The 110,906-nt window shown below is 33.8% G+C and overlaps 5 protein-coding genes across 5 annotated transcripts in view; 2 read left to right on the forward strand and 3 right to left on the reverse strand.

The window, feature by feature from the left end:
* The first annotated feature begins 13,230 nt into the window (after positions 1-13,230).
* Positions 13,231-67,422, forward strand: LOC109092806 (focal adhesion kinase 1-like). The gene is given in 34 exon segments (XM_042744819.1): positions 13,231-13,380; positions 22,027-22,247; positions 28,133-28,316; positions 33,471-33,574; positions 34,526-34,581; positions 34,653-34,715; positions 36,448-36,516; positions 40,942-41,068; positions 41,733-41,810; positions 42,010-42,117; positions 43,790-43,907; positions 44,156-44,186; positions 44,998-45,062; positions 47,445-47,462; positions 47,979-48,035; positions 49,785-49,808; positions 51,036-51,133; positions 52,473-52,557; positions 52,830-52,930; positions 53,009-53,124; positions 53,209-53,309; positions 53,582-53,671; positions 54,560-54,761; positions 55,767-55,878; positions 56,026-56,100; positions 57,016-57,126; positions 57,217-57,339; positions 60,855-60,917; positions 62,244-62,285; positions 63,261-63,262; positions 63,359-63,449; positions 65,753-65,772; positions 67,000-67,147; positions 67,236-67,422. Coding segments are annotated over 34 exon segments (3,135 nt in total). The 5' UTR covers positions 13,231-13,262; the 3' UTR covers positions 67,350-67,422.
* Positions 67,423-72,499: 5,077 nt separating this feature from the next.
* Positions 72,500-73,226, reverse strand: LOC109093385 (60S acidic ribosomal protein P1-like). Its single transcript, XM_042745482.1, has 3 exons — positions 73,023-73,226; positions 72,712-72,823; positions 72,500-72,617 (listed from the first exon to the last, which is right to left on the reverse strand). The coding sequence occupies exons 1-3, from the start codon at positions 73,209-73,211 to the stop codon at positions 72,535-72,537; spliced, it is 384 nt and encodes a 127-aa protein (XP_042601416.1). The 5' UTR covers positions 73,212-73,226; the 3' UTR covers positions 72,500-72,534.
* Positions 73,227-74,464: 1,238 nt separating this feature from the next.
* On the reverse strand, positions 74,465-83,919 carry LOC109093386 (cleft lip and palate transmembrane protein 1-like protein). Its single transcript, XM_042745136.1, has 17 exons — positions 83,461-83,919; positions 81,932-82,026; positions 81,610-81,799; positions 81,391-81,539; positions 81,118-81,196; positions 80,909-81,026; positions 80,036-80,130; positions 79,860-79,944; positions 77,311-77,414; positions 77,123-77,188; positions 76,979-77,029; positions 76,822-76,904; positions 76,685-76,719; positions 76,537-76,592; positions 76,410-76,454; positions 75,078-75,193; positions 74,465-74,994 (listed from the first exon to the last, which is right to left on the reverse strand). The coding sequence occupies exons 1-17, from the start codon at positions 83,623-83,625 to the stop codon at positions 74,910-74,912; spliced, it is 1,617 nt and encodes a 538-aa protein (XP_042601070.1). The 5' UTR covers positions 83,626-83,919; the 3' UTR covers positions 74,465-74,909.
* A 513-nt stretch (positions 83,920-84,432) lies between these two features.
* LOC122140748 (small nuclear ribonucleoprotein Sm D1-like) lies at positions 84,433-86,810 on the forward strand. Its single transcript, XM_042745576.1, has 4 exons — positions 84,433-84,591; positions 85,144-85,220; positions 86,375-86,566; positions 86,650-86,810. Exons 1-4 carry the CDS (start codon positions 84,578-84,580, stop codon positions 86,727-86,729), a joined length of 363 nt encoding a protein of 120 aa, XP_042601510.1. The 5' UTR covers positions 84,433-84,577; the 3' UTR covers positions 86,730-86,810.
* A 20,057-nt stretch (positions 86,811-106,867) lies between these two features.
* LOC109102622 (NACHT, LRR and PYD domains-containing protein 3-like) overlaps positions 106,868-110,906 on the reverse strand; it is a 17,859-nt gene continuing 13,820 nt past the window's right edge. The window contains 2 exon segments of the mRNA XM_042745321.1: positions 106,868-107,587; positions 108,324-108,497. Coding sequence (XP_042601255.1) covers positions 107,581-107,587; positions 108,324-108,497 — 181 coding nt within the window. The 3' untranslated portion in view covers positions 106,868-107,580.

The following is a 110,906-nucleotide window of genomic DNA, read 5'->3' on the forward strand; positions in this document are numbered from 1 at the left end:
GAGCCTGTAGGGTGTGTGTATGTGTGTGTCAGTGTGCTTGTTTTGCCCCGGGCCCTTGTGTTCCTCTCACCCCTCTTATAGTGGCACACAATGACATGGAGGAAGGAGCAGTGTGTGTGTGTGTGTGTGTGTGTGTGTGTGTGTGTTAAACAGCCCTCCATCGTCTGTCAGATCCTGTTGAGTTCAGTTCACTCACGTGCCACTATAATATCAGTGCTTTTGTGTTTATGTGCAGTTATTGAAGTCATAAATCTAAACGTCTGAATTTACTATAATTTTACATGCTCTGTTCCAAATTCTTTTTAAAGCTCTGTTCTAAATCCTAGTGAGCTGCCTAACTAGACAACATTATTAGCCCTCATAGATTAGGACCCGATAAAAAGCATTTTATTTTTTTCTGGAGTTTATTGGGGAAATATTAACCCTCAAGTTTTATTTTTTTCCCCAAATTCTGTTTTATTTTTCCAAATTTAGGTAATTTTTACTAAGTGAGAATGCATTGTGACAAATGCAGAGAAATGCTTTCAAGATTTCAAAATATGTTTCATTTAAAACATTTCTGTGTATTTAGATAATCTGGTTTAGGAAAATGGGTGGTGAATTTTTTTTTTCCTCAACTGACGTTCAGAGGAAGTGCAGATGTTTGGTACAATTTAAGATGAATGAGATGATGCAATCAGCAACACAGACTTGATTCAGAGAAACTGTTTGCCAGAAAAAATGTGAGTGAGATATATATATAACACTAGAAAACTAGGGTTTTAATTATTTTATTCCAATGATTTTATTTTTATTGGATTGCATTATTTATTTGATTTGCTTTATTTTTTGATCAAATGAATGAGATGAGGACTAAAAACTTGATTCAGATCAATTAGTTGCCAGCAGAATATAAATGTGAGGGAATGTGAATAATGTAGTGGCCTTTTTCACATTAGGATTCTGCTCCTTTTAAAAAAAACACTACGCAAGCTAGATTTTTATTATTTAATCTTATTATATTTTTTATTTGTTTGTAATTGAAATATTTTATTTTTTATTATATTTGGTGCATTTCATTTTTAATTTGTATATTTTATTTTGACATTTTGAGTTTTTTTCTGTGCTCATTTCGATTCCATTAAATTGTTAAGAGAATCATTAACAGTAGGATTCTCAATCATATTAATAATATTATTAATTCTCTCCCAGTACATATAATAATATTTTCCCATCTCAAACCATAAACTCTCTCCAAAAATCAGGCAAATCCGCTCTCTTTCTTTCTCTCTGACCTTGTAACAGTCCTGCTGCATCAGCACCTGGCTGCTCTCTGTCACACTGAGGACTATGGGAAGCAACCCCCACTGGTGCCGCACTGCATTATGGGTAGTACGAGTTGCTCGTTTGATGTCTGATCCTCACAGATATCATCTTAGATATGGTGCTTTCTAGAGAGATACAGAAACCATCTGAAGAAGAATCTTCAAAGCTGAACATATATCCATCTAATGCAATACAGGAAAGAGTAAATCAGGTGACTGTGAATGAAATTAACCTAAAGCTCTCAGACAGACGGGCGTCTTCCGATTATCATGGATTCAGACCATCCAGCTTGTTGCAACAACATTAAATGAGCAGATTTTTGATAGTTATCAGTTATTGTTGTGCATGGAAACTGAGAAGTCAGAGAAGTTTTGATGCAGTACAGGTTTATTTTCACGCCACGTCGAGGACATTCTCTCCGTCCGTCTTCACTCGGTCATCCTGTCGTTTGGTAATTACAGCTGAGAGACAAAGCCGTTGTCTGTCCTCTGCAGCAGAACCTCTCACCGCGGCCGGGTTTGAAGGTAAATAAATCACAGCTGGGGTGGTTTCACTGCGTTAGGACACAGATGTTTGAGTATTATTTATAGATCCGCAAGAGTATGTCTAGTTTAATAAGGCACCACTGAGATCTGAGTTGTACTTTTGACAAATCTCTTTAAAAAGTTGTAGATCCATTAAAATTGGCCTGGACTACTGTTCAAAAGTTTGGGGTTAGTTACATTTTTAATGTTTTTGAAAAAAAAGCTCTTCTGCACATCAAGAATAAAGTAAAAAATACAGTAAAATCAGTAATATTGTGAAATAGTAATACAATTTAAAATAACTGATTTCTATGTTAATATATTTTTAAAATATAATTTATTCCTGTGATGAAAAAGCTGTATTTTCAGCATCATTACTCCAGTCTTCAGTGTCACATGATCTTCAGAAATCATTCTGATATGCTGATTTCCTGCTCAAACATTTATTATTATCAATGTTCTAAATGTATTTTTGTGCAAACCATGATATGTTTTCTTAGAATTTTCAATAGAATTGTGTTTATTTGAAATAGAAATCTTTTGTAACGTCTTTACTGTCACTTTTTAATGCAACCTTGCTGAATAAAAGCATTTTTTTTTTTTAAATCACTAAACTTTTAAACAGTGGTGTAAACAGAAACATTTTCTGTTTCTCTTTAATTTTAGGTTTTATAAGCTCTTTTTGGTACCATTTTGTTACAGATTAAGGACTATGCCAGTCACTTTTGAGCAGATTTGGTTTAAAACAGCAACTCTTTTTGGTGACATTTTTGGCCAGGACTTTTTGTGACCACTTGTGCATTTAAAGGGATAGTTCACCCCAAAAATGAAAATTTGTAATAAGTTACTCGCCCTCATGTTGCTCCAAACATGTATGATTTTATACAAAAGAAGATTTTTTGAAGAATGTTGGAAACCAAACATTTGCTGGTAGCCATTGACTTCCATAATATGGAAAAAAAGCAATGGAAGTCGATGGGAACCAGAAACACTTTGGACACCAACGTTCTTAAAAATACCTTCTTTTGTGTTCAACAAAAGAAAGAAACTCATACAGGTTTGCAAAAACTTGAGGGTGATGAACTATCCCTTTAATCAGCTTGTAGTATAAATAAGCAACCATCATGTCATGAAGATCTGATCCATATCTGCTTTGAGTGACTGCGATAATGCTGCATTCGGAGCGGTTTTACGTTATCATCCTGACGTAGCTGAAACACAGAGCCATTTGTGTACAGTTTCACTCCATCCTCGCATAACCAGTCGAGCTCAAAGACTAACAGCTTGATAAGCAAGTGTTTGGGTCGGCGTCTTGCTCGTCTCCTCTATTGGTGACCTTTGCATCGCATCCCGATCCTCAGTGTGTGACATATGGAGCTGACAGCATCAAGACTGGTGCGTAAGAAAGGCTTCGACATGGAGAAGTGTGAATGAACCATTTAAAATATCCGCCAATGTATATGAAGTGTGACAGAAGTGTGTTAAAATCACACTGATCCTTTAATCTCCGGACACACCGTCAATAGAGCGGCCTCGCCATGCCATTCACATGTAGATTTGATTAGCTGCTAACAATATTGATTATTTGGAGTGTGTGTATAATTGGTGTCCGGAGAGAAAACCCACAAGGAAATCCACATGTGTGGGTCACGAGGTCTGCCGTATCCGTAGATGAGTCTGTCATCCATTAGGATCCGATTTCAGAGCTCATAAAGGAGCGCTGCGTTCTGTTCTGGGTTGTTATGGTTTGTCCACATCAAAGAGAGCCCATAACAGCAGAGTTATTGCTGCCAAGGTTTATGGGAGATGCTAGAGGAGCCCATCTGTGAATCTGGTGCCGTGACCCGGATCTCATTCTGGGCTAACGTACAGCTGATGCCCATCTCGCGGTCTCTCGTTTCCCTCCATCTGTTCACCTCATTCACACTCTTTATCAACAGCATCGTGCAGACAACTTTACACTAAGACCGTGTGACCTCTCAGAGTATGTTACAGTTATTCATTTAACAGGTGCATTTATCCGAAGCGACAAATGAGGGTGAATGAGGGTAGATGCAGGTTTGCAGGATTCTCTTGCTCATATAACGGTAAAATGCATCTGAATGTGCCTTATTTCATTACGAAAAAGTTGACGATTTCTCCGGAAAGCTTCTTTACAACTAAAGGTTAATGGGTTAAACTTACATACACGTGCACTATGGATGCGTAACTATCAAAAAAAAAATTATAATATTGTTTTTATATTCTAAAATTATATCTGTAAATATTTAATTAAAGATAAATATACATACAAATAAAAAATAGAATGCATGTTACAGATAACTAATAATATATGTATAACTATTATTCTAGAATTATATATACATTATAGAATAATAAAATATCATCTTAATTATTTTGTAAATATATATGTAAATATAAATATATATAATATTTTATAGATATATATTTAATAAATATAAATATGCAAAATAAATATAAATAAAATAATCAAAAATATATTATAGAATAATAATATTATAGACTAAAAATATGTAAAATAAATATTTTTACATCATTCTATAATATTACTCTATAACATATATATTATTTAAAATTATTATACACACAATTGTGTAAAATACATATAAATAAATAATTAAAAATATTACGTTATAGAATAATAATAATAATAATAATAAAAAATAAATTTTGAACATCATTCTATAATTTTGTTATTATATAACATAGATTATTTAAATTATTTTAGACACACACACACACACACACACACACATAATTATGTAAAATGCATATAAATAAAATAATTAGTATATACACGTACAAGAATTAAAATGTATACCTAGTAACAAATATTCAGGACATGTTTTTCATACCACTTTTCACAAGATGTACACTAGGAAGAATAATATTTGATCCCTTTTCATTTTTAATCATCAATATAGCAATACAGTAAACAATAGTATACACTGACACATCTTAAACTGTTTTACATTTTATAGTGACAACAAAATGCAATTAAATATATCTTAAATATATAATATTGTCCATCCCTAATCAAACAAAAGATGTTACAGGATGTGTGTTTGGAAATGAACGTGTTATCAGTGATAAGTTGAGTTTAAACTGGTGTAAATGTGCACTGTAAGTGTGTGGAGTTGTGTGTTTATTCACTCTGCGTTTGATGTTGTGGTTTATTTTCTTACATTTCCCCGCTGTGATCTCTGTCTCTGGTCTGTCTAGTCACACTAGTCAGAGCACATGTGTTGTTTTAATGTGTGTGTGCTTGTGTTTTCGTGTGTCCAACAGATGTAAACAGTTATCAACCAATATAGACAAACAAACAGCCTTGTCTTGTGTAGCACTCTGGAAAAAAATGACCCAGTTTTGATGAACGCGCTATTCTGCTGTGATTCTGGTTCATTTGTGTTATTTAAGTTTGTGCTCTTCATGTACTGTACACTCAGTCTTTTGTTATTTGGTTTGGAATTCTTTTGGGGGAAATAATTAAAGAAATAATAATAAAAAAAATAAATAAAAAAAATAGCACTGAGCACCAAAAGCTAAAAATTTAGCATTTCTGCCTTTCTATGGTATTGAATACAATACAATACTATTTAAACAAAAATGTTGTTTCATGGATAAATATAAATGATGTCTTCTGCATTTATTGTGCTTTGTATTTTTTGTACAAATTTACATATACATTTCAATCCAATCAGATCCTGAAATATCACTGTTGTTTTTCTTACAATATTGTATTAATGCTTTTATGAGTTTAAAATTAACTTATATGTGAAGAATAATGTTGTTCCTTTTCAGTCCAAATTTTAGCTTTGTATAAAAAAAATCCAATAAATGCAGAAGGCATAATTTATATTTATTCATAAATCTACATTTTTTTGACTGGTACACTGAAAATAAGTTTTATTTTATTTTGAATTAAATGCGAAATTTTGAATTAAAAAGTCTGAAATAGCATTTGTAAAGCATATACCAGTCATCTTTGAATAATATTTTTTTTACAGTAATGTACTGCATTCAGTGAAATAGAAATGTTGAAATGCGTTTGGTAACTGAATGAATCAGCGCAGCACTAAAGCAGAACCTTCAGTGCAAGATCAGAATTAGGAAAACCATGTTGAGTTGGTTACTCAGTGTTTACGAGAAACTTATCATCTGGATGCCATAACTTTACACAGCCCACCACACACACACACACACACACACACACACACGATCAGGAGGCATTGAATCATCTCTGTGTATTGATCTGTGCATGTGGCTGACATTTATTAAAGCTTTTCCTTGTAACTGAGCTCCAGCAAATGGGTCGTTTCCTTCCTGCTCGTATCTGGCTTCAGTCCGGTTTCAGATGTCCCGTCTGTCCTTGTGTCCTCGCCATTCCTCAAACTGTCAGAACGCAACCTCTTTTAGACACGCTTGTCTTGTATGTCATTAGTTTTTATTGGTTGCATAAAACAAAGTAAAAACAAAAGTCAGGAAAGGAAGAGATCTCTTTAATGTCTCAACTGTTTCTTCTAGAAAGCAATGGGATTAAATTAAGAGCAAATGGAGATTTCTGCTGACTGTATGTCAGCTTTTGGCTCATTTGTGTCTATTCACAATTTTCTTAAGAAATTTTAGTGGAAATATCAATAAAGCTGATACCTAGTTGAAACATAGTTTAGAGCTTTCCAAGCTGCTCCACATTCATTTTATAACTCTATACTCTTACTGTATGTCAACTATTGACTCATTTGTGACCCTGGAGCACAAAAGCAGTCTTAAGTCTCTGGGGTGTATTTGTAGCAATAGCCAAAAATACATTGTATGGGTCAAAATTATTGATTTTTCTTTTATGCCAAAAATCATTAGGATATTAAGTAAAGATCATGTTCCATGAAGATATTTCATAAATTTCATACCATAAATATATTAAAACTTAATTTTTGATTATTAGTATGTATTGCTAAGAGCTTTATTTGTACAACTTTAAAGGTGATTTTCTCAGTATTTGGATTTTTTGCTCGCTCAGATTCCAGATTTTCAAATAGTTGTATCTCAGCCAAATATTGTCCTATCCTAATAAACCATACATCACTGGAAAGCTTTATTCTGCTTTCAGATGAGGTATAAATCTCTTTTGTGGTCCAGGGTCACATTTGTGTATGTTTTTATTTCTGCTGAGGATTTTAGTAGAAACATAGAGACAACGTTGATATTAAATGAAACAGAATTTGTGCATCTTCTGGTTCTGACCTGGTTATTCTCAGTGTGTTATGAGTAAGTCTGATTTTGCCGGTGGTCTTGGCTGTAGTTTTGTCCCAGATACGCAGCGCTCTGCACCGCAGACAGGGGGCGCCGTGGATCCCGTGTCCGTCCCCTGAGATCACAGATGACCTATAAAACCACATGCTCTTCTCAATGTGCTGAGACGACAAAACCAATGACCTGACCTCCCTTCTCTCTTTCTCTCTCTCCACAGACATTTCCAGAATTTCATTTTACACAGGTGAGTGACTTCATCATAAACTCTCTCTCTGTGTTTATTTCAAGCTGAGTCACACAGACTAAATCATCACGGAGGGGTTTGATTTGGACCGTGACTGTTGTAGGTTTTCTCTGTTCTGTTGAGCTCCAAAGGGTTAAAAATAATGACAGTTAGTGGCTAATGAAACTTTATAGCAATGAATCTGTATATTTTTTTATTTTATCTTTATTTAAGAACATAATTATGTCTCTTAAAAACTAAATTTCTGGTAACACTTTACTATAGGGGTTCATTTATTAACATTAGTTAACTTGATGAGTTAACATGAACTAACAATGAACAATTCGTCTGAAGCATTTATTATTCTTAATGAATGTTGATTTCAGCATTTAATACAATTTTAAATCTTTTAACGTTATCTAGTGCCAAGTGAACAAGTATGGACTTTATTTTTAGTAATTAACATTAAAAAAGACTTATAAATGTTGTAAATATATTGCTAGTTAACATAAACAAATACATCAACTAATGAGACTGTAAAGTATTACAGATTTCTTAACTGGTATTTTTGTTATTTTCCTTTATAAATATCTATTATATATCTAAATATCTATTTATTTTAATTGAGTAATTTATTAGAAGATGATGCCAATCCTGTGGCAGTGCCATTGTTCATTAATGCATGATATTTTTGAATGATTACCCTATTTATATAGCTCACATAGATTCATATATTGATTTATTTATTGACTTTTTCAGCATCATTACTGGTACCTAAGGATGTTTGTCATTAAGGAACACGGAATTATTTTTCTGTTACAATGAAATGTCAATACCAATATACTACATATTAAAATCCAAAAAATTAATAAAATACATAATAAGAATTCATTCAAAAGTCTACACATATATGCAGCTTTTGCTTCTCAAAAATAGTGAAAGAATATTGTAGCGTCCAAAAAAACAAAAAAAAAACACTCATAATAGCTTAGTGCTTGTTTGTTATTATAAAGACTCTGTGCTTTTGATTTTGATTTTGTTTTTATTTGCTGAGTGTTTGTGGGTGAGAGTGAGTATGTGCTTCATCTTTGGTGGTTTTGATTCATTAGTTTGAGTCTCGCTGAGGTTGGTTTGACGCAGTAACGAGAGGAAATGAATCGATGAGTCATTAACGCTTGCTCTGTCAGTGTCTCCGTTGCTGGCCAGCATTAACATTCATCACAAACCAAAAGTCTGTGTGTTTCTGCGGGAATCTGCTGCATTCAGAATATCATTCATGCATGAGACAGATGTTTCATATGAAGTGCTGGAATTGACTTACTGTAAGACTTGAGATATTATATCTGACTCATATGGAAATGCTCATTTAATTGTGTTTTTACTGCTTTTCAGTCAGTATTTATTTGCATGAGATCTGCTTTCTCTCTTTTAGCATTTATTCATATGGCAGACCATGATGAATGCTACAATGCAAGCCATTACTCATAATGGATCAATAGAGCTTGAAGTGCTACAGTACAGAGCTTGGAGAGTTCAATCCAGTACAGAACTGCAAGATTAAATTGTGTAGAATTAACCATTGATTTTGTGAGATTGACTGTTAGCAGGTGAAGTTTAATCAGCTTGTAAGTGACACATTCAGAACAGAGAAGGAGTTTTGTGCCGCTGCAGCATTGATGAGAAGCACCTGATTCACCAGCATGTGTTCACCTCGTTCATCAACACACTGTTTAATTACTCCACAGATGTGCTTTCCAGCATCTGCAGTCTGTGTTTTGAATGCGATACTAGTGTACTACTTACTGCACAATGCACACTACAATTGTATTTATTTATAATATATTCAAATTGTAGTAATTATTTTTTACATTTCCATATTTTATAGAAATTATATAATATAAAATATATATTTTATATCAATCATATATTGATATAAATATGCTGTAGTTTTATACTTTATTTCTTTTTAGGTTTTATATATTATATTTTAGATGAATTATATATTCATAAAATATATTATAATTTTATTAAAATGTATTTATTTTGCGTTTGTTATAGTATATTTTAGATACATTATTAGTATAAAATATATATATATTTTAGGTATCTTTTATATGAATTACATGTTAATAGAAAATATATTCTAAATGTATTTTAAAATTTGTATTAATTATATATTAAACACTTAAAAATTATAATAAATAATTAATATTATATATTATAATTATACATTAATATAAAATATATTGCAATTGTATGTAATGTATTTATTTATTGATTGATTTACGTATTTTTCAGTTTTTTATATTATATAAAAATTATATATTCAATTCACTATACTCAAATTATATATTCATACAAATATATTAGAATTATATTATTTTTGTATTTATTTATTTTTTTTGGCTTTGTCTTATATTTTATATAAAATATTTCATTTAAAATATTTATTTCGTCATTTATTTACATTTTTATATTTTATGTATTTTAAAAAATATATTATAATTTTATGTATTTATATTATACATTTATATTAATATATACAGTATATTATATATGCGGCCTTATGTCTCATGTGGGACGAAGAGGATTAATACAAAATTATATGTATATATATAAATAAAATAATTATATATTTATTAATAGTTTTTAGTTAACCTTTCTTTCTTTCTTTCTTTCTTTCTTTCTTTCTTTCTTTCTTTCTTTCTTTCTTTCTTTCTTTCTTTCTTTCTTTCTTTCTTTCTTTCTTTCTTTCTTTCTTTCTTTCTTTCTTTCTTTCTTTCTTTCTTTCTTTTCTCACAGCAGCCATGTGAATACCATGGTACTTTTTTGTAAGTGGAGTATCTATAATCTGTTTTGTACAGTTTCTTGATGATATATTGTCTTCTGAAGCTTGATCTCTTGGGATTTTCAGTGCCTCCTCTAGTCCTGACCCCTCCTCAGACTGTCCCGTGTGTGTGCGTGTGTGTGTGTGAGAGAGAAATAGTGTGTCTGTGTGTGTACGTGCGCGTGTGTGAGTGTATTGAGTGTGTGTGTGTGTGTGTGTGTGTGTGTGTGCGTGTGTGTGTTGTGTGTGTGAAGCGTGCGGTGGAGCGTGGAGTGTGTCTCAGTGCCGCTCCGTGTCCTGCTGAGGGAGTCAGAGCCTGTTTGTAAAGGCTTTTGTCAGGATCATTGGGCCGGATGTGAAGGGTTTGTATAGGAAAGCACTGCACCCCTCCCTCCCCAGCAGCCCCTTTGTCTGGCGCTCTCTCTGTGTTTGGGGTTTGTGAGTCGGGGGTGTAGATCCACAGCTCATGTTAGTGTCTGCATGAACGGCCAGCACTGCGTCTGACTGAGTGTGCTGTAATTTTACACAAGGACACAGAGGGAGGTGACGTCCAGTTATCAAAACAAAAATAATAAAAAAAACTAAAAATTCAAAAAAATATATATGCCAAGACAACAATATTTTATTTCAGCTAGATGCCAAGACAAAATGTCTCATTTTCATTTAGCTTAACTAGAAAGAACTAAAATAACAGGACCATCCTATATGCACCATTTTTATTTTATTTATTTTATTTATTTATTTATTTATTTATTTATTTTATTTTATTTTATTTATGGGGTAAGGTTTTACAGCTATTTTTAGAATTTTTAAGATGTATTTATTGTTGTTAATTTAATGGACATTGTTGAAAAATTACAAAAATTAGTTGAGCAGCTTTCCTCACACAATGAAAATATTGTGACAGTCAAATAAAAGAAAAAACTAAAAAAGCGATATAAAAAAAATTCAAAACAATAAAACCCACAAAGTTACTAAAAACTTGTTGTCTAAAAGAAACTTACAGAAAACAAATAAAAATGAAATAAAATAATTCCCAGTGGGCATTTTTCTCAGATTTAGCTCATTTTTGAGGAAAATTTTGACTCCAAACTTTCTCCAAGTTCCTTGTGACGTGGATCTGAGATGCACACACAATTTTGGTCTTGTGGGATAAAAACACATTTATTTGTGCTGTAGCAGTTAGAAAATGCTGGTTTAACGATCTGTACAGAATCCATGCATTTCCATGCTTTGACTGACTTAGATTGTGTCAGGTGAGCATTTCATTTCTTCATTCATTTTGAGGTCTGTGCTCTAGATTGTGTCAGATGTTTTTCAAAGTGTTTTACAGCACTGGTGAATGTCTCAGGCTGAGGATTGATTGATTTCTCTCGAATGTCTCAGGCTGAGGAAAAAGAAGTGTTTAACGGAGGACAATAACTAATCATCACCAATAAGACCACCAAGAAAACATTTATACAGACCCATCACACATCAGCACTGAGCGCATGTTACATAAACCACATCTCTAGATATTTATGACTGTGCATGAGTGCTGTTCCAGAGGTCATGCAGTATAATGATGCTGCCTTTTAAGTATTCAGGAGCAGCTGGGCCAAATACTAAAACAACATCCATATATAAAAGCATCTCACATCTCAGAATGTGGTTTTACATTACTCCACAAATGAGCTTTGTCACTTATTGTTATAAAGTGTCTGTGTTTGAAATGCAGTACTTGTCACTTATTGTTATAAATAATAAATAATATATTATAATTTAAATACGTTATAATAATATTGTAAATTCTAATAATAAATAATATATTGCACTTTTATTTATTTAGTTAGTAATTAATTAATTAATTTATTTATTTATTCATGTTTGTTTTATGCATTATATTTTATTTAAATTAGATATTATAAAATTGCATTGCAAGTAGGTTACATGGTGAATGATGAAATAGAAATATTCATTATAATCATGTTTTATTCAATAGGAAATAGTATTATTCATCAATAGGTAAATCCAATATGATTGGCTTTTAAAAAAATTCAATGTTTATTATTTTTATTACCTAATTAATATCAGTATTGCTATATTAAGCTATACCAATTTATATATTAATGTAAATTAATATAATTATTACTTTAATAACATCCTAATGTTGTCATTTATATATATATATAATCTGATTGATTGTAAATGTTCCTGGAGTTTTAGAAATATGCTATATAAATAATAAAAGTATTTTCGTAAATAAATTTGTATTATATTTATAATAATAATAATAATAATAGTTATTATTATTATTAGTCCTTGAGAGTTAACAAATTTAAATAGTGATAATAATAATTGTATTGTTTTATTATTAAATTAATCGTAATAAATAAAACAAAATCAAAACATTTAAAATAATAATAATAATGTTTAAAAATTAGTAGACTAAAAAAAAAAATGATAATAATAATTGTATTGTTTTTTTTTTGTTTTTTTTTATTTTTATTTATTTTAATAATAAAATAATTTTAAAAAACTCTCTGCATAAGTAGACTAATGATAAAAATATAGTGCGTTAGGAAACAAGAACTGTGTGACCGGCACCTGAAAAGGCAGCTGCCTGTGTAGGCAGTAAACAGCAAGGCAGCTCACTAGGTTTAGTTACAGAGCTGTGGTATAAAGAAAGCATGCAGTGAGCATGCTGGGAAACACAAATGGGTGTTATGGGGACAGAGGCAATAAAAAGGCATGCAGGTCAGCGCTGATTAACAAAATAATTCTTAAACATCCACATTAAAAAGAAATCATGAGTTGGTAAGCAGCCACTGTTGAAGGAAATGAGTGTGGGATTTGCATATTAATGAGGCTGCAGTGGCTCCCTCCCATCTGTCTCGTCCGAGATCACTTCAGCCTCTTCCTGTGAGATCTGTCCATCCAATCGGCTCAGTGGCCTCACCGAAGCAGAGAGACACGTCTCCATCTGTCTCGTCCGAGATCACTTCAGCCTCTTCCTGTGAGATCTGTGTGTTTCTGTTGATCTGCGCGTCAGGAAGCTGTGGATTATTGTCGTACCCTCAACACTGCCAAAAACACCGGGGTCTGTGTGTGTGGCGGGACGTCGCTGGGTCCCATGAAGGTGTTTGAGAGCGGTGGGTGCTGGCTGACCCTCAACACGGCCTCAAACAGACAGTCAGCCGCATACATGGAGAAAAGACGCTGCAGTCCTTTCCCCGTATGCTGGGCCGCAGGTACACTTCACACTGCTTGGTGTTTGTGTGTCGAGGTTTGCAGAGTTTCTGCTGATTGTATCTGGCCTGATAGCGTAGTCTGGATTGCAGTCAGTCTATGAGTCTATTTTGGTTAATTTTGTTAGATTTATTAATATTTTTTTATGAACATGAGCTTTATTTTATTTTATTTTATTTTATTTTATTTTGTTTGTATATTTTGTTAATTTATTATTTATTTTTTTTATTTCGTATATTGTTAACAAATTTTTATTTTGTTTTATCTAGTTTTTTAAAATGTTTTTTCTTTATTTGTTTTGAATTTTAATGTTTTATCTTGTTTATATAAATTGTAAATTTATAATGACTTTATTGTATGAGTTTTAAAATCTATTTATGTGAGTTGTTTTGGTAAATCGTTGATATTGTTTCTTTAATATGTTTTGTTACCTATTGTTTAAATCTTTGCTTCTAGATATATATGGATTTTAGGTCGGCACGACAGTGAACTAGAGAACGTGCTAGTTAAATCGTGTTTGTATTTTATTTTATTCTATTTTATTCTATGATTGCTAGTCTTTTTTTATTTATTGTTAATTTTATTTTATCTGTTTGTATTTTATTTTATTCTATTTTATTCTATTCTATTCTATTCTATTTAGTCTGTTCTATCTATTTTGTTCTAATTCTGTTTGTTTTTTGTTTTTAACTTTATTAGTCTTACTTTATTTTATTTTACTTTACTTTACTTTACCGGGGCCATAAACATTAATTAACACCACTCTGTGAAATACATAAAAAAAACTAATAATACAAATAATAAACATACAAATTTTAGACAATGTTTCTCTCATCTTACAAAGAGGAATCATACAACATAATTAATCATAAAGCACATTATTGTGAATTTTTTTTGGGTTAATTTTTTCAAGGAGATTTGATTTTCTCTCTGTGTGTGTGCGTGTGTGTGTGTGTATGTGTATCTCTGTTCATAAAACTCTCTGCTTGATTCTGTCCTCACTCTTTTAATGTGTGTATCCATCCAAGTAAAAATCAATATATAAAATCTTATTCAAAAATGTACTGAATGATCGGTTCGTGTGTGTGTTTGTGTGGTGTGATTTGTGTTTTGTGTGTGTGTGTGTGTGTGTGTGTTAACTGCTTAACCGTGTTCATAAAGGGAATCAGAAGAGACGAAAATTGATTTGAAAAAAGAATATGCTAGTAATTAAACTGTTGATACAATTAGCTGCTTCAGTCCTGGTTAAATTAATTGGCAAGTCACATTTCATCACTCAGTGGTGATTCTCATACAGTGAACAATCAAATTAATCCTGTAGCAAAACACGCGCATTGATGTTCTAGAAGTTCATTAATTCAGAATTAGGACTTCATGCTTTAGTTCACAGTTTCAGAGACTTGTAGTTTCTCGGATGATTGAAGATGGTTGTAGGGCGAACTAGTGATTATTTGATAATGGTTAGTTGGCCGATTATTTGCTTTATTTATTTTTAATCAACTTTTGTTTATTAATCGGATAAAAAGGCAGATTTTAAAAAAAAAAAACTATTTCCACATTCTGCCACAACGTCCATGCTCATCTTCCTCTTTAATCTCATCTCAACTGCTTTTTGGCTCCCATTCCTTCTTGTTTCCATGTTGCGATCATTTACTCTCTTCGCATCTTGTCTCTTTTGAGCTCATCTTCTTCTTTCATCCTCCTTTGCTGTCATCTTGTTCTTCCCCTTTCTTATATATCCTCTTTTTTTGCTTTATATCATTCTCATCTTTCTTCTTTTTTCTTGTTTTTCTTCCATCATCTTGTGCATCTTATTTTCTTTTTGTTGTCATCTTTTCTGCTGTTTTCTCATCTATCTCATCTCTTTTAAACTATTTCTTCACTTCTTGCTTACAGTATTTCTAATTGCTCTCATCTCATCTCTCTTGCTTCCTTCTCTCCTCTTTGGTCTCCACTGGTCCCGCTTTTTTCTAATTTTTTGGGTCACTGGTCCCTGAACATGAAGTCAGCTGTAGAATCCCATTGGCTCAATGTTGGTGCATGCTGGGATATCTGTGGTGTTTTATGAGCCACATCATATCTGTTCCACGAAGTTCATCAGCGGGACGGGTCCTCGATGTTCTCCATTGTTCACAAGCGGTTGACGCGCTCAGACTCGTCTCATGTGTCAGAAGACTCATGACTACTAGAGGATGGAAATTCATGTGAAAACACTCCACGCAATCGCCTCTGAAATGACTCAATTTTGGCAGGGCAGACGGTTGCGATGTGGTCTGTGGCTGTGGAGGCAGTTAAATAGGACTGAACTTCTGATATTAAGATTGTGAAATAGTTATTAAGATTCAGCTGCGGTCACTCGCATTCGCGATTGCTCACAGGTGAAGACATTTCTTCTGGCCATTGCCCATTTTATTCACCAGTGACATGATGCTTATGCGCGCTTGCTTTGTTGGGAACTTATTATCATCTGTATTATGGGAAATTAAAATTGCCCAGAAAAGAGTTTACTCATCAATATGTCGCTCTCAAATGGATGATTTTTTTAGAAGAAGCCCGTAATTTGTTGTAGAAGTCAATAATATTATAGCACACAATGCCAGTTTAAAGTATAAACACGATTAGCCACACAAGCTTGCAACTGCAGCGGCAGGAGAAAGAAATGCATTGAAATTTAAGATTTATGTATTATTGATATATTACTTTTATTTCATATAAAAAATAATAATAAATAAAAAATGAAAAAAAATGTATCTTTTTAAAAGAATGTCAAAAAAACAATGAGCCAAAATAACGATAAATAAATAAATGTAATAAAATACATTAAAATCTTATTAAATATTTGTAGGATTCATTTAATTGTAATTAATTCTTGTATTTGCTCATTTTATTTATTGTTTTATATATTATTTTAAATATATAAATACGACTTATAGTAATTGCCTTCTGTGGTTATGGATTAGTTAAGTAAGTTTATTAAATGCATTTTGTTCACTGTATTTGAAATAGATAAATCTAATTAAAAATGTATCCAGTATTTTTGCGTGCCATTTGTTTTTATGCATATTAGGAATTTAAAATGCAGTGTTCATTTTGTGTCGTCTCAATGTATGTCATCTATTGTCATGTTATTTGCCTGCAGTATGTAGAGCACATTCCAATTCACTCAGAAGGTTTCATTTCAGTCAGGATGCTGTCTATGTAGACAGCAAACACGCTCACTAGGTTTTGAAGCAGAGCCTGTAAGTCTCTTTGTCCTACATGAACTTCCAGTATTTGTTGTGTAAATGGTCATGGGGTGTGTCCGTCTTAAGCCACGCCCACACACCTGGACCCAGGTGGGTGTGGGTGAATATGATGAGACATCAGTGATGTGCAGGTAAACATGACTCACACACGGCTGTGACTGGAGAGATGAGCGCTTACTGTATGTCAGAGGAAGAGGCTTGGCCGTGTGTGTGTGTGTGTGTGTGTGTGGTGTCAGATGTTCCAGAGCTGTAACAGGCACAGACGTGTGTCTGGGATTTCTGTACACCACACGTCTCTCCTCATGTTTCTCGACAGAGATGGACGTCTGTCGCTTGACTCTGATGTGCCGTGTGTTTGCTGGCCGTTTCTACTCACAGGTAGGACTGTCACGAGCCGCTCTGATGCTCAAAGCTTACGTATGACTTCAGATAGACAGCTGTTTACGCTACTGATCAAATGCTTGAGGCTTTTTTTTAAAGAAATTAATACTTTTATTCAGAATGGCTGCATTAAATTGATCAAAAGTGACAGTAAAGACATTTATAATGTTACAAAAGATTTATATTTCGAAAAATGCTGCTCTTTGGAATTTTCTGTTCATCAAAGAATCCTGAAAATAAAATGTATCAAGTTTTACACAAACATATGAAGCGGCACAACTGTTTTAAACATTGATAATAATCAGAGATGTTTCTTGAGCAGCAAATCATCATATTATAATGATTTCTGAAGATCACGTGACACTGAAGACTGGAGTAATGATGCTGAAAATTCACAAAAATATATTACAGTTTAACAGATATTCACACAGAAAACATTTCTTTTAAATAGCAATAATATTTCACATTTTTACTGTATTTTTGGTCAAATAAAAGCAGTCTTAGTGAGCAGAAGAGACATTAAAAAGTCTTACCAACCTTAAACTCTCTGTGTGTGTGTGTGTGTGTGTGTGTGTGTGTGTGTGTGTGTGTGTTCACTGTTTTAACCTGTGTTCATCCAGGGAATCATGAAGAGAGAAGATTTGATTTGAAAAAGAATATGTCTATTAATTAAAATTGGTTGATACAATTTAGCTGCTTCAGTTCCTGGTTAAATTAATTGCAAGTCAACATTTCATCACTCAGTGTTGATTCTCATTACAGTGAACACATCAAATAATCCTGTAGCAAACACGCGCATTATGTTCTAGAAGTTCATTCATTCAGAATTAGTTCATGCTTAAATCACAGTTTCAGAGACTTGTGTTTCTCTGGATGATTGCAGATGGTTGTAGGGCTGCAACTAGTGATTATTTTGATAATTGGTTAGTTGGCCGATTATTTTATTTATTTATTTTTATCACTTTTTTTTATTAATCGGATAAAAAGGCAGATTTAAAAAAAAAAACTATTCCACATTCTGCACAACGTCCATGCTCATCTTCTCTCTTTTCATCTCATCTCAACTCTTTTTGGCTCCCATTCCTTCTTTTCTTCCCTGTTGCGCTCATTACTCTCTTCTCATCTTGTCTCTTTTGCGCTCATCTTCTCTCATTTCTCCTCCTTTGCTGTCATCCTGTTTCTTCCCTTCTTATATCTCCTCTTTTTTTGCTCTTATATCATCTCATCTCTTCTTCTTTTCTTGTTTTCTTCTCTCATCTTGTGCATCTTATTTTCTTTGTTGCTCATCTTTTCTGCTGTTTTCTCATCTTATCTCATCTCTTTTAACTCTTTTCTTCACTTCTTGCTTACAGTATCTTCTATATTGCTCTCATCTCATCTCTTCTTTGCTCTCTTCTCTCCTCTTTTGGTCTCATCTGGTCCCTCTTTTTCTAATTTTTTGGGTCACTGTGTCCCTGAACATGAAGTCAGCTGTAGCTCCATTGGCTCAACTGCTGGTGCATGCTGGGATATCTGTGTGTGTTTATGAGCCCATCATCTCTGTTCCACTGAACAGACTCATCACATACTGTCCCACGAATTACCCATCACTCCAATAAGATTTAAACGCGCTCAGACTCATCTCATGCTGTCTGAGGAATGACTCATGACTCCTAGATGACGGAAATTCAGCGAAACCTTCATGCAGTCGCCTGGAATGACTCATTTTGGCAGGGCAGACGGTGTCGATGTGGTCTTTGGCCTGTGGAGCAGTTAAATTAGACTGAACTCTGATATTAAATACATTGAAATAATTATCCTGATTTATCTTAAATTCATAAATGATTACATGCTCACAATGGGAAGAGATTTCCTTCAGCTTTGCTCATTTCATTCATGATTACATGGCCATTTCCGTGCTGCTTTCTCTTATATTGGGAAATGATTTTAACCAAAACAATATTATTTTAAACATAAATTCACCTGAAAAACAATATTTACATCATAATCAGTCACCAAAAACAATATGATTACACCAATCTAAATCACCAAATACATTCATTGCACCGGGTTAAATGTTTAAATGCATTTTACAAAACAACCAAAAAACCAAAAAAAATTGCATCCAACAATATTTAAATAAAAACAAACATATATATCCATAAATAAAAATTTATAATTATTTTAATTAATAATATTATTAATATTCACTTTAAATAAAAAATTCAAACTCTACTGAACCCAGTTGTAAGTCGCATCTCATGTGGTTCTAATTAGTAATGCTATTATTTGTATTAATTCTACATTAAATTCATTATTCAGTCCGCTCAGAATGTTCTGTTTCAGGAGGCTTCATATGTAGAAGCGCACTGAGTTATAAAGCAGAGCTTGTAAGTCTCTTTGTCCTACATGAACTTCAGTATTTGTTGTGTAAATGGTCATGGGGGTGTGTCCTGTCTTAAGCCACGCCTCCACACACCTGGACGGCAGGTGGGTGTGAGGAATATGATGAGACATCAGTGATGTGCAGGTAAACATGACTCACACACGGCTGTCGCTGGAGCAATGAGACCTTACTGTATGTCAGAGGAAGAGGCTCGGTCGTTTTTTTTTTTTTTTTTTTTTCTCCTGACGTAAATGGATAGACATGTGTCAGATATTTCAGAGCTGTAACAGGCACAGACGTGTGTCGGGGATTTCTGTACGCCGCACGTCTCTCCTCATGTTCCTGGACAGAGATGGATGTGTATCGCATGACTCTGCTGTGCTGTGTGTTTGCTGGCCGTCTCTGTTCACAGGTAGGACTGTCTGTGTCTGATGCTCACAGTTCAGAATTTGGCTTCAGATTGACGTCTGTCTACACTACTGATCAAATGTTTGTTGAAAAAAACTTGTTTTATTCAGCAAGAATGCTTTAAACTGATTAAAAGTGGCAGTATAGACATTCATAACATTACAAAAGATTTCTATTTCAAATAAACACTGTTCTTTTGAACTTTCTGTTCACTAAAGAATCCTGAAAAATAAAATGTATCACAGTTTCCTCAAAAATATTGTGCAACTGTTTCAACACTGATCATAATCAGAAATGTTTCTTGAGCAGCAAATCAGCATATTAGAATGATTTCTGAAGATCATGTGACACTGAAGACTGCAGTAATGATGCTGAAAATACAGCTGCGCATCACAGAAATAAATTACATTTGAACAGATATTCACATAGAAAACAGCTATTTTAAATTGCAATAATATTTCACATTTTTATTGTTACTATTAAACAAATAAATCAAATAAATGTGACTCAAAAATCAAAAATAAAAAATTAAATTAAAACATTTATAAAACACGAATCTGTTTTTATTAATATATGTACATATAATAATCAATACAGAAATTCTAATAATAATTTAAATAACGAGGACTAATCTGAATGATTTGCTGTGGTAACTGGCAGCATGTCTCAGATCTGTAAATGTGTGTTTAACCTGAAATGGTATTTGAAGCTCTGTTTCTCAGAGTGTTTATCTTTTATTCGATTAGTTTTATATTACGCTGGAAACGGGAAGCACACACTTGCGTAACTGCGTAACTGTGCTGCTGTGTGTATTTGTTCCTGCACGTTTGTTTATCTGTGTGTCGGGTGTGTTTCATATCTGTGATGGTGATAAGCAGACGTCTGGGATTGTTGGAATGCTGCTGGTGGGAATGTGCCGTGATTCGCCTCAAAACCGCTCGAATATCAATCCTTCCCAGCATCCTTCTGTCCTGTTTAATGTATGATTAGATGATCAGCAGAAATGTTGAGTGTTGAGTTAACCAGCTTAACAGTCCAGTTAACCGACCAGATTAGTCAAGATGGATTAGTCAGCCAACCCTCTAGCTGGAAACCACCAAAACCAGCTTTAAATCACTAGAAAGATGTTTAATCTTCCGCCTGATCTGATTTGTGAAACCATAAATGATCCTGGTCTGTTAACCCTGATGTAACTGCGAGTAGTAGGTGTCTACTGTTTCATCTGCTCTTGTATTTCATGAGTAAATGTATCACATAGTTTACAGTGCTTCGCTATATTTGACCGTCTGGCTCTCGAGTCGCTTCACACAGCAAGACCGAGCGAGAAATGTGCTCAGATTGAATCAGAGGTGTGAGAAATGTGAGATAACATTAGAAAGTTCTTCTCACTTAGGAAAACGTGTCCATTTTTTATTGCCTGTGAAATTAATTTTATGGACAAAATAGGGATGCATGATTTAGGGGAAAAATCTAATTGCAGTTTTTCTGATAAATTCAAATTTGCTGTGATTATTTGTAGCATTGCTATTTAAGAATCTATTAAAAATAATTAATTATAGTATTTATTTTGAAATAGTTTTATTTTAACATTTTCCATTATTTTCATTTAAAATAAGGTTTTAAGGTAATTCGGTTGTGTTTTTGTCTATTTTTATATGTAGAGTATATAGTTTTTATAAGTTTTAAATCTAGTTCTTTTAGTACATCAAGTTAAATTTAATGCTAATTAGACATTTTTTGGCAACTAGATGAAATATAATAAGCTTATTTTTAATATTTTATTTTATTTCATAATTATCAACAATTTATTTAATATTTTATTCTTTTGTTATTTTAATTATAATAATTATTACTATTTACTGTTATTTTTATATAAACACATTGAACAAAATATTACAAACATTGTAAAATAAGAGATAATAAAAAATATATATTTTTCTTAATTTTTTATTTTTTTATATAATATTTTAAGAAAAATAATTTAATAAAAATAATACTATATATTACAATACTAATATTTATGGCTCTCTTCATTTTTTTTAAACCCTAAACCATCAAGCTTTTATTTTGGTGTGAATCCGCAGTGACACCTTAATGCTTTTCAGTGCCGCACTTCACACTCAAACATTACGTGCATATATTTATTTAATTAAATTACAATTAAATGATAAATCGCAGTAATTAATCCGACTACAGCCCTATGGAGAATGACCCTGACCTGTTTTCCCTTCTCTCTTGTTTCTGCACAGAATATGACAGACACCTAGCGCACAGTAAAGGCATGGCGACAGCATACCTGGAGCCCAACCACACCCTGGGCGCCGGGGCCAAGGCCCGTCTCAGCGCGGGAACAGAGCGGGTCCCCGGGGCCCCGGACAGAGTCCTGAAGGTCTTCCATCACTTTGAGAACAACAGCGAGCACAGCACCTGTTCCAGCAACATCCGGCATGGAGACGCCACCGACGTCAGGGTAAGAGAAACATCACAGTTCTGCTTAGTGTCTGTGTTCTTTATGCTAACAGAACCAGTTTCTGAGGGTTTTATATGGTTTCTAGATGGTCCAAGCTGTCCTTTTATAGTCATTAGCTGGTCTGAGTTGTCTGGCTCTTTCTCATTAATTTTTTTTTATTATTACTTTAATGAGAATCTACCTGTCCGGACCAATTAATATATTTTATTTTTTTATGAATATTTTTTAAATGCATTTATTTATTTATTTATTTTCAAATGCTATGTTTAAATGTATTGTATTTTAAGTATGTAATTCATATGATTTCATCAATTATAAACAATTTATATATTTAATTTGCATTTATAAATATGTAAATTATTTATAATTGCTAAAATCATATGTATTATACATATGTAATTTTAATTTTTATATAATTATTTGTTTATAAATAATAAAACATTAAAAAAATTAATAATAAATAAATCAATATATTGTGTAATATATTTTATTATTATTATTATAATTTTTTGGTAATGTTTTTCTAACAAATCCATATAAAGCTGGTCTAAATAGTAGTTATAACATTTTTTATTAATAATGCAAATAAACAAATATAGTAATGTATCATTAATTTATAGTGTTATTAACACATTATTTAAATTTCTGTAGCTGTTAAAAAAACTACAGCTGTTAGAATTTGTATTTTTCATACTAACAAATCCAGATAAAACCGGTTCCTGAGGATTTTCACATGGTCATCTATAGCCATTAGCTGGTTTGATCAGGTCTAGACAGTTGCTTGTTTTTAATCGGGTAAACCAGTTTGTTCAAGGGTGTTTAGAGTTAGAAGACCACTTCAGACCAGCAACACACCGGCTACAGAGTGTGGTTTTCCTCTTTACAGACAGTCTCTTGATTTTTGCAGGATGGGTTTGGTGACAAACAACTGAAGCTTCAAAGTTTCTGAATGAATGTCAGGTTTCCATCACTGGATGTGTAAATCTGTCCTGTGGAAGCTCGGCTTTCACTGAAGAGCTTAATTTTTCCTCCTGAGAGGACTGAGAGGGGAGCGGGTTAGAGACGCAGCAGTTGTATTGATCAGTGTCTGTGTTAAGTGGAGTCTTTGGCAGGAAGGATAAACATGATGTTCCTCTTGATCAGATGGTCTCTGGTGATTTCTCACGTTTCCACTCTGACCACTGAGGCCTTTATAACTGACTGGATGCAAACTCTCTTAATGCATGATCATTTACAGTCAATAAGAGCAGCTTATTGCATCATCATACATTACAATACAGTCAAAAACAATACAACAACAGGAAAAAATTCCACAATACACAATCTTACTATTCAGACTAATAGACGGAAAACAACAATACATTTTGGACAGAAAATCCAGAATACATTTTATTGCACTTTATTTATTTGCATTTGTAGATTTTAATCACTATACATTCCTTTAATGTTTAAATCTCCACTTCTATAAATAATCATTAATATATTATAAAAAAAATAAAGAAATATATAAAAAAAAAAAAAATCAATAAAGCATAAATCATTAATGATATATTCATACAATATTCTGAAGGTTTTTACAGAGGGATTTGTTGTATTTTTTTCCGTCTGTTGTGTTGACAGTATTTTCTGATTTATTGCATGATGAAAAGAGATATCCATAATCTCCTCTGTAAAAAAACATTTGCCTCTAATATCTCAACAAAATCAGACAAGCACTTTTAAAACAGACTTTGTCCAGTGTTAGATTTCTGTTCTGGAAATGTATGCAAAAGGAGTGCATATTTAATTAGGTAATGCATAATTTGCATCTTTAAAAATAATAAAAACACTGGTCAATTTTGAGATGCTGGCCTGTTTTGCTTCTATATCATTTTATTTCAGAGTAATGAAAAAACATCCAAGATACACTGTTTATTTATTTATTTATTTTTTTGCATCTGTAGATTTGAATTATACATATCTTTAATGTTTAGTAGCACTTACATACGCCAACATTTACTGTTTTATATTAATATCTATGTTCTGAAAGTTTGTTCATATATCTGATTTTATACATTTTATTCCTAAAAACAGTAAAATAGTTTATATATATATAGTTCTCAAAAAAAATATATATATATATATATAGTATATCTATATATATATATATATATAGTATATTTATATATATATAGTTCTAAAAAAAAAAAAAAAAAACGTTAATGTCAACAAAATAAAACAGGAATTTTGAATATGGCTCTGTCCAAATGTATACAAATTTGTGCATATTTAACTAGATAATACCACATTTGCATATTTATCAGAAAATTTGTCTTAATGTACTGTGATGAATCAGCAGGGGAAGACTGGTAATATCTGTTAGTTATAATTTTTACCATATTCATCTGTGGTGTGTATTCTGATCTTTGAGAACATGCAGAGGTCTGGCTGATCTTTAGTGGTTGAAGAGAAGTGGAAGAACGAATGGAAAAAAAAATAACTCTGGTTTTGATTTAAAGTGTAATACAGTTAAACTTCAACTGTATTCAAGTGTGAAACCATGTCATTTCTGCTGAAAATGACTTATTTTATTTTATTTTATTTATTTTTATTTTATTTGGCAGTCCCTTTGGATAAGGGCATCTGCTTAATGAATAAATGAATATGTAAATATAAATCAAATGCATTAGCATTCAGACCTAAATATAAAATAACAAGGCAGGAATGGCAACTTCTAATTGACAATTTGCATGCAAATCATTTGTGATGCTAATGATGCTGAGCCGAACCATTGCTGATCACACAGAAATGAAATGCATGCTTTTGTGTTTTATAAATGGATTGAAAGTCATTTCAGAGAAAATACAGGGAAGGTTGTTAATGTCTAGTTTTTTTTTTGTTTTGTTTTTTCATGTAGTCGCTATGTCTCAGTCGCAGATGTTTTTGCGATTTTTTCTGATTTAAAATATATGTGAATTCATTCATGTTGTTTTTATTGTGCTAATGAATACGGTGCAGTGCTTTAAAATCATCAATTCTGATTGAAATGCCTTTGCATCAAGTCTCTATTGAATTCCACCAGATCTCTGTTTTATAATTCAGGTTGAAGTATCAGTTTTTAGCTGTGCACCATGTTAACATATCATATAGTTAAGTTCATTTGAAATGCAGATCTACACCGTAGTGATTATCTCATTAAACTCAAAGCACTTTAATTATTCTAATGGGAGATTTGCTGTTGTTTCAGTCTCAGATTAACCAGCCGATAGCAAACAGCTTGTCATCCATTATAACTTGTCTTTGCTCATGTCCTCCGGATATTTGAAGGACTGAAAAGTCAGTTACAAAATGCATGTTCATTTCAGTTTCATGCACTGAAAAAAAAGATCTAGAAACAAATTTCACTCAGAAATTGTTAGCAAATTATAAAATTAATTACAAAGAAATGGCAAGTAACATTAAAAATGAAGTAGAAAGATTGAAATAGTATATTCTTGTAAAACATGCTCTCATAATCTTTATTTACAACTTATTTTACAGTGGGTGCCTTGTTTTGAGATGTCTGATAATAATAACTTTAATAAATGTGACCCTGGACCACAAAACCAGTCATGAGGGTCAATTTTTCGAAATTGAGATTTATACATCATCAGAAAGCTGAATAAATAAGCTTTCCATTGATGTATGATGGTTATGATAGGACAATATTTGGCAGAGATATGATTATTTGAAAATCTGTAATCTGAGGGTGCAAAAAATCAAAATATTAAGAAAATCACTTTTAAAGTTGTCCAAATGAAGTTCTGAGCAATGCATATTACTAATATAAAAAATAAAGTTTTATTATATTTACAGTAGGGAATTTACAAAAAATCTCAAAAAAACAAGACAATAATAATTTTGACCAATAAAATATATTACATAAAATAAAAACAAAAAAACCCCGACCCATACAATGTATTTTTGGCTATTGCTACAAATATACCCCAGAGACTTAAGACTGCTTTTGTGCTCCAGGGTCACAAATATTTGGATGCAACATTTTTTTTTTTTTTTGGTCAATTTCAGAATCTCATACTACAGTACTTGAGTTGATTTTTTACAGACTGATGATCCAGATCTTACAGAAAGCACACATAATGCTGGAAAAGTGCTCCCAGTGCCAGGGTGCATTGGGGAATCCAGCTCTGTTGTTCCCGCACACCACGGGTTTGCCAAACCGTCAGTGGTAATCTGAAAGCCATGTGTAGAAGGCGGTTCCAGCCGGCCTGTGCTCTGTTTATAAGTCGTCTCCTGCTGGTAAAGCCTAACGCTGAACTGTCCTGACGGTCCTTTTAGCCTGAAAATGGGCCACAGACGGAGCTTTGGGGGACTCCGGCCGTGAACGTGCCGTCATAAATATGCAGTGTTTTGGCTGGAGTGTCAGTGTGAGTTTGTAGACCTGATGAAATGCGTTATCTAGTCTGTGAAGAGCACTGTAGTGTGTTTGCTGACCACTGTCTGAGAGACACTGTCTGGGTGCGTTACTGTAGTGTCTCTCTCTCTCTTTTTTAAAGTTATTCAGTCTGCACAAAGACACCAGAAGGGAATTTAAATATATATATATATATGACACTAGGCTGGTTGTTTATGTAAAATTCATCTGATGTCACAGGTCTGCGTATATTGGTTTAGAACTATTCATTTCATAATTTTAATTTTATTTTTATTTTGTTTTTAATGTTGGTGTAACATATTGTGAGGTTGTTTTCACATTGATCCCACATTTCATTGGTTATTAATAATCTTAAATTTTGGTTTCTGTCCTTCCAGGTTAAAAATTATTTAAATTAATAAATACATAATAATATTCAACTGAGATGATGTACCTTTCATTTGTAAAGTATTTCAGTCAGTGAAATGGTATTATTTATATACAAGTGTATTTTTTTATGTTTTGAAACAAAAAATGTAATTTTAGGTTTAGTTATGTAATTTTAGTTGTTACGTTTTAGCCATTTTGTTATATATTTTTATTAGTTTTTGTTTTATGTGTGTGTGTGTGTGTGTGTGTGTGTGTGTGTGTGTGTGTGTGTGTATACACATATAGAAAATTACCCAAAATAATTTTTAATAGTTTTTGTTTTAGTTTCAGTTAAGAACACTGATTTCAGTCATTTGGTTATTTAAAATATGACATTATCATTGAAATGTAATTTATAAGCGTAATTTTCTATTTTTATTTATAGTGACATTTATATATTAATTTTCAGTCAAATTTATACTTAAAATAACTAGATTCTGATCTATACCATGACCATATAAAATTAAAATATATTGTCATAAAATTTACAGTAAAATTAAATTTATAGTTGGAGTACTTTGTAAGTTATTGTGGAGTACATTAGGCTGCTATTGGATCTTATTTATCTAACTACATTGCAGCTGATTAGATCATTAATTTAGCAATGGCAATAATCCACCTCATAGCATCAGTATTTATTCTGGCTCTTATGTGATTTCGTAATCCATTTAGTGTGTAACCAGAATGACATTCAGACACATTGCCAGAATCCCTCTGAAGTGAATGCATATGTGTGTGTGTGTGTGTGTGTGTGTCCTCAGAGCCCTTGGCAGCTCTGCCCGTGTCCTCTATGATGATGTGCAATTCCTCTATGATGAGAACTGAAAAATGTATTGTATTTTGGTGTATTTGTGGGGTTTAAAGTAAAAAAATAAAATAATATTTAGTCTCATGAAGCTGAGGTGGATTTACACGGCGGGATCCAGGTCGGATCCATTACGCTCTCTAATCATTGAATAACAGCCGCAGGATTTTTACGGTTCTATAAATCAGTTTATATATCGCAGTATGCCGTGCGTTACGGGATTTTTATGAGCGTGAACTGTGTGTTTTGTGTCTGCAGGGAATCATTCAGAAGATCGTGGACATTCATAAGGTCAAACACGTGGCTTGTTTCGGGCTGCGTCTCACTCATGTGCCGTCGGGCGACATCCACTGGCTCCACCCAGATATGGGCGTGTCCCATGTGAGGGAGAAATACGAGCAGAACCGCCCACAGGACGAATGGAGGTAAATCATTCACACACGTATCACACGCAATAATCATTCACACACAAGATGAACTATAATGCTGTCTAATAAACCCAGCTTTGACGGCAAATGGACTCTGGTTCATCCTGCTCTGAAATATTACTTATAACCATCAATTTTTGCACTTGAAAAAACTGTGTTATTTAAGTATTTTATGTATTTTGATATTTTTTGAACAATTATAATATTTTATGTTTTTTTTTGTACAATTATAATATTTTGATATTATCATTTATTTATATATTTCCAATTTAGTTTAATTCTTAGTCATTTTTTTATGTGCTTTTGTAATTTTTATTAGTTTTATTAGTTATTAGTTTAGTAATTTTAGTACTTCAAGTTGCCAAGGCATTTTTTTTTTTTTTTACGTTTAAGTTTTATATTAAAAGTTAGTCATTAGTTAATATTTGTTCATTCATGTAATGACTAATTAACAATGAGCAATATATTTGTTAATCTAACTTGATAAAAATATAACATTGTTCATTGTTCATGTTAGCTCAGGTCCAGGTTAAATAATATTAACATGCAAATTTTGATTTTAATATTGCTTTAGTAAATGTTAAAATATATAATTTACATATATATTAGTTTAATTTTAGTAATTTTATTATGTGCTTTTGTTTTATTTATTAATTTGGCAATTTACAATTTACAATTATTAACTAAAATAAATGAATATATATATATATATATATATATTCAATATATAAAATATATATATATTATATATAAAATATATATATATATATATATATATATATATATATTTTATATATATATATATATATATATAATATATATATATACATATATATATATATATATTACATATAAAATATATATTTTACATATACATATATATATATATATATATATCTATATATATATATATATATTGCATACATATATTATCATATATATATATATATTAACTGAAATAAAATGCTTTATTTATTTCAGTTAATAATTTTAGTACTTAAACTTAAGTAACTTATTTGTTTATTAGTAGTTATTTATTATTTTATCTAATATTGATATTTTATTTTATTTCAACTTAATATGCTGAAATAAAATGCTTAATCATATTATTAGAGTTTAATTTTAGTTTTTTTTTAAGTATTATAGTATTTAAAAAAAAGTTTTAATAGATGTAGTTTTAGTTAACAATAACAACACTGTGACGAAGATGACAAAATTGCCCTTAATTGATGACCCTTCAAAGTTCTCGCAACATAATTTTGCCCTGTATTATTATGTTTTTTTTTTACATCCCAATTTTCTATACATTTTCAAAACGTAATTCTTAGAAAAGGAAATTCATTCATGTTTGTGATATTTCTTTGCATCACATAGATTTAGATTTTGACCCCTCCTGAAAAACATTATAGACCAGCCTAAGCTGGTTTACTGATCTCAGCTGGACCAGTCTAGTCAGGCTGCTCTGTGAGCTGGTTCTAAAGGGGTTTCATGCAGTTTTCAGCAGGTCAGGTTGGGAGACCGGCTCAAACCAGCATGTGGTTAGGGTTACATCACATGTATCTGTACGGGACAGGAGGGCCGGTGGTTGCTGTGGCAATGCTCTTGTGATTGTGTGCTTGTGGCAGGAGGAGTATTTAAATTCATCGTCCTATAAATTTAGTGTGCCTGCTGCCGGGTGTGTGTTTTATTTTATCACAGGGTTCAACGGGAAAAACCCATGATGCATCATTGCACAATAGTTTCTGCAAATGTTTGTGCAATAACTGAGAAAATGTGTGTACAATATGTGCGTGACTTTCTGAGCTTTCAGTTTTTTTTGTTTTTTTTTTTTTTCAAAGTATTGCTTTTTTATTGAACGTAGCTCATTCATTTGCTGCCAAGTTTCTCGATAATAAGTGCAAACGCCAAAAACTATGCATCAGATCCAGTGATTTTAGCAGCGCCTGGGAACTTGTAAACATGACTTTTTTCACTGATAGATTTACGCACCGTTACTGCATCACTACCATTCAAGCCTTTTTGTGTCCAAGTAACGAGATTTATTCTCTTTTTAAAATCAAGCGCTACTTTTATTCCTCAGCAAGGATGTTTTAAAATGATCAAAAAGTGACGAGTAAAGAGACATGAATAATCGTACAAAATAATTTTATATTTTTTAAATAAATTCCTATTCTTTTTAGACTTTCTATTCATCAAAGTATCCTGAAAAATAAAATATATCACGAGTTTCCCACAAAAAACAGTGAAGCAGCACAAACTGTTTTTAAACGCAAATAATAATCAGAAATGTTCCATGAGCAGCAAATCAGTTATGGCTAGAATGATTTCTGAAGATCATGTGACACTGGAGGAGCTAGAGTAATGATGCTGAAATTACAGCTTTGATCCACAAGAAAATAATTTTTTTTTTTTTTACTGTATATCTCGCACAGAAAGCAAAAATGTAATATTTCACTATTTTTACAATGTATTTTTTGATCAAAATAAAATGCAGCCTTAGTGAGCCGTAAGAGACTTCCTTCAGAAACATTAAAATCATTATTCCTGAATAGTCGAAGATTTCTCTTTACTCTCCGTCAGTGTTTATGTGAAAGACTGGTGGGAAACCCCATCGAATTCGCTTCCCAACAATCTGGGTTACAGTCATTCTGGCGATGGAGTGCTCTTGCTGCTCTGAAGTGAGGTAGGTTTTGTGAATCTCGGGGGCTGCGAATAGGATAAGGTGCGTTTGTCTGTGGATGGAAGCGTCAGCTCTCAAGCTGATGGCATTCTTTAGGGAGCTGTGTGGATCTCTCACGCACTCCAGTTTTGTTGCTAGCCAAGGCAGATGAGCTCATGTTCAGGTGGGAGGCATGGTGATAGGTGAAATGCCTTCCTGGCTGAAGATCATCTAGCTTTTTCAAAAATGACGCCATTGGCTGGGCCAACAGAAGGCCTCACACACGACTGGGATATGCCCCATCATATCCAGTGCTACCGTCATATATATATAGTATATACATACATATATATATATATATATATATATATATATATATATATATATATATATATTTTTAAATATTATTATTCAAAATGAAAAAGCCAAATATGTATATATAGTAGTTCATATACATGAAAAAATATTTTTAAATTTAATTTAATAATATACATTTATACAATTTATTTTATTATATTTATCAAATATTTTTATATAGTTTATTTTATTTTTATAATAAAATATTTTACTTTTTTTTCAATTGTATTTAAATATATATTTATATTTACTATATAATAGATTTTTCAGTTTGTTTTAACTTGGCTATATTTCATCACGTTTTTGTAACTTTGTATATATTAATACTACGTATATAATTTTAAGTAAAATTAATTTACACAGTTTGATTTTCTAAGTTAAGATTTTTGTGAAGTAACTGTGTATTGTGAATAAAAGCACTATAAAAAATGCATTTACCGTTGATTTAAATATATTTATATTGTCAAAAATCTCTTTTAAAAAGTCATTTTTACAATAACACAAAATGTATTATAATATTGGAAATGTATTTTTTTAATAAAAATTGGCATTTGGGTGTTTCAACAAAAATATATTTGGGTTTAGGGTTTTTGAAAACTTTTTTCAAACTGTTATGTTGTGACTGTTTACAACATGTATTCAGCATAGATTCTACGGTGTATGTTGGCTAGAAAGAAATAGTTTTTTTGCTGTGTTGATCGTAGCTTCCCAACCTCAGTGGTTTTATTTGTTAGAGTATTTTAGCCTAATTTGATTCTGCTTTCAGTCTACTTCTGTTTTTAGATCAGTTTTAATTTTTAATTTTATAGGCCTGAAAGTAAAGAGTCCACACTTTCACAGTTTAAACAGCAGAGAAAGCACTTTTCCCAGAAGAGCTGCTATTTTTCGACTTCCAGGAAGTCATGAAAAACAAAGATCCTCACCACTCAACAACTCAGAAACTAACATTCCATCATCTACTTCAACGAAATCCATGAAAAGCACTGAAACACGAGCATCATTTTCCTTTCCTCTGGTAGCTTCAGCAGAAGACCCTTCAAATGAAGAAGCTCTGCCTGTTTACGAACGGTAGGAAGCATCCTTATGGACTTTGAAAAGAACATGTAAACTGACCTGATATTGGATTTATTATTATTTAATTCTGCTGTGTATTATTAAAGTGTGTGTTTGGATATCAGAATGAACTCGATATGGATTGTTTACTGTTTTTCGTTATGTAGGATGCTATGTTGTATGCTTTGGGAGTGACTCAACTACACACACACACACACACACAGCTCGCTTTTTTTTTTAACATGTTCCACATTTAAACTTTCTTTTTCCTCCTTCAGTTTTTTTTGGTCATATTTACGTAGCATGACAATAACTGAACATCAATAGGCTAATGAGTTTGCCTGCAATACATAAAAAATAAAAGCGAAGTAAAATAAAAATAAAAAATAGGGTGCTTTTATTACTTTTTTATCTCTTGTAAATATATTTGATAAGTGGTTTTTAAACCTAGCAATAGTTCAATTCAAATTAACAAGTAAAAGTCCAAATTATTGTAAAAAAAAAAACAATAAAATAAGTAAATATATAAAAAAAAGCGATACAAATATTAAAATAAAAATAATTAAATATGTGTAAAATAAAGTGTTGTTATTTTCATGCTTTTTGTTATACTGCTGTTGTTATTTTTATCTCAAATATAAGCATCTTCGAATACTGTAAAAAGGAATTAGAAGTTAGAGTTGTACTTTATTGTCTTGTGCTCAAAGCTGCAGGAAGACAAAACAAACCACTTCTTCGATTCTATTCTATTCTATTCGATGCTATTCTATTCTATTCTATTCGTTCTATTCTTCTGAACATGTCTCAGTTGTCATTAATGAATGCAAAAAAATCTTGCGTGTCCTAAAACAGAGCTTCATGTTCTTTTCAGCTCCAGTGAAGTTTCCTTACGTTTTTTCTATTTGATTTGGTGGAGAAAGGATGATGTTTTCATCAGTGTGTGTGTGTGTGTGTGTTCAACAGGTGTGTGTGTGTGTGTGTGTGTGTGTGTGTGTGTGTGTGTTTGTGTGTGTGAGGTTTTAGGCACATGGTGATTTCTCCTGTCATGACTCTTTTATTTACGTCTTTTCTCTTCTCCTCCTCACAGGTGTAGGCTGAGGGGATCAGATTTCCTGCCCAAGACTTGCGCTCAATCAGTTCGCTGAAGACAAACCCACTCTCAACTATTTTTATCAGCAGGTTAGTGAAGGTGCCCCCGTCAGTGTGTGAGAGAGTGTGAGTGTGTGTGAGAGAGTGTGTGTGTCTCTGTGTGTGTGTATATGAGTGTGTTGTTAGTGAGTGGTGGGTGTTGTGTGTGTGAAGATGTGGTTTACATGGTAACGTATCTTTTTGTGAACATTTTACATTTATCAGAACGACTTTGTCATTTCAAAGCGACTACGTGCATTCAGGCTACATTTTTTTTACCTAACATGTTTGTTTTCCCTGGGAATCAAACCCACAACCTTTTTGCCACTGCTATAGCTCCATGGGCGCTACCACTGAGGCCACAGGAAACAGTACCGGATCAGGTGGAGCAGAGAGTGTGTGTGTGTGTTTTAGAGAGAGGTGAGAGAGAGTGTGGTGGCTGTTGTGTGTGTGTGTGTGGTGTGTGTGTGTTGTGTGTGTGTTGTGCGTGCTTTTGTGACATGTCAGGACACAACTTTGTATAATGAGCATGGGCGATGGCACGCGTATTACAAGGAGATGGGGACTTAGGAGGACATAACCCATGTCCCATTTTTTCAAAAGCTTTATAAACAACCTAAAGAATGAGTTTTTTTTTTTTTGATAACGTAACAATGCCCAAGGGTTAGTTGTAGGGTTGGTGTAGGGCAACATAGCGTTGTTAAAGTATACAAACCATTATGCCTACGGAATGTCCCCCCCAATAACAAAACAACAAACAAACAAAAAACAAACCCCACCACAGTGTGTGTGTGGTGGGTGTGTGTGTGTGTTCGAGTGTGTGTGAGAGGTGTGTCAGAAGTGAGTGTGTGCTGAGAGTGGGTTTGAGGGTGTTTGTGTGTGTGTGTGAGTCGTATATGTGTGTGTGTGTGTGTGGTGTGTGTTTGTGTGTGTAAAAGTTATTAGTATCGACTCCTGTTGGTCCACAGGAGCTGAAAGGTGTGAAGGTTTGGTGTTGGCAGGTGCAGAATGACTCCATGCTGGGAGACGGCGGATCTGTGGAGCAAGGATTTCGCGCTGAAGCTGGGGTGTCTTGAGATCAGGTGCGTTCATCGTTCATCGTCCCGTCAGACTGTGAGACGATCGTGTTAATTTCTGCTGTTCTCTTTTCCAGGAGATTCTACAGAGAGATGAGAGGAAACGCTCTGGATAAAAAATCCAACTATGAGCTGCTCGAGTAAGTGTTCATTGCTGACCGAAATGCGTTTCATATTGACAGATAAATGCTGAACAGTTATATCTAATAGTGTTTAAAATTGCCCAAATGGCACAGTTTAGATCTGCAGAATGCCAGGATATTGACTGACAGATCCCTGCTAATAAAGCTGAGCTTCTCCTGACCACATCATGTCCTCATCGCACCCACACTGTGTGTGTGAAAGAGTCACTCTTCATCTCAGCGGGGACTGACCCACACGCAGCACACACACACACCAGAGAAAGTCAGCGCGTGTGCATTAGTTCCAGGTCATTTCCATCAGTCCGCCCCGCAGTCACACAGCAGCGCTCTGGCCCCTCAGGGGGCGGGACAGGGCAGAGAGAGCGCACCAATCACAGAGCCACTCTGATTTGAGTGACAGCTGCAGGGAAGGACATCATCACGCTGGTCTCACCTCTTGATTTTACTAGCAGTACATTATACTTTTATAGATTTTATTCATATTTTGTGATTTATTGTGGGGTTTTTTTTTTTTCTTAATTTTTTATTGATTTTAATTTTGGTTACATATTTTTTGTTCAGTTTATATGTATATATACTTTTTTAACTTTTTTTTTTTACTGATTTTAACCCTGCTCTAATCAACATATTATAGGAAATTAGGATACAGAACTGTTGGATGTATGTAACATAATTCCCATATATTTAAATATTTAATATTGATTTATAAAATATCTAAATATAAATATCCTTAAAATAATAGATCTTTAATATTAATTATTAAGTGAGCTATAATAAATTTTGTGTATTATAAACAGTGCTGCATCATTCTTATGCTTAACTGACCAAAAGTTAATAATATAATGTTATGAGGGAAAAACGTACATAGTATATTTATTGGTACTGTATTCAGTTTTTTTTTAATGTCTATATAGTTTGATTTTATTATTTATTTCAGTTTTATTAATTTTAGTAATTTATTTTTTAAATAAAATAAAGCTTAATTTGTATATTTTTATTTCACTTAAACTATATTTTATTTTATTTTGTTATTTAAGTAACATTTAAAAAAATAGTTTTTTTAATTTTAGTTACTGACAATAACCCTGCTCTGAACAAACAGAATAGTGTAGAAACTGTGTACTTGAATTTGTGTAACATGCAATCCCATTTGTTTTTTTTTTTCTTTATTGTAATCTATGTGGTGAAAATATGACGGTAACAGGGTTTTTTCACAAACCTGGGCAACCCAGCCTCAAGATTTTTTGTTATAAATGATGTAAAAAAAATAAAAATAAAAATTAAAGACAAATTCCCGGTTTTTACTATCACATTCACTAACGTTATTTTATTTTTTTATTTTCTCATCAAAACATGCTAATTGTAAAGCATAAGGATGAAAGTTAAGAAATGCTTATCCTGACAGAGCGAATTATTTACTGCATGGTGCATTTTGTTTGATGTGTCCTGAAGTTATATGAATGATGTTTGGAAAAGTTGATTCATTGAGTCCACATGTCCCCAGCTCGTCCAAGAGCTTCGTCATGTGTTTATCCCAGCTCGTACAAGATCCACTTAATCCACATGTCATCCAGCATGCGTTTATAGATCAGATGAGATCAGTTCTCCAGATGGGCTGCTTCTCTGTGGAAATGTCTCAATACAAATACAGTTTGTTGGCCGTCTGTGAGTTTGCGATGACATCATTGCATCTGTGCTCAGATTTCTGCTCTGTTTCTCTGTTTTGCAGAAAGGACGTTGGACTTAGACGGTTCTTCCCCAAAAGTCTGTTGGAATCGGTTAAGGTGAGAGGATTGCCGTCTATTGCAGACACATTGGTTATAAAATGTGTGCATTTCAAGTATTAGCCAGTATGTCTCTGGCTTAAGTTGAAATACTTGGGATTAAAGTTGAATAAAATCAAATTAATGCAAAGATGCATATTAGTATTTACTGTAATATACTTGTAAGTAATTTGTCCATGTAATATATATATATATATAATGCATGGATTAATCACTTACTGATTACTTATTTTGTAATCTTTAATCGAAATGTCATAACTTGCTCTTTGTGTGATAAGCTTGCTTAATATCTGTGATGCGTTTTTGAGACCAATCACATTCCAGTATTTTACATCCATTTAACAATCGACAGATGAAATCATGTCTCAGCTCAGTGTTTCTGTGTTTGTTAATGTTATGTTAAGATCACATCACTCAAAAACACATCGTAATATGTGGTTGTAAACTTGGTCGTAATGGCAGCTTTAAGTGTTATTTTAGTATTTTTGAGATACCATTATAGATTATATTTTTATTTTGAATTTTTGTTTTGGATATTTTTATTAATTTTTACTTACATTTTTTATTGTTTTATTAGTACATATATAGTTTATTGTAATTTTTAAATGTTCTGTTTCCTTTTTACTTTTAATGTTTTTGTCTGCTTTTTGTGATTTTTTATTAGTTATTTTAATCATTTATAAGTATTTACCTCATTTATAAGCATTTATTCATTTTTTGTTTTTATTTTTTCTTTTCTCTTTTCTATTTTCATTTTAATTTTAGTTCATTTTTGTTGTAATTGTGTTATGGTGTTTTTGTCAATATAATTAGTTTTTTCTTGTTTATCAAGTATTTATTTTCTGTTTTCATTTCTCTTTTTTTTGTAATTTAGTTGATGTGCTTTTGTCATTATTGTTAGTTTCTTTAAGTATTTAATATGTAGCTTTTTAAATTTGTTTCCTTTTTAATTTTACTTTTTTAATGATATATAAATATTTTTTCATATTTATTAATTATTTAAACATTTTTCTATTTCCATTTTAATTTTAATTAAATTGTTTGTAATTTTCTTTTGTGCTTTTGTTAATTTTTGTTTGTTTGTTTATTTTTAATGTTTATATTCTGTTTATTACTTAAATTCATTTGTATTTTTCTGTATAGTTTTTATTTTATTTTATTATATATATATATATATATATATAGCTATAATATATATATATATATATATATAGATAAGTTAATTGTAGTTATTTTAGTAAGTCAACTTAAACAAAAAAATTACAAATGTTATCCTGACAAACTAGCTGAAAAACATGTTTTAATATATATATATATATATATATTTTTTTTTTTTTTTTTAATAATTTTTTTTTTATTAAATTTTTTTATGGTTTTAGTTTTCGTTAACTATAGTAACCCTGATGGTGACTCTGTTACTGGTGTTTGAGAGATGATGGGAAAGGGCATTGTAAGCTGGATGGTGTGAGTGTGTGTGCAGCTGCTGTAAGAAGTGTTCCCCGACTGAGACAATCCCACACACCCTGCAGACAGATGCTCAGTAAAATAGTGGGGTTGTCCTTTGACCCTGAGGGTCATCCTCAAAGATGTGCGCACGTGGGCGGGACAGAGGTGTTAAATCACCCCAACCTCCACCGCCTCACTCTGTTCCCATCGGCCGGGAGCTTGTGTGTTATGTTGCTTGAGAGCTATTCATTTAGACCTATTATAACATTTAATCTATGTGCTTCCTAGAAAATGTCATTTTGGAGAGTTTTCCTTCCTTCCTTCCTGCATCAGTGTGTGAGCAGAGCTCATTTGATCGAGTTAGAAACGGGGTTCAATTAACAGCGCAGTCATCTGTCACTGACCGCATGAATCAAATCCAGCCCTGAGTCATCATTTTAATAACAACACTGTTTGTTTTCAAAGCACAGGGGGCTTATTAAAGGGATTGTTCTCCCAAAACATATAAATCCTGCCATCAGTTATTCAACTATATGTCATTCAAAACTTGCATGATTCTTTTTGCGGGCGCATAAAAGGAAACATTGTGATGAGCTGCTGTTTTCCATGCACTGAAAGTGTAATAATTACCATCTGAATAAACAATAAAACATTAATTCATAAAAAAAATACAGTAAAAAAAAAAAAAATTACAAATAAAAATAAAATTTAAAAAAACTAATAAATATTAAAATATAATTTAAAATATAATTCAATTCATTTACGTAAAGCTGAATTTTCAGCATCATTGCTCCAGTCTTCAGAAATCATTCTAATATGCTGATTTATAAATGGCATTATGGCACATAAATGATGGCAGAACTATTCCATTAAAATCAATAAAGAGAAACCAGAATAGATTAATATTCAGACTTATTTGGACAATATTTTAAGTGTTATGCCGTAAAGAGACAGAAGTAGTTGGGTATGCCATAGTTTATATATTTAATAATTTATTTTGTTGTTGTTTGTTTTAATTGTTTATATTTTTATTATATATTATTTGTATATTATATATTTTTTATTTATATTTAGATGATGTTATTATATTTATATTTATATTTTTATTTATGTTTTTGTTCATATTTATTTCAAATTATTTTTCTTTTTTTAACAATTACAATATTTTTATATATTTAAACATATTTCAATTGTTAAAATAAAATAAAATAAACTATACAGAAAAATACAAATTAATTTAAGTAATAAAATAAACAGGCTAACAAAAATAACAAAAGCACATAAGAAAACTACAAACAATTTAATCAACATTACAATGAAAATATTTTTTTTTTAAATATAATTAATAAATATGAATAAATACTTGTAAATCATTTGCAAAATGAATAAAAATTACAAAAGCAAATAGCAAAGCTACAAAAAAATGTGAAATTAAAAAGGAAACTGTATATAAAAAAGTAAATGCATTTTTGTCTTATTAACATATTTAGTGTTAATAGTATTACTAGGTTTATGAACTAGATTTTTCATCAGTGTTCTGGAGGATTGTGGAGTGCTGACTCATTTCTGTTACATATAAAAAGAGAACATTTTACCCATTGCTATCAGCAGCTCCCTGTTCTGAAAAGTAAAGATTTGAAGTGGTATGTCATAAAAAAAGAGAAGAAGAGTCTACAGACTAATCAAGCATGTGTTTTGCCCCTTGAAACGACCGCCAAGCTCCTCCCAAGGAACGGACACCCACTTAAGCTAACACACGGGCTGCACTTCCTGTCAGGAAGGATGGGCGGCCGTCTGAAGTGACCGCTCACATGTTTGATATGATCTGTGTGTATCTGTGTCTGGAATGCTGTTAGCTTTCCCAGAATGCCTCGAGCTCGTCACATCCATCAGCAGTGTGCAGGTTTGTGTATTTTGAGGAGAGAGAGAGAAAGCTGAAAGAGATTGATCAATCTAGCGCGTCTTATTTGATTGGCAGCTGAATTTGGCAGCTGTAATGAACCTGTCAGCACTGATTACCGGCAGATTCTGGATTATTAAGTTATGCTATATAGATGTGATCATACTTCATCATAATGTTTTGTATTTGCTAAGAAAAGCATCACTATTATTTTTGCTTGTACTAATTTTCACAAACTGCTAAAGCTTGAACTCTGTTGCATAACTGATTTATCAAAACATGTTATAATCTAGTTTATTCATAATTAATGATTCTCTAATAACTAATAAAAATTTATAATAAATTATAAATGTTAACATCATTGATTTTCTGTTATCTGTAATTTTATCTTTGAGTTTTAATTATAGTTTTTTTTTCTATATTTTTAAATACGTCTATATAGTTTTTATTAATTTTTTTGTTATTTTAGTACATTATTTAATAAAAGTGAGAAATATTTCTCTGGCAACTGGCTGACATAAAATAAGTTTAAGTTTCTGTATATTTTATTTTGCTTCAGTTAATGTATTTTATTTCAAGTAATGAAAATATTTTTAATGGTTTTAGTTTTATTTAACTACAATAACCCCCATATGTCATAAATATATATATATATTCCGGTTATAGTTTTTGTTATTTTAGGACATTGCTAAACTTAATAAATTCAGAAATCCTTCCTTAGCAACTGGCTGACAAAATAGTTTTAAGTTTTTGTATATTTTATTTTATTTTTTAGTTAATATTTATTTTAATTTCAAGTAATGATTTTTTTAAAGCTTTTAATTTTAATTAGCTATAACAACCCAGATGTGTATTGTAAAAAGTGCAGTACAAAAAAAAAAAAAAAAAAAAAAAGATTTAAAATACTGGTTTAAGAGGTTTTTAAATACATTTTTATGCAGATCTTTATAGCACCCAGTTGCACAAGATCTGTAATTCAACATGATGTTAGTGTTTTTAATCTAGTATTGCTGATATGGGATTTAACTGTTTGTAATCAGTGTGTGAAGTGTAACGCTGCACTCCTATCAAACATACACAACAGAACAAACAGAAAAAAGATCCAGCAAACCTTTAAGCAGTTCGCAAACCTGAACGACGAGCAGAGCATACAGAAGTTCTTTGAGATCCTGGCGCCCGTCTCCAGATTCGACCAAGAGTGCTTTCGCTGTGCTCTGGGGGTACGTCAGGGCCCTGGACTTTACTGCCCCCTGCTGCTCAACGAGGAATTACATTAGCTGACACTCAGACCAAAACAAAATATCTCTTACCAATCTTTAAACTGTATTTTTCATTATACTACATACTATATGCTGCTGTTCACAAGTTTGGGGTCAGTGAGATTTCTTTTTGAAAGAAATTAATACTTTTATTCATCAATCAGAAATGTTTCTTGAGCAGCAAATTAGCATATTATACTGATTTCTGAAGATCATGTGACACTGAAGACTGGAGTAATGATGCTGAAAATACAGCTGCGCATCACAGAAATAAATTATGTTTTACAATATATTCACATAGAAAACAGCTATTTAAAATTATAATAATATTTCACAATTTTACTGTATTTTTGATCAAATAAATACAGCCTCGATGAGCAGAAGAGACTTCTTATTACATTACAGACCCCAGGCTTTAATGCATACTATAATATATAATACATTATATATTACATCATGGTTTATTTGGCATATTTTCATTTTGGTGCTATAATGAGAAGAATATTCCTAGATTAAAATTAGGAGCCTTTATAAAATTAGTTTATTTTTTAGCCCCTGCTAACTTTTAATGATTTATTTTCTTCTGATTAAATCTGAATTCCGCTCATCTCTCTGTCTGTCTCAGTCGAGTTGGGTCATATCAGTGGATCTCGCTATCGGTCCAGAGGAGGGAATCAGTTACCTGACAGACAAGGGCTCCACGGTAACGCATCTGACATCACCATAGCAACAAGCATCTATTTTACTTTAACCCTAGTTGTTTTGTTCAGTTGCTTCGTTCTATTTATGAGTAGCTCCGCCCACAGTGAACTCTCATTGGTCCAAAATCTTCAGAATTTCTCAATTTAAAAGCTCATCTCTGTCATGTGATGGACGAGTAATGCGTGTCTGGTTTCTTTCAGCCGACACATCTGGCCAACTTCACGCAGGTGCAGAGCATCCATTACTCCTGCGTGGAGGAGAAGGAGAGGAAGGGCGTCTTACAGCTGGACGTGGCAGGAGCCGCTGAGGTAAACAACACTACAGTTTAAAGTCACTTCTCCAACCAAATCTGCTTTTGACTGGGAGTTTCAGCTCAGAAGTAAATGAAATGCAGCTGATGTTCTGATTGTAGGATGTAGTGTTTAGTTTGAGATGTGTGACTCAGGAGGGTGTAAATCCAGCTCAGCCCTGTGCTTCGCTGTTATTTTGGGTCTTGGCGTCTTTGTCTGCGCTTTGTCAGTCTTTCTTTTCCTTCTTTCTTATTGTCTGTCTTTAAGGCACCCAGCTTTAGACAGATTTAAATCAGTGGTGTTATTGTTACCTAAAACTATTAAAACTGAAAAACTAAACGTTTTTGGTAATTGAAATATAGCTAGAATAAAAAAATATAGAAATATTAGATTAGACAGTTTTTATAACTATAATTGTTGTCTTGGTAACAAACTGAAAAAATAAAATAAAAATAAAGCAAAACAGAAACATAAAAAATATTTAAAATGATAAATCAAATAAAACAAATGCTAGCATTAAACTAAAATTAAAATGAAAACAGAAAAAAAACTAAAAAATAAGAAAATAAAAACATTAAATAAATGTAAATGATTTCTTGCTAACTTGGAATAAAAGTTAAGTACCTAAATTACTAAAACTAAAACAGAAATGAAAATATATTAAAGCTAAATAGAAGTATTAAAAAAAAAAAGCTAAAATGACAAAGTACATAAAATTACTTAAATCTAAACTAAAATTACAATGAAAACTGAAAAGAGAAAAAAAGTGTGTGTGTATATATATATAAATATATAAACTTAATATTAATAAATAAATTATTAAAATAAATTAATAAATTAATAAAATAAATAATAAAAAAATTATTTGCAATCTTGCCATGGCAACTACCTGCAATACAACTGAAGTATTAAAATGACTAAAACTAAGACTGAAATAAAAAATAAAGCTAAATAGAAATAGTGTTCATTTTTATATTAAATATTGTATTATTATTTAACTAAAATTACAAAGAAAACAAAAAATAATAGAACTAGAAAGCTAGTTCTAAATACTGATGAATATTAAAATAGTACATCAATAATAGTAAAACTGATTTAAACTTGTAAAGGGGTCATATGATGCGATTTCAATTGTTCCTTTCTCTTTGGAGTGTTACAAGCTTCACAATATGTTAAGAGGCGTGACATTTCCGTCACACGCTTGAGGCATTCGGCCAATCACAATGCGCTGGATAGCTGGCCAATCACAGCACACCTCACTTTTTTAGAGAGATGATCCTTGTGAGAAGGCTGGGCATAGAGGAGAAACAATAATGTACAGTATGTGGAAAATAATGTGATTTTTAACCTTAAACCGCATAAACACATTTCATTACACCAAATACACAAAATAATGTTCTTTTTAGCAGCATCATATGACCCCTTTAACTTGTGAGATCGTAAGTCTTTTTGACCGATTCATTAAAGATCCAGCTGTTTGGGAATCAGACTAGACTATAATGACTTTAATTGTGTGTTTTGATCTCATCACATTCAATCTAGACAGCATAATCACAGCTGGAGTAAAGGGAAGCACTGTTGTGGGCGTGTCTTCAGATGTGTGTGTGTGTGTGTGTATTGTATCCTGACGTCATGCTGAGGCTGCTGTTGCTGATAATGGCTCATTGTGAGTCTGGTTTCTTTCTTGTAGCCTCTCACGATCAGCACGCCGTCCTTCGCCATTGCTGAGAACATGGCTGACCTCATCGACGGATACTGTCGCCTGCTCAACGCCGTCAGCCAGTCCTTCATCGTCAGAGCACAGAAAGGTACGTCTTCCTCACGCTGCTGCACTGTGGGATGTTTGTACTCTAGAGGCATGAAGGAGACGCACTGAGTGGAAAATCCCAGTGTGAAGCAGCACAGCTGTTTGTCTCAGCAAGACACAAATAGAAAGACATATACTGAAAACAAGTCCACTCGTAGTAAAGTATGAGATGCAGTTCTTGGTTTCTGGGTGAGTCATGTTCTTCTGTTTGATTCATCAGCTGATGCTGTGTGTTTTTCTGTCCTACAGAGGGGGAAAGAGCTCTTCCATCCATTCCAAAGTAAGCCATAAATTCACTTCCCTGCCGTTCATGAGCTGTTTAATAAACTGATGTCAGGCACCAGATTAATTAATACTTAAACACCACCAAAACTGGTCAAGACTAGAGGCTAGAGCTGGAGGATATATCAAACATTCACTGTATATTTGTATCATTTTGTTGATGATGGCTGTATTTTATATAGTTATTTATATATATATATATATATATATATATATATATATATATATATATATATATATATATATAATTTTTTATTTTTTTTAAATAACATTTCAATATTTTGAAACCATTTTTATTTTTATTTTTATTTGGTGCCCATGAAGTTTCCTAAAGAGCACCATTAGAGTAAGTCAAAGTGTGGAGAGAAAAAAAAGTATATTATTATATAACATATTAATAAATAATATTAGAGATAAAAACAATGTTTTATTTTTTTAATTAGTAATCAGAAACATTTCAACATTTTAGAATATAATATGTGACATAATATATAATATTGCATAATATTTATATAATTATATTTGTTATTATTTCAACATTTTATTAATTTTGTATTATTTTATATTATAAAATATTGAGGGCTAACTGAAGAGTTTTGATTCCACATGTTGCATATAGTACATACAAATCATTTTAATATCATTTTGATTATTATGTTAGCATGCATATTTGCACCAGGTGCCAAATAAACACACATCCAGAAGTTCTCATGTTCACGTGAGCGATTGGATAAATAGATGTTTTCATGTGTGCATGAAAACAACTGTAAATCACCATTTAGTTTGTTAATGAAGTCATTTCTCCACAGACTGGCCAACAATGAGAAGCGGCTGGAGGGGATCCGGCCAGGAGTTCGTGCCATCTCTGTTTCAGGTAAGCCTTTGACATCAGCTCTGATTTATCAGCTTTATTGATTATCTATCAGATCTGTAAAGCAGTTCATATCAAAATATGACGATGCTTAATTCCCAAAGGCATTTGTGTTCAGTGTAGGTCTGGCGGATTTCACCAGTTTAATTTACAGCATAAACAGGCTGCATAAATACTATTACATTTAAAGTTTAATACTTCGTGTTAGAGCTTTGTTCAGTTCACTAACTCTGAGTATGACCAACAGTAACAGTGATGCTTTACAGATGCCAAACACTGCTAGTAATATCGGAGCTTGACATATCATATTCCTTATGGATTAAAAAAAGAATCTGAATGTTTGTTTTACTCTGAAATATTGCAATCAAATGCAGTTTCACATCATCTTCTTCAGCAGTTCTCTGATAGTTGATGTCTTCAAGATGTTGGGCTGGTTTCTGCAACATCTGCACACATTTAAAGCTCCTCATCAGTTGTGTTTCAGATGTTTCATGCTCATGAACGTGTCTGCTGTTTATAAGCTGTTTACGCTGGAGATTTTCAGCATAATCTAAATCTAAAACCACTTTTTGAAGACATTAAATTAAGTTATTCTCATGCTTTTTGGTGAGAAGGAAGCTGATAGTGAAAGTCTGAGCGTCACAGATCGTATGCGGTTTGTCAGGCTGAAATGTTTTGTCACGGATCTGGATGATAAATTTGTTTATTGCGTCTCCATTCCTCCTGCCATGTTCTCTTGCTTTGCTTCACTCTCTTTCTCTCTGCATCTGTCGTTCTTCACTGAAGACTCGGTGGTTCAGACGCCCACCAAAGCTGCTAAAGCTCGGCGCTTTCTCCTTCCGTTTGTCCTCTGTTCCCATGATTCTCCTCCTAAGGGTACATGCTGTTCCTGTGTGTGTGTGTGTGTGTTTAACACTAACCCTCACCTGCTCTCCACATGTTCTGTAGTATTATCTGTTTCCCATAGATTCACAGGTGTATCATAAGTGCTGTGATTCACTCTCAGATCTGTTTATAGCTAGAAGTGTGGATGTGATTTTGGATGCTGGTAGTTTCTGCCTCCCTGATCAGTCAAATCAGATTCCTTTTTATAATTTTAAATAATATGTTTTGCTTAATTTGCTTTTTGAAATCATCTATGGCAATATAAACACATTCCCTGCATTGCTGCAATGTGTGTGTGTGTGTGTGTATATATATATATATATGACAGACAGACAGACTGACTGACTGATTGATTTATATATATATATATATATATATATATATATATATACATACACACACGCACATATATATACTATATATATATATATACATACACACACGCACATATATATATATATATATATATATAATATATATATATATATATGCATCAACAAAAATTATTTTAAGATTTTCTTTGCTTATTTTGCTTTTTGAATCTTTGATTCATGACAATTAAATGCATTGATTCCATTAGTGTAATAAATTGACTGTGTATATATTAATCGCATCCAAAATAAAAGTTTTAGTTTACATAGTATATGTGTGCGTACTGTGTATATTTATTATGTATATATAAATACACACACATACATGCATGTATATATATAAAAAATGCTATATTTGAATATTAAATATATTTACATATAAATTATATTAATATAAATATATACATGTAAATGCATGTAAATATTTTCCAAATATATACAGTATGTGTGTGTATTTATATATACATAATAAATATACACAGTACACACATATATATTACATAAACAAAAACTTTTATTTTGGATGCGATTAATTCGCGATAAATCCTTTGACAACACTAGTATATATATATATATGATGTTATAGAATTTTGTTTTAAAATTAATATAATAAATTTTTTAGTTTTTTATTATAATGAGGAGAAATAATCAAAGTGCAGTAAATTTGATACATTTGATAAAAGTAGCCTTTATTTTCTTTGTGCAAAACATGTTTTGTATTTGTGTTTCTCTTTTAATTTAGTGACGAAATGCTGTTGACAGTTTTCGTGAGATTTACCCAGTTTTTATTTTTTCTAATTGCATTAAACATAAAAACCTGCCCCCAAATAAGATCAGAGATTTTTCCATGCGAACCGCACTGAATAAGACCCGTGGCAGAACAATCCAGGCAGATGTGTGTCCACGTCCCAATTGAATCTCATCCCACACATTCCTGCAGCACGTCTAACCCAATATAACCCACACTAATGACTGCCAGGACTGCAGGAGCTGCTCACACAGCCAGAGAGGACCAATAAACCAGTTAACCGCTTCAGATTCATGACCGACGTGTGTTTTCATGTCTGCTGGTGAATTAACCTTTCTCCTCTCTGCTCCTCTCCTCTCTGTTCTTGGCATGGACCTGCAGAAGATCTAAGCGGAGATGGTAATGTTTGACTTGCAATCTTCATTTCTCTCCTCTAACTAACTCTGTGTGTGTTTGGAAAGTTGCTGGAATCTAGTCAGTCATGCATAGGTTCTAGTTTAGTTGTAGTGTGTAAATGTGAGTCTGCTTCACTTTAAGTGCACTTGAAGTCTCTTTTGCTCCCTGCATTCATCATAAGTGCAATTATTTAGAGAAGCAAGTGACAAAAACTCTGGATGAAATCTGTTTTGCATGAAGACGAAAGAGTTACTTTCCCTTGTCTTTCTCGAGCTCAACCACAGAGCTGCTCTCTGATTGGCCGGTCGACAGACAGACGCTCAGATAGAGTTCAGAGAGTTTAAAAGAGAGAAGTGCACTTGAGTTTGAGTGTGCGAGAGGCTTCATGGAGGAGTTTCTTGGCTGGTTGAGCGGCTCTAGTTTGTGTAGTGGAAGGTTACGTGTGTTTGGGGTTGGTGTAGTGACCGAGTGGGCGTTAATGTTGAGATACTGACCGCTGCTGCTTCTGTCTCCCTGCAGAAACAGATGACTATGCAGAGATCATAGATGAGGAGGACACCTACACCATGCCCTCTAGTAAGTACCCTCGCCCGTGCCACCTTTTAAGTGTGTGTAACTGCTGTCTTCCGGGATCCAGATGTTTCTGAGCCAAATCCTGACCTTTTTTTTCCCTGTCTGGCTCGTTTGGTTTGTTGATGTGGCGGCAAATGAAATTTAAAGTATCCAGCTCTGACATTCCAGAATATTCTCTCTGGAAACTCAGTTTGTGTCGCACTTTAAAACGTTTGATTTGTTTCATAGTTGGGCGTAATTCTGTAAATGAAGCGTGTGTGTGTTTGGATTGAGCTCAGTCTGACATATTTGCTTCGGGGACGTCCTTAACAGTTAAAAGGATTCATAAAGTATTAATCATCTGTAAAATTGCTAGGTTCCTTTTAGGGTTTGGAGTTGAATCTGAATTGGCTTTATATAAACACACTGGAGGTCTGTGATGTGTCCTGATTTAGTGAGTGTGTGTGAGTCAGCGACTGCACACTAACATTCACGAGTGTGTGACTTTATAAACAATCACAGGATTCTGAACACACACAGACTCAGTCTGTGTGTTATACGACTGTCTTCAAGACAGTTGATTGAAAAGTTTCATCATTTACTCACCATCATATTTTTTTACAGTGCAACACAAAAGCAGATGTTTAGCAGAATGTTCATGCTGCTCTTTTCCAGTCAATTCCAGAGAACGTTCTCAGATCTTTGGCTAACATTCTGGCAAGTGTCTCTCAAAGTTATGAACAGTCTTGTATTAATTTAGACAGAATGTTTTGTTTACAGTTAATGACATGCCCAAAAAGTTAGCAGAAAAACATTGTTTACATCATGGAACTTTTTACTGAAACAATTTAGTATGTATTTTTTTAAATGTTACTACTTTCAGAATGTTCAGAGAACTTTCAAAAGTAACATTCTAAAAATGTTTCCAAAATTATAAAATTGAATGTTCACTTAACCAGGAAAAAAAGATTTTGAAAACGTTTTTAAAACTGACATTTTGAACCTTCTGAGAAGATTCAGAAATAACATTTTCATAAACTAATGGAAACATATTCTTAGAACATTTTGTTGTCCGCTGAGTATCGAGCTCCTAAAGAACAAAAAAAAAAAGAAGTTTGTATGACTCACGCACTGTATTAAAAGTCTTTTAAAGGCAAAAATGTTAACATTTTTTATGATCATAATGCAGACGTTTGGCTTCAGAGGACTATAAACATAGAACATGAGTCATGAGAACTATTTTTATTGCTCTTTTGCTCCCTCACTGCTATTCTTAAATAAATATACATTTAATTGAGATGCAAAACAACATGTAATAAGTTATGTTTGTGCTTAAATGTATGCCAGTGGGGTAAGAAAAAATAAGCTTGTTTTCCCTTAAATTACATTTATTTTTCTTACACCATTCATCAGTCGCTTGTTTGTAAATGAGCAGCATGAACATTTTTTGTGTTTTATGCTTTGAAATGACAGGTGAGTAAAGGCTCACAGGATTTCATTTTTGTCATTTTATTAATGGCAGATTCACTGAAATAGTTTTTATAACGTATTGCTCATTTTCCAGGGAATTTTTATGTTGTCCTCTGCTCAATATTTATAATATGCTAAATACACCCAGTCATGTTTTATACCAGCTCTGTGGTGTTTGACATGTCTGTGATTGATAAGTGTGTGCAGCTCTCCACATCTCATCCCTCTGTTTCTCTCTCTCTCATCCTGAGCTTTCATTCTGATCTAAAAGCCCATTCTCTGACTTTTCTCTTTAACAACCAGCCGAATGCTTTGGATTATACGCAGGTAACGCATCCCTCTGTTTGTGTGCTTCTTTCAGTTTTTCTCTCTTTCTTTTCTGTTTCTCTCTCTCTCTCTGTCTCAGTTTTGCTGTGTGCTTGTGTTAGAAGCCCGTTCCTCCTCATATCACAGACTAACGCAGGTTTTCATAAAAATAATTTTGTGCATTTCATGGGAATCAACCCCATGATTTACCATTGTTAGTGCTACGATCTAAAATATAGAAGCTGGGATATAAAAAAGGTATTTTAACATCCAAAACACACCACACAGCATCTTTAAGGCTTTATATTATTATTAAGCATCTTTATCTTATATAATTTATACTCATGTCATTATTAATAATATCCCATTTATAAGTTTTTGACATTAAATACTTTGTATAACTAAAAAAACCTGCAGAAGTCCTTGATATGTAGCCAAACAATAGATTATATAGTTTTTTTGTTTGTTTGTTTGTTTTTTTGCTAATTTATATTTTTAAATAGTGTTTTGTTTGTTTGTTTGCATTTATAAATGAATTGTTATTTGTTCTTTCTTTTAATAAATGGTGCATTTTTTATTTTATTTTATTTATTTATGTTGTTGGTTTAAAATTTTGGAATCACTATGATTTTTTTTTTTTTTTACTGTAATATTCAGCATTTTTTTTTACTATGATTTTTTTTTTACTTTGATATTCAAAACTCACAGTAAAGAAATGTTAAAAAATATTTATTTTTCAAATCAATTGTGCATTTATGTATTTTTTGCTTTTTTATTTTGCTATATCAGGATTTCTACAGAACATTGAGAACTTTATTGAAGACTTATTTTAGAGATTAAAATTACATTAGTTAGAGTGGACTTCATATTTATTAAGACAAATGAAAATGAGCCTGGCATATATGTGCAGTTTGAATGTGTTGTCTCAATGTTTTAAGTTTCTTTTATATTCATACATAGTCAATTTTTTCTCATCTGACAGTGCTTCTGTCCCTCACTGCCTCGTCTTCATTCGTTCACAGTTATGGCGTCCACCCTGACTAAGGTCTTTTGTTCATGACCTCAGTGTTTCTTATCTTGCAATTGGCGTCTTTCAAACAATTTGGTAAATGGCTGAGCTCTGCATTCAGTAAATATTGTTGATCTCGCTCGTCTTCTGAACTCACATGACGATCAGAGTTTGTGGTCTGCAGGTTCCTCTGATGTCGAGCTTCAGGTTTGTGACATTTCTTGTGTTTTCATCTGTAGCTCAGGACTATGAGATCCAGCGGGACAGAATCGAGTTGGGACGGTGTATCGGCGAGGGCCAGTTTGGTGACGTCCACCAAGGGGTTTACATCAGTCCGGTAAACAACACAGTCCACAGAAATATTAATCAAACATACACTGCATTGGCCCTGAACAGACTGGTGGCCCTTTCAATTCTCTTCCTACATCAGTTCATGTCTTTAGAGTGAGAACTATTAAAAATGATACAAAACTATTATTTAGCATAAACTGAACATAACATGAGCAGTAGAATAGACCTGACTGCATTCATTAAGCTCAACCTTAAAACCCTGTTATTAACAAGGATCACGTTTTTTTTTTTTTTTTTTTTTTACAAACAGATTTTTATATAATTTTATAAAACAGAAAAGTTGATATAATATGTGATTAATGGTTCGTACAATCTATCATTTGGTTCCAAACTTGCTCTCTATTGATCATCAAATATTTTTGTTAAATTTAAGGAATACATTTTATATGGAATAAACATTTTTATATACTAAATATTATATAAAAATGTATACATTTGGATCAAATAATTTATATTATATCTAGTAAATACAGTCCAACATTTGACCCAAACCATCTTTCTACTGAGTGAGGTCTTAATCGGCAAGAAATCTTTTTTTTTTATCCGAATAAGTACATTTTACATTTTAAATAATGTTAACAATTAAATGTTTTTTTAATCATATTTATATGTGTACAGTATATTATTCTAATATGTTTATAAATGTTGCAGGTTTTAAACTGTATTTATGATATACAAAATATTATAATAAATTTATAATATGTGACCCTGGAGCACAAAAGCAGTCATCAGTAGCACAGGTATATGTGTAGCAATAGCCAACAATACATTATATGGGTCGAAATTATAAATTTTTCTTTTATGCCAAAAATCGTTAGGATATGAAGTAAAGATCATGTTCCATTAAGATATTTAGTAAATTTCCTACCGTAAATATATCAGAAATGTATTATAATTAGTTATATGCATGGTTAAGAACTTCATCTGAACAACTTTAAGGTTGTTTTTCTCAATATTTAGATTTTTTTGCACACTCAGATTCCAGATTTTCAAATAATTATATCTCGGCCAAATATTGTGCCATCATAAACCATACATCAATGGAAAGCTTGTTTATTCAGCTTTCAGATGATGTATAAATCTCAATTTAAAAAAATTGACGCTTATGACATGTGAGGTCACATATAGTAACATTTATAATAAATTTTATATTAATAATTAAATTTTTTCCCTATTCCCTAGTGCTCTTTACTGTGTTCTGAAGCTGTTAAAACGAACTAAAATCTCAGACTTTGTGGGCGTACGGTTTAATACAGTGTGCTTTAAATTTGTAATCTTCCAGAATTCATGCTGGTAGTTTTTGATGCATGTGTTTTCCCTGACAGGAGAATCCTTCGTTATCAGTGGCCATCAAGACGTGTAAGAACTGCACCTCAGACAGCGTGCGCGAGAAGTTCCTGCAGGAAGCTCGTGAGTATCAACAGTTACTCAACACTAGTGACCTTCAGCTTCACTTCAGCTGATGACAGCTTTCTTTTTTTAACATAACTGTTACATCCGAACACAAGATGCATCGTAGTCTAATTGAAATCATTTGGAATCGAGATTTATTTTTGGTTTATTTGAAGTTGAATATGAGGAAGTCACAACTACCGCATTTGCACGCTTTGAGAGAAGTCAGAATCCCGTTAAACCAAAGTGTTTTGCATGTGATGCAATGTGTGTGATGTTATGATTGACAGTGACAATGCGGCAGTTCGACCATCCGCACATTGTGAAGTTGATTGGAATCATCACTGAAAACCCCGTCTGGATCATCATGGAGCTGTGCACGCTTGGAGAGGTCAGACTGTGTTTTCATTCTTTAAACTGGCACAGATTTTAGACTCTATGAAATCATCTGGAATCATCTTCGTTTTAGCTGAGATCGTTCTTGCAAATAAGGAAGTACAACCTGGACCTGTCCACGCTGATTCTGTTCGCGCATCAGCTGAGCGCAGCGCTGGCGTACCTGGAGAGCAAACGCTTCGTGCACAGGTGACTGAAGATCTTCACACGCTCAGAGCAGACTTTCCTCAGTGTCCTGCTCGTAGTGCACTGAGGTCAATGTGTTTTGTGCAGGGACATTGCTGCCAGGAACGTGTTGGTGTCTTCCACAGACTGTGTGAAACTTGGTGACTTCGGTCTCTCCAGATACATGGAGGACAGCTCCTATTATAAAGGTGTGTCAAACTGCACTTTTACTTGCTGTTTACAAGCATTTAAACAGGATGCAACGTGATTTACTTCTGTATGTGCACAAAGAGTCATGTAAGTTTTCATTAAAGCACTTCCAGTAGTTGCTGTGCATTTTAGAGGCTCTGGAAAAAGTTCTGATAAATGCAAACACTCACTCTCAGAAATGTTAGCAGAGCAAGGACACAGCGACCTCTGGTGGATAGTGAAGACATGTTTGAGTGTTTATAGTGTGTGAACAGTAGTGTGTGTTTTTCAGCTTCTAAAGGGAAACTGCCGATCAAATGGATGGCTCCTGAATCCATAAACTTCCGTCGGTTTACCTCGGCCAGCGACGTCTGGATGTTCGGTGAGTGCTTGGAAGATGAATATTTCATGGTGCTGCATTCTAACAGTTTGATTTTCCCTGAACACCATCTTTCTGTTATTAATGCATTTTTAGTTTTTTACATTATTATTAAAAGTATTAATTTGATCAATTTTACTATGCAATTTAACTTTACTATACTATCTTTTAGATTTAGATTTATATATATATATATATATTAATCCTGCACAGAACTTAACTTGCATCATCACTAAAATAAATAAATGAGTTAATGAATGAATGAATGAAATTAAAAAAAAAATCTTAATTTGGTCAATCAACCTTCCTCAGACTTAAGCAGCGTTGACCAGAATATTGCAAATTTGTGTTTTTTTTTTTTGTTGTTTTTTAATAGTGTGCTATAAATATATATATTAAAGCAATAAGCGTTGTGACTAACAACCCCGTTAGCTGTTATTAATTCACTGTAAACTACGGCTTCACGGGGCTTATTGCTTTTATAAAACAGTTATTCCATATAGTAAGGTTTCACAAAATAAAACAGAGCAAATAAAGTGTAATGATATTAATAAAAACAGTATTCTTCCACCAAACAATGTAGTTCCTCAGAAGCAGTTGTGGTTGCAACAAAGTGACAGACAAACGTAAACAAAGGTGTATGTTTGCAATTTACAACAGCTTCGAATGTGGCTCAACCAATCAGAATCGTATGTATATATATATATATATATATATATATATATATATATATATATATATGCACCTAAATATACAGTATTTTAAATAGAATATGACCTACCATTTTTTTAAAAATATGGTGTTCTGTAATAATTGTTGTGTTGTATTTTTTATTTTTGTTTATTTGTGATGACTGAGGCAGATTTCTGATCCGTGTCTGTCTCCTCTCAGGTGTGTGTATGTGGGAAATCCTCATGTTCGGCATCAAGCCCTTCCAGGGCGTGAAGAATAACGACGTGATCGGCCGGATAGAGAACGGCGAGAGGTTAGCGATGCCCCAGAACTGCCCTCCGACCCTCTACAAAATGATGACCAAACGACCCCAGCAAGACCCCCGCCGCCCGCGCTTCACCGAGCTCAAGACGCAGCTCAGGTCAGTGGTTTCTGACTCAGTTCAGATGACAGCATCTGCGGGTGAGGTTCGAACAGATAATCTGATGCTTTTGTTGTAGTTCTCTGGTTCTGACTCTAGAGGGCTCAAGTACACCAGCAAAACTTCAACAACAAAAACATTTAGCATTCACTGTCCTGCGTCAGACTTGCTGAGCCAAATTCTACTAGTTTTGTGCTGCAAAAATAGTGTCTTTTTTGCTATAGCATGTCACACTTTCTCTCAAAATATGATGCAATTTGTAACATTTATGATAAGTGCAGATGTCTTGTATTATCACTTAATCACATAAACTTAATTATCACTTAAAACTGATTTTGTGGAAAAAAAAATTATTCATAAATTAATGTCAAGTTTATAAAGCATTTGCACATTTTTACCACTTCTTTTGCAGTTTGTAAATTAAATGATATATTTTGATTACTTCTTTTTGTCTTTAAGACAAAACTTTTTTTTTTTACCTTTTTTTGATAAGTGCATTAAAGCTGATATATTTATATAATTTGAAAAAACTATATTTGTTGAAAACTATATATATATATATATATATATATATATATATATATATATATATATATATATTATATATATATATATATAATTTATTTATTTATTTATTTATTTATTTTTTTCAATATGCAGGGCTGCATTTATTAACAAATTATTGTAAATATAGGCATTACGATGTAATTTTTACTAATTCTGTGTGCAGTTGAATATAAATGAAGGCTGTCAGAGAATGCTGCTCATGTAGTTATTTTGTGGGGAACAGACTTGCTTTTCAAATACACAGGTGAAGCATTCATTAATGTGTGTTGTTTGCTTTCATTTTCCGTACTAGCCCCCAAAAATCTTCCTGTCTGTGTCAGGAAGTGATCTGAAACGGGTCAAACATTCACTTGTCAAATGCACATCACTCTGACTCCAAACCCTTTAAAAGCATCCTCCCTGGAGGTCTCTGCTGATTGTTGCTGTGTGTCTCTGCAGCACTATCCTGGACGAGGAGAAGGCCCAGCAGGAGGAGCGTTTCCGTATGGAGATGAGGAGACAGGTCACTGTGTCCTGGGACACTGGGAATTCAGACGAGGCTCCACCGAAGGTCAGAGCTCCATCTGCTTCTGCACATTCAGTTACTCATTCATGTGACGAGTTCTCTGTGTTAGACAGAAAGAGCTGGCCCTGATCAGATCTGACACGAGTGCATGTCTCCACTGGTTTAAGTACTGAGTCTGATTTGATCTCACAGCCCAGCAGACCTGGTTACCCGAGTCCTCGATCCAGTGAAGGTTATTTCCCTAGTCCTCAACACAATCACTACCAGGTAACATGACTGACACACACATCAGCAGAAAAGAATACATCAAAATATAAATGCATGCCGAAATGCAAGTTTATGTATTAAAAAAGAAAGTACAACTGCACAACTCATATTTGTAGGCATAATAATTTAATTATTGAAACAACATTTCAGCCATCAGCTTTATATGCATATGCATATATAATGTATATTAATGCAGTATAATGTGAACGTTCCACATTTGTACAGATTTATTTATTATTAGTATTTAGTATTTAATATTAATATTTAATAATAAAACTAAATCTATTAAATATACATATAAATTGTAAATGGAAAAAAAGCTAAAATAAAATACAAGTATTAGATGAAAAACTAACTGAAATAAGTTTGTTGTATGCAATATTAAAATTATTTAAAAAAAAAAACTAAAATTAAAAGAAATTAAAACAAAATAAAAATGTATTAAAAAATAATGGCAAAAGCACATAACAAAAATTACCCAAGTGCATAATAAAATGACTAAAAATTTAACTGAAAACAGAAAATATAAAAATAAAAGATAATCAACTAAAAATATTATATTAAAAATTTATATAATATGTTTAGGTTTAAAAGTACTAAAATTACTAGCGGAAAATATAAAGAAATACAACTAAAATAAACAAATAGAAATATAAAAAATAAAAGCTAATAAAAATAACAAAGTGCATAACAAAATTACTAAAAATTTAATTTAAAATGCAAACTGAAAATATAAAAACATTTAGAAAGAACAGTATATAAATAATTCTGATCGCTACAGTATGATTTTTTTTATTTTTTTAAAAAATGCAACTTATTTAATGATTTACTTGCTTACAGATTTTACTGGTGCACTTTGGATAAAAGCATGTTCTAAATGAATAAATGTAAATGAAATGTCTTGTCATTTGTGAAGGTTCTGGATATCCTGCAGCAGGATTCCCGCCGCAGGCGTCTGTCCTCGACCCGCATGAAGCATGGAACCATCACAGACAGGAGGTGCCTGTGTGGTCTCCAAACATGGAGGTGAGGGAGGAGACGGGACGCTCTGTGTGAAGGAGCGCTTAGGGTTAGGGTTCTGACTCATGCTGGTGTGTGTGTGTGTGTGTGTGTCAGGATGGGGGCGCTCTGGGGCGGAGTCAGGGGATGCCCGCACACCTGATGGAGGAGACGCTCATCAAACAGCAGCAGCAGATGGAGGAGGACCAGAGATGGCTGGAGCAGGAAGAGAGCTTCCTGGTACTCACGCAACTTCTCTCTGTCTCTCTCTTACACCACACTGAGTAGAGCTTGCACAACCAAATCTGAGTCCAAATAATTGTTGAATTTAAACTCAAACTGGAAGCAAGCAAACAATTTAATCTAAAAAGTCTGAAAAAAAGAAAAAAAAAAAAAAAAAAAAAAAAACATTAAATATTTATATAATATTCAAATATTTAAAAATAACTATAACAGATATACAAAAAAATGATGATGATGATGATGATTATTATTATTATATGTGAACTGTGATTTTCAAGCCTTAAACAGCCATTCAGATTAATTTACTTAAAAAGCCATGCAAGTCTCTAGAGTAAAAATAAGAAATAAAGTATTAAATAAAAAAAATACAAATTGTGTTTAATTATAATATTTAAAAAAAGATTTTTAAATATTAAGAAAATATAACAGATATACAGATATTAAAACATTAATAATATAGATTATAATAATAATTAATAATAATAATAATAATATTTATAATAATATAACTTATAATATAATAATAATATAACTTATAATTTTATAAAATATATAATAATAAATATAATAAATAATACAATAATCTTATAGCATATACTAGTTATTAATAATAATAAAAATAAATACATTTTAAAATGTAAAAATGACTATTTTAAAAAAAATATTTTTTCATGAAATGGCTCTCGCTTCCTACACTTTCTTTGGCTTTGGCTTGTTGGTGGTTTTCATCTGTTGTTGTTGTTACTCGGAGGAAGAGATGGAACAGAGTGAAGATGTCCCAAATTCAGTCCTGAAAACAAAGCTGTAAATCTGTGAGCACCTGTAACCAGAAACCTGCTTCCCTTCACCAGAGACGGCCATGAAACTGTTTCATCCGTCACATCTCCGTCTCACGAGCCCCTAAGGCCCCTGTGTTTCTCAAGCTGTTTATTTCCAGATGATATTTTAGGCGTCACATTTTCAGTTCAGTGGGAATGAGAAGAGTTTCCTGTGTGCAGAGAGAGAAAGAGAGAGAGGCATTTAATTGACACTTACAGATCTGACACGCTAGTGATTTGAGGACAGTTGTGAGGAGAGGTTTGGGTGTAATATCGCTCTCCGTCCGGTGGAAAGTTGGGCGGCCGCTGAGGACGCGTGTCATTAGCGATCGTTTGGTTTGGCAGTGAAGGTTTGTGGGAATCGGTGGAAACCTGTGTGTTTGGTGCCGTTCTGAGAGCCGTAAAGCTCTCGTCTGAACACTGGCATCTGCTCCGTCCCTGTCATTCTGTGATTAAGAAAAAATAAATACTTGTCTCAAAAGGAAAGAATCTGAGTATCTGGAATGAAGACTAGTGCATTTACTGGATACTAACTGACCTTATTTAAAATAGGAGTTGGGGGAGCAATTTGACTGGAATCTCATGATTAATTCCATATCACATTAACGGTACACATCAAAATATAATTATTTTTACTAGAAGTTTAATGAATAAATGGTTTATGTATCGTGCCATTTCCTATTTTTGGTAGTGCAGTAATAAAGGCACTTTTTACCAGTGTTATTTTAGTATCAATTAAATATTATACTTTTTAATCAACATTTTAAGTAGTTTTTATGTTTACCATTTTAATTGTAATATTAGTTCAAGTTTTTGTAATTTATTTATTTTTTTCATTATTTTCATTTGTTTTTTTTTTTACATATATTGTTTTATTATTGTATATTTTTGTATATTTTGCTGTATATTTTTAAATAATTTTTTTAATTGTAGTTTAGTAAATCGAGTTAAAATGAATGAAAATTTAAAATGTTGTCTTGGCAACTAGATTTTTAGTGTCAATATTAATATATATATATATATTTTTAATATATTATTTTAGTTAACATTCATTATATTTCAAGTAATGAAAATACTTTTTAAAATGGTTTTAGTTTGATTTTTACAGTACAAATTGCTTCAAAGCAGCTTTAGAGTAATAAACACTCTAAAAAAAATCTAGTGCTTTTGCATTTTTTTTAAGATCAAGTTTTGCATAAAAATGTCTTATTTTTAGCGGTCTTATTTAATAAAAGAAAGTAAGACTTTTAAATGTGACTTATATCACTTGCGCTTCATTCACTGCACTGGGAATGGAAAGTCAAATCGAGCGCAGTGCATTGTGGGATGCAGTATTCCATGCAGTTTTATCCTTGGCAAATTCAGACATTTGTCTGGGTTTTCCATGCATATGCATTTGCATACTGCGTATTATTATTATTATTATTTTCAAGCAGTTATGTGCTGTGTGAGTGAGATGAGAGCTCAGCAGCTTCTTCTGTTTGTGTAAAACCAGCGGGAGGAAAGGAAAGCGTGGGATGTGAGAGAGAGGACAGACCGAGAGGAAAGAGGGAGAGGGAGACTGAGAGAGGAAAACCATTCACAGAGAGAGAGAGAGAGAGAGAGAGCGAGGGAGGGAGAGCAGGAATCTGCTGCTGTGAGTTTGTGCAGTCAGGCTCTTCTGAGTGTCCTCAAGGCTCTCATCTCTCATGGACACGCACACAACTTGCTCTTTCCTCGCCCTCGGACGCTCCGCACACAGAATGCATCTCTTCAAGTTCTGTTTCGGAAAGACGGTAACTAGACTCACACAGTGAGGGATGATGTTATTGGGCTTCTGTAGATGCGTTGTTGAGCAAGAACTCGCTGCATTCTTTGTTTGGCTTGTTTGTGAAGTTTGTTGCTCCTTGTGTGTGGTTTGTGAAGCCTTGAGATCTGTCAGATCAGAAAGTGGATATATTAGGGAATGTTAAAATGGTGATCTACAGGCCTGGAAATCATGCAAATTAATGTAATCTTAAAAAGTAAAAATAAATAGTAAGAAGTAAAAATACACTTGAAAACATAAAATATTTAAATATAACATTTAGAAAAAAATATTTAAATATTTATAAAATATATTACAGACATATATAAATATGAATTGTTTATTATTAGTAGTAGTAGTATGCATATGTGTATGTATTTTAGTTTACCGTGAGATTTCAGGACATTTTAAATCTGTGATTTCCAAGCCTGAAAGATATTACAGATTACAGATATTAATTACAGATATTTTTAAAAATACAGTGTTTATTATTGTTGTTAGTACTAGTTATTGTTAGTATGTATGTATGTATTTGTATGCTTGTATTATTTAAATTTTGTGTGCAATTTTTTTTTTTCATTTTCAAAATTGCAGAAATCTCTTCAGTAAAAATCTAAAATCAAATATTAGTAAAATATTTTAGACTAGAAATCACTCTATAAATGCTTTTTCATTTTACTTTTCTAAATTGAAATACATTCACATTTTTCAGTTTTTTATTGTTGTTTTTGATATTGTTTGATATTGGAAAAGTCAATGGAATTCATCAGTCATGTGATGTGGGGATGATGATGACATAATCAGATGAATGTTTATCTCATAAAGATTTAACAAATGCTTTTCTTTGTAATGATGCATGAGTTGAATCATGAACGTGTTGATCTGAATGATGGTTTGTGTTTGTTCAGAAGCCGGAGTCGAGGAACTCGAGGGGCAGCATCGACCGCGAGGACAGCGCTCTTCAGGCCCCGGTAAAGATTTTTCTGGTCGACTCATTTAAAGCATTAATCGACTAATCGCATGTTTATTAATAAACCATTTAATTTATAATAATGAGCCTTTAGTTGCCTACATAACCTATAAGCGCACAAGCACACGCATAAAGCTTGAAGCAGAAAAAGCTATGATTATAAATGTGTCAGGGAAAACATTAAGGAGACTACATTAACATTTTAAGAATGTATTGATAAACTAGTGCTTTTTTTTGTTCTCGGTTTAAGAGATGAAGTCGGCGACACATTTCTCGTCATCTTTGCAGCAGTGGATGCATCTGTCTGCACTTTCAATACGGATTACATAATCTGAGAATACTTGTTTTTCATTTGAATTGGCTTATTTGAAAGTTGACATTTCGCTCTCTATAGACATATTTTTTTCACGTCTGTAAGACAAACATACACAGAGTTTTGGAGTTTCACGCTCAAGTTCACAGAGACCGAGACGGCAGAAAGCGCATCCTGCTTTCTTTCATTATTTTACAAAAGCACAATGTTTCGTAGTTTTTGTGAGTGCACACAAATAAACGTAGAGTCTTATTCGTATTACTCTTATCTGTATTAGCAAAAATAACAGAGTCCACCAATGTGGATTTTTATTTATTAATTCATTTATTTTCTGCGATTAAGCAACTAATAAAATAAAAAGCCTCTTCTGGTCAGTTAATGATTAGTTGACTATTAGGGGGCAGCCCTAGTGACTTCCCATAATTCCCTGCTTGTTTTTGTTTCTTCCCTGAGGGAGATTTACAATGCAAATTCAAAGACACAACACTCCGTTACTAAACAACCTGTTCACACTCGCATCCAATAATACCAGCCAGTAATACCGATCACTCTCGGCCAGAATCCTCTAAACAGATGAAAACTAGGCCTCAAATACCGGCGGACAGGAATTAATTTAGAGCTGAACTACAGGAATCTGAGAGCCTGAGAGGAGACATCACACAGGGAGGGGCAGTTAAAGGGCATCATGGGGTTTTTCTGTGGCAGATCATCATCTCTGATGTGTAAAGATTGAAAAACAGGCGTCATGAGAGCACCACAAAGCAGCCTCATTTACAGGCCATAATTGACAACAAATAACCCAGTGTGCTGTAAAACCAGAGAGGAGGTTCGGTCCCCTGAGTGGAACCACAGGGCCCCGGTGGGCAGCATGAACCCAGTGTGCTGTAAAACCAGAAAGAACACAATGAGCTGTAAAAAAAGATAGCTTCACCAAGAACCCAGTAAAACCAAAAACCAGAGAACGAGCTGTTTTAAACGCTTGTTTGTGTTTGGTGATTGTGTTTTCCTCTTCAGATGGGGAAGCAGCACCTTTATCAGCCCAGTGGGGTAAAGCAGGTAGCGAGCATCAGATCACGGGGTAAAAAAGGTACGAGCACAGACAAAAAAAAAAAAAAAACCTGAAAAACGCGCGCAAAACCTGGGATTATACAATGACCGGGCAATGATCGTTTTTTTGCTGTTTACAGGTCATGAAAAACCTGGGAATATCATTTTAAGAGTTGTGATTTCCAGATCTAAAAAACACAATAGTTACTAAAATGTTTTGGAAATTTCTGGTTTAAAAAGTCTCAAATATATAATTGTAATATTTAATGCTAGAAATTTTATTGTTAAACTTAGAATTTTAATATAGAAATGTTGCAGTTTTAAGCAACTTTAATACTAAGTTTTAGTTTTTTTTTATTATTATTTTTGCATATAGTTTGTTATTTGTTATTTTGTAATATATATATATATGATAATTTAAGGAGGTTAAAGAAATTTCTACAAATAATCTACAAAAATAGAAACATGATGATTCATAAATATACCAAGCTTTAATTACAATGATTATAATGACATGGATATTTGTTTACATTAAGTAAATGTATTAAAAAAAATAAGACTACCTGTAAGACAAGACTATTTAAGACTTTTACATTAATATTTTGTTTATATAATAATAATATATATATATATATATATATATGTAATAGTATATATAATATGTATATATATATATATCTATAAATATACAGGTGCATCTCAAAACAATAGTTTGAAAGAAGGATTTCATTTCTTAAATTGATTATGTGAAAGAAAACTTTCATAGATTTTTTAATTTCTAATATTGATGATTAGAGCTTACAGTTAAAAAATTTCAAAACGGTTTTTTAAGTTTAAATTTTGGAGATTAGAGCTACAGCTATATACGAGGGCTAAGCCATATATATATATATAATTTTTTTTTTTTTTACAAGTTGATGGTATTATAATGCCAAATATATTATAAAATAAATTAAATCCTCCCGTGTCACTACTAAAAAAAAGCCGCCGCATTTATCACCAGCTTGGGATGCATTTCATCCAATCAGAATTGCTTTATGAAAACAACCATTTAACCAACACAACATCCAACACAACAAAAGAATCGCTCCTCCAAAGAAGCCGCCGCGTCCCGGCGCTCCGAGTCACCTGACCAACCTGAACCCCGTGGACAGTTACAACGAGGGGGTCAAGGTGCGTAATACTCCGTTAACTAACTGACTTCATCAGGCATGGTGTTGTATGAACGTCTCTGAGAGGTGAATGCTGAGATGTGTGCAGCATGCTGATTGGCTGTTGTGTTCTGCATGCTGCTCTCACCAACAATAAACTCCACGAACCCTCGAGTTTCCTGCAAACACACACTCACACACATACTGAAGAGTTCGGATAGAGTTGATAGAGTGATACTTCGTCGGAGCAAAAAGGCCAATACACAGTCCAGCCAAACCTCCAAAGGGAAACCACACACCACACACACCCACACACACACACACACACACACACACTGATCAGGGCACAAATGCTTGCTCAGTAGTGCACCCTAGAAGTTCAGGAATGAGTTTTTCTGACCCTCTTGTTTTCAGGATTATGTGTTTTCTAACCTCTTGTTTCAGGCTTACTTTAATATTTATTATAGTTTGTATTACATCCTTTTATTTTTTGTTATATTTACATTTAACGTTAAAGTAGGTATGCATTCTAGTTAAAGTTTAGCCTTTTTATAGCTTTTTACTGTTTAATATAATAAGATAATATGACAAAATGGTGGTTGGCTACTTTGTATTTCAAGTTAAGTTTCTTGTCATTAAAGTGACAAAAGTCGTTTCTTTATAGATATATAATTACGAGGTTCAAGAAATTAAGAATGTTATGTAATTATATTTAAAAATGTGACAGTTGTTTATTGTCAGGCCAGTAAAAAAAACGGTTATTTCTGCATATATACAGACAACAAATAGTCTGCATATTAAATTTAGTGTATTAATTTTTGTTCATTTTTATTTTTATTTTGTCATATGGTGTATATGTTTACTTTAGTTAACTATAATAACATCACCGGGGCAAGTATTAAAAAAAAAAAAATTAGATTCTCTATAAAATTCGAAATAACAAAAATACAAATATTTAAATTAAAATAAATATAATAACATCAACGGGGTTGGTTAACAAAAAGTTTATTTTTAGTTGTAAGTAACGATAATAAACGTCCACAGGGGTCACGACCCATCTTCTCTCTCTCTCACACCACACACCAACGCAACACAAACACACAACTCACCGTGCCACGAATTTTTGGGAGAGGAGCTGTGTGTTTTTTTTTGTTTACATGGCTCTTATATAAGAGGTGGCAGAAAAAAACCCAGTCATAACCCTTTAAATAAACAGAAGAATTTATGATCAATTCTCGTGAGAAGCCTTTGAATATTCAGCTGGATTAAAGATGGCAGAAAAACACTCAGTCTTTTCTCGGGAGAGAAACTGAAGAATTTGTTTTTAAATTCAAACACATGCTACACACACCTGTCTGCAAACGACATCAAAAAAATATGAAAATAATGCCTATTTGAATCATATAAGAAATTACAACACAAAAAGATCCACCATACTTACAACAAAGATAAATAACCAAAATGGGAAATAAAACTCAAACTAGTTTAAGTTAATTTAATATTTCATCTCTACTGTGTAATTCCTATAAATGTCTGCACTATGTCTGTATTTTCTTCATGTCACCAAGACAAATTCCTTGTGTGTGTAAACACATACTTGGCAATAAAGCTCTTTCTGACTTTCTTAAACTACAATTAACACCATAAAAAAATAATAATAATAATAATAATAAATAAATAAAAATGATTACTCAAATAAAATAAAATAAATTTAAATAAAACTTAAATTATTTGAAATAGGCACCCATTTTCTCATTTTGATTTAGTTGATGTATTAAAACAACTAAAATAATTTATCTTTTATTTTAGTATACTGATATAAATAAAAAATATACTGATATATATATATATACTAATAAAAAATACTAATAAAAAACTAAAAAAATGAATTATATTAAAATTAAAATAAAAAAATATTGAAAAAACTCATTTAAAATATTAATAGAAACAATATTTAATACACTTTTCCAGTCATAATCATGTGCATATTTTTTCGAAACACTTTTATAATATAAGATAAATAATATACTAAATGTTATTCATCATTTAATTAATAATTAAGTCATAATTATTGCAGAATCCTAATCGAATCCTAATGCTCTGAAAATGTATTAAAAAATGAACTAACTGATCGTGTTTCTTTTGGATGTCATCTGTAGCCGAGCGATGTCTTATAATCACACCTCCTCTGGACCTGAAGCTGCATGACTTTATTAGTTTTGGTTTGTTTGCTTGTTTGCATTAATAATTATTTGTTCTGTTTTCCTGCATCCCGCTTTCCCTCCAAACACAATCACCTGCTTTATGCTGCACTGTTGCACGTAGCCCTGGAGGGTAAGACCTGTGTGTGTGTGTGTGTGTGTGTGTTATTAACTGTATGGCCACTAGTGGCCGCTCTTCTCACACTCATCTGTTTAAAGTCAACGAGGGATGTTTTTTCTGTACACATGAATCATGGGAATTATTTCTGTTGAAGAATCTATTTTAACCGTACACATAGTACATGAAAATAAATTTTTCAAGTATAATAATGACAGTCTTCAAAAAATGTTTATTTTATTCTGATTTTAATAATTTTATATTATTTTTATTTTATTCTGCTTTATTTAAAAATTACATATTTACAAAATAAAATGTTTATTTGACAAATAAAAATAAAATAGTTGAATAAAAAGTATGAAAATATTGTATTTGTTGACCTGCATGTCATGTGACCATTATTCAACATCAGAGAACCATGAATGATTATCGATTTATAAATTGAAATATTAACCACCTGCATAAAATTCAAATTTTATCCTGATTGTTTCATTTATGAATCATTTATAATAATATAATATGAACCTTAAATGATCACATATATACCAAACATATCAACTTAATAAAAACAAATAAATTACTTCAAATCAAACAAAAAAAAATCAAAATTAAAAAACTTTAATTGAAACATAAAAAACATTAATTGAAAAAAATTAATAATTTAACAAATAAAGAAAATTTAAAAAAAAAAGTACTTAAAATGATGAAATCTTGTATTTGTTTACTTGTGTGTCATCTGACCATTAATAAACATCAGAGAACTCTGAATGATTATAGATTTACAAAAATTCCAGTTTTATTCTGACTGTTTCATCTTCAGAATTTTTATCTTCATATCTTCTCTTTGTTATACATAATATTAAACACAATATAAGGATATTCAAATGATTATCAATTAACCGGGTAAATTCTATATTTGTGATTTATAAGTCTGGAAAAATCATGAAAATGAGTAAGCAAAAAAAATAAAAAATACATAAAAATTATGAAATGGAAATGAGCTTTGTAAGGGCTAATGTAGATCTTCTTTGTAACTTACAACTACAATCAACTTAAACCAAAAAAATCAAAACCTAATAATTCAAAACCTTTCAGAATTCATAAAAAAAATCATAAAACATTGGGAAGCATTTTTCTTCTGGAAATGTGAGCTGCTGGTGTACTGCAGGACTGATCCAGACCGGTTTCATTCTCAGATCCAGCCTCAGGAGATCAGTCCTGACCGTGTTCATTGCTCAGATCCAGGCTCGCAGGGCGATCAGTCCTCCTCCCACAGCAACACCTGGACACCGCTCCAGTGATAACGGTGTATGGAGAAGTGACGGGGCTGGGAAGGCCGTGATCGAGATGTCCAGCCGCATCCAGCCTGCGCCGCCCGAGGAGTACGTCCCCATGGTGAAGGTCAGGAGCAGGGCATGCTGGGATACTCTAGTGACGGCTGTCTCTGTGTGACGTGTGTTTGATGGCTGTCTCTGGTGTCTCCTCTCAGGATGTTGGACAGGCGCTCAGGACTTTACTAGCGACGGTGGACGAGACCATCCCAGTGTTACCGGCCAGCACTCACAGAGAGGTCAGACCTGCTCACACTGCTATCAGGGACTAGTCTCTTTTTGTAAATTAAGCTTCCTCCAAAATAGCATTTTTCCATTTTGTTAGGGCCCAAAATTATTTTCAACATTAAAATCTATTTATTAACTAAATGTAGAATTTAGTTATATAAAGTTGAACTAATTTTTGTTGCATTAACCGTTGCATTATTTGCTTTGAATTAAACATTTTATTTGTGATTAAATTTTTCTGTAATATATACATATTATATATTTCCTCCTCTATTATACATTTTCAAATACTACTTTTGTGGCAGGGTTATTATCATTAACTATAACTAAACAAAAAAATTAAAATAAAAATAAAAATAAAAAGTAAACAAAAAAAATTAATAACTGGAAATAAATAAATACTGAAACTGAACTAAAGCTAAAAATTAAATAACTGGAAATAAATAAATACTGAAACTGAACTAAAGCTAAAAATTAAATAAAAAAAACATAAATAGCAATATGCTAAAAAAAACTTTATTTAGCATAGCATACTACAGTTTGAAATTTTAAGCATTTCATCTGCACACTAATTCACATTAATAATAATAATTATAATAAATTTAAATAATAACAATAATAACACCTTCCAAAATAAATAAAATAATTATAAATATATCACATTTAAAAAAAACTAATTATATATTGAAATCTATGTACGCATGTCATTAAAAAGAATTAATTTTTCCTATAAAAAATTCTAATATTTATAAAAATATGACTATATAATAGTTAAAAATTCTGATATGTGTAAAAAGATGACTATATAATAATAATTATTGGGACAGACCGTATTTATTCTTTGATATTTCATCCATCAAGTTGCAAACTGTATTCGAATATAATTTCGATTATATCCGATTATTATTATTTGTAAATAAACAAATAGTAACACATGATGAATAATATTAAAAATTTAAATTGAAATACCATAATGTAAAATAAACCGGACAAGCATTTTAGAAAAATATTCTATAATTAGTAAAATGCATGCAAACATTAATCCTAACTTTTTTAAACACAAAAAAAAATAAAAAAAATCAATATATCCAATAACACAAAAAAAATACAAAAAAAATGCATGGAGCCTTTAATGCTTTCTTTTTTTGACATTAGTTTTGTTTGCATTAATCATGAAAATAGTTGTGTGTCCCACAGTGTTGGTGTTTGGCGTCAGAATCGAGAGGGCTCAGGAAGCCTGCCTGAACCCGTGACCTGGCGGAATCGCAATGACTCATCATTAAGATGCGTTTCTGGCGCAGCAGTACGTCTTGACTGTCCTGCAGCAGGACTACAGAATATGCAGATGCGGACCGCGGCTCCGGACTGTGTCGACGTCGACGCCAAGAACCTGCTGGACGGTGCACGACCACGGCGCGGCTGAAGATGCGAGTGAAAACATGATCAATGGTGAATACTAGATCATGTCACGGGGGGACAGCTTGCCCAAAAAAGAGTCAATTTGTTTATACAGCAGACGTAGGATACCATGCATCCAAACCTTAATAACACAGATTTCTTGGGGATTTGGTGGTAGCGGGACTGCAAGACCGATATAGCTGACCACAGCGCGGCAGATTGGAGGCAAATGACTGTATAAAGGTTACAATGGCCATATAATTATACATCATGTTTCTCAGCGCTGGAGAATCTGCAACTGGAACCCAGTGATCTCTAATAATGGTCCAAAAGCTAACCAAAGTCACACCTGATCTTAACAAATAATTTTATACCATCGATACAAAGACCTAACACATCATCAAACAAGATTCTATACAGAACGTCACACGTGTCAGTTTAGTTAAAATTGTTCGATATGTTGATTCTCAGACTTCCTTAGTGATCATAGGTGCTTTAACAACATTAGCCTCTGAGCATTTATTGCGTTGCATACTCTTTATGTACAGACTCAAAAGCCAATCCACAGTGATATTTAACCAGATTTTATTGGAGTCAGGGGGAGATTTATGAAATGAGAGGGAAGATCCGAGCCTGCATCTGAAAAGTGAGCATAGTCCATTTATTACGCCGGGCTCCGAAATATGCAGATATATAGTCACATATCAGTCACTTGAAGCACATAATGATAAATTGTTATTATCAAAGCTGCCTTCTCTTAATTTAACACAAATAAACGTTGAAGTAACCCGTTTGAGTTTGGACTAGAATTACTTTTGTGTACAGAACAATCGTGAAATCCATTTTTGTCATTAATATAGTACTTTTTTTGTGTACTAGAAGACAATCGTGTTAAATCCATTTGTGTTAATTAATATAAATTATGGTTCAGGAAGAAGCCACAGGTATCCAGATCTTTTAACTAATAAAATCTTATCACTATCTTAATCCTTATCTTTTGAATTTTTTGGGGATAGTAATAAAAGGTAATGACTGAGTTTTAGTTAATAAAATGTAACTACTAATTTCTTATTTATTTAATATTTTACTTAATTCAATAGTTAAAAAAAAAAAGTTCTAGTCATTCAATTAAATGACAAAAAAAGTTCTAGTCATGCTCTGAAATGACAATGATTGTCTGAAACCAGTCTTTAAAATCATGATTGAATTGAACATGCTTTGGATAAATCATTGGCTAAATCATGGGTTTACAAAAAAAAAAAAAGTTTTGTGGACCCGCGGCTTGCTGCGATGCGCCGTCCAAGAAAATATGAAATTATGGGGGGGGGAATATTTTCGCTGACTTTTTTTGGCGGTTTAAAAAATATATATATTTTATTTTTTATTTCTATATTTTATAAATATTATTCCTTTGCATTGTGTAAGAAAAATGGTAAGCATTATATATGGACATGTTGAACAAAATCATAAGTAATCTCTTGATTTTCGACCCTGAACCACAAAACCAGTCATAATGGTCAATTTTTAGAAACTGAGATTTATGCATCATCTGACAACTGAATAATCTTTCCAGTGATGTTTGGTTTCATTCATCATGACCGAATAACTGTTGATGTTTGTAAATCTTCAGTGGATGTTTTGGTTTGTTAGGATAGGATATTTGGCTGGATACAACTATTATAAAATCTGGAATCGGAGGGTGCAAAAAAAAAATATCCAAATATTGAGAAAATCATCTTTAAATTTGTCCAAATGCATTCTAAGCAATGCATATTACTAATCAAAAATTAAGTTTTGATTTATTTACAGTAAGAAATTTACAAAACATCTTCATGAAGCCATGATCTTTAATTAATAATCCTAATGATGTTTGGCATAAAAGAAAAATTTCATAATTAATTTGAAAATCCATACAATTACTATTTTTGCTTTTGCCTACAAAATGTACTCCAGAACTTAAAGGTTTGCCATGTGTACTTCTGGCAAAAAATCAAAGTCATACTCCACCTTCATAACCAGATGGGGGCAGTATGCTCAATAAAGTGAATTGGTCTACTCTAGAGTAACAAACACGAGAACGGCATAGTCTCTATGCTCCGCCCCTACCTTCACAACAACCATAGAGCCATAAGCGAAGCCTAAAGGACGTTTTGCCTCCAGAGGAAAGTTGTCGTATCGGGTCATGTGTTTCCAAACCGCATTGATTTTGAAACATGACTCATCTTCACGCTATACCCTTCACCTTTAAAACCCAGTGAATATGGTCATATGCGTTTTGTTCATATTACAGTTTGATTGTATATACCCATTATTTGAATTAAATAATTTTGAACAGACAGCATTCTGTCAACATCATTGGTCAACATCAGACTTCTGATGTTGACCAAGCTAGCACCCAACCAACGTAAACAGATCTGGCCAACTCTCAAGCATTTCACCGTGAGGACACACGCAATTGAATCTTTGTCACACGCTTTCAAAACTTTGACCGCTCTGAATATGTAGTGAGTGGGCGCGCGCGCGGGGCTCGGGGCTCGCTCTCTATCTCTCTCATCTCTATCTCTCTCTCTCTCTCTTCTCTCTCTCTCTCTCTCTCTCTCGTTCATTATCATCGAAGACAATTCAAGCTTCTTAGGTAATGTGACATTAGTAGCATCAGCTTGGTAGAGACGTGCGCTTGGTAGATAAAAGGTGAAAACCGGAATCGGATCTGTGGGTAAGGTTCTAGCTAGCTTACTATCAAACGCAGCTACGGTTAGCCATCACTAACATTAGACGTTTATCGAAAACGCCTTCGCTACATTTCTATGTTATAACTTCCCCCGAAAAAATACGCAAACATATAAAACCAAACTTCTAGCGAATACTACTAGCAGCTACTTACCACTTACAATCAAAAGAAATGTGTTGCAAGTTCGGAGTCGAAGCTCATTTCTTTCAAGTCCATCAGTTGTCTCCAGCGATGGAAAGCAGTGCCGATGTTTACCTCTGTTGGGCTCCTTTTCTTATCGGATTTGATTTGTGATTCCGAGCGCGGTTGCTTGACCATCAGCTTCAAGTACGCCCACAAGCCGTAGCGAGTTATTCGTGTATTGCAGGTTGGCTGGTGGTTATGTTGCCCGGCATACCGCCTCCCATGGCCGAAACTGGTTATACGAATACCTGTCGGGCCGTGGCTAGTACTGCTAATGATATTAAGGTTGATATCTCTGCAGCACTATAACTTGACCATTTTTTAAACAACATCAGCCCTTATTTCTTCTCATTCTTTTTGAGTGCGGTAGGTCATTTTTTGGATATTTTTACCTCAATTTTTACACATGGCACCTTTAAGACTGCTTTTGTGCTCCAGGGACACAAATGAGTAAATGCTTTAAACATTGACACTTTTTTTTTTTTGGGCTGTAAAGACTTCTGGCTAATATTTATATTTATAATATTAAAGTTAATTTATAAATGCATTAACAATGCACTATACATTAGTCTTTGAACAGCTGTATTTTTATTAATTAATGTCAACATTTAGTTCTTCTCGACTTAGGTCCAGATCCATTAGTGTATTAGTAAATGCCAAAGTTAACATTAATAAATGCTTGAGCATTTTTATTAGTTCATATCTAAATGTTAACAAATGAAACCTTATTGTAAAGTGTTACCGCCACAAAAAGCCTTAATTTTATATTAAAACAGAAGTTAATCATATTAGCGTCATATTAAGTTTCAGGAAAAAATGTGAAATTAGAAATTTTAATAAAATATATTAAAAAATCTAACATACCCAAAGACACAAACAGCGTTGACAGTTTCGATGTTTTTATTAAAAGAGCTGCTTTAATCGAACAGACCGAAGCCCATGTCGTCATCAGACTCCTCAGACTCTTCTTTCTTCTCCTCTTTCTTCTCTTCCTGCTTGGCTGTAATGAAAACAGAAAAGGTGTTCAGACCCAACGAATCTCAGTGAATGAATCGAACGCATGCGGGAGCTTCTGAACGAGAGCGTGAGCTCACCTGGTGCGTCTCCACCTGCAGGAGCGGCAGCAGCAGCGGCGGCGGCCGGAGCGGCTCCACCACCGGCTCCAACGTTACAGATCAGACTGCCGATGTCAACGCTGGCCAGAGCCTGAGCACAGGAAATGACATCAGACTCAGCACACTTATACACTCAGCACTTAAAAGCTCATTGAGATGCACTATGACTTAAACTGACTCCCAAATGTTCACATTTAACTGGATAAATGACACGCAGACGTTTCCATCGCCCTTATGGTGACAGGTGGAAATAATGCATGCATGGATGCGTCAGGTGGAAATAAACGCACCTTAGCGAAGAGACCGGGCCAGAAGGGCTCGATGGACACACCGGCGGCTTTGATCAGAGCGTTCAGCTTGTCATCCTGCAAAACACAACCAGAGACAATCAGTGCATGGATAACTTTGCTAACAATGTACAATTGTACAGTCGTGGTATTAGATGCTAACACCACAGTACTGTCAAAAAGAAAACACATGGTAACACCAGGGTACCGAATGGTACCACATGTAAAAACCAAGCTTTTAAGACTGTATTGGTCAACAAATGGGCATCATTACTACAGTAACGTTAGTTAGACATGTTACCAGGTGGTGATACTTTGTACTGCATGACTCCGATCACATTCTATCATGAATAAGAGTGTAAATAAGGAGGTAAACATTGAAATGCTAGCGAGTTTCTGTACGAGTGTAACGTAGCAGTAGTAGCAGAAGTTTCCCACAACGACTTCAAAAGTTCGCTTTCACACGTAAACATCAGATTTATATTCTAATAACACACGAGGCAACAAACCAACTTATAAAGAAAGGTAAATCACTCAAAATCACTTCAGTATCATATAAACAGACTGTGCCGGTGTCCCGGATGTTCGCGCCGGGGTTCAAACCCCTCACTCACCCACAGTCCCCAAAACCACAACATCGTAGAATAAGAGCGCAGAAAAAAAAAGCCAGAGCTCGGACACAGATGCCATTGTTCTTTCAGGAGGTTACTGTTTTAGACGTGGATGCCTAAGTTTGACGGTGCTAGTCGCCGGATTCAAAGGCCTTAGCTTCGTGAGAAGAACCGAGCACCTCAAACACAGCGATGCCAGTGAGCGGAAAGGGCCGGTAAGGGGCGGGGCGATGCCTTATATAGTATTGTGCGTCACTTCAGTGGGCGGGACCAGAGTAGAGCCCTCAAGGTGTGATTGGCTCGTCTGTTCTGTCAGTTATATCCGCTCGTTTATGAGTGCACGTTGGTTTTAGATGCATAAAAAAAGTGAAACACAGAATCGTTTTGTTTTTAAAAGTCTTTAAAATAATAAAATAAAATATTAAATATATTTAAAAATATTTTTTTCTGTTGTTTTTTTATTTACAACAGAAAATTAATATATGAATGAATTTAATAATAATTCGCTTTAAGTACTTAAAAAAAAACTGCCAGCTTCAGCGATTTCATTAGATGCTAATATTATGGTACAATAAAATTACTATATTTTGTATCACCATATTTAGATGGTACTTTAAAGTATACCATTTTAAAAAAAACATGGTAATACCAAAGTACTTTTTTGTTTGTTTGTTTGTTTGATGCACATGTATCTTTTATAAAAAAAAATAAAAAAAAATTAATAAATATCACTGATTGTGTAGTAGGCAATAGTTGTTCATTTAATGCTGTCAAAAATCAACGTTTTGAAAAGCATAAAAGCTATATAAAGAAATGAAGGCAGCAGACGGCATAAACTGTTTAATGAAGTCTCTGTGATTAAGCAGAAACACTTTTAATGGAATGAAACACAAAAACAAACGCACACCATTCTCGCTGAACACACAGCCAACAGTCATGTTACTAAAATGAATCCATATTCAAAACAAATCTGATAATTAATCTGAAACTCTGGTCTTTTGGCACCCTTGTGATATGGTATTTCAAAACACTATTTGAGACTGAATTTAAAGGTCCCATCCAAATACATTAAACCAAGCTTTTCATAGTTTTACGTCTCATCCTGTAATTCAAGGAGATACGGGAACCGTATGCACACGAATGTCTCAGTCGAGCCAGTTACACTTCTCTGATCAGCAGAGCACAACTGAGCTCAAACAGACAACTGTGGTTTTGTCTTTTGTTATTGAATCCGTTAACTGATCTTGAGATAATGCTGAGCTGTTCTGTTGTGACGATGTCAGTCTTTATGGGATTTTCCTTTGGGCTTCTCATCGTAAGACACGCCGTACTCGTTCACTCTGGTTTTGTCCACTGGATAGAGCCTGAAACAACATCAACATCTCATAAGACATCCGTGTGAGTTTAAACATCAGCTCTGGATCCGTGTTTGACTGTGGCTCCTCACCATCTCTGATACAGGTATACGAGGAACACCAAGTCATCTCTGAAACACGCTAACCGATGCGACGTGGGCATGGTGATGATGAATGCAAAAACGTCATCGATAAACGTATTAAAAGCCTGTTGAGAAACATAAGAGTCACAATTATAAGGACACCACTCCTCAATTATTGAAACACAAACTGGATTTTTTTTTTTGGTCAATATTAGTAGTCAATAATTAATTTATTACATCAGACAACTAATATGATAAATTATTTTATTAAACTGATAGATTTTATATAGGAAAAAAATAATAATAAACAATATATATATATATATATTTAAAATAATACATAATGTACAATATATAAATAAATATGGAAAACTGTTAAATGAAAAATATAACAGGTATCTGATACCCGTTGCAAAGGGAAAAAAATAATAATAAACATATAATATATAAAAATAGATATAATTTATTAAGTCTGACAACTAATGTTATGTTAATAAATTGTTAGATTTTGTCGTTTTATTTACAAAATAATAATAAAAATGTATTTATAATAAATAATGCATAATGTACAATAGAAAATAGATTTGTTATATATAAAAAACATGTATCTGACACCTGTAGCATAAAAAATAATTTATTTAAATAAAAAAATAATTAAAAGAAAATAAAAAATAAAAAAATAAAAAATATATAAAATATATATAATTTATTGAGTCTGACAACTAATGTGATATATTATTTTATTAATTTGTTAGATTTTATGTCATTTTATAAAAAAAAAAAAAAATATATATAAAAAGAATACACGATAGAAAATAGATTTGTTTTATATATATATATATATATATATATATATATATATATATATATATATATATATGTGTGTGTGTGTGTGTGTGTGTGTGTGTGTGGTGTGTGTGTGAATGTGTGTGTGTGTGTGTGTGTGTGTATCTGATACCTGTAGCATAAAAAAATATTAAAATAAAATGAAAAATAAATTACATATAAAAATATATAATTTATTGAGTGACATAATGTGGTATATAATTTTATTAATTTGTTAGATTTTATGTTGTTTTAATTAAACAAAAAATAAAATGTATTCAAAATAATGCATAATGCAAAATAGAAAATGATGGAGAATTGTTAAATTTCTTTTAATAAAATGTAATATTTTTTAATATTTGATATATATATATATTTTTTTCTCCAATTCAGAACCATGTTGATACTTTAAAAGCATTATTATGCGCCAAAACAAATACTCTGTCTCTGTATATATGATACATTAACAATGCAAACAGCATCAGAGAGCTTCCCGACCGTAGTATCGTCTCTCACCTTGTACATAAAGGCTTTCCAGGGCAGATGAGCGACTGATTTCAGCTGCGAAGACAAATGCATTGATTATTAAATCAAACATCATTTCATTATTCTGAATGCAAGAGGTATTTTAGACTGAACAAACCTTGTAATTTACAAAGAGTTGAGGCAGCATAAAGAGGAATCCAAAGGCGTACACCCCTGACCGAGAACAACAATGATCAATTAGATTTCCATCACTAATATTTCTGAATAAATCAATCAGTCAGACAGAGCTACAAAATTAAACTTACCATTGACTAAACTGTTAATAATCCAGGAGTACCAGCTGTTCAAACACAACAAATATTCATCAGTTGTGCACTTTAGATAACAGTTAAAAAGTATTTAATACTCTGTTTAGCCATTGAATATATTCAGGACTCTTCACCTTTTGTACTTGACAAACACAAGCGAGTAAACCGCCCCCCCGACACACAGAGGATACAGCAGGTAGGACAGATACTTCATCGCCTGCTCAGAGGAACAACATTCAAATCAAACTCAAGATATCAAAACATAATCATAAGAATGAAGCTTCAACTCACCAGCGTGTCATATTCCTCTGTTCGTTTCTCAGATTCGTCAAACTTCCCAAACTGAAGGATAGATCGGGAACCATTCAGAGTTAAAGAATAATCCCTTTTAACTTTTAGTAACAGAATCACTAAAGAAAAACCACAGAAGTTTACCAGGAACGCGGGAGTCAAGCCCCTCCATACGACGTGTATTTTAAAAGCCTTCTTCACTTTCCAGACCTGAAAAACAAGAGCAAAAAGACAAAAACTGTAGTTTTATGTTCATTTTGTCCACTTGATCCAGGTAAATCTGCAGCAGAAACTATAACCAACACAAAAGCCTGATTGAAATCTTGCGGTACCTCTATCAAAGAGCCGATCCCAGCAGGAAGCAGGACCAGCAGACTGGTCTGCTCATCCAGCAGATACAGGAAGATCACGATGGTGCTGAAACACCTCCACAGCACTGAGACACACACACACACACAAACACACACACACACACACACACACACACACACACTTCACATCAACCCACGTCCAATCATCTGATGCATGCATACACATGTTGCTGAATGATCTAGCTCATATTATTAGAAGTGACGCAGCTGTATCTAATTATTTCCCAAATTTATAAATAAAAATGTACTGTAACTACTATCAAAAAAATGAAGCTACTTATGAAACTGTATATACTTAGTGGATAATGCACTTTAGATAAATAAATTAGGGATATACACATTAGGGATACATATAAAATATTGGATTTTTTTTCCGAAGCTATCCGATATTTTATGACATCATTTACTGCTTTATTTAAAGAAACTCATTAACTTATTTGCTATAATAAAATAAAACCGATATATTTCCTTTTGTTTGGAAACAACACCAAGTCTCTCCTGTGCAGAAATTATAAGCAAAATATTTTTAATTTTGGTTAGTTTTTAACAAGAACTTATTTGTTAGAATTTAATAAACAACAATGAAGGTTTTTTTGACGGTACACTGAAGCTTTGAAAATAACTATACCTAAATAAACTATCAACTGCTGCATTTTTTCCCAGAAAGATGCAGTATTAACCCTAACATTTTATTTTAAGATTTAACATTTGTAGATGGTCTAAAGCAAAAGAGATGTAAAAATTCAGAAAATCTTTTAGAGCTTACGATTTGTTTAAAAAATAAAACATATTACACATTAATGAATAAATCAGTACAACATAAAAAAAAAATAGGTGTCAAGGTGTCATTTTATATTTTTTTTCTTCTAATAAACTATAGCAAAACATACTCATTATTTTATGACATCATTTACTGCTTTATTTAATCAGAAACACAGTCTAAATGTTATTTTGGTAGGCTATTTTACTTTTAATTTAATTAGAAGTAGGCCAACAGCGCCCCCTACAGATTAAAACTCCTACAGTACTGAACATCATCCCCAACTTTCCAGGACTGGGGGAGGCTGCCACTTTGTAAAACTTTTATGGAGGCCACTGCACAGTGCTGTTACAAAACTGTTTCTACTGGCTATCTACACACTGAACGTGTTATTTTGTAGGCCTGTGTTTCCTCTATTTATCTAATGAACAGATTAAATGTTGCGATCCTTAGCTGTAAACAGTCAATCTAATCATCATTCAGACAAAACTTTGCTTCAAGAATTAGCATTATCCACACTGCTGACAGTGCGATTATATCGCTAGCACACCCTGAGCACATGTGAGTGTATTCCTCTTAACGGTAAGACATATCGGCATAATTGTTCATATCGGCCCGATGTCGATATTTACATTTAAAGCCATTATCAGCCGATTCCGATATCAGTGCGATTATACTGTGCATCCCTAAAATAAATATTAACATATGTTTTAAAATCATAAATTATTTTATTCATGAATTAGGTTAATATTCCATGTTCAGAGTATCTGACACAACCTAAATTGTAGATTTTCTGCATTGTAAAGAGAACATTAAATTCATTTTGTTGGTAAACCACCTTAAAAGATGGGGCAACAAACATTAGAATAACACTGAAATAATTAATCATTAAAAAATTAGAATAACACTGAAAGAAGGCTGCACTCAGTATCATCAATTAATAATTACAAAAATTTTGAGTTTGTCATTTTTATTATTTGTTTTACTAGGGTTAAATATATTTTGGAAAAATTTAGAATTTCATTTCATTTTTAATTTAATAAATTTTTAATTATTACATTTATAATAATTTATATATAAATAAAATTATAAATTTTAACTTACAATATCTAAAAAAAAATATAATTATTTTTTTTAATATATATTTATGTTTTTTAACATATAACACAATTTAATTAAACATTCAAAACTGACACTAGCTAAAATAAAATATATTTATGTTTTTTAATATTTTATATTATTTAAGTTAACATTTGTAGAGTTTATTTGCAAAAACAGATAACTCAATTTTCTGACATTTTCAAAAATCATGTTTTTTATTATGTAATCATGTTTTTATTGTGTTTTATTGTGTCATCTGTGATTTTTAGTTCTTTTTTAACCTAATCAAAATAACCCAACTGCAGTGTGATGAAGATTAATTGTAATGCACAATGAAAAAAACATGATTTTTGAGAATTGTTAAAAACAGAGTTATCTGTTTTTGCAAATTAACTCTTCATTTATTTATATTAAAAATGTTTTTTTTTTTTTTTTATGGTTTTAGTTTTAGATTACCATAGCAATCCTAATGATTTTATGAAATTCTATTGAATTCTGTTCAGTTTCACTCATTTGGTTGCTCATTTGACCATATTTCCACTAACACAAAGCAAGCTTTCACTTCTACAGAAACTCTTTGCATGTATTGCATGCATGTAAACCAGTGGTGTGAAGGAAAGTTCCTGTTGAACAAAAGGTGTTGACAGACCTGCTTTACTGGACATCCCAACCATGCTCTTCTTGTGTTTCCAGAAACTGATGTCATTTTTGAAAGCCAGAAAATCAAACAAAAGCTGAAAAACACAGTAATGTTTGAATGAAGTGAAATATGAACTCATCAGTGTCTGCAGCAGGAACACAGTTCAGAAATCTGATGAATCTTACGTGGAAGGCGGCCACAAAGAAGGTGAGAGCGAGGAAATACAGATTGGTGTCCACAAATATCCCCTTGATTTCATCAGCATCCTTTTCAGTGAAGCCTAGAGTGCAAAGAAAAATATCCTTTTGACTTTTATACTTTTATTTTCTATATTAATCTGAAAAAGTGTCCAGCAGTCTTAAACAGTTAATGAAATAAATTACTTTACATGATGGAAATATAAGTTCAAAACCCTCAAACCCTCAAGGTTTCTTGCTTTAATTATTAATTTCTTATTATTTATTTAATTTTTTTGTTTTAAAGAGAGGGTAAAAAAGAAAATGTATGTACATAAAAAGCATGCACATACAAAAATATCTAAAGATTCCAATTTAATACATATTAAATTAATATTATATTAATTAAAAGAATATTATTAATATTTCTATTAATATTATACTGACATATCATTATATATATATATATATATATATATATATATATATATATATATATATATATATATATATATATATCATCATCATCTTCATTATTATTATTATTATTATTATTATATAATCATATGCAATGATTTTGTTTTTTATACATTAAAATTATGCATTTTATATAAATTCTTTAACAGCAATCCAAAACCGTTAATTTAATGACCTACATTACATGATGAACATATATTTAATCTTATTAATACATTTAATTAAATACATTTGATATTGCTGTTAATTATTAGCTTTTTTTAATGACTGAATTCCTTTCATAATATTTTTTTTTGTTGTTGTATATATTGCATAAAATAAGTATTGATCACAACCTAATAAAAAAAAAAAAAAAAAAAACCCTTTAAAATCATTTGTCCTTGACGAATTCACTTTAATTCTTACCAAACTGCTGAAGTGAATAAACGGCGTCCTGCATGTGTATCCAGAAGCGCAGTTTCCCGAGAGCGATGGAGTCGTATGAGATGGTCAGAGGAAGCTCAGTGCTGCTGCTGTTGATTTCCTGCAGATCAGACACATTAACACTCGATGCACATCTTCACTACAGCAGCTGCAAGAAAACCACTGGATGTAGAGAACCAGAGGAGCAGTACCATTAAATCCTTCACTCTGTTGCTCAGCTCATCTACAAACAGCAGCGGCAGGTAAATCATCTTCTTCCCGCTCTGATATCTGCAGGACAGGAAGCAGAGGAGGTTGGGATGATGAAAAATGTACATGACTGTATGAATGATCTCACATGCTTTTAAATGTGGTAAGTCACTGTAAGACATAGCGATTATCTCATGGATTGATTGCTTTATCCCTTAAAGGACCAAAGGGCACTGCAAAGGTCAAGCGTAATAAAAGGAAGCCGACGGACTCACACTCTCATGTAGCGGTGCACGTCTCCAGGAAGGGCCTCTCGATCAAACTGGAAGTTCTCGGACACCACGTTCACCGTCAGACGGGAACGCCAGTGAGAAACGGGCCGGTCCAGCTCGGAGTCGCTACTCTGCTTCTGCTGATCCGGTTTCTGAGTGCAAATCAGATTGGTTTGTGTAATGCTGTGTAATGTGAACAGGAGGATGCGGGCGTCAGCTCACCTGCGGCTCGTCCTGCCCCGTGATCAGGCTGATCTCCGGAGGTTTGGGCAGCATGTATGTGGTCAGCTGCGTGACTAAATGCACCTGATGTGGATCCTGCCACGGCGAGACTCCTGCCTGATGCAGGAACACCATGGCGTACAGCGTCCCATTCTTGCGGGTCTTCTTCGGCAGGGACACATTAACTAACCTTGAAAAGACAGAAGCAGATCTGGTATGTGATAGTTGCTTATTATGGACACAAATGAAGCCCTACAGGACGAAAATACAGAGGACCAGTGATATAATGTTAGTTAGGTCTATTAAATGACTTCTCTTTTACCTCTCAAACCTGGTGTTGACATCAAACTCTTCCTCTCTGTGGATCAGACTGTGTCCACCGTCAGCATTGGGTCTTAATGCAGTGTAGATGCTGAGCTGTTAAACACACGTCCAAATGATCTCTGATGTTGCATTTATTATTATACATTCTTATTTTTACTGGAATGTATTTTGTACTGTATAATGTTGATTATATGCCATTCAAATAGATACATTAAATAAATGTCTGCTAATGTGGGTGAAATGTGGAAATGTTTAGAGAAAAGCAGTGTAGAGATAACATAATATAAATAAATAAATAGATAAATAAAAATATAAATATGAATAAAAATTAAATAAAAAAAAAAAAAAAAAAAAAAAGAATAAAAAATAAAGAAAAAATATAAGTAAATAGAATAGATAAAATTGATATTAAAATAAATAAATAAATAGATGAAAATAAATAAGAATTAGATTTAAATAAATATATGTAAAAAAATGTAAAATAAAATTAGATTTAAATAAACAAATAAATATAATAAAAAGATGAATAAATAAAAATGAGATATATAAATAATATATATATATAAATATAAAATATATAAGTAAATAAAATTGATATTAAAATAAATAAATGAAAATAAATAAGAATTAGATTTAAATAAATATATGTAATAAAAATGTAAAATAAAATTAGATTGAAATATATATGTATGTATGAATTAGATTACTATATACAATATATCAATAAATTAACACATAAATAGACAGATAAATATTAATAAAAATTTGATTGAAATAAATAGTTAAATAAATTAAATTGGATTAAAATGTAATATAAAATGATAAATTTAAATAAAAATAAATAAATAAATGACAATTAAACTAAATAATAATAAAAATTTTATGATATAAATATATATAATAATAATATATAATATATAATATATATATATATTTAATTTCGAACTAGTTTTCTTATTTGATACAAGTAATTTTCTATTCTTAAAAAAATCGAACTAGTTTTCTTATTTGTTTGTATTCTATCTGTTTTCTTTTAATTTATTATACAATTAACAAAAGCAAAAAAACAAAAAAAAGCCTTCTAACACTGGCTTGCTCTATTCTTTTTCCTATTCTATCTCTTTTCTTTTTATTTATTATATTATTTAAAAGACCCGAGACTTGTTATAGCACTTGTATATCATTGCTCTTTTGTTGATTTTGATTGCTTCCATTGTCCTCATTTGTAAGTCGCTCTGGATAAAAGCGTCCGCTAAATGACTAAATGTAAATGGATAAATACAATTATGAATAATGAATAGGAAATGTGTATGAGTAAATAAATAAATATTGAGTACAGTGCTATAATGAGTTAGAAAAAAAAACAATAAATAATTAACTTAGAAACTAAAATGTTTCACAGCATAAATCTGGTCTATATAGATGCTTTTTAAATTGTAGAACTAGGGCCCCTTCCATTGTGCTGCTGTACAGTATTTACATGCATTGTCTGAAAATAAGTTGTAAATGTTGACATGACTTGCTCACCTGCAGTCGAGGTTTTCCGGCCAGGTAGGGTGAGATGCAGCTGTCACTCTTGGGTTTCTCGCAGGGTTTGGTGTACACGATCCCGAACATGACCCAGCATGTGTGCAGCACGTAGAGCAGGAAGAGCCCCACGATCAGACCCGTCAGAGAGGTCTTAGGAAACATCCTGACCGCGTCAATCAATCACTCTGATGCACACACACCAGCATCCTTCATAAGCTCTGCACGCTGCTGCTCTGAGAACTCATCCGGGTTACACTCCAGCACCCTCTGAGATCCCGTGTAAAGTCACCGACGGCTCCTCATGATGAAGCCAGCGTGATTAATGTCTTTAATTTATCGCTCGATTCTTCTTCTTCTTCTTGTTGTGGCGTTTATTCGCGGAGGGCAAGCCTTATCGCTCGATTCGCTTTGGACGCGATGTTTCAATGAGCGCTTACTTCCGGGTTCCGCTTCCTGTCACGGGGTTGCCAGATTTGTTCAATTCGCTGTTTTGACATTTGAGAAAGTAATAACAGAAATAATAACATACTGTTAGATGTCACTGCAACTCTAATGCAAATTAATAACAGAAAGAATGACATACTGTTAGATGTCACTGCAAGTTCTTTAAAACTTTAAAAACATATTTATAAAATAATTTTTATATAACAATTTAATATATAATTATTTATATCTATTTTTTATTTTATTTTACACGTCTTTGGAGATCCATAGTCTAGACGTGTGGATATAAAGACTTTTAAATGTATTTTATCATAATAATAAAAAATAATAATAATACGATTCAAAACTTTTTACTTTTATTTACCTTAAAGTTTATGTACTGCTATTTAAGATACATTAATTAAATAATACGATTCTAAACTTTTTACTTTTATTTACCTTAAAGTTTATGTACTGCTATTTAAGATACACTAATTAAATATTTTAAATGTATCTTCGCTGATTTTGGTGTGTAGTGGCAGTTCAATGCTTTGTCACTGATTCCGCTTCCGCTTCGCGCAGGAAGTGATTCCCCTCAAAGATCCAGTAGCGTCAGACGCTTCTCTGTCGTTTTACGCTACAATTTTTTCTGATTTCGGTGGAGGATTTAATCTCAGAATCCACCGCCAGCATGAAACTCGTCAGGTAATAAACTTCTACATGTATTATGTTATTAATATACACCGATTCTCCGCAGCGAGAAGGGATGTAATCTGACGGATGGAGTTAGATTGTGTTTGTTAGCCGTTAGCTGCTAGCTGCAGCAGGCGGGAATGAATGAACCAAACGAGATTGTTTGGGTTTTTCTTTTTTTTTAAACTTATTTATGTTTTTAAACATGTAATTCGTGGGCTTAGTCTTAGATTTATGAAACTGTGCATTTAAACTCGTAGACGCGGGCCTTAAATCTAACAAACGCAGCAACAGAAACAATCGCTTCTAATGCTAGTAACTTTCTGTTTGCTTGTTAATACAAATGCAATCAGTAAAATACATGTGTATTTATGTTACTAGAGAAATAGAATACAATTAAGAGGTTTAAAATACAATTTCATAAAAATACAATTCCAAACAAAAACTAATACAAATAAAACCTAAAATGGAATAGATCAGACAAAATGTGAATTAGTGCTGCTGTAAGGTTGTTTGTCGTTGTGTTGAGTGGTTCAGTCAGTACTTGTGATTGTGATCCTGCAGGTTTTTGATGAAACTGAGCCATGAAACTGTCACCATTGAGCTGAAGAATGGCACGCAGGTCCATGGCACCGTTACAGGTAATTATGATTCAACATAGAAACCTTCACATTAAAGGATTAGTTCACTTCCAGAATAAACATGATAATTTCACACCACCGTGTCATCCAAGAAGTTGACGTCTTTCGTTCTTCAGTCGCTAAGAAATGAAGGTTTTTGAGGAAAACATTCCAGGGTTTTTCTCCGTATAATGGACTTCAGTGGGGACCAGCGGGCTGGAGCTACACGATCCCAGCCGAGGAATAAGGGTCTTATCTAGTGAAATGTGACCCTGGACCCCAAAACCAGTCTTAAGTGTCAGTTTTTCAAAATTGAGATTTATACATCATCTGGAAGCTGAATAAATAAGCTTTCAATTGATGTATGATTTGTTAGGATCGGACAATATTTGTCTGAGATACAACTATTTAAAAATCTGGAATCTGAGGGTGCAAAAAAATCTAAATATTGAGAAAATCATCTTTAAAGTTGTCCAAATGAATTCTTAGCAATGCATATTACTAATCAAAATTAAGTTTTGATATATTTATGGTAGGAAATTTACAATATATTCATGGAACATGATCTTTACTCAAAGGGTTAGTTCACCCCAAAATGAAAATTCTGTCATTAATGACTCACCCTCATGTCGTTCCAAACCCGTAAGACCTCCGTTCATCTTCGGAACACAGTTTAATATATTTTAAATTTAGTCCGAGAGCTTTCTGTCCCTCCATTGAAAATGTATGTACGGTATACTGTCCACGTCCAGAAAGGTAATAAAAACATCTTCAAAGTAGTCCATGTGACATCAGAGGGTCCGCTAGAATTTATTAAAGCATCGAAAATACATTTTGCTCCAAAAATAACAAAAATTACGACTTTATTCATCATTTTCTTCTCTTCCGGGTCTGTTGTGAGTGCGTTCACAACACTGCAGTGTACGACACTGCTGACGTGTTTTATTCAATTTATATACTTTTTTTTTTTTTTACCACAAATGCACAAACTACAGTTTGGAAATTCTTACTGTTGAGCACCAGTGAAGTCTATTTTATGGAGAAAAATCCTGGAATGTTTTCCTCAGAAATGAAAGAAAGACATTAACATCTTGGATGACTTGAGAGTGAGTAAATGATCTGCTACTTGTTGAATTGACAGATGGCTAAATGTCGTCTTTGACTCCTGTGAACAGGTGTGGATGTCAGTATGAACACTCACCTCAAAGCTGTGAAGATGACCCTCAAAAACAGAGAGCCCACTCAGCTGGAGTCTCTCAGTATCCGTGGCAACAACATCCGCTACTTCATCCTGCCGGACAGTCTTCCTCTGGACACGCTGCTGGTGGACATCGAGCCTAAAGTCAAGTCAAAGAAGAGAGAGGCTGGTGAGTGCTGGAAAACCGTCTGAACTGAACATGACAAACCGATCACAGGAAAATGCTGATGTGCGTGTGTCTCTTTCTCACAGTGGCTGGCCGCGGGGGGCGAGGAAGAGGACGGGGTCGTGGCAGAGGAAGAGGACGTGGACGCGGCGGGCCCAGGAGATGAATCTCTCAAGCCACTGTACATTTGTGTGCTTTGTACAGCAGTTTTTTTTTTCATTTCTTTTGAAAACTGTTTTGCGTCTTGAGCTGCTGAGCTGTTTGTACTGATCGTTTTATTTTTTTATTTCAGCACAATATTTTTTAAAAAGTGAAAGGAAAACAAATAAAATAACTAGAATAAAAATACCTACAATCTACATTCCTATCCGTAGTATGTCCGTTTATTGTATTTGCCTGCTGGTTACTGTACATTCTCTGTGCTCCCAGCACATAATATTAAAACATACCCATTTAGTTTTTTGTCATCATGATATCGTTAAAGGTGAAAAATAGCATATGCTTCCATTTAAAAAGGATCTGCAAGTATCAGCTTAGTCAAATTTAAAAGAACTAAAAAGTACAAAAAAAGTAATATCAGCAGGATAGGCAGCCACTATATTGGCCATCCTTTTACTGGTGCACTCTGTAAAACTTCTATATGTTGAAAATGTTCTACTCAAGAATAAAAATCTCTCGCATTGGGGCATGTTTTTTTCTGCATCTGCATATGATTCAGAGACAGGACCAGGTTGATGACGTGAGGTGTGGCCTGGCCAATTAGAAGGCATTAAGGTGGAAACAAAGGATAGGCAAAAAACTTCTCTGCGGGTACGGTAGACAGATGAACAATTTTCTTAGACCTCTGTTTTACCTTCCAGCACGTTATTAAAAAGGTACATTTTACTGTCCAGTATTTGACAAAAACCAAAATTTCTTTCTCAAGCGCTCTGATCAATTACTTAACATGGGTTTTTAAAAGCTTAACCTTTCACCTTTTTTCAATCATAATTTGTATTTTTAGTAACCATAAACGATACAAGCCGTTGAATCATTAGACGACTGCTCTGTGATGGAGCTCAAGGTTGCACTTAACTATCATGATAAGTCGTTAGTGAACAGTCTTCTCTTCTTCATTTTGAAGGTTTATCTAGTCTCATTCTTCATCTAGTTTGTGTGTTTTTAGAGGCTCCACATAACACGCTTGCCTCAAAAACTACATAGCCGTGACGATCGTCTGGCACACTGAAGAACAAAACACACTACACCTAAATATACTACTACACTAACATAGCACTGCCATACTGGAATCAGAGAGTTACAGACAACAGAAATGACCTGCATCGGAACTATGACATTTGTATCGCATGAAGCTTATCATAGTTTCCCCAAATCATAAATAAAGTCCCGGGGTCTCATTATTACAACTTTGCGTATGCCGACAGAAACGAGCATAAACGGCCAATGTAATAATACAACTTTTTCGCAGCATGCACCTATCGTGATTTATAAAAAATAAACTTGGCGGACAGATATGGCGCGCATCGTACGAAAAGACGATTCTAGGATATGCGATCACACGCCACCTCTTTTTCCTGGAGTGTGAAAGAAGAGTAATTACGTAGGCTCACACAGCGATTTTAAAACTGTTTTTTCATGATGATTTCACACATTTACATTAAATACTCACTCCGCATTAATGGCGGATAGAAAACTGGAAATTACAAAAAGAGCTTTAACAAAAAAGCATAATTACATAATTTTATTATGACAATAGTGGCCCTAAAATCATTTTTCCATGGTGTAGTATGCTATGTTTATGAGAACACTTCGAACCACGGGATGCTATATATGTGCGCTATACCCTAAAATTCTCTTTAAAACTAAATACAGCTCACGTTATGAGTAAATCATTTTCAGCGAGAACTGATCAAGTGCGCACTGTTCGACTATGTTTGGTGGAACACTGACATGGCATTGCAGGGGTGAACAGCCATTGTCGAGCTATAGGGACCAATGATGTCATATGCTCTGGTATGTACAACACGCCCGTCTGCACGAGGATGGTGCTGTGTATGAAGGCATCTCCACAACATTATGAAAAATACCACTATATTTGAAGGATATAACTAGGAGAAAATGGTCTCATATTTCCTTAATGTCTCGGTGTTAAACATGGTGTCTCGTGCATGGGAATATGCATAAAAATGATATGCAGATAAGGTTATGCATAGTAAAACAAGGCATTGTAAGCGCCATATATGGTGATATCGGGGAGGAGACGGGATGGAGATGCACGTACGCATCTTCCCCATGGGATTTATAAAGGGATTTTTGCGCAGGTTCTGGCATACACATGGTTTTATAAATCTGCAAACTTTTGTGCGTACGCAAAATCTAGCTTTTGTGCCTACGTACACTTTTAGGTTGAAATCTACGGAGAGTTTTATAAATGAGAGCCCCGGTCTATAACCCAATGCTATGCACATGTTGGGTTGAAATCTTGTAATAAGAACTGAACAGAAGATACACCGATCGTCACAATCATCTTGTAAAATTATGATGAAAATGGGGCACCAGAACAAATGTCAGTTCTGAAGAAGAAACAAAAGGTTTCTTTGTTTGACTTGGAAAGTTCCACAAACACATCCGTGTGTGATGATCACTATGGGTTTGTGTCTGTTGATCCTGTTGAATGTTCAGAGACACAAAAAAAAATTCCACAATATAAAAAAACAAAAAAAAACTTATATATAATGTGGTGACATTACTGCATCATCCACTTTAGAACAACCAAAACAAACATTGCTCTATTAATATGATAGTATCATCCTGTGATATATCCATTGTTCTCTGTTGTAATGGACAGATGTGGGGAAAATTTATGTACTTGCTTTAAAATAAAAAAATATATATATAAATATACCCCTAAAAAATTTGTGATACATATTGTAATGGACAGATGTGGAAAATAATAATTATGTTCTTGCTTTAAAATAATAATAATAATAATAATAATAATATTAAGATGGTATTTCTTTGTGAAATTAATAATTCATTGTCTGTTTAAATATTATTCAAAATATCATATTATTCAAAATATCATTAATATACTCAAACATCAATCAAATTACTATAAAAAGAATAAAACAATCATATATATTACGAGGAACCATTCAATTGTAAAAGAAAAATTACATTTCAATTACAGTCATCACTACTCACAGAAGTGTCTGCAGTCCATAATCATCTTTCATATCAGAGAGCAGCTTCACAGCTGAATCTGCTAGTTTATTTCCAGACAGATTCAGTTCTCTCAGATGTGAGGGGTTTGATCTCAGAGCTGAAGTCAGAGCCGCACAACCGTCATCTGTGACTCCACAATCATACAACCTGTAGAGAACAATGACACTCTTCAGTCTCTCAGTTCAGGATCTACAGCTCAGAGAAGCAGGAACTTAACAACTAGAAAGAGAGACTTAACCCACAACATGATTAACAGATCTCATCATGGAAGGAATGCATGTATCTTTACAAAAACTGATATATAATGTTACAGGATCTGTGAGCTCATCCGGATCAGTGGCTGCAGCTTCAAAAACACTCCAATCCAAGCAGTCAAAGCAGACTTGTATATCCTGCTCTGCTTCATTAGTCCATCTTTTTACAGTCCTTATTATGGGTTTAACTGAATTAGGTTTCTGCCTGTAGCTCAGTTTAAGGTAAACTAAACAGTGATCAGAGAATCCCAAAGCTGAGTGATGTGTGTGTATCATTGTATCTCAGTGTTCACCAGATAGATTTGCTTCATTAAAATCCCCATGAATTATTATAAGAGAGTCTGAGTACCATTCCTTCACTTTGCAACGTGCAACAAAACATCTGAATAATCAAAAATCGGAAAAAATGTGGTCTTGTGTATGTTGCCTTATGTTCAGTAGTTTGTCTGTGGAATAACTGATAGGAAAAGAATGACTAAACAGAACAAACAAATGAAAACAGCAAAAGAAGAACTGAAGTTTCTTGATCACTGAAATGTATGCTGTAATGTACATTTTATGTTTTGAATTATTATTTAAAGTTTTTACAATTTAACAATTATATTATTGTCTATTGTTGTAATGGTTTTATATTTTTTATTTTAAAATAATATCAGTGATTATATTAATTTAAAACATAAAAAATGCATGTCCAGTAATATGTTTTTTTCAATCTACTGGTGAAATCAGGCATTATGAGGACTAGCAAATATTTGCCCAAATACATTATTGCACAAACATTATATTCAGTATTATATCCAGTAGTTTAAGATCATTAAATCTCAATAAACTTTCATTGCTTCTTGTGTGCCTGACACAAAAATATAAACAATGGTGTTAAATTATTCACGAAAGTGAAATGATTAGAAAGACAATAAAACACCCAAAGGAGCAGACCCGGTTCTACATGGTGCTTGAAGTGGTTCATTTCAGTGTCACATATAATGTCAGGACCTTTTTTATTTTTGAATTTACTCAAAAATCCTCAACACTTCTGTATGAAAACAATTAAAATAGTCTAAAACTTTGAATCAAATGAAGATTAAAACATAATCTTCACTTGTCTGAAAATCTTACCACAGTGTCTCCAGATTACAGCGAGGATCCTTCAGTGCTTCAGAGAGCAGCTTCAGTCCCGAATCTCCTAGTTTATTATAATTCAGATCTAGTTCTCTCAGGTGTGATGGGTTTGATCTCAGAGCTGAAGCCAGAGCAGCACAACCTTCATCTGTGACTCCACAATCCCATAACCTGTAGAGAACAATGACACTCTTCAGTCTCTCTGTTCAGGATCAGTGCCTTGATCGTGGTAGTACCATTGCTGTCTATAGGGTCAGAGAGCTCTCGGATTTCATGAAAAACATGAAGATGAACGAAGGTATTACGGGTTTGGAACGACATGAGGGTGAAGGTTAAGGTTCAGACCCACATCTACCACCACAGTTGGTGGTTGCCATTGACTTCCATAGTAGGAAAAAAAATACTATGGAAATCAATGGCAACCACCAACTGTTTGATTACCAGCAATCTTTAAAATATCTTCTTTTATGTTGGGTGAACTATCCCTACAGGTTTGGAATGACATGAGAGTGAGTAAATGATGACAGAATTTTTGGGTAAACTATCCCTTTAATTTAAAATTTACCATGTCATAATCTTTATGTATCATCCAATCACATGTATACTTTACCATATCACAATAATAAAACCATTAAAAAAAATATCCAATCACATGAAAACAAACATTAAAAAAAAACATCATCAACCACACAACACAACACTAAAAGGTCTTTTTTTATTTTCATTTTAATTTCGTTTCATTGTATCATACAGTACATTAATCCTAGCAGTAGGAGAATGAAGATTTTGAGTCTGTTATACAATCTTACCTTAGTTTCTCCAGTTTACAGTGAGGATCCTTTAGTCCATCAGAGAGCAGCTTCAGTCCTGAGTCTTGTAGTTTATTCCTAGACAGATTCAGTTCTCTCAGGTGTGAGGAGTTTGATCTCAGAGCTGAAGCCAAAGCCGCACAACCTTCATCTGTGACTCCACAATGATTCAACCTGTAAAGAACAATGACACTCTTCAGTCTCTCAGTTCAGGATCTACAGCTCAGAAAGATAGACTCAATCCACGCTAATGCATGACAAGATGAACAGCTCCAGTCTAAGGTTCAGACCCGCTTCTAAATGGGTATTTGAGAGTTAAATTCACTTCTATCATATAAAATTTTTTATGTATCATTCCAATCATGTCATAAATTAAGTAAAATTATGTCAGACTCAGACACCTAGTAAAGAACCTAATAAAGATTAAAAAACATCATCTTCAGTTACCGGACAGGACACTTTTAAGTCTTTTTTTAGTTTTTGTTTTAATTTTGTATTTTTTAAATATCATTCATTAATACCTTAGTTTCTTCAATTTAAACAAAATACATTTCATTCAATCATAAAGCATATTAACTCATTTACAGTGAGAATCTTTCAGTCCATCAGAGAGCAGATTCACTCCTGTTACTTGTAGTTTATTTATAGCAAGATTCAGTTCTTTCAGGTGTGAGGGGTTTGATCTCAGAGCTGAAGCCAGAGCAGCACAACCTTCATCTGTGACTCCCCAATCATACAACCTGCAGAGATTCAAAAACATGAAAACTTTCTCTATTTGAAGGTTGACTGTTTTTGTATGAACAACACTTTTCTTTTATTGTCGGATGAACTATGCTAATTTTTTGAGATAGATTTTGGGTTTTCATGAGCTGTATGCCAACATCATCATTATTAAAACAATAAAATACCTGAAATATTTCAGTTGGTTGCAATGAATTAAAATATATGAAAGTTTAATTTTTATCAGTACATTATTGGAAAATATGAACTTTTATCACAATATGCTATTGTTTTTGGGGGAGACGGACCTGTATTTGCATAGATAGCAAAATATAGTAATAACCCTCGTCGTTAGATCATCAACAGATGAATTCATAGATACTGAACATGGTAGATTACATATAGGTAATTCCGTGCTTCTTCCGGCATGTAGGCATTCGTCTGGTCTAACCAATATGCCATACAGCTGTCGGGGAACCTGCTTCCAGTCTATACACGTGACAGCGTGACCCCCGCCCGCAGGGCGCGCTCGACAGCAGTAAACCTCGGATCCGGCCCGGCACAATTTTTGGCTGACCTGATGACACGTCGCAAATTGTTGTCTTTGCTAGAATAAACAACGATTTCTCTTCTCGATGTCCATCCCGCCGTTCCGGAGCACCTAACATCTGCTTTCTGCAAATAGGACGCTGACAACGTCATGGTTCCCAATGCCCCTTGACCCAATGACTCCGGAATTTGATGATGCAAGCTCGATAGCAATTGCCCAGCAGTTCACTCTGCAATGCCCCACGAAGCACGAGCTGTGTAGGCTATCAGTTACACATCCTGCCCATCGTCCATTCAGAACTACAGCTTGCTCCACCCCTCCAACTTGCTGCAGCGCTCCAGCCTTTGCCGTCACCAGAGGATTGCCCCCGCAGTTTGCCCCGCCATTCCTCATGGGTTTTCCCTCAATCCTCGTCACTGATAACAAGCCTAAAGCCTTGCTTCTTAAAATAGGCCCAATATACAGCAGAGCGAATACTAGGGCGTGTATAAATAGCACTAACTTTCTATCATGAATGTATAGGCTTTATAAAGGATTATACTCGCCTCCTTATCATATACTGACACCAGCAAGAATAGAACACGGCCCATGCCTTAGCGAATATGCACAGTGTGTACATGTGTTTGACCATGCCTCTGAACATCAGAGAAGTGATGGCCGCATGTGGGAGTTCACCGAGGCCAACTTACAGAATACTTAGCTGAAGTATTAGTTACTTGGGCGACGTTATCATTCGGTCATATGCCTTCACGGAGGAGGCTCCCGAGCTCGGAGTTTCGGCAATGAACCCAGATAAGACCTCCCCCCAAACGCAGCTAGATCACTCGATAATGACAGGCTCCAATCTACCAAGACCCCCCCAAATGAATCGACTAGATAGTTGGGCGTGCTTCTCTCGGAACCGGGTGTTGCATGTTGCGTTGGCCAGAGGGGCCCGTATGGATGAGCCTCGTTAGCTACCATGGACTGACGGGCCCTCTGCTGGCCTGCGAACGGGGAACCTAGAGGTTGTAATTTGCGGAAACGTGACACAGAGTCACAGGGCAGAGGTTTCGGCGCCCTTCTTCCTTGCTGTGAGACCGACTGGCTCCGTCCTACCAGGAAAAGACAGCGATAAAACATGAAAGAGATATTTTTAGTAAAGTTAAGAGTCAACTATGACCCGTTCTAGAAGATTTCTTGTTTACACATGTCCCCCCATGTCTAGTCACGCTTGTGGTGACAAATCTGCATTCCCGTCCGCTCACTTGCGACAAGCAAACTAAGAAGGCGTACTTTTTATTCTCACTGTAGGGTTAGTGTTTACTCGTGGCTGCCGCCATGGTCGTGGAGACGCTGTGTGCTTTCGTTTTGTACATAAAGCGAAAAAACTTTGTTGGTTTGCCTTCCAAAAAGAGGACACAAGACTCGAAATCAGGGCTGCTAGGTGGCGTCCGCTGTATTTACAACACTGTTCACCTGAACGTTCAAGCCCAAATATGGTAAATGCTGTGCTGCAGCATTTTAATGGGAGACTGTTTCCTGACCAGCGAAGTGAGACAGTAATGTGGTGCTGGCAAAAAAGCGACAACTCTGAAAGAGTAGTCTGAGAGCTTCGACGCACAGCGACTGGTAAGTACATTTACATATTAAGGAATTTGCCACTGATGATTCAAATGGGTTGTTAATGAGCAGACCACTGGAGTAGCGCTTGTAGTCGTTTTATTCCAATCACAAAATACAGACATGGTTGTATATGTTTAGTCCAGCCCAATATCAACGCAACGCATAAAAAGCACTGTACAACGTCATTATAAATCAGTAATTATGTGCCCACTGGATGCTACCAAAGGCCTATTGGTAATGGGTTTTATTGTTTTTGTCTCAGCGCGTCACGGAAACACAGCATCACAGTATGCTAAGTGCATGAATTATTTCCGTCACAACGCTTGAGGAATTCGGCCCAAATCTGACAACACACTGGATAGCTGGCCAATCAGAGCACACCTCGTTTTTCAGAACTTGACCTTAAACCCGCATAAAAACATTGCATTACAACCAAACCACATACACAAAATAATGTTTTTTTAGAAAGTAACATATGAACCCTTTAAAATACTTCCTCCATAATAAATTTTGCGTCTTGAAAGATAAACTCCTACAAATGCAATATTCAATAAGGATCAGGTACCAAAATCAAACTGTGTCCGTGCCTTTTCCAGCGCTAATTATTCACTGCAAAAAAGTCTTTATAACAAAAAAAAATACAACTGATTTCTCTCTCGTAGTAACACTAAAGTCGTGCTAGTATCACTGCTTCTCGTGGAAAGACAAAAAAAAAAAAAAAAAGCTGTTAGTAAAAATGGCCCTATAATTTTACAATAAACATGTCAAGAATAGTCTGTTTTGGGCTAAACAAAAAAAATTCCAAACAAAAAAAACAAAAGAAAAACAAAACACATCGACACACCAAACAAACAAAATTTTGAAAAAAAAAAAAAATTAAAATCAAAACATTTTGAAGGAATCGGTTGAAATTCCAATGATTCAAATGGACTCGCCATCATTAAGACAGTGACTGTCTGCCACCTACTGGCAAATATTGCCCTTATAGAAGGAATGTGACCTTTAATATGGATGTCAATGCATCATACCCTTTTCTATTTTGGAGCAACTGCCCCTCAAAATGTCCATGCTGTCACTGCTTGGAAATTCTATTTTAAGCATAAACCAAATTTGTTGCAATTTGCATGTTATGTTAGCATGTCACTGCAAAGGAACACTTTAGGAAATACTAAACATGCAAATCCTTAAAAGCTCCATTTCAGTGTACATATAAGTACACAGGCAATGTGTATTTTTCATATGGTTTGGAAAGACCAGGGATGAGGGGTTATGATTGACGATCAAGAAACCAGGAATGACAGAATTGAACAGTATGTGTATACACTACTGCTATGTGTGGCCTACAGCGGGGACTGTAGGAATCAATGGAATGTTTGTCTCCCAAACGAGTCCAGCAGTGTCTGTCATATGTTGGTTAATCGTTTTATTGAAATGCGCATCACTGATAGTTATTTAATTTAGGACACCACTTAACAAGAGGCATATACTCACTCTCAAAAAAACTTCAAACGTAGAATGCAGCAGCACATCCAGCTACCAAATAATTTTTTTTATTTATATCTTAAATATACTGAATTCTGAATGATGGTGTCATGTAATTGTGTCCTTATCATCATGTAATTTGACTGGCTTTCGTTGCCTTTTACCTTACATGTGCAATGACAATAAAGTTGAATCAAATCTAATCTAATTAACTCTGTATATATGAAACACATTTCATCTATGGTGTGTATCAAAGTGGAAAACAAAGGTTAAAATGATTCTGTTTCCTTCAATACTTCTATCACACTGATATAAGAGCATATGGCAGCTTGCATGGCCCCAAGTTTTGTCAGTGATTTTGTGAACACTTCTCCTTCTGAACTTTTGGTAAGAAAGCACATACTAAAATCATGAATGTGATCATGTTTTATCATTGTAGTGATGATTGTCAGTGTGACTTACTGAGCTGATCTGCATTCTTTAATCACAGGCAGCAGCTTCTGAAGAACTTCATCTGCTGTATTTTGGGATCCAGTAAACTTTTTTAGAACAAACCTCTTCCATCTTCTGCTCTGATGTACAGCACACATAAACAAGAGCTGACCACTGTGAAGAGGAGAGTTTGGTTTGTTTGATTTTTTTAGATGTCAAATAATATTGGATCTCCTGCACCATTGAATCATCTCCCAGTTCATTCAGACAGTGGAACAGATTGATGGATCTCTCTGGAGAGGAATTCTGCCTGATCGTCTCTTTGATGTACTGAACTGTTTCCTTTTTGTTATAGGAGCAGCTTCCTGTCTGTGTCGGTAGTTCTCTTAAGAGAGTCTGACTGAACTTCAAGGACAGACCCAGAAGAAAACGCAGGAAAAGATCCAGATGTCCATTCTTAACTCTGTAAAAGCCTCATCCAGTTCAGCTCTCTGGTGCAGGCCAAATAATATTTTTTTTTTCTTCTTGGTTACAACTTTGAAGAAGAGACTTTGTTCAGTTTGGTCAAACACATTTATGCAAGTCTTTTTAAAGCAGTGATGTGCATATAGAGCTGCTAGATGTTCTTGGATGCTCAGATGAACAAAGCAGAAGACTTTCCCCTGATACAAACCTACACTCCTCTCTGAAGATCTGTAGTGCACAATCCTGAGTACACTGATGCCGTCTGTCTCATCAATGCCACACTCTCTCAGGTCTTCCTCATAGAAGGATCAGGTTTCCACTTTTCACAAGCTGCTGAAAAGCCAGTTTCCCCAGTTTGAGGATCATATCTTCATCTTTGACTTTCTTCTCATAGTCCACGGTCTCTTGTTTGATGTTGGTCTGAAGGATCAGGAAGTGTGTGTACATTTGAGTGAGAGTCTTGGGAATCTCTCCACTCTCTGCTTCACTGAACATCTTCTCCAGAACTGTGGCTGAGATCCAGCAGAACACTGGGATGTGGCACATGATGTAGAGGCTCCTTAAAGACTTCAGGTGTGAGATAATTATATCGGCCAGACTCTGATCACTGATTCTCTTCCTGAAGTATTCCTCCTTCTGTGGATCATTGAAGCCTCGTACCTCTGTCACTCGATGGACACACCAGAGGGGACGAGATCCAGCTGCTGCTGGTCTGGAGGTGATCCAGATGAGAGCAGAGGGAAGCAGATTCCCCACAATGAGGTTCATCAGCAGCATGTCCACTGAGAGACTGATTCACTTACATCACACAACCTCACATCGCTCTGAAAATCCAGAGAAAGACGACACTCATCCAGACCATCAAAGAATGAACAACACTTTATATTCATCACTGGATATGTCAATTTCTTTGGTTTCAGGGTAAAAGACATGAAGAATATCTGAAAAGACTGAGTGTTTTGTCCTTCAGTCAGGTTGATTTCTCTGAAAGGAAGTGGAAGATATGAGCTGGACGTCCTGATTCTCTTTCCCCCTTCAGCCCAGTCCAAAATGAACGTGATCTGTCACAGAGACTGTTTTTCCAATGCCAGCGACTCCCTTTGTCAGCACAGTTCTGATGGGTTTGTCTTGTCCAGGTAAAGGTCTAAAGATCTCATTGCATGTGATTGGTGTTTCCTCTGTTGCTGCTCTCCTGGAGTGTGTCTCAATCTGTCTCACCTCATGCTCATTATTAATCTCTCCACTCTCACTCTCTGTGATGTAGAGTTCTGTGTAGATCTCATTCAGGAGTGTTGGGTTTCCCTGCTTTGATGTTCCTTCATACAGAGACGCTCAAACTTCTTCACCAGATTTGATCTGAATGTGCTTTGGACCATTTAGAGTTAAAAATGGAAATAAAATCACAGATTACAACAATTAAAGAGGTAAAAGTGACAGTAAAGCAAATAAACAAGTGTTAATCTATTAATTACATCTAATCCATGCCTACACCAGACATGACAAGCAAACAGAATTCATTTTTATTAGTGATACTGTCTACTCTGGAACGCTGCCCCCACTCGATGCTGAACCGTACAGCATGGCAAGTTACTGTCATTAAATGGATGCCCCATTATATTTTCTATAATAACGTAACTGTCTGACGTTCTGTGCAGTGTTGTACCTCAGATCAGTTGATGTGTGTCTTTCCTTTAAATGTTTTTGAAGTGTCCACAGATTGGTCACTCTTCATGGACCACACAGCTGGACCCCGTGTGAGTTTGATTTTTGACTGTGGAAATGAGTAATAATAGAATGGAGGACACAACAGAGTAGTGATAATAGACAACATGCAAGAATTCATACAGCTAATATAATGTGGAGTTGACATTAAAAGAATAAATACAAGATATATAAGAAATATTCTGTCGATTTTTAATGAATTAATGAAACCCATACCATTTTTTTTTAAAGTGTTCACAAAGAAGCCTTTGTGCCCAAATGAACAACAAAAATTAATTTATTTGATTTTATACTACAGGGCTGTTCAGTTCTTGAATCTGATTGGTTGACGAATGTTCTAAGATGTGCAATTATTTGGCTAAAGTAGTTCCAGGCAGGTCTTGACCCACATTTACAGTTACATATAACTCGCCACATCATTTCAGTTATTTTAAAGGTCCTTACAGCATACAACAGCAAATGAATCAAACCCACAAAGATGCTCAATAAGAAAACAAATATGACAAACAATGCGATACAAATGACAAACTATTTCCATGTTTTTCCCAATAAATTAACTTTCATTATAGCACGCTGTCATAAATACAGTAGAGACGTACACACTGAAACATATACGAGCACAGCCACAGAAACTTGTTGTCAGCGCAGTCTATGAAATTACTTTTCGTTATTTTTCAATAATTCATTGACCTGTTGTAAATTATTCCTTATTTCATTTTCATTTTCCTAATGGCAATGAATCATTCATTTTCATTTAAAAATGCAACGGATGATTTCACATTTTATTGTCACATATGTATATGTCTGAAGGGCTGAATTAATCAAAATGAAATAATGATTTTTATTTTTTTTAATTAAAAAGATAATTAAATAAATACATTAAATTCTTAAAATAAATCATAAAAAAATCACTAAGATAAATGTCACTTGTGTCACTTGTTATTTTAGCACTAGTTTACATGGGTTGTTTTTTTCAGTTTCATTTGCAGAGTTCAGGCTATTAGCATGTCACCAAATTGATTTCTTTCGACTTTATGATTTATAAGTTTAGGTGTGTTCATTCACACAGCAGCTTATTGCTGAATGGGCAAATAAGGGTCAATAAAATGAAAACATTATGTTGCTCAACCCTTTTAAGAACGGTCAACACACCTACAGTAAGCCAGTGTTTTTTACGGCATTTTTAAAAACTAAACCTGACATTGGATGTTATAAATATTGCTGCTCCATGACAAATGGCTTGTGATATTGCTCATTTGTATGGAATTGTGTTGTCACTTTGGATAAAAGCATCCATTAAATGGATGTAATTCTTGTTTTGTATTAAATATATTTCAATGTAAACATGCGAGTGTAGACGTGTTTGGCTTTTATTGTGCAGAGACATTTTTTTCGACAGTTTTTATAATGCTGTGTCAAGTTAATAAAGTAATAAGTCCAAATTAGCCATGGTTTACTATGATTTTAAAACATTTAAGGTGTAAAACCCCCCGAAATCACATTGGATTAATTCAGATTGATGAAAATCTTCACCTTGACAGCACTCTTGCAATGCATGTTTGTGAGATCAGCTGTGAGAAGGAACCTGATCACTTGCTCAACTCTTAGTATTTCAGAGCCTCATAATAGTATGAGTGTGGACTTAATGAACTACTGAGTTTGAATTGCTTTCAGAATTTTATTGATTTCTGGATTTTGATAAGTGAATATTTGACAAATTCTGCCCTGCTTGCATTATTAGTTGTGTGTCGGTTGTCTCTCTGAAAATGTACCTCAGATGAGTTGATTTATGTGTATCCTCAAGTTTTTCTGGCCGCTCCATAGACATGTCACTCTTCATGGACACACTGCTGGGCTCCCGTTGGTTTGATTTGTCACTATGGAATTGAAGATAATAAAATACACAATACAGCAGATCAGAGATAATGCATTTGGGGAAGTCGTGGCCTAGTGGTTTGATAGTTTGACTCCTAACCCTAAGGTTGTGGGTTCAAGTCTCAGGCTGGCAATACCACGACTGAGGTGCTCTTGAGCAAGGCACCGAACCCCCAACTGCTCCCCGGGCACCACAGCATAAATGATGCCCACTGCTCTGGGTGTGTGTTCACTGCTGTGTGTGTGCACTTTGGATGGGTTAAATGCAGAGCACAAATTCTGATTATGGGTCACCATACTTGGCTGTATGTCACATCCTTTCATACTCACACACACAAGACATTTTTCTGTAATTAATCTTGATTAATAAATAATATATTTATATTGTAATAATTTCACATTAAACCTCCAAAGTAATGTAGAAACAACATAATAATTGTATATTTAAAATGTGTTGAATGGCATCTTTTTACTAAGTAGCCTATTATTAAAAGGGTCATATGACGTTGCTAAAAAGAACATTATTTTGTGTATTTGGTGTAATGCAATTTGTTTATGTGGTTTAAGGTAAAAAAAAACACATTAATTTCCACATAATGTACATTATTGTTGCTCCTCTATGCCCCGCCTTTCTGAAACACGTCGATTTTTACAAAGCTCATGATTCTAAAAAAGCCAGGTGTGCTCTGATTGGCCTATTAGCTATCCAGTGCGTTGTGATTGACTGAATACCTCAAGCGTGATACGGAAATGTTACACCTCTTATCACACTGTGATGCAGACTCCCAGCATGACCAGAACAAACCAATAAAACCCATTACAAACGAGGCATTTGTTGCATCCAGTGGGGACATAATTACTGATTTTATTGACTTATACTGTTTTTACCGTTGCGTTGTGTATCGCACCACGTAAACATAAAACCATGTCTGCATTTCTGATCGGAGAAAGACAAACAACAAGCTCTGCTCTACACTGCTCAAAACTCACATTTGAATCATCAGTGGCAAATTCTTTAAATATGTAAATGCACTTACAGACTGTGAGTCAGAAGCGCCAGACTGTCCTTGCAAAGTTTGAATTGCACAACTTTATAGAAACAGCCTTTGTGCACAGAAGCATTGCAGGCTACTGGTTCAGGAAAGGTTCTCATCCTCCATAAAATGTGCAGCACACATCTGAATATTTGGGTTGGACCTTTCTGGAACAGTGTTGTAAATACAACTTAACCACTGATTTCTAGTTGTGTGCTCTTTTGGAAGCCCAAACAAAGCAGCTTTGCTTTCAAAACGAAACACACAGCGTCTCCACAACATGGTGCCAGCAGCAACAGCGAGAATAAAAGTTACGACTTCTTTCTTTGTGTGAACATCTGGGCGGCATTATTCAAATCTTCCCACATAGTGACGTAGATATGTGGGGGCGTGTTAGAACGAGCCGTTTTAGGAGGGCATAGTAAACTCTAAACTTTTATAAAGAATATCTCTTTGGATTTGAGACTTTAGTCTTTGTAACTTTATAGATCTTCTTTATGCACCAAGAGCTTGTAACACTCCAAAGAGAAAGGAAAAATCACATCATATGACCCCTTTAATAAGGCCAGTATCATTAATACCAATACTGCAACTAATGTCTTTATTGAATGCATTTTCCCCTTAATTTTAGCCATTAATTATACCAGTTCAACATTACAGTATAATTAAAAGCTATTGTTTTTGACATTTAAGTGCAAGTGAGTGACGTGATGACCAAGCATGGTGTCCCATACTCTGAATTTGTGCTCTGCATTTAAAGGGGTTATCAACTGCCTCTGTTTTTCCACAACTTGGTACTGCACAGTCACTTGTTGTCTTCAGTGCCATCTTGATTGTTTGGTTTCTGCGTAGGCCAGGGCGTTCGCCTCAAAAACACTACATGCGTGAATCGGTGGGCGGGGCTGTGAGCATGTAAGAAATACTGCTGCACTTATAACATGACCCGTGCTGGCAAAATGAGTCAGAATGTGCACGGGATAATTTTGAGCTACAGACAAAAAAAAGTGAATTACTGTGACTAAAGAGCTTTAAAAAGCTCTTAATGGATTGTTTTTCCTTCTGGAGAATCAGTGAGTGTTTGAAACTTCTGTAATAGCTGCATATGAGTCCCTCAGTGGATCTCAGTATGAAAAGATGGATCTGAAAATCATACAGTCATTGTTTGAAAGGGTTCAAATACACACAAATGCTGAAAAAACAAAAAAAATTGGGGATCTGAATGATTTTTCTGAAGAACAGAAGGCAGTTAAACTGAACAGTACAAACAAACAACAAACAACAACAAAAAAAAAAAAAAAAAAAAACAAAGCTGTGGATCATTCAGCTAACAACACAGTATTAAGAATCAAGGGGATGTAAACTTTTGAACCAGGTTATTTTTTTATAAATTCAGCTTTTGTTTTCTCTTGTGGAATATATATAAACATCTTTTATATGAAATATCTTATTCAGGTCAGTACTAAATAAACAATAACATGCATTTTGTATGATCATTCTTATTTTGGTAAAATAATTAACATTTTGCAGATTCTGAAAGGGGGATGTAAGCTTTTGACCTCAACTATATATGTATATGTTTATGTATATATATATGTATATGTATATGTATATATATGTGTGTGTGTGTGTGTGTGTTTGTGTTGTACCCAAGATCAGTTGATGCGTGTTCTCCCTCCAGTTCTCCTGGCTGCTTCATAGACTGGTCACTCTTCATGGACACACAGCTGGACTCTGGTGAGTCTGATCTCTCACTATGGAATTGAGTTTAATGAAACAATAGAGCAGGGTAGAGATAAGAGAGACAAGATTTCAAAAAAGTTTTGTATATCGAGTTGATATATCTACACTGTACCACTGATCAGTTGATGTGTGTTCTCCCTTAAGTTTTACAGGCTGTCCCATAGACTGTTCACATTTTACTCTTCATCAACACATCTGTCTGTCTGTCTGTCTGTCTGTCTGTCTGTCTATCTATATCTATCTATCTATCTATCTGTCTGTCTGTCTATCTATCTATCTATCTATCTATCTATCTATCTATCTATCTATCTATCTATCTATCTATCTATCTATCTATCTATCTATCTATCTATCTGTCTGTCTGTCTGTCTGTTTGTCTGTCTGTCTGTCTGCGCTCTTAATTTAGGCCAGAGCATAGAGAACCCACGTGATAACCTCAGGGTCTAACTATAGCTGAACACTATAGAATATGACAGATACAATAATTCAGAACACCTTGCCAATCATGGCAAACACCCAGAAAACTCTGTAAATTTTAAAAAATGCAATGTATTTTCTGTAGAATGAAGATCATATAAAGATTTACATGTACCTGTGTCCTGGAGAAAAATCTCCATCTCTGGATGTTTGTTTATCCTCCATGATTCAGTCAGTCTTCATGGAGCTGCACATGTTTAGGTCTGATGAGACAGAAACAAGACAAAATGACACACAAAAGATTCAAATTTATGAATCTGCCCTTTTCTGTTTACTTATAGTCACTCAAGCTCAGTGTTGTTACAAAAAGCAGCATTTTTGTTGCAGTCAGATTACTAACCAAATTTACAGTAAAATGAAAATTAAATACATACGTATTGAAATATTAAAAAATATTAAATATTGCAGTTGCAGCAGTTCAAGTGGTTTTTGAGGTATTCTAAGAAAACCAATATTTCAGCTTCTCCCCCCCCACAATATTCTCCTCCCTAAAAAAGAAGAACTCCTCCATCACATCAACCAATCACTCTATAAATAAATGAATAAATAAATCAATAAAAAGAATTTTCCTTGATTTATATTGAAAAACAGGTCTTATAAACTAAAAAAAGCGGTGATTTCTAACTGTAGAAGTGATGGAGGACTGGAAGCTTAAAATTTTCATAACACTTTTAATGCATTTTTCCTTTTTTGATTTTATTTTGGAGGATTCCTTTATATCCTTTCTTCGTTTGATGATTCTTTTAATGTCTGTCCGTGACTTCCCTATTTAATTTAAAGAATAACATTTTGTGCTTAGAGCTTAATAAAATAAATTCCATAAAATCGAAACATACACACTACAAAAACAAAGGCGTTAAAACGAAAATTGTTACAGCACTCCCCGGTCTCCCATACCGCTTTGGGTAAACCAAATATTTAAACTTCACGTCATATTTTGTTTAGCCTATATGACTTTTTATTTTAGATGTGGTTTCCAGAATGACGTTTAAAAGTAGCCTTAACGTTAATCTGTAGTTTACCATACCGAAAATGTAATACAAAGTGTATTTTTAAGCACGTAGCTATTTTTTTTATTATTTATAAGTCCACCAAAGAAAATTAATATAGCCTAGACTATGATTATCAAGATTACTGCTTGCTACTTTATGTACCGCATCTTAGCTGACCTCACCTGAAGACTCACCTTGAACGAAATGTGACGTTACAGCTTCTCAAAAGGTTTATAGGCCATCAAGTAGAAATTCCCGCATAAGCGATTATTAAATATCAGGCTACAATTAAGCAAAAACATTCGGCTACTAAACGTATATTTTCGATTTTTCTGATCTAGTTCTGCCCAGGTGTAAAATGACGCATGCAAAACTGATAGCCTATAGGCTACTTTCACTTTCAGGCAACAAAATATGCTTGCCCATCCTAACTGGAACAACCTGATCTTTTAGGGTGTTTCAATGGCACAGTCTTAACCACCACATTTTCAAAATTATTCCATGTTAGCAAAACAAACAAACAAATCAATTTCGACATTAACATTTTTTTCACTGCACACTTATTTGACTGAGCAATTAGTAGGCCTATATTATAAGTTGTAACCTGTTTAATTGTAACTTAATTCATGCGTGTGTCTGTTGGCCCAGGGACTCTTTGTAGGTCAGTGGTTAAAATAATCGATGTTCATTCTTTTCAAAACAAAATTATTGCCCAGTATCAGCATAGACATTTGTTGCACGTCTTGTTTAATCTGAGTGATGCAGCGCTAGAACGGATAGCGCGCGCTGTGCAGGAGAGAACTGTTGATGTCACTGATAAGAACAGCACACATTTCAGAAATATTCAGACGCCTCCGCAACGCCATTAACACGCAATGTCAAAATTAAAAAGTAATGCTCGACTGTCTCGACAACTACGAGGTGGAGACACATCCCCAGTGTCAGAAACGTTTGTAGATATACAAAACGATTCTTCTGATTTTCTGTTAGATGTTTAATTTTGACAATTCAAACCACTTTGTATATTATAATCACGTGTGTAGCTCACTGAAATATGTCAGCCAACATTCTATTAGTAGCTAATCACACAAATAACAAGCATAATCTTTTCTATAAAACCAAAATTCTGCCTTTAGTTAAAAACAGTTAAACAGAAAGTGCTGTTGGGGAAAACTGTTCCATCCTGTGGTTATTAATCACGAAGCCAATATGTTTCTGGACATGAAGCAGTAATACAGTAGTCCACCCTCTGATCTGAGCTTCATGGGTAAAGATGGCAGCTAGATTACTGTTAAAAGAACTGTGTACAGCAGGGGTCCTCAACTCTGAACCTCAAGATCCAATCAAACATACCTGAACAAGTTAATCAATGTTTGCACTTTAAAAACACTTTAAAACAAGTGCTTTCAAGTATAACTTAACTGGAGATTCATGTTCTCGATATAGTTGTAGTTTTAGTCATACAAATATTGTGCATAAAATTATAGAACATAAATATTTGTGACTCTCTAGTTGCATAAATATCATGAAATGCGTCTATAAATAGTCTGTTCTTCATATGTGTTTATCTCATCACATTCTCTATACAGTAGGTTGTGTGTTTAGGGGCTCAACAGAACGACTTGCCTCAAAACTATACATACAGAATGTTCTGGCTCTAGAGACAAACAACTACAGCGGCACTTCCATATTGGATCAGATTACAGACAATGAGAAATGACCTGAAGGAAACAGCAGTTTGTTGCTCATTATCAACATCTATCGCTACTTTAGATTCAAATGTGTATCGACAGAATCAATGAAAGCGACACATTTTCAAATGGGGGAAATATCTGAGAATTTATTTAAACAGAAAATCTCTATTTAACAACTGATTATAAAATGTACAAATTATTTAAAATGTTTCACTGGTTATTTTTCTACATTATAATCCTTATACAGTGAATCGTATGAACTATCATTCTTTGCTTGGCACATACTGTATGAGTGTGTCACACATTAACTTACACCTGACAGAATACACTAACTAAAGTGTAAAATGTGATTTGATGTGTCTGTTTTCCCTCAGTTCAACACTGTCAGAGCTCCTGGATAGTTTTCCTCAGGTCTGTTGCTTGTACAGTTCAAGGATAAATAAGCTACAAATCCATACTGACTGTGCAGACTGTGTTAATACCTTTAATTAATTGCTAAAACAAAGATTTCAACTCAGTATAAAATACTTTTTTTTATGTTGAGTTTATATATTTTCTAATATGAACTGACCAGAATGTACACATACTGTATTTTCACAAACAACTGGTAATATTGTAATGTAAAATTGTTTATAAGAATAGATAGGTTTCAGGTTTCATTGTTCGACTTTGAATTAACAATGCAATGATTCTGGAAAGTTACACAAACACATGCGTGATGATCACTATGGGTTTGTGTCTGTTGATTCTGTTGAATGTGATGTCTGTCTGTAGTGACTCTTTATTCACCATCAGCTGATCCAGAGAAGATCAGACTAACAATTAAAACCTGAAATGAAAACACAGACAGTCACATGCATGTGACATTACTTCATTATCCACTTTATAAGAACTAAAACAAAATATTTGCACTATTTGTCAGAGATAATAAACAATTTTAAAGCTCTTTTGACCATTCAGATTTTGATTTTGCATCCAAACCACCATGAATGATGACCCTTAGGTGTGTTACTGCCGCTGTTTTAATCTACTTAAGTCAAACGCTAAACTCATTTCTATAGATGTACTGGATGGTTATTCAACACTGTGATGAAATTGAAATGTGATAATGGCACTGCAAACGGGGTTTCCATTACATTATTCATGCCGACTCTGGATGAAGATAAGGAGCAGAGATTGGTGGCAGCGAGTTCTTGACAGAGTTCAGTGATTTGAACATGATTAAGGTGTTTACATGCCTGTTTGTTGTGATTAAAATTGGTATACGCCACATATTATACTATGAACATGGTTACTACAATTATGCGTTTAATAACAAATTTGATTGTATTGTTTACATGAGATACATTTTAATCACAATATTGCCTAAATCTCATTATAATCACATAGTGAGTGTGCATGTAAACAGTCAGTAATAAAAGTGAAATACTGTATTGTTTGAAATAAAAAAAACATACTTCATTCATACTATAAACATAATCAAACTCTTATTAAACATGTCTGTAAGTAACTAATTCCAAGAAAGTAACCTAAGAAGAAACTGTATCAGCTGTATCACTACTCACTTAAGCATTTCCACTTTATAATGTGGATTATCCTTCAGAGCAGAGAGCAGCTTCACATCTGAGTCTTTTAGTTTATTTCCAGTCAGATCCAGTTCTCTCAGGTATGAGGGGTTTGATCTCAGAGCTGAAGCCAGAGCAGCACAACATTCATATGTGACTCCACAATCCCTCAATCTGTAGAGAACAATTTCATTTAACCTTTATTTAACCAGGGAAGTCATTAAGAACAGGTTCTTATTTTTAATAACAGCCTTGCATGAGAATAAATATCTCCTGAAAGACACACAAACACACATTACAATACACATAAGGCACATAAAAAACAAAAAAAAAAAAACAAAAACAAAACTCTGTTAAAACATTTACAGGTTCAGGGAGAAATAGTCACTAGCAGCCTATTTTTTTTTTTTAAATGCAAAGACTGAAATATTTGTCTCTGTTCAATAGCTTTTATAGCACTTTACAATCATTTGGGGCAGCAAATCCATAAGTAGTTTTCTTTCTAGGGATAGTCAAAGAAAAATAATTAGACGATCTAGATGTATGTATTAATATGAAGTTGCAGCAACTCTGAAAGATATTCAGGTAATAATCATTGAAGAACTTTGTAAATAAAGATACACCAGTGAATTTCCCATCTTCCCGTATGCAATTATGTCCAATTCATAAGAGAGTATAATTCACAATGATATGTTCTGTAAGGTGCCTTAGTTATTAATCTAATTGCTGCATGGTACACATCTAATTGTTCCAGAACACCTTTACATGCATTTCTATATACCACATCACCATAGTCAAGCAAGGGTAAAACAGTGCTTTCAACAAGATATTTCTTGGCTGATATGTGATTAGTAAAAGTTAAAGGACTATCAAGCCAGATTCTGAAACATTTGTATGAAGATGCTACTTCAATTTTTGCCCCATGCAAAGATATGTCTTTATTCCCTTGTTGTTTTTTTCCAAACCACATAATTATTATTATATATATTTTTTTGTGCTGTTTAGAACTAAATTTAAATTAAAATTTCTCAGTTACGTATGTAACCCTCATTCCCTGAAGGAGGGAACGGAGATCTCACGTCATGACCAACAAATTGGGATCTCGCTTCGAGAGACCAATCTACTTAGAGTGTAAACTAAACGAGTCAATGGACATTGGCATGCGATGATGGCATCCAGCTGCCGCTGATCACAGTGTGAGCACAAAAAGGCAGCAGGTGCAATGCATACCAGGTTTTCACTGAGGAGCCAAGCCGGAAACCTGGCCGCTCAGCTGTGGTACAGTAGCCAAGGCGACTGGACGTGACGTCTCTGTTCCCTCCATCAGGGAACGAGGGTTACATACATAACCGAGATGTTCCCTTTCAGTCGGTCACTATGAGTCACGTCGTGACCGACTAATTGAGATCCCACAAGTGTCCTGTGCAAGCCCCCTGCACCCCTTTTTGGTGTAGGCTGGGGCTCACAACAAGAAGGCCAGTCACTGTTGTCGTAGCACTACCCACTCAGTGAGATTGGATAACACTTGGAAAACCCATCCTTTCCGAAGAAGGTTTCAGAAGCACTTACACAAATGAACAACCATTTAAGTGCATATGGAAGATTAGAGGTGATTGTAACCCTCTTGGAAATGGCAGAAGTCTGCTGGGGAAAGACGGGCTCTGAGGCTATACACAGTAGATTACAAAAAATATAACAAACAATTACTCCTCATAATAAACAACCTAGCCCTCTACTGGTTGTCACGGATTCATTGAGTGAGGGTCTGGGGCCAAATGTTCTGCCACGTCTGGCTGCCGAGGGGATGGAGGAGCTCGACAGGGTCTACAGTATGGACTCTGTGGAGCGGTTTAAGCAAGCAAACACTAAAATGGAACCTCTCAGTGCCTCTACCCGTTTGAGGTGAGAACACAGGAGGATACCAGCTCCACACAAAGGCTATAGAACCTAGTGAACGTGTTGGGGGTCGCCCAGCCCGCAGCTCTACAAATATCTGTCAGAGAGGTGCCACGAGCCAGTGCCCAGTAGGGTGCAACACATCTAGTAGAGTGAGCTTGCAACCTGAGAGGGAAGGGCACACCCTGCGCCTGATGAGCCAGGGTGGAGGCAGCCACTATCCAGTCGGCCATCCTCTGTTTAGAGAGGGCACTCCCCTTCTGCCGGCCTCCATAACAGACAAAGAGCTGGTCTGAGGTCCTTAACCTTTGTGTCCGGTCTACGTACAATCTCAAGGCTCGGGTGGGACAAAGCAAAGCTAGGGCTGGGTCTGCCTTCTCCAGGCAGCATGACCCTGATCAGTCTTCTCGGTTGAGATCACCACCACTTGATGAACAGATTCCATTTCAAGGCGTAAGCATGTCTCGTAGACAGTGCTCTCGCCGAAGTGATGGTGTAAACTACCTCCTGGGGTAGGTCACCTAGAACCTCTGCGTCCCGTCCAGGGAACAGACATGAAGTTTCCAGAGGTCTGGACACGGGTGCCACATCTCTCAGAATCTGCCAGGGAGGGTCTGTCACAAGGAGCATTAGTTCCAGGAACCAGGTCTGAGTGGCGCCACAAGCAGGACCTGCTCTTTGTCCTCC

Source organism: Cyprinus carpio, chromosome B19, assembly GCF_018340385.1.
Source record: "Cyprinus carpio isolate SPL01 chromosome B19, ASM1834038v1, whole genome shotgun sequence".
Classification (NCBI taxonomy): domain Eukaryota; kingdom Metazoa; phylum Chordata; class Actinopteri; order Cypriniformes; family Cyprinidae; genus Cyprinus; species Cyprinus carpio.

What these genes read in the sequence shown, in the direction of transcription:
- LOC109093386 (XM_042745136.1), bottom strand. Translation starts at nt 83,625, where the DNA reads ATGTTTCCTAAGACCTCTCTGACGGGTCTGATCGTGGGGCTCTTCCTG. An exon ending in CGGGGCAGGACGAGCCGCAG is followed by an intron (nt 81,540 to 81,609) that starts GTGAGCTGACGC and finishes ATTTGCACTCAG; the next exon opens with AAACCGGATCAGCAGAAGCA. An exon ending in GGATCGGCTCTTTGATAGAG is followed by an intron (nt 77,189 to 77,310) that starts GTACCGCAAGAT and finishes CTTGTTTTTCAG; the next exon opens with GTCTGGAAAGTGAAGAAGGC.
- LOC122140748 (XM_042745576.1), top strand. An exon ending in GGTCCATGGCACCGTTACAG is followed by an intron (nt 85,221 to 86,374) that starts GTAATTATGATT and finishes TCCTGTGAACAG; the next exon opens with GTGTGGATGTCAGTATGAAC. An exon ending in GTCAAAGAAGAGAGAGGCTG is followed by an intron (nt 86,567 to 86,649) that starts GTGAGTGCTGGA and finishes TCTTTCTCACAG; the next exon opens with TGGCTGGCCGCGGGGGGCGA.
- LOC109093385 (XM_042745482.1), bottom strand. Translation starts at nt 73,211, where the DNA reads ATGTGTTTTCTTTTTGACAGTACTGTGGTGTTAGCATCTAATACCACG. An exon ending in GGCCCGGTCTCTTCGCTAAG is followed by an intron (nt 72,824 to 73,022) that starts GTGCGTTTATTT and finishes TCCTGTGCTCAG; the next exon opens with GCTCTGGCCAGCGTTGACAT. An exon ending in TGCAGGTGGAGACGCACCAG is followed by an intron (nt 72,618 to 72,711) that starts GTGAGCTCACGC and finishes TTTTCATTACAG; the next exon opens with CCAAGCAGGAAGAGAAGAAA.